The sequence below is a fragment of the Staurois parvus genome, unplaced genomic scaffold (genome assembly GCF_062004578.1).
Source record: "Staurois parvus isolate SC_StPar_1 unplaced genomic scaffold, SC_StPar_1.0 ptg000401l, whole genome shotgun sequence".
NCBI lineage: Eukaryota > Metazoa > Chordata > Amphibia > Anura > Ranidae > Staurois > Staurois parvus.
Genome location: NW_028318197.1, coordinates 2,396,370 through 2,540,548, shown reverse-complemented (window position 1 = coordinate 2,540,548; position 144,179 = coordinate 2,396,370). Strand labels below are relative to the sequence as shown.

General features: G+C 43.8%; 1 protein-coding gene and 1 long non-coding RNA gene across 2 annotated transcripts; one reads left to right on the top strand and one right to left on the bottom strand.

Moving 5' to 3' along the window:
- Window positions 1-65,308: 65,308 nt before the first annotated feature.
- Window positions 65,309-65,965, bottom strand: LOC149455272 (uncharacterized). The gene is made up of 2 exons (XR_016314083.1): window positions 65,755-65,965; window positions 65,309-65,611 (listed from the first exon to the last, which is right to left on the bottom strand). It is a non-coding gene; the product is annotated as an uncharacterized LOC149455272 (long non-coding RNA).
- A 16,350-nt stretch (window positions 65,966-82,315) lies between these two features.
- LOC149455271 (myelin and lymphocyte protein-like) lies at window positions 82,316-143,092 on the top strand. Its single transcript, XM_089686503.1, has 4 exons — window positions 82,316-82,505; window positions 126,284-126,457; window positions 135,537-135,656; window positions 138,630-143,092. The coding sequence occupies exons 1-4, from the start codon at window positions 82,401-82,403 to the stop codon at window positions 138,705-138,707; spliced, it is 477 nt and encodes a 158-aa protein (XP_089542629.1). The 5' UTR covers window positions 82,316-82,400; the 3' UTR covers window positions 138,708-143,092.
- The last annotated feature ends 1,087 nt before the right edge of the window (window positions 143,093-144,179 follow it).

The following is a 144,179-nucleotide window of genomic DNA, read 5'->3' as shown; positions in this document are numbered from 1 at the left end:
TCCATCGCCACACTCTGCCATGTGCCACTTTCAGGTCTCCTCACACTGCTGGTGTGTTCCATTTTTTGTCATAGGGTGCTGGCAGATTACGGGCCTCCCATTGCTACTGCCAGGCCCGTAATCTGCCATGGGCCCCTGTACCGCCTCCTCATGCTGCTGCCAGGTCCACAGTGTCTCATGGGTCCCTGTACGGCCTCCCATTGCTGCTGTCTCCATCGCCACACTCTGCCATGTGCCACTTTCAGGTCTCCTCACACTGCTGGTGTGTTCCATTTTTTGTCATAGGGTGCTGGCAGATTACGGGCCTCCCATTGCTGCTGCCAGGCCCGTAATCTGCCATGGGCCCCTGTACCGCCTCCTCATGCTGCTGCCAGGTCCACAGTGTCTCATGGGTCCCTGTACGGCCTCCCATTGCTGCTGTCTCCATCGCCACACTCTGCCATGTGCCACTTTCAGGTCTCCTCACACTGCTGGTGTGTTCCATTTTTTGTCATAGGGTGCTCGCAGATTACGGGCCTCCCATTGCTGCTGCCAGGCCCGTAATCTGCCATGGGACCCCGTACCGCCTCTTCATGCTGCTGCCAGGTCCAGAGTCTCTCATGGGTCCCTGTACGGCCTCCCATTGCTGCTGTCTTCATCGCCACACTCTGCCATGTGCCACTTTCAGGTCTCCTCACACTGCTGGTGTGTTCCATTTTTTGTCATAGGGTGCTGGCAGATTACGGGCCTCCCATTGCTGCTGCCAGGCCCGTAATCTGCCATGGGCCCCTGTACCGCCTCTTCATGCTGCTGCCAGGTCCAGAGTCTCTCATGGGTCCCTGTACGGCCTCCCATTGCTGCTGTCTCCATCGCCACACTCTGCCATGTGCCACTTTCAGGTCTCCTCACACTGCTGGTGTGTTCCATTTTTTGTCATAGGGTGCTGGCAGATTACGGGCCTCCCATTGCTGCTGCCAGGCCCGTAATCTGCCATGGGCCCCTGTACCGCCTCCTCATGCTGCTGCCAGGTCCACAGTGTCTCATGGGTCCCTGTACGGCCTCCCATTGCTGCTGTCTCCATCGCCACACTCTGCCATGTGCCACTTTCAGGTCTCCTCACACTGCTGGTGTGTTCCATTTTTTGTCATAGGGTGCTGGCAGATTACGGGCCTCCCATTGCTGCTGCCAGGCCCGTAATCTGCCATGGGCCCCTGTACCGCCTCTTTATGCTGCTGCCAGGTCCAGAGTCTCTCATGGGTCCCTGTACGGCCTCCCATTGCTGCTGTCTCCATCGCCACACTCTGCCATGTGCCACTTTCAGGTCTCCTCACACTGCTGGTGTGTTCCATTTTTTGTCATAGGGTGCTGGCAGATTACGGGCCTCCCATTGCTGCTGCCAGGCCCGTAATCTGCCATGGGCCCCGTACCGCCTCCTCATGCTGCTGCCAGGTCCACAGTGTCTCATGGGTCCCTGTACGGCCTCCCATTGCTGCTGTCTCCATCGCCACACTCTGCCATGTGCCACTTTCAGGTCTCCTCACACTGCTGGTGTGTTCCATTTTTTGTCATAGGGTGCTGGCAGATTACGGGCCTCCCATTGCTGCTGCCAGGCCCGTAATCTGCCATGGGCCCCAGTACCGCCTCCTCATGCTGCTGCCAGGTCCACAGTGTCTCATGGGTCCCTGTACGGCCTCCCATTGCTGCTGTCTCCATCGCCACACTCTGCCATGTGCCACTTTCAGGTCTCCTCACACTGCTGGTGTGTTCCATTTTTTGTCATAGGGTGCTGGCAGATTACGGGCCTCCCATTGCTGCTGCCAGGCCCGTAATCTGCCATGGGCCCCTGTACCGCCTCCTCATGCTGCTGCCAGGTCCACAGTGTCTCATGGGTCCCTGTACGGCCTCCCATTGCTGCTGTCTCCATCGCCACACTCTGCCATGTGCCACTTTCAGGTCTCCTCACACTGCTGATGTGTTCCATTTTTTGTCATAGGGTGCTTGCAGATTACGGGCCTCCCATTGCTGCTGCCAGGCCCGTAATCTGCCATGGGCCCCCGTACCGCCTCTTCATGCTGCTGCCAGGTCCTGAGTCTCTCATGGGTCCCTGTACGGCCTCCCATTGCTGCTGTCTCCATCGCCACACTCTGCCATGTGCCACTTTCAGGTCTGCTCACACTGCTGGTGTGTTCCATTTTTTGTCATAGGGTGCTGGCAGATTACGGGCCTCCCATTGCTGCTGCCAGGCCCGTAATCTGCCATGGGCCCCTGTACCGCCTCTTCATGCTGCTGTCAGGTCCAGAGTGTCTCATGGGTCCCTGTACGGCCTCCCATTGCTGCTGTCTCCATCGCCACACTCTGCCATGTGCCACTTTCAGGTCTGCTCACACTGCTGGTGTGTTCCATTTTGTCATAGGGTGCTGGCAGATTACGGGCTTCCCATTGCTGCTGCCAGGCCCGTAATCTGCCATGGGCCCTCGTACCACCTCCTCATGCTGCTGCCAGGTCCAGAGTCTCTCATGGGTCCCTGTACGGCCTCCCATTGCTGCTGTCTCCATCGCCACACTCTGCCATGTGCCACTTTCAGGTCTCCTCACACTGCTGGTGTGTTCCATTTTTTGTCATAGGGTGCTGGCAGATTACGGGCCTCCCATTGCTGCTGCCAGGCCCGTAATCTGCCATGGGCCCCCGTACCGCCTCTTCATGCTGCTGCCAGGTCCAGAGTCTCTCATGGGTCCCTGTACGGCCTCCCATTGCTGCTGTCTCCATCGCCACACTCTGCCATGTGCCACTTTCAGGTCTCCTCACACTGCTGGTGTGTTCCATTTTTTGTCATAGGGTGCTGGCAGATTACGGGCCTCCCATTGCTGCTGCCAGGCCCGTAATCTGCCATGGGCCCCTGTACCGCCTCCTCATGCTGCTGCCAGGTCCACAGTGTCTCATGGGTCCCTGTACGGCCTCCCATTGCTGCTGTCTCCATCGCCACACTCTGCCATGTGCCACTTTCAGGTCTCCTCACACTGCTTGTGTGTTCCATTTTTTGTCATCGGGTGCTGGCAGATTACGGGCCTCCCATTGCTGCTGCCAGGCCTGTAATCTGCCATGGGCCCCTGTATCGCCTCTTCATGCTGCTGCCAGGTCCAGAGTGTCTCATGGGTCCCTGTACGGCCTCCCATTGCTGCTGTCTCCATCGCCACACTCTGCCATGTGCCACTTTCTGGTCTCCTCACACTGCTGGTGTGTTCCATTTTTTGTCATAGGGTGCTGGCAGATTACGGGCCTCCCATTGCTGCTGCCAGGCCCGTAATCTGCCATGGGCCCCCGTACCGCCTCCTCATGCTGCTGCCAGGTCCAGAGTCTCTCATGGGTCCCTGTACGGCCTCCCATTGCTGCTGTCTCCATCGCCACACTCTGCCATGTGCCACTTTCAGGTCTCCTCACACTGCTGGTGTGTTCCATTTTTTGTCATAGGGTGCTCGCAGATTACGGGCCTCCCATCGCTGCTGCCAGGCCCGTAATCTGCCATGGGCCCCTGTACCGCCTCTTCATGCTGCTGCCAGGTCCTGAGTCTCTCATGGGTCCCTGTATGGCCTCCCATTGCTGCTGTCTCCATCGCCACACTCTGCCATGTGCCACTTTCAGGTCTCCTCACACTGCTGGTGTGTTCCATTTTTTGTCATAGGGTGCTGGCAGATTACGGGCCTCCCATTGCTGCTTCCAGGCCTGTAATCTGCCATGGGCCCCCGTACCGCCTCTTCATGCTGCTGCCAGGTCCTGAGTCTCTCATGGGTCCCTGTACGGCCTCCCATTGCTGCTGTCTCCATCGCCACACTCTGCCATGTGCCACTTTCAGGTCTGCTCACACTGCTGGTGTGTTCCATTTTTTGTCATAGGGTGCTGGCAGATTACGGGCCTCCCATTGCTGCTGCCAGGCCCGTAATCTGCCATGGGCCCCTGTACCGCCTCCTCATGCTGCTGCCAGGTCCACAGTGTCTCATGGGTCCCTGTACGGCCTCCCATTGCTGCTGTCTCCATCGCCACACTCTGCCATGTGCCACTTTCAGGTCTCCTCACACTGCTGGTGTGTTCCATTTTTTGTCATAGGGTGCTGGCAGATTACGGGCCTCCAATTGCTGCTGCCAGGCCCGTAATCTGCCATGGGCCCCTGTACCGCCTCTTTATGCTGCTGCCAGGTCCAGAGTCTCTCATGGGTCTCTGTACGGCCTCCCATTGCTGCTGTCTCCATCGCCACACTCTGCCATGTGCCACTTTCAGGTCTCCTCACACTGCTGGTGTGTTCCATTTTTTGTCATAGGGTGCTGGCAGATTACGGGCCTCCCATTGCTGCTGCCAGGCCCGTAATCTGCCATGGGCCCCTGTACCGCCTCCTCATGCTGCTGCCAGGTCCACAGTGTCTCATGGGTCCCTGTACGGCCTCCCATTGCTGCTGTCTCCATCGCCACACTCTGCCATGTGCCACTTTCAGGTCTCCTCACACTGCTGGTGTGTTCCATTTTTTGTCATAGGGTGCTGGCAGATTACGGGCCTCCCATTGCTGCTGCCAGGCCCGTAATCTGCCATGGGCCCCCGTACCGCCTCTTCATGCTGCTGCCAGGTCCTGAGTCTCTCATGGGTCCCTGTACGGCCTCCCATTGCTGCTGTCTCCATCGCCACACTCTGCCATGTGCCACTTTCAGGGCTCCTCACACTGCTGGTGTGTTCCATTTTTTGTCATAGGGTGCTGGCAGATTACGGGCCTCCCATTGCTGCTGCCAGGCCTGTAATATACCATGGGCCCCTGTACCGCCTCTTCATGCTGCTGCCAGGTCCAGAGTGTCTCATGGGTCCCTGTACGGCCTCCCATTGCTGCTGTCTCCATCGCCACACTCTGCCATGTGCCACTTTCAGGTCTGCTCACACTGCTGGTGTGTTCCATTTTGTCTTAGGGTGCTGGCAGATTACGGGCCTCCCATTGCTGCTGCCAGGCCCGTAATCTGCCATGGGCCCCCGTACCACCTCCTCATGCTGCTGCCAGGTCCAGAGTCTCTCATGGGTCCCTGTACGGCCTCCCATTGCTGCTGTCTCCATCGCCACACTCTGCCATGTGCCACTTTCAGGTCTCCTCACACTGCTGGTGTGTTCCATTTTTTGTCATAGGGTGCTGGCAGATTACAGGCCTCCCATTGCTGCTGCCAGGCCTGTAATCTGCCATGGGCCCCCGTACCGCCTCTTCATGCTGCTGCCAGGTCCAGAGTCTCTCATGGGTCCCTGTACGGCCTCCCATTGCTGCTGTCTCCATCGCCACACTCTGCCATGTGCCACTTTCAGGTCTCCTCACACTGCTGGTGTGTTCCATTTTTTGTCATAGGGTGCTGGCAGATTACGGGCCTCCCATTGCTGCTGCCAGGCCCGTAATCTGCCATGGGCCCCTGTACCGCCTCTTCATGCTGCTGCCAGGTCCAGAGTCTCTCATGGGTCCCTGTACGGCCTCCCATTGCTGCTGTCTCCATCGCCACACTCTGCCATGTGCCACTTTCAGGTCTCCTCACACTGCTGGTGTGTTCCATTTTTTGTCATAGGGTGCTGGCAGATTACGGGCCTCCCATTGCTACTGCCAGGCCCGTAATCTGCCATGGGCCCCTGTACCGCCTCCTCATGCTGCTGCCAGGTCCACAGTGTCTCATGGGTCCCTGTACGGCCTCCCATTGCTGCTGTCTCCATCGCCACACTCTGCCATGTGCCACTTTCAGGTCTCCTCACACTGCTGGTGTGTTCCATTTTTTGTCATAGGGTGCTGGCAGATTACGGGCCTCCCATTGCTGCTGCCAGGCCCGTAATCTGCCATGGGCCCCTGTACCGCCTCCTCATGCTGCTGCCAGGTCCACAGTGTCTCATGGGTCCCTGTACGGCCTCCCATTGCTGCTGTCTCCATCGCCACACTCTGCCATGTGCCACTTTCAGGTCTCCTCACACTGCTGGTGTGTTCCATTTTTTGTCATAGGGTGCTGGCAGATTACGGGCCTCCCATTGCTGCTGCCAGGCCCGTAATCTGCCATGGGACCCCGTACCGCCTCTTCATGCTGCTGCCAGGTCCAGAGTCTCTCATGGGTCCCTGTACGGCCTCCCATTGCTGCTGTCTTCATCGCCACACTCTGCCATGTGCCACTTTCAGGTCTCCTCACACTGCTGGTGTGTTCCATTTTTTGTCATAGGGTGCTGGCAGATTACGGGCCTCCCATTGCTGCTGCCAGGCCCGTAATCTGCCATGGGCCCCTGTACCGCCTCTTCATGCTGCTGCCAGGTCCAGAGTCTCTCATGGGTCCCTGTACGGCCTCCCATTGCTGCTGTCTCCATCGCCACACTCTGCCATGTGCCACTTTCAGGTCTCCTCACACTGCTGGTGTGTTCCATTTTTTGTCATAGGGTGCTGGCAGATTACGGGCCTCCCATTGCTGCTGCCAGGCCCGTAATCTGCCATGGGCCCCTGTACCGCCTCCTCATGCTGCTGCCAGGTCCACAGTGTCTCATGGGTCCCTGTACGGCCTCCCATTGCTGCTGTCTCCATCGCCACACTCTGCCATGTGCCACTTTCAGGTCTCCTCACACTGCTGGTGTGTTCCATTTTTTGTCATAGGGTGCTGGCAGATTACGGGCCTCCCATTGCTGCTGCCAGGCCCGTAATCTGCCATGGGCCCCTGTACCGCCTCTTTATGCTGCTGCCAGGTCCAGAGTCTCTCATGGGTCCCTGTACGGCCTCCCATTGCTGCTGTCTCCATCGCCACACTCTGCCATGTGCCACTTTCAGGTCTCCTCACACTGCTGGTGTGTTCCATTTTTTGTCATAGGGTGCTGGCAGATTACGGGCCTCCCATTGCTGCTGCCAGGCCCGTAATCTGCCATGGGCCCCGTACCGCCTCCTCATGCTGCTGCCAGGTCCACAGTGTCTCATGGGTCCCTGTACGGCCTCCCATTGCTGCTGTCTCCATCGCCACACTCTGCCATGTGCCACTTTCAGGTCTCCTCACACTGCTGGTGTGTTCCATTTTTTGTCATAGGGTGCTGGCAGATTACGGGCCTCCCATTGCTGCTGCCAGGCCCGTAATCTGCCATGGGCCCCTGTACCGCCTCCTCATGCTGCTGCCAGGTCCACAGTGTCTCATGGGTCCCTGTACGGCCTCCCATTGCTGCTGTCTCCATCGCCACACTCTGCCATGTGCCACTTTCAGGTCTCCTCACACTGCTGGTGTGTTCCATTTTTTGTCATAGGGTGCTGGCAGATTACGGGCCTCCCATTGCTGCTGCCAGGCCCGTAATCTGCCATGGGCCCCTGTACCGCCTCCTCATGCTGCTGCCAGGTCCACAGTGTCTCATGGGTCCCTGTACGGCCTCCCATTGCTGCTGTCTCCATCGCCACACTCTGCCATGTGCCACTTTCAGGTCTCCTCACACTGCTGATGTGTTCCATTTTTTGTCATAGGGTGCTTGCAGATTACGGGCCTCCCATTGCTGCTGCCAGGCCCGTAATCTGCCATGGGCCCCCGTACCGCCTCTTCATGCTGCTGCCAGGTCCTGAGTCTCTCATGGGTCCCTGTACGGCCTCCCATTGCTGCTGTCTCCATCGCCACACTCTGCCATGTGCCACTTTCAGGTCTGCTCACACTGCTGGTGTGTTCCATTTTTTGTCATAGGGTGCTGGCAGATTACGGGCCTCCCATTGCTGCTGCCAGGCCCGTAATCTGCCATGGGCCCCTGTACCGCCTCTTCATGCTGCTGTCAGGTCCAGAGTGTCTCATGGGTCCCTGTACGGCCTCCCATTGCTGCTGTCTCCATCGCCACACTCTGCCATGTGCCACTTTCAGGTCTGCTCACACTGCTGGTGTGTTCCATTTTGTCATAGGGTGCTGGCAGATTACGGGCCTCCCATTGCTGCTGCCAGGCCCGTAATCTGCCATGGGCCCTCGTACCACCTCCTCATGCTGCTGCCAGGTCCAGAGTCTCTCATGGGTCCCTGTACGGCCTCCCATTGCTGCTGTCTCCATTGCCACACTCTGCCATGTGCCACTTTCAGGTCTCCTCACACTGCTGGTGTGTTCCATTTTTTGTCATAGGGTGCTGGCAGATTACGGGCCTCCCATTGCTGCTGCCAGGCCCGTAATCAGCCATGGGCCCCCGTACCGCCTCTTCATGCTGCTGCCAGGTCCAGAGTCTCTCATGGGTCCCTGTACGGCCTCCCATTGCTGCTGTCTCCATCGCCACACTCTGCCATGTGCCACTTTCAGGTCTCCTCACACTGCTGTTGTGTTCCATTTTTTGTCATAGGGTGCTGGCAGATTACGGGCCTCCCATTGCTGCTGCCAGGCCCGTAATCTGCCATGGGCCCCTGTACCGCCTCCTCATGCTGCTGCCAGGTCCACAGTGTCTCATGGGTCCCTGTACGGCCTCCCATTGCTGCTGTCTCCATCGCCACACTCTGCCATGTGCCATTTTCAGGTCTCCTCACACTGCTTGTGTGTTCCATTTTTTGTCATCGGGTGCTGGCAGATTACGGGCCTCCCATTGCTGCTGCCAGGCCTGTAATCTGCCATGGGCCCCTGTATCGCCTCTTCATGCTGCTGCCAGGTCCAGAGTCTCTCATGGGTCCCTGTACGGCCTCCCATTGCTGCTGTCTCCATCGCCACACTCTGCCATGTGCCACTTTCAGGTCTCCTCACACTGCTGGTGTGTTCCATTTTTTGTCATAGGGTGCTCGCAGATTACGGGCCTCCCATCGCTGCTGCCAGGCCCGTAATCTGCCATGGGCCCCTGTACCGCCTCTTCATGCTGCTGCCAGGTCCTGAGTCTCTCATGGGTCCCTGTATGGCCTCCCATTGCTGCTGTCTCCATCGCCACACTCTGCCATGTGCCACTTTCAGGTCTCCTCACACTGCTGGTGTGTTCCATTTTTTGTCATAGGGTGCTGGCAGATTACGGGCCTCCCATTGCTGCTTCCAGGCCTGTAATCTGCCATGGGCCCCTGTACCACCTATTCATGCTGCTGCCAGGTCCAGAGTGTCTCATGGGTCCCTGTACGGCCTCCCATTGCTGCTGTCTCCATCGCCACACTCTGCCATGTGCCACTTTCAGGTCTCCTCACACTGCTGGTGTGTTCCATTTTTTGTCATAGGGTGCTGGCAGATTACGGGCCTCCCATTGCTGCTGCCAGGCCCGTAATCTGCCATGGGCCCCCGTACCGCCTCCTCATGCTGCTGCCAGGTCCAGAGTCTCTCATGGGTCTCTGTACGGCCTCCCATTGCTGCTGTCTCCATCGCCACACTCTGCCATGTGCCACTTTCAGGTCTCCTCACACTGCTGGTGGGTTCCATTTTTTCATAGGGTGCTGTATGGCCTCCCATTGCTGCTGCCTCCACCGCCACACTGTGGCTCCACACTCTGGTTTTGGCCCCGTGACTGCCCAAATGAGTGAAGTGTGCGGTGATTCTAAGATCGACGGCACTCATCTGCATGTCATACTGACTGACAGTATTATTTCTCTTCCCCAGCAGACTCCAAGGGCATTTAAATTAAAGGTACAGTGTTCTGCACTAATATGAAGGCTCTCTGAAGCCTAGAAACACCCTTTTATAAGTTAAATTCGCAGCGAATATATTCGCATCGAATCAAATTTATTCCTCGAATTCGCCGAATCAGCCGAATCGAATTTTTGAATACTTCGCTCATCTCTATTGGCAACCCTCCAATGCACAAGGGTATGACACCTTTAGCTGTAATCACCACAGTAACCCTATTAGATATATTTGATTTGTTTAGTTACAAATCGAAATTTGGACAACATTTTCCTTATTCAGATGTATCCGTATTTCCATATCACAATGGTAATGAATTTCAACGAACCCGAAATAAATTATAACAAAAAAAGTATCCAAATTTAAATTTGAAAATTAACTTCAATTCAAATTCGAAAATGAAGTTGAATTCAAGATGGAAACATATTGCATCAAATACAGTAAGGTATAAAAGTGAAACAAGATGATGATTAATACTTAGGTTGCTTTATAGAATATAAAAGAATAGAATAGAATAAAACATACTTGAACTGAATAGAATGGAAAATAAAAGAATAGAACAGAATAATATAGAATATAATAGAAAAAATAGAATAGAATAGAATAAAATAGAACAAATATAGCCATCTTCTGAAATTCAAATTTTGAAATTCGAATTAACATTTTTAAAAGATTTGAAAATACTGAATATAAGAAATGGATCTGAATATACAAAATTAATTCTGAAAACAAATCATTCTAACAACGAATATGCTGAAGCAAAATTATTAACTTAATGAACAAATCTGAAAGAAAACTAATTTTTCCGTTGTGCCCATCTCTAAGTCTTGTGCTATTCAGTCATCCCTGGAGCATGCACACTACCTGTTTTTTTGGCGTACAAAGGGATCTGACATTTAGGTCCATGTGAATATAAACAATTGTAATAAAGCAGTAATCAGTGAGTTGAACATAAATTTTGACAATCATCAGGCTGAGATAACTCCAGTTTCTAGTGTCAGAACTACATTGTCAGCCATAAAGGTCTTTTTCATTACCAGTGATTGGTGTTTGCCATGTGATTTAGGTATTTCATGGTTATGATGGCTCCCACAATATTTCGAAAAATATTATTGTGTGGTGCAAACCAAACATGAGCATAATAGAAGACTTTGTGCAGTACTAGAGCACACATAACTTGGATTCCCTTTCAGTTAAGAAAATCCAATTTACAGTTATGTACAAGTGCACAAGTAAACTCTTCGTATATTCTATGTGTGGCATCAAGGTACGGTACACAACAAGCAATTGTTACCAGAAAAAGTCCGGTGGCCAGGAATTAATAAAGGAGGTGGAACATATGGTCTCCTCATGTCAAGATTACCAAATGGTGGGTATAAAAAACAACAACGAGAACCCTTGGCATGGACAAACTTGCCGATAAGAGCTAAGCAGTCAATCAAGCCGCCAGCATACCTTAAAGCCTTTGTGTATGAATGAAACTTTAAAGTTGAACATGTTATTTGTGTTGGTGTGCAGGTTACAATATTTCTGCAGTACACATTAATGTTGCAGTTCACATTCAGGATACCTTATGATTTAGAAAAAAGGGGTTGCATCATTTCTTAGTTAGCATTGCATTAAACTGTGAACAGAAAATGCTGTTACATTTTGTTTTGGCGGTTATGCCACCTCACTTATTCACTTGATGATAAATATAATACGTGATTACAACCTTTTGTGTATACATGAATTTAGCCAATCCTGATGTGGCTATTACAATAATATTAAAACCAAATGATAACAACTGTGCAAAAAATAAAGATCGAATTTATTTACACAGAAAAGAAGCTGACTACTAATCAATTATAACAAAATATAATGTAGCCAGTATAACTTTAAAAGTAGTGATATTACCAAAAAAATGATGTTATAGTATAACATACAGTATATTACCATTACATAGAGACAACTACAGAAAAGAAAGTTACAGGAAAGAATTATGGAATAATGGTGGTACATTATGCAGACATCCTGATGTCCTGACGCCTGGGCTCCAAGAGACCAGGAGAGCAATGGCTTACATTTATACCCCCTCCCCCCATTCCAGGTAAAGTCACACCCTTCAATAAATTACAGTATTTTGCCATTTCTGTTCAATGGGGGGCTCTGTGACTTGTGAAGGATATCGGCCAACTGTAGCTCATCAGATTGAATTTATGATAGACCAATGTCCAGCTGAGCATACCTCCTTTGAATTCAGTTCTCGCAGCAAGATCTATGACAATACTCCCTAGGAGGTGTTAGGAATGAGTCCGGGGCTTATTTCCTTACATCAGCCAGGTGGCCATTCTGCCATAACCTCTACAGGAAACATACAGGGGGGGGTGTTGAGGTGATGAAACAGATTGTAAATTGAATATACGGTCAATGTCCACTTAGAGAGTGCAGTTCCGGTAAGTTGCAGGGACTGAGACTTAGACCCCTATCAAAAGTTCACAATAATGGTAAAAATTATTGTAGGACCAAAATATATGGCTCATCTCAATTTGTGTAAATGTGGTTTCAAAGAGTGTATTTCCTGGCTAGGGCATAAAGTAATGACCCGATGTCTAAGGATTAGTTAATACATTGCAAACTGTCTCTCGAAAAAATGATTATGAATGAGAGCAGTTAGATTAAAACTGTCTGACATTATTCCTGCCCTACTATTAAAACAGTTTTGTAAAGTGTTCCAGCAACCCATAATTAGTCTAGTTTTGCCAAAGTACTTGCTTCATTGGGCTAAAAAGTACTTGTGTGTAGTACACACCACTCTGGTGAACACTAATGTATTGAGCCAATGGTCGAAAATAATATGATTGGTATTCTGTGCAGGGCCAGCTATTTAGTTCGTCAGGTTACTGCCTCTTCCTTCCCTGGATGTTTGCACGGTGATGTAATTGTGAGGTCTTTGTTTATGACATCATTATATCATTTCCACCATTGACAAGGACACAAGTAGAGCCTCTATCTTAACTCATGGAATCTACCCACACTCTCCATCAGCAAAGTACACAGGTCACCATTTACAGAGGGCACCTACACTTATATTCTTTCTGTATTTCTTCAAAAGTATCACTTGGAATTCTATCATTATGGGAACTTTCTACAGCTAGGTTAGTAATTTAACTACTTTCTTCCCATATGACATACCATAACATCTTCTGGTTGAAGTGGTTCTACTGGGATGATGCCTGCAGCTACAGGCATCCTCCCAGTAATTTTGTTTTAGACAGTAATTCCCTTTAATGTAAAAGCCATCCTAGCAACTAATTATGGGAGAGCCCAGAGAGGCACCAGAGTGCTGCAGGGTGGGGGAAGATGACCTCTCCCTCCTGCCACCCTCCAGTGCCTCTTCAGGCTCTCCCGTGCGGCCGGTGAGCTTGGCGCTGAAACTGGCTTACCATAGTGATCTTCGAAGACCAGATTGTCTCCGGTCACCTCTATGGTATTAGGAATCGGTAGCGGCCAGTATTTTGTCACTTCCGGTTCCAGGCTTTTGTATACAAGCTATTACTAGCTTGTGCAAGCATTGGATCAGACCAATCTTGGTCTAATCTGATGCTGTTAAGGGTAGATTAGACATCTGGGGGTCCCCCTAGATGTCTCAGTTAAGAGGACCTGGCACTGCTCATTGTTGTCACAAGGGATGATTACATTTCTTGTGACAGCAATAAAAGCGATTAAAAACATTTAAAGAGACAGTGTAAGAAAAAAAAATCTAATTATTATTATTATTATTATTATTATTATTAATAATAATAATAATAATAATAATAATAATGAAAATTTAAAGTACCCCCATCGTCCCGTGCTTGTGCACAAAGGGGAACACACGCATAGGTCCCACGTGCATATGTAAACTGTGATCTCACCACACATGTGAGGTATCATGGCGAACGTCAGAGCAAGAGCAATAATTCTAACTCCAGACCTCCTGTGTAACTCTTTACTGGTAACCTGCATTTAAAGAGTCACCTATATTTTTAGGTACTGTAGTTTGGCGCTGTTGCACAGGCATACTCAATTTTAAAGTGTGACACGTTAGGTATCTATTTACTCGGCATAACATCGCACTCACCATTTTAGTCTCTAGGGCCTCTACTCAAAAAACAAATATAATGTTCTGAGGTTCTAAGTAATTTTCTAGTGAAAAAAAATATTTTTACATGTAGGAGAGAAGTGTCAGAATAGGTGGCTAATATAGAAATGCATCCAGCAAATCTTTTGAATTTAAAAAACTAACAGACATAATGTTGTCATGGCCAAGGCAGGGCATCCAATTATACATACAAGTAGAGATCCTAATCTCTATTCACTCCCTTGAGGTACAGTGATGGGAATTTATGAATGCACCACACCTCCTTTCTTAATTTGCTGTATATGTGACCGATTTTAGTAAAAATGTTGTTGTTTCTTTGTAACAAGGAAATAATATTGTGCATTCCTGTCTTTTTTGGTTTGTTTCACCCATATAGATCTTGCCGCAAGGACATACTGAAACGTAAATTACAAAGGAGGATTGACAGGTGAAATGCTGTTTAGTATTTTAACTCACCTATCCTAATAGGTGTCCAAAAGTATTTCCTTTAAGCAAAAGAGGACACTAAATATAACCTTGACAGTGGAATGATCCAACTCTTTTGTGACCAAAAAATAAAAAAGTTTATTCAGAACCAGTTGTTTCCTACATTTCAATCTCACGAACTAGTCTCGTAAATGGTGATTACATTTGGGCATATAGTACAACAGAAACAGCACTCAACTCCCTCTCCCAAAACCCCAACAAGTCACTTAACAGTCCTTCCCTTGAAGTACATAAATAAATAAAATAATAATAAGCAAACTTGACTAACATAAACACAATTAAAGTGTCCCATACACCTAGAGTCCAAATAAAGTCCAAATTAAAATCCAAAAAGTTCTTGCAGGTGATTTCACAATAAATCTTTATCCCCGAATAAGATTGATGGTATACTCCAGAAGATCTTCATATACCTCAAAGAAAAAATCTAAACATAGTGTATTATCCCAGGTATTATAATAAAGTGCCACACGTGTCACATGCAGACAAACTAAGGTGCCACAGCAATCGTGAAATATCAAGACTCCAACAACTCAATAAATAAATCCACTGCACACAATATAAAAAGTGCATAATTACCCTAACATAGATAAAATCAGCATAGGATCCATAATAAAGATGAGATTGCCTCCAAACATTATTCTACCATCTTCTCCAAACACTTCCCATAGACCTCATAAACAGACCAGGGATCAGTATATGTATTAGATGACAAACATATTTTATTGTAGCAACTTACATTAAAATTTGATGAAATCAGCTTCCATAAAGTGAGATGGTCCAAATAACCCCACTCCTCAGCGGTAACTATATTTATATGGCCATATCACTCTGAAGGAGAGCCAGGCAGTGAATGGAAGTCTCCAGGGTAGGAACAACAGCGTGTTCCAGAACCCAAAATGGCCACCACGGCACTTCCGGAAAACGTCAATACGTCACCACGTCCCGTGCCCCGGACGCGTTTCGTCACATCCGGACTTTTTCAACAGGGGTCTTAAAAAACTTAAAAAAGTTTATTCAGAACCAGTTGTTTCCTACATTTCAATCTCACAAACTAGTCTCGTAAAAGGTGATTACATTTGGGCATATGTTGTTATTTTGATATACTGGCATAAGCCTCCAGTAGCTTATATCAGTGTTTTGATTTGTTTGCTGTACAGTTTTCCTCCCTTGTTCAGACTTCAGTTTAGACAATTTTGTGCAAACGAAACCCTCTGAGCAATCCCTTAGGCTTTGTTTAGACTTGTGGTTGGCGACGGGAAAAAAAAGCATGTTTGAACTGTGTTTTTACCGCCTACTAACCGTCACTCTTTAAGCCTCAATAGGCATCGGGCATGGATGTTTACATGCCACGGCCACAATGCTTCGTACCTGTGGCAAAGTTCACCCAACATCGGCGGGGGCAAACCTGCTGAACACTACACATTCAAGTAACTGGGGAAGTGCAGCAAATGTGCAATGCATGCAGTTGAGGCACATTTATCAGAAAAAATGGGGATAAAACAGATGGTGAGTAGCTTCTTGAGTAGGATCTGAACGTGGATCTGGCTTCAGAAGCAAGTGAGATTTAGACACGTCTAAATCTACTCATACTCTAACCAGGTCAGCCATTCCATATAATTCATCTGCCCTGTGTTCTGCCTCACTTGCAATAAGTTGGACCCTCATAAACTGTCTTATCACAATTGATCTAATTTTTATCTGTGGGTTTGCCATATAAATATGTCATAATTTTTGTAAACCCACGTGTCCAAAAATGGTCTTTTATCTAAATCAGCTGCTGTATTAAACTGAATCAAATGTCAAAACCATTTAAAGTGGTGTTAAACCCAAAAGCTTTTAAAAATGTTTAATTTTTATTTTCACCTTTAGCCCCTGCCAGTAAACCTGCTGTTTTTTTTAAAAGAACAAGCTGTCCTGCAAATGTAGCAGTTAGAAGGTTGAGACAAACCATTTAACATTGTCAGGAGTGCTTACAGTGATCAGTTTCTATTCTGTATATAAAACCTTTATCCCAAAAGGAACAGCCTGTTTCTGTAACTGCTAAAAAGTGTTAGATGGAGATTATCTTCAATTTGTTTAGTGCATCTCAGCTCCCCACAGACTGACAATGCTGCTGTCCAAAGGTATCTCTGTGCTCCTTCATCCAGAGTGCAGGCACTCTAAAAAAGGAAGGCCAGATCACCAGATGAAAACAGAGGGAAAATAAAGGATACTAATGCAGCCACCACATCTAATGATTGGTAAACTGCAATATATTACATTTTTTTTTTTTGGGGGGGGGGTTAATATCACTTTCATTTTATGTTATATCCATTGTTGCCCTGTCAAATTGCAAAGTAGTTGATCTGAAGTAAATTTGTCACATGATTGATGATTGACATTACATGAAATGTTTGTAATTTCTTGTGGCCCTTTGGCACTTGCTGTGTGGCCCTCGTAGTCTCTGCAGGCAGTAGTCTGTTTTGGTGTTTACACAAGCCACACTTGCACTGCCACCAATTTTCTGTGCTGTCCATTCCTTTTTCTTTGATCTCTTATTTTTCCTCTGATCTTCTATAATAGATCGAGCTGAGAAACATATCAAATGTGGAACAAGTAATTTTTAGGAAAGGAGGCCCTCTATACCAAGCAAATTGAACCCCATTCCCACATAGAAGAAAAATATGTTTGAAATATATTTTAAAAATATTCTTCCTCAAAATATATTGACATATATTTGAAATGCTACAATTTTGGCCATATTCAATATATTTCAAAATATATTTCAGTGTATATATACACTCCTGTATATATACAGGTGAAACTCGAAAAATTTGAATACCGTGCAAAAGTTCATTTATTTCAGTAATGCAACTTAAAAGGTGAAACTAATATATGAGATAGACTCATTACATGCAAAGCAAGATAGTTCAAGCCGTGATTTGTCATCATTGTGATGATTATGGCTTACAGCTCATGAAAACCCCAAATCCACAATCTCAGAAAATGAGAATATTGTGAAAAGGTGCAATATTCTAGGCTCAAAGTGTCCCACTCTATTCAGCTAATTAAGCCATAACACCTGCAAAGGGTTCCTGAGCCTTTAAATGGTCTCTCAGTCTGGTTCAGTAGGAATCACAATCATGGGAAAGACTGCTGACCTGACAGTTGTGCAGAAAACCATCATTGACACCCTCTATAAGGAGGGAAAGCCTCAAAAGGTAATTGCAAAAGAAGCTGAATGTTCCCAAAGTGCTGTATCAAAGCACATTAATAGAAAGTTATGTGGAAGGGAAAAGTGTGGAAGAAAAAGGTGCACAAGCAGCAGGGATGACCGCAGACTGGAGAGGATTGTCAGGAAAAGGCCATTCAAAAGTGTTGGGGACTTTCACAGGGAGGGGACTGAGGCTGGAGTCAGTGTATCAAGAGCCACCACACACAGACGGATTCTGGACATGGGCTTCAAATGTTGTATTCCTCTTGTCAAGCCGCTTCTGAACCATAAACAATGTCAGAAGCGTCTTGCTTGGGCTAAAGAAAAACAGACCTGGTCTGTTGCTCAGTGGTCCAAAATCTTCTTTTCTGATGAGAGCAACTTTTGCATCTCATTTGAAAACCAAGGACCCAGAGTATGGAGGAAGAATGGAGAGGCACACACTTCAAGATGCTTGAAGTCCAGTGTGAAGTTTCCACAGTCTGTTGATTTGGGGAGCCATGTCATCTGCTGGTGTTGGTCCACTGTGCTTCATTTAGACCAGGGTCAACGCAGCCAGGAGATTTTGGAGCACTTCATGCTTCCTTCTGCAGACGAGCTTTATGGGGATGCTGACTTCATTTTCCAGCAGGACTTGGCACCTGCCCACACTGCCAAAAGCACCAAAACCTGGTTCAATGACCGTGGGATTACTGTGCTTGATTGGCCAGCAAACTCGCCTGACCTTAACCCCATAGAGAATCTATGGGGCATTGCCAAGAGAAAGATGAGAGACATGAGACCAAACATTGCAGAAGAGCTGAAGGCCGCTATTGAAGCATCCTGGTCTTCCATAACACCTCAGCAGTGCCACAGGCTGATAGCTTCCATGCCAGGCCGTATTGAGGCAGTAATTGCTGCAAAAGGGGCCCAAACCAAGTACTGAGTACATATGCATGCTTGTACTTTTCAGAGGTCCGATATTGTTCTATGTACAATCCTTGTTTTATTGATTGCATGTAATATTCTAATTTTCTGAGATTGTGGATTTGGGGTTTTCATGAGCTGTAAGCCATAATCATCACAATGATGACAAATCACGGCTTGAACTATCTTGCTTTGCATGTAATGAGTCTATCTCATATATTAGTTTCACCTTTTAAGTTGCATTACTGAAATAAATGAACTTTTGCACGATATTCTAATTTATCGAGTTTCACCTGTATATATATATATATATATATATATATATATATATATATATATATATATACACTGTATATATATATATATATATATATATATATATATATATATACATATACATATACACATATACATACATACACTGCATGTTGAAATGCATTTTTATTGCAAAATATCTGAAAAATATTTTTAAAAATACATTTCAAATATACTGTATGTCTTTATGTTAAAATTACTTTTTTATATGTAAAAAGAATCTGAAGAATATATTTTAAATAATCTGGAGAATATATTATAAGAATATATATTTTTAAAATATATTCTTCATATTTTTTTTTAACATATAAAAAAGTCAGTTTAGCATATATTTTTACATATATTTGTAAATGCATTCCAAAAATGTGGATCTGTTTTTTTAAAGACATACAGTATATTTGAAATGTATTTTTAAAAATATTTTTCATATATTTTGTAATAAAAACGCATTTTAACATGCAGTATATATAAAATTGTAGCATTTCAAATATATGTCAATATATTTGGGAAGAATATTTTTGAAATATATTTCAAATATATTTTTCTTTCATATGGGTTGCCTTAGAGTAAGCAGTCTATCACAGCTACTGAAACCACCTTTTATATATTCGTACATTGTAATTCTAACCCCTCAAGCTGCTCTTCTCCAGGATAAATATTTGTAATGTAGCACCCTCCTAGTCAGGTGCTAGGATTTGTAAAGTTAGGATAAGTATATCTATGTTTATCTGCTTAACATAGAGACTGTTAGGTAAACCTAATTGGGTTCTCAGCTTAACAGAGTGCTGGGATGGATTAGTAAGGTCTGCTCATGATACTCTCGTGCTACTGAGTTTGTCTGAGTTTTGCTTGCCTTCAGGAAGCTATTGGAGCCTTCCAGAACCTGGGAGGGAACGAGGAAAATGAGCAACATGAATATGGATACAGCCCTTGCCAATTGCAGGAGAGGGTGGCCCCATTGCATGCTGGGAGTGGTGTTTATGTTCTGTAAGCACATGGGTTCAGCATCTTTCCCTGGAGAGGATTGTACCAAGCCAGGCTGAAGGCAGGCTTGCCTTACCTGGCACTTGTTGCCATGCGGGCCTCACGTGGGCGACCTGAGGGCCTGAAATTAATAAGGGTGACCCTGGTTCTACAGGAAGCTGAGAGAGGGGAGCTGTCTGCCAAAGATCTGTCTGGAGAAAGTTGCTTGGAAGATTGGAAGGAAGTTACCATTCTGTCCTTGAATTTGTACAGACATTGAGAGATCTTGGGTACTCTGTGTGCTTTGCTATCCCTCTGGTGCTTAACAGTCAGCGTGGGTCTGAGAAAAGGGAACACTGGCTAGTGTTCTAAAGAGCTGATCCAACTGTTGCTACTGCAAAGAACTTTGCTCACTTCTATTACTTCTGGACTGCCACAGTCTGATGTAACAGGCCTGCACCTGAGAAGATCAGCCCTGCAACTACTACTACTGCTAAAGGGACTTTGCTTAGTCCAAAACTACTTGTTACTACCATTTAAAGAGAAGTCTGCTATCTGCTTTCGGTCAGGACTTCAACTGTGCTCAACTACGAGATCACCTACAGTAGATGTACTCAGTGTGAATAGTTCTAATTTTTGAGTACCCTACTAAATTCCCCATCCCTTCTCCAAGTCTACAATAAAACTCCAAAAACAAACATCCCCTTGAGAGGTCATTGAAGGCAACGAGTGAAAGAGTATTTGTACCTGGCTTTGGAAAATACTTTGTGCCTGGCTGCAAGGCAAAGCAAGGGGAGACCTGGGTAAAAATACAAGCAGCTCCTCCGGGGGGTAGCGCTATAGTAATCTATGTAGTAGATTCTCTAGCTGAGGTCCTCCATCCCCCTTATTCATTTTTTTACCTGTTGCTGAACTCTTTCTAATTCAACATCTTTCCTAAGTATTGGTGAACAAAACTGAACTGCATATTCAAGAGGAGGCTGAACCATTGCTTTGTAAAGGAGTAGAATTACTGACTTATCTCTTGAATGTATACCCTTTTTAATGCATGACAGTGTTTTGCTAGCTTTGTTATTTGCGGCTTGGCAGTGCATGCTATTGCTAGGTCTGTATTCTACAAGCTAGTGTTGGGCTCGAACATTGGCCGTTTGTGCATTCACCGAACACATGAACCGTAAGGGCAGTAAAAGCAGGCAGTGCATTGTGAGAGCTGTGATTGGCCAAAGAATTGCACCTGACCTGTGGTCAGGCACAATGCACTGTGAGAGCCATGACTGGCCAAAGTCATGGTGACTTTTTCCAGTCATGGCTCACAACTAAGTGTTGCTGGACACTGCCGAAGGCAGAGGGGAGAATACTAAATAAATAAATAACAATTTAAAAAAATTATATAAAAAGACAAATAAAAATAAAACAAAAAATACATAAAAAAACAAGAAACAGCGTTCCCCCCCCCAATGCATGCCAGGCCCTTTAGGTCTGGTAGGAAGGTTACAAGGGACTCCACAGTAAAATATTGTTTAGAGAAAGTGCATGGGGTTTCTGGTTAGGCCTTTTAAGGGAAACCCAACCTCCCAAAAATGGGGGGGGGGGGGAGTGCATGGGGTTCCCCCTAAAAGCCCTACCAGGCACTTTAGGCCTGGTAGGACTTTTAGGGGGAACCTCACCCCCCAAAAAGTGAGGAAAAAAAGCATGGGGTCCCCCCTAAATTCCCACCAGACCCTTAATCCCAGCTCAGGCCTGGCAGTGGCAGGGCATGAAATGGGGTCGAGTGGTCCCCCTCCCTGCGGCTCACCAAGCTTCATGCCCTCAACATGGGGACTGTGTCCCCATGCCAATGAGGACAAGGGCCTCTTCCCTACAACCCTGGCCCAGTGGTTTTGGCGTCTGTGGGTAGGGCGGCTCATTAGCATGAGGGTACCCCTTTAAATAAGGGGGTACCCTGATGTGCCCCCCCCCCAAGTAAATGAGTAAGGGATACCCCTACCCATTCACCAATTTGGTATCTTAATTTTAGAAAAAATAAAGATGCCAGACTTTTGAAAAATTCTTTAAAGGGTCTGGTAAGGATTGGGGGGGACCCCATGCTGCTGTTTTATTTTTAGAAAAATGTCATTAAAAAAAAAAAGTGATTCCTGCTGCAGCAGGTTCCATACATTGCACAGATGTGCAACTTTGCAGGTAGTTTAAAGGGACCCCCAGGCAGGGCCGTCTTTAAGGAGGGGCAAAAGGGGTAGCTGCTCTGGGCCCAGTCATTGTTGTGGGGCCCAAAGCAGTTTCCCCATACTTGCCAAATGTCTCAGTTTACATGTCTCCTTGTCCCTTGAAGTCTTCGTCCCGCACTGTGCCCTGATATATTAGTGTTAAGTGCTGTCACTTATGCTGTCCAGCTCTGCCCTATTGCCATGACTCACATGCAGACCATGTCATTATTCACATAATACACTGCATTCAAGTGTAAATAGAGGCAGGCCAGCTGCATTGATTTTTAAATAGCAGAGCATTCATATATAAATACCTGCACCATTCATATGTATATTATGCCTACTGAGGTTCCAGCCACCATTACCTCTGCTGAATGCTACCCACTGGGGAGGTAAACAGGGACATGCTTGAAAGTCTTGCCTGCAAAATGTGGTGTGTGTGTGCGCGCAGAGGTAGGCAGAATAGGAATTTTAGTGTAGGTTGCACAGGTGAGCAAGGAGGAGATGTGCAGATGTAAGGAAGGTTGGTGCAAAGATTAGCGGAGGAGGCATGTGGAGTTAAGGTTGGGTGGGGCTGAGTGAAGAGGAATGGGGAGGTTTGGGGTGCAGAGGTTAGCAGGGAAATTTAGGATGCAAAGGTGTACTAACGGGGTGGATAAAGATGTACATCATGTGTAGGGCAGCCCATTCATTTCAATGGGTTGCTCTATGTACTATAAATGTGGAAATAATGTCCCCGACCCTTTCAAAATCACACCGAGCCACAGCACCGTGAATTTTGGTGCATGTGGAAATGTGCACATCAGCAGATGCGCAAGGGTGTCAATAACAACTAATGGCACTGCTCTGTATCTGCTAAATGGCAACACATTTCTGTGGTGTCAGGAAAGCAATTTTCCATGCGTTCCCTAATTTGCATTTGAGGTCAGTGTCGAATCCTCCTTACATTGGTGGTTCATGTAGGAGCCCCCCTTAAATTGGTGGTCAGGGTAAATTCCCTCTTACATTGGTGGCCAGTGTAGAAATGTATTGGTTGTTGGTGTAAAATCCCCCATTACATTGATTGACAGTGTAACTTTTTCATTACATTGGTCGTCAGTGCAAATTCTCCATTAAATTAGTGGTCAGTGTAAATTTCCTTTTACATTGGTGGTAAATGTAGAATTGCCCTTGCACTGGTGGTCAGTGTAAATCCCCTGTTACATTGGTGATTGATGTAGAAATGTCACCCTCATCCTCATCCAGCACTGCTACTGATCCCATCCACCCCAAGCACTGCCATTGATCCCATACCCCCACCAGCACTGTCACTCATCCCATCCCCCAGCACTGCCACTTATCCATCCCCCCACCACTGCCACTGATCCCATTCCCCCAGCACTGCCACTGATCACCCCCTCCCCCCAGTACTGCCACTGATTCCAGGAGTCCTAGAATCCCTAGGTGTTTTCTGTCTATTAGTCCCATCACCTTCAATGTCCATGATGTGCAGACAGTGAGGATATGATCTGCTGTAACCATCAGCAACCAATCAGTGAAACACAGGGGCGGACTGACCATTTGGAAACTCGGGCACTGCCCGAGGGCCTTGGGTCCGTAGGGGGGCCCCATGAGATGCCCCTGGTACCTTTTTCATAGGCTTTTTTGAGTTTGGGCAAGGACACAGGGGTCCCATGATCCCCTATTGCCTGGGGGCCCCATGAGTTGTCAGTCCGCCCCTGGTGAAACGTAGTTAAGTGCTGTAACCTCTGGCAACCAATCAGTGAGCTGTAATGATGAGCTGTAACCTCTAGCAATCAATAGGAAAGTGGTAATGATGCACAGTAACCAATAGCAACTAATCAGTGAGTCATAATGATATGCAGTAATGTCTAGCAACCAATCAGTGAACAGTAGTGATCTACTGTAATCTCTAGCAACCAATCAGTGAGCAATAATGATGTGCAGTAACCACTAGCAACCAATCAGTGACCAGTAATGATGTGCAGTAACTTCCTGCAAGCAGAAATCATGTGCTGTAACCTCTAGTAACAAGTCAGTGAGCTGTAATGTGTGCTGTAACCTCTACTACTACAAGCAGCCCCAGGACTACTCGGCAGCAAAGACAAAGGATTTGATAGGCAACAGAAATTGACAAGGTAACTAAGAAGATGAAAAAAATTATTGAAAGTTTTGACTTTTGTGATCACATAAAATGAGAGATCACATTGAAAATTGCTTAGGCAAATGATAAAATTATGCATTTTTACCGTTTTTGATAGAGTGTGTGCATGTGTGTGGGGGGGGGGATTAGAATTACTTCTGGATTTTTACTGCTATCTGGGGTGAGATTTCCTTTCACTTACTGTTACAGTGATAGCAATTTCACTAGAGAGGAGATGAGGGAAAATCTCCAGTGAGGGAAAATCAACAGCAAAACAGAGGTAAATAAAAAATGGTTTATTTTAGATTGTTGTTTGTTTTCATTTGGCAGATTTTCCCTCACTTTCTGTTGAAACCGTTGTCACTTTGACGGGAAGCGAGGGGAGAGGAGCCTTGGATAGTAGTTAAAAAAAACCCAGTGAGAGTTCTACTCCACACGATCCAAATCTATTTAAAAAAACAAAGTTTAGGTTGGACATACGCATTTCCGGTCCACACCCTGTACGCCTGACGTCATTTCTGGTGAGTGGAACGCACGCTGAGCGGTGCGTTCCAGCGGCCATCTTGGTTAATTGTGTTGGTCTATGAGGAGTCCTGGCTTTGTTCCACTGTGGATGTGAGATTCCTGGAAGAAAGAGTCTGTATACTTGCTGAATTGAAGCCTACTATATATAATAAACATGCCTTTATCAAGTGATTAACATGTGAGTGGCCTTAATCTCCGTTTTAAAAGGTTACTATTGTGTGACAATATTATACTATGTGAGTTTTTTCTTCTGGTTGAACGGTGGAGTCAATTCGGATGGTGAAGATTTCCTCCAGTGTGGCACCAAGGAGGGTTTAGGATCCCTAAAATTCCTTAAAGGTTTTTTACTCACCAAGTTCTGGTGAGTGTATTTGATGTTGGTTTGTGCACGGGTGGAAGGTGGAAGTTCCTTTTTTACATCTAAAGAAATTTTGAAGAAAAGAAGTTTACACAATTATATTAATAATTAATTAATTTTTTAGCACATGGACTTTTGGGTGTTTTATTTATGAGGGAGGATAAGCACTATTAATTTATGCACGTATTTTATTAATTTTATGAGTGATTAAGAATCTAATTTTGCGCTGTTTATTTATATTTATACTGTTTAATGGCTTTACTGTTGTAGCCTAATCACACATAGTCACAGTCCTGGCAGCAAGCTTAAAGGTGAGTTCCACTCACTCTGTAAAAAAATAAAAGTCAGCAGCTACAAAAACTGTAGCTGCTGACTTTTAAAAAACAGCCACTTACCTGTCCCACGATCCCGTGTTGCCCCCGCCGTAGCCCGTTTCACCGGCCTTCCTGTATTCCAGGCGCCGGCATCTTCAGTGTGGGCACCCGGCTGTGACAGCTTGCAGCTTCACATTTATGCCCATTGTGCATAAATGGCCTCGTCGTCTTCTGGGACCTGTCACGTGTCCCACAAAACTTCGGGGAGGGAGGGTAGGAGGACAACTTCCGTTTCCGACTGCCTAGGCGATCGCAAAGGAAGTGGGAGCGGGTACCTGTCAGATTCGGGTACCCATCCCCCCCCCCCCGCTCCCCAAAGGTGCCAATTCTTAAAGGGGAACGGGGGACTAATCTTTGAAGCGGAAGTTCCCCTTTTGAGTGGAACTCCACTTTAACAACTAGTGTGCTGTTGGCTTATCCTGGTATTTTAATTTCTGACCAAAAAAAAAAAAAGTCTTCATTTGCACAGACCTGTCTTTTTTGTTAAACATACGGGCTATTTTTCTTGTCGGGTGTGTCCATCTTATGACATTTACAATACTATTCACTGTGACTTTGAGGTATTTAGAATGTATGCAACAGGGATGTTGATGAGACAGAATATGGCAAACATTCTGACTCACCCATTTCACGCCCTTTTTCATTCCTCTTGTTTCTGGGAAGAGTTTTTATGTCAGAAAAAGTTCTGCACAAAGAGTTCATCTTCCAAGCCGGGCAATTTAAAAGAAACCATGCTGAAAGAAATATGTAATCTGCGGTTGCTATCCTCTCTTGAAGTTACTAGTTGCCTGGCTGTCATGCCGCTCTAACAAAGTACAAATTCTTACTTAGTTCAGCAAAGCTGCATTTTCTACTATCATCCAAACATTTGCAAAGGAAATTTGTATCTTTAATTCCACTGTGTATGACCGAGCATTCAAAGCTAAAGTGTATGTATAGTCAAAACTTTTTTTCTTTGTGGATAGAGTAGGGAAGGGTTACAATCCATGTTAGTTTGTTTTTTGCTGTCTTTATCCCATTGGGGAGATTTCCCCTCACTTCTTTTCCCGAAGACAAAGCAGTAAGTAACAGAAAATCTCTACAAAGTCTACAAGATGCCGGAAATGTGTCCTTGATGCCAGGTATATCTCCTCGTTATATAGGTTGTGGTCCCTCCCATATGGATGAAAAATATATTTAAAAAATATTCTTCCCAAATATATTGCCATATATTTGAATTACTACAATTTTGGCCATATTCAATATATTTCAAAATATATTTCAATAAATATATATATATGTACTGCATGTTGAAATACGTTTTTATTACAAAATATATGAAAAAAAAATTATATTTTTAAAAAAATATTTTTTTTAAATATATTCTTCAAATTTTTTTTAACATATAAAAAAGTAATATTAGCATATTTTTTACATATATTTGTAAATGCATTCCAAAAATGTACATACAGTATATTTGAAATGTATTTTTAAAAATATTTTTCATATATTTTGTAATAAAAACGCAAAAATGCATTTCAACATGCAGTGTATATATATATATATATATATATATAGTTATTGAAATATTATTATTATCATTATTATACAGCATTTATATAGCGCCAACAGTTTGCTCAGCACTTTACAATATAAAGGGAGACAATACAGCAACAATACAGGGATAGGAGGACCCTGTTCCTTGGAGCTTACAATCTAGGAGAACTATATTTTGAAATATGTTAATTATTGGACAAAACTTTAGTATCTCAAATATATGGCAATATATATGGGAAGAATATTTTTCAAATACATTTCAAATATATTTTTCTTCCATGTGGGCTATAAGGGGAACAACTGGTATGCAGTTTAAGAACTCAGAGATTCTCACCTATGCAGGATGAAGAGTTCTGGGGTAGTCCGGTTGGAGAGGACTGATTTAGTTTTCTCAGGATTGGTTAGTCCTCGTTTGGGACCTGGAATTTGGAGGTTCAGAGAGACTTGGGTAGGAAAGACCCTCTAAACCCTTATAACACAGACTTTGATTCTGAAATGGTTAGGCAACTTGCAAGGGAGTCGTGAAAAGCAACAGGAAGCAATCAGCACATGTCTGGGAAGGAATGTGGAGTGGTTCATAGCTGTAAAGGAACAGCTGAACTTTCTAGAGACTGAAGAAAGGTATTGCTGAACACCTACAGGCTTTACAATACCCCTAAAGCAGACAGTAAACTCCAAACCCTGGTGTGGGACTGGTGTTGCGGCGGTGAGCCATTTTCCATTATACCAAAGTTATAGACTATCAGAAAGCTGATTTGTTTTCTATCTTTTGTACAGGTTCAATTTAGACTGTCACTTTTAAAGGCAGCGATCTTGAGTTCCCATATCACAAAACTGAGGAGCACTTACCTATTGGATAGTTGTTACCACAACAAGTCTCCCTATTGGAAAAATTACCCTCACCTCCCATCACTTTTCATCTTTCTGGCAAAGGTCATCAGGACAAGTAGAGTTGGGGTATCTTTCAAGTGGATAAAGAGACAGAAAAAACTTAACAAGTGTTATAACTCTTTCCTACTATATTTAATATTTACATTTTTTTTACTATACAGACACTTTAGCCTCTTGCACACTACAGCTTGAAAAAGCTTGGTACAGCATTTTGTTTTTAAAAAGGTAAAATGTAGCCCATTATTTACAATGTGCCTTTGCACACAGGTGCGTAAATAAGCTCCACGTATTCCTCAGGAACAAAACAAACTAGGAAAATCTGCATTTTTGGTCAGTAATTTATGCCTGCTGCACACAAATGTGATTGAATGTGCAGGTGCGTGCAAATATGCGCACATGAGCATAAATATTAATGAACCTTCCCTAAGAATATATATACAGTATATATATATATATATATATATAAAAAAGAATATATAATATATTTGCAAAAATACACGCAAAACAAGCGCCTGAAATTATATTTTAAAAAAGCAGATGCTCAAACATCAGTACAGTGTGCAAGAGGCCTAACTCAAGCTTCTAAACTACCTAAAAAGCTCCTTTATTAATCTCTAAAGATTACTTGATTCTGTAAACATTATTTTATTTGAATGAAAAATGTCAAATGTCTCAGCCCACTACCAAACATTTAACTGCATCATTTATTGATTCCCTCTGCTTGTGTACTTCTTGCAAAGTGTTATACATAACAAAATAAACACTTCCAGGTAAAATATATGTGAACATTCACCTAATAAAACAACACATTCAGCAAAACATTTGTGTATACCTAAAAAAAATTATAAATACCTGTTTTCCATTTTTAAATGTGACCACATACCTTCTGTTCTCAGCTGCATAAGGAGCTCAGAGAGCTGGAGGAGGAGAAACAGCAGTACACTGAATTTACCAGTGCATGGGGTTGGTATATGCCTGGGAGAGTAGAGAGAAAGCCATGTAGTTTAGCATAGGAGCTAAAAATTACTTACTTTCTTCAAATGCTTACTGCTATTTATAATGTCATAAGAATGTTTGGTTCTTGCTCTTTCAGAACCTTAAATCAAAATATGAAGTGGGAATGCCACCCAAGCAAAAATATCCTTGAACCTTTGCAGAGGAGGCTCTAGGCTTTGTGAGGCCTTGGGCAAAACTTAGACATGAGGCCCCACTCATGCCCATAATGAGAAAAAAAATTCAGGCAATACAAATGAATAATACGATGCACTGTACAGTGTACAATTAATGTGTACTAAACCCAGGACCCTGCATTCACTATATCTGGTCTCACACAGTACACAGAACATGTAAATGGAATTATTTTAGTAAATATAAACTGCTAAATACCTCTTCTCATCAGCAGTTAGAGAAATCGTGTGACTTCTATCAGTGTCCAGCACAGCACTGGTTAAAGCTTGTAGGAGGAGTTTTCTCTCTGCTCTGGGAGAATGCAAAACACCTGACCTCTGTCTGGACAGTGCTGATTGGCCCTGTGCTGATCACATGCACTCTCCTAAGAAAACAAAACCTCTCTAGCAATACACACTAAACTGAGCATGTCCAGAATGGCTATGGGTTCCGAGAAGAAAGGATCAAATGGCCTTTTTACACAATGCAGAGGATTAACCCTTTAGGTTCCACAGTGAGTATCACAAGCATGGTATAACAAGCATGCTATACTGCATATACAGACTGATTTTACTGTTGTGGATTTCATAACACTGTAACTGGTGGTAATTCACCCATGGCCAGTCCTCAAGCATTCCAGCATGTCATTGGATCATATCACAGCAGGATATGCACTGTAACACAAGCTTCCTCTGTATAGTGATCGAGACTTACTAGACAGCTCTCTGTTATGCCTACATTTCACATTACCTAACAAAGGCCATAGGTCCATTCTCTATTTTCCTAAGCCTATGCCCCTTAACTGCTGTGGACTCAGCCAATGCATTGACTATGGTCAGTGAACCTGAATACAGAACAGCACCTGGTGCTAAATTTATTTCTACTGCAGTGTAAGGAGAAGGCAAACCAGTATAGAGGAAAATGAAAGAATTGCCAGCATCCCATTCTTCTACTTGCTCCTGACAATCTTCAGAATCATGCAGTGTGATCAATGTAATAGTGTATGAATGCACTATTTATCAGGGTCCATACCTAGGCTTTAAATGTACACCAAGATTAATCCACAGCCACAACATATATATTTTGTAGTCATTAGAGAGTTAAACAACGCAGGATACATGCTTTACTATGCTATGGCATCCATGAAAGCAGTGATGCATCACAGTGATTGAACCTAGCAGTATGCACTCCATTGTAACCCACAAAGCCCCACCCCAGAGGGCAAGTACAACCCAGAGGCACCCCCCTCCTGCTGTCCCTCTTCCCTGCCAAGAGAGGGAGAAGTTGGAGAGGGAGAGGAGGAGAGAGGAGGGAGCAAAAGAGGGGAAAGAGGAAGGTGAGAGGGAGAAAGAGAGAGGAGAGAAAAATGGAAGGAGGAAAAGATGAGAGCGAGTGTGTGTGTGTGTGTGTGTGTGTGGGGGGGGGGGGGGGGGGGGTGAGAGAGATGGGGAGAAAGAGAGAAAGGGGGAGCAAAAGGGGGGAAATAGTGTGAGGGTGGAGACGAGGGGGCGGGGAAGTGGGGGAGTGGGGAAGGGGTGGAGAGAAAGAGAGGGGAAGAGTGAGTGGAAGAGGAAGGAGGGGGAGAGGGGAGAGAAGAGAGAGGGGGGAGATAGAGAGAGAATAGAGAAAGGGAGAGAGACCAATCCAAATGGGACTCCAACCCGCCAGAAATTTTTCACCTGGAATTCTGTAAGCACCTCCTCCAAGTCCATCGGAGCAACTCCAACAGTGCTTGCTGGTCTGAGTTGGACAGATTTCCCTTACTTCTCGAAGTATAGAAGAGGGCACTATCATACGGGGACCACCTACAAAACAGCAGTCCTAACTCATACCACCATAAAGCTTTACTGACCAATAGGGAGCAATTCCAAGCTGTGCGGCATGCAACAACTCTTTAGCGCCTTGTCCATCCCAAACGCCCAACAATCTGGCCTGACAAAATCTCAGGCCACAGACTGAGAGGGGAATGAAAAACTGAGGACTTAAAATCCTTTTACATGGACTCATCAATTATACACATTATATTACCCCCCCCCCCCCCTCCGCTATACAAACTGCTTTGGCAATACTAAAATGTTATTTGATCTTTCAATAAAGCTCATTTAAATTTGAGAGGGGAGAGAGAGGAGTAGAGAGAGGGGGCGAGGAGAAAGAGGGGGAGAGAGAAGAGGGGGAAAGAGAGGTGGGGAGAGAGAAGAGGGTTGGGAGAGAGGGGTAGAGAGGAGAGAGGGGGAGATAGAGAGGGGGGAGAGAGGGGAGGAGAGAGGAGGGAGAGAGAGGGGGGAGAGAGAAGAGGGGGGGGGAGAAAGGGTAGAGAGGGAAGAGAGGAGAGAGGGGGAGAGAGAGAGGGGAAGAAAGAAGAGAAGGGAGAGAGAGAGAAGGAGAATTTTTGTTCTGCTTTCCTTTGTGTGATCCAAGATAACCTGTGATGTCACTGGGTCACATGGAAGAGGAGCTGTTTGCATATAGGGGTTGGGTGATGGAGAGGGAATTCATGTGTCAGTGTGCAGAAAAATGGATCCTCCTTGTCAGCAGACTCCAATCCCCGAACACATCAGACTGCCATCACTACCGGCATCCTGGCTGCTGGGGTGAAACCACAACACACGTGGGGGGGGATGTTTCACCTGCCAGTCAACTTGCAGCTCATTGGTCTCCGGACCAACCAGTGAGATGGTTTTCTCTCTGCTGGTGTTAGCAAACAGTATGGAGTCCCGGCACATCCGATTCGTTCCCACACATCTGCAGGCAGCACTATCCTTCTTCCCCTTTCGTTATGCAATCTAGGCAGCCACAAGACCCCGGTGAGCACGAGGCCTTAGGGGATCGCCTAATTTTCCTAATTTAAAGAGCCAACTCTGAACCTTGGATAGTATAACTTTTTTAATTACTTGTAGCAAGTCCACTAACTCCAGGTACAATTCAGGTTAAGAATGACCTGGGACATTTGTTAATCTCCCCCACACCCTAGTTCCCTAGATGGACCACTATGTGGTCATTTGTAACCACTGACTACACAAGTCTTTATTCACTGGCTTCAAATGTATTGGTTTGCCATATGGGTCAAAAAATGTACCTACTGCCAGCAGTTAAAGTGGTACTAAAGCCAAAATGTTTTTATTCTTAATGCATTCCCTGCACTAAGGTAAAAAATTATTTATAGTTTTCTAGCCTATTAAAGCTTATTTATGAACAAAAAAACCCAAATTGTATGTTCTGTATCTCTTCCCAGCTTTTATTGCTGTCAGTGCCTCCGTTAAGGAGATTCACCCTCTCTGTTTGTCCTGTTTACCATTATCATTGAAAGTAAAAGTAAAAGAAAATCCCAAATTTGGGTTTTCCCCAGGAAAGTAATAAAGGGGAAATCTTCCAAAGGGAAGAACACCCCCCATTTGCAAAATATAAGGGGGGTTCTGTAGTTCAAGGAGAGGTACAAAGTAAAAACAATTCTTGGGATTTCAGTGCGGCAGAGGAAGTTCATCTTTAACTCAATTTTGGCAGGCTTTGCAGAGTTTTAAAGGGCTAAGCATAGACAAAACATAGAAGAGCGACAACAAAAAAAGACCTGAGGCCCATCAAGTTGGCCCCCTGTTTGGTTTTATTTTAACGTTTTAGTCTGAGTCTATGTTTATCCTACACATGTTTAAAATGATTTTAAAGGCTTATTTTTTAAATAACAAACATATACTTACCTACTGTGTGAAGATCCTCTTCTTCTTGGTCTCCCGCTGATGCTCCTGGCCCCTCCCTCCTGTAGGGTGCCCCCACAGCAAGTAGCTTCGGACCTGCCCCCTCCCTCTTCTCATTGGCTCACTGGCTGTGATTGACAGCAGTAAGAGCCAATGGCTCCCGCCTCAGCCGAAGAGGAGAGGGAATCCTGGGATACCTGAGACTCCAGGGCACATCACTGGATCGCGAGGAGGCTTAAGTGAGTATTGGGGGGCGGGGGGTAATGCAATATAGAGAAGGTTTTTTACCTTCCTGCATTGAATGCATGAATGGTAAAAACCTTGAGTCCTTAGAACCACTGCTGGAAGTCTGTTCCAAGCATCAACTATTTTTTCAATAATGTAATACTTTCTAAGGTTATTATTGAACTTTCCTCCTGCAAGTTTGGCTTCATATTCCCATGATCTTGATCACATCCTTAAATAGTTCTTCCACTTTTGTTGAGAAAGAAAAACATTCCATCTGGGTGATCTATGCTCATTGCAAAGATTTTGGAAAACTTTGTAGCAGATTCCTGTCTGTTTCTGTTCTTAAGAAAAAGCTGTATGTCCTTGTTCTGGATGTCTGATTCCTGAATGGGAGTGTCTGTGTTCAATATAATCAGCTGATACACTTGCAGTGTTCTGATGAAGAAAATTGCAGTGTCTGTAACTCTTTAAAAGTAATAAACACTTTTAATTGCTATTGTAATAGCAAGAAATTCAATTTCTGGTTAAGTTATGTTCACCAATAGTGTACAGAAGGCATAGAAAAAACACTTGGACATACTGCCCAGATCATAAGGGGACCTAAATGATCATTATAAAATTTGTAAAACATCCAGAATACATAAATGTGAATATTTAAAACCAAACTTTTGGTCATCTTCTCTTCTTAACATCCATATTCATCTGCCTGTCTACCCATATTTTATCAATTCCAGTCAATATCTGAGTATATAAATGTAGCATTATCCCTTGGGGGCTGCTGGATTTGTTTTAGGTCCCCCTAAGCTCTGCATGGCCAGGCAATATGCATTTTCCCACACTTTTATATAAAGAGTCAGTAGTACAGTCCTTGATCTGTTTTTTTATTGTTTTATTAAGGGGTTAACAACTTGGATGGGGTCTAGAGGTATATAGGATGCCCAAAGAACTTAACAAAAAATTGAGGACGAACTCCTTAGCAACATATACTGTACAAAAATGTGAACCAAAAATAGCAACTGTCCCTGTTAAGGAGTGCTGAAGTCCCCTTGGTGTTCCTCGTCTTCACCCAGCTGCACTGAGGGTATCCCTGGACAAGTAGTCCCAGATGAGAACTAGTTGGATCTTGCACGTGACCGCCCTCTCCCCTTATCTGGCCCAGTGGGTGAAGAAGTACTCACATTGTCCTATCCTATTAGCTTGGTTGGTTTGTGGCATCCTTCAGGCCTTATATTGAGCTGGCTTCTTCCATTGCACAGATTGTCCTCCCTAGGAGACGATGGGGCAGTGGAGAACTGTTTTTCCAGCAACCTGCTTGTAGGTGGGCTCCCTTCCCTGGGGCCCCCTCCCAGGCTCCACACTCCAGCTTTCCTCTCTATCTTCCATTCAACACTGCATCCTACTCCCCAGGCTCTGTCATACAGTATTTAAGGGTTGTCCTTGGTCACCATGCCCAGGCTACTGCCAGGGGACTGGCCAAGGTCGGTGCAGACCTGGGCCTCTTCCCTTCCTCCACCCCTGTTCCAGAAAGTTCTCTCAGTTTCTGGAAAAGTGGGAGGGCTCCAGAAACCCTGACTTGTAGAACCTCCCAGCCTATACTGAGGTGAACTCCTGCCTCACTCCCAGGCTGACTCATCTCAGGCTGCTACCCAGCCTCTATCTTAAAAAAAAAAAAAAATCTATCTAGCTAAGCCTAGAGGGCGTTACCTTAATATATCTCTAAATCATATGAAATGTTATAGTCTGTAAAAAGGATTTCTCTAGTGAAATCAATGGCAGATGTTTTTAAGCTGAATGTTTGGCAGATGAATTTTGCTTCCTCAAGCAGCACAGGATGTTTCTATCTGAAATATATACAATCAATATTAGTAAAAAGAATACATAAAAAAGACACATATTTAGTGTAGCAAAGTGCCTGCTCTGTGGTTCTGCAACTCAAGGATACTCACAGATGAGACTGAGATGCAGCTTTTTCCCCTAGTGCTCAGTGCTGGGACAATACATACTGCAATCTTCAGCACTGGCTGGACTACAGTTACCAGGAAGCTGGCAAGTGAGGAGGATGCTGGGAAAACAGATAAATTCCACTGCTGAGGGTGGAACGCCGGCGCTACGGTCATGGCGTTCCTCTGCTCTACCTCAGAAGAAGTGCGTGTGCACGAAACGCGTCAGTGGGAAGCCCAGGACGTCGTTGACATCACGCCGCCGGCGCCACGTGGAGGCCCGGTGGCCATCTTTGATTTTGGAAGGGTCAGTCACTCACTTGTATCTGGCACTACTGTGATACTTACCAACGCTTTTTTGAATAATAAAGCAGATTTAAAATACTACACTATGAGTTCTTCCCTATGTCTCCTGTGAGGAGCTTCTCATTTTTGCAGCCTTATAGTGACCCTTGCACCAGTTCCAGAGAAGAGGGATTATCCACTCCACACATCTCTGCAAGGATATCTCTGGCCTGTGGGACTTCATCTTTTCCACACGAGGGCGCTTCATCTCTACATCTTCCAGCTCCTATCCAGTTTCTGACTAGAAAAAGAGGGGATTCTTCAGGATTATTTATATACACGTGTATTACCAATACGCTTCTGGTTAGTGCGCATTTCTATCATTTGCACTGGAGAACAGCGAGCACCATTACAGGACTGCATTTTATCCATTTATGATATATATTCTATATTCCGTGTTTGGTTTTATGTCTATATTACTGTCACCTATACCAGAGCAATATCGCACAGCGCTGCATTTTATATTTGTATAGCCATTTTGGGACTTTTTATGTGTTTTCCTTGAATGTTCAGCTGCTGACACTTTGGAGTGCTCACTGTAGCCTTTCTATTTACATATACCATTAGGAGTCAATGACTCAAAGCATACTAAACCAAAAAGGATTCCCTCAAGGGACTGCAGTTGAAGTAAATATTTACATTAGCAAGACTATCCTGTGTGCAGACCGCCTCCAGGTTACCATATTGCATTGAATTTTACAGCTTTACAGAGAATTACAGCAGCTGCAGATTGAAAATGATAATAACATTAAATTACAACATAGCTTGTGTAACAATTGTATATACTGTACTATTTTTTTTTTTTTTTTTGCTACAGGCTAAATTTTTTTCACGGAAATACATGTATCCTATAAGCGGGCAATATACTGATCAAATGTTTCTCCAGTTCCTGATGAACTGGCTGAAGATCACTATGTGGGTGGCCCTGTTGGCAGCCTCCTGCCCAACATCCTTTGATTGAAAAATGATGGAGCAAAGCAGAAAATTAGTGATATATACTGCTCAAAAAATTAAAGGAGCACTTTGATCTCAATGGGGAAAAATATCATGCTTGAAATCTATACTGATATGGACTGGGTAATGTGTTAGGAATGTAAGGATGTCCCATCATTTGATGGAAATGAAAATTATTAACCTACAGAGGACTGAATTCAAAGACACCCCGAAAATCAAAGTGAAAAGAATGATGCAGCAGGCGAGTCTCAAAAGGACCCTTTGAGAACGTGCGTGTGCACAAATTGCGTCAGAGGGAGCCTACGTGCTGATGTCACATGTTTTGATCCGGCAGCCATCATTGTAAATGTGGCTGCAGCTTTTTAAACTTCCCGTGGATTGTATACGTTTGTTACGATTTTAAATAAACACTACACTATGTACCTCCAGATTAGGCTCGTGTGGAGAGCACTTTTTTCAGGACATACTACTGATGGTTACCAGCCCTGAGAGGAGGAGATATGTTTGCCTTGGAGTATGTTTTGTTGCAAGCCTTTTTGATCTTAGTTCTGGTGAGTGCATAGTGGTGAAGGATCTCACGGATGTTTTTTTTCCCCATATTTGGATGTCACTTGACTTCGGTTCATACGAATTGTGGGTGCAGTCATTCATTCCACTGGGCACTTTTTTCCTTCTTGTGCACTAAAGTTGGAGGTCTTTGATTTGTGCACCATATCATTGCATCAATGACTTTAATTTATATGGATTGTTTGTTTATTAATGATTGCGCATATTATATTATTATTTTTATAAAAATGTTTTTGATATGTAATGAATATTGGTAACATTTATGGGCTACTGTTTCATATTACATTTCACTTTTACTCACTGATTGTTTTTTAGGTTTTAGTTGGATATATTTGTATAATTTTTTTCATATAGCGCAGCATTTTTTGTTTTGATAGATTTATTGTGATATGAAGTGTGTTTACCATATGTGCTAGCTGCTCCAAGTTTTTTCTTAGCTCTCACTATATATATCCAATAGACACACTCCTAAACCTTGTGGACAGCCTTCCCAGAAGAGTTGAAGCTGTTATAGCTGCAAAGGGTGGGCCAACTCAATATTGAACCCTATGGACCAGGGGCAGACTGACCATTTGGAAACTCGGGCACTGCCCGAGGGCCCGGGGTCAGTAGGGGGCCCCATGAGATGCCCCTGGTACCTTTTTCATAGGCTTTTTTGAGTTTGGGCAAGGACACAGGGGTCTCATGATCCCCTATTGCCTGGGGCCCCATGAGTTGTCAGTCATGCTATGGACTAAGACTGGGATGCCATTATTCATGTGAGTGTAAAGGCGGGGATCCCAATACTTTTGGCAATATAATGTGTGTGTGTATATACAAGTGAAATTCAAAAAAATAAAATATTGTGCAAAAGTGCATTTATTTCAGTAATGCAACTTAAAAGGTGAAACTAATATATGAGATGGACTTATTACATGCAAAGCAAGATAGTTCAAGCTGTGATTTGTCATAATTGTGATGATTATGGCTTACAGCTCATGAAAACTCCAAATCCACAATCTCAGAAAATTAGAATATTGTGAAAAGGTGCAATATTCTAGGCTCACAGTGTCCCACTCCAATCAGCTAATTAAGCCATAACACCTGCAAAGGATTCCTGAGCCTTTAAATGGTCTCTCAGTCTGGTTCAGTAGGAATCACAATCATGGGAAAGACTGCTGACCTGACAGCTGTGCAGAAAACCATCATTGACACCCTCCATAAGGAGGGAAAGCCTCAAAAGGTAATTGCAAAAGAAGTTGGATGTTCCCAAAGTGCTGTATCAAAGCACATTAATAGAAAGTTATGTGGAAGGGAAAAGTGTTCAAGAAAAAGGCGCACAAGCAGCAGGGATGACCGCAGCCTGGAGAGGATTGTCAGGAAAAGGTCATTCAAAAGTGTTGGGGACTTTCACAAGGAGTGGACTGAGGCTGGAGTCAGTGCATCAAGAGCCACCACACATCCTGGACATGGGCTTCAAATGTCATATTCCTCTTGTCAAGCCGCTCCTGAACAACAAACAACGTCAGAAGCATCTTATCTGGGCTAAAGAAAAACAGACCTGGTCTGTTGCTCAGTGGTCCAAAGTCCTCTTTTCTGATAAGAGCAACTTTTGCATCTCATTTGGAAACCAAGGACCCAGAGTATGGAGGAAGAATGGAGAGGCACACACTGCAAGATGCTTGAAGTCCAGTGTGAAGTTTCCACAGTCTGTGTTGATTTGGGGAGCCATGTCATCTGCTGGTGTTGGTCCACTGTGCTTCATTAAGTCCAGGGTCAACGCAGCCGTCTACCAGGAGATTTTGGAGCACATCATGCTTCCTTCTGCAGACGAGCTTTATGGGGATGCTGACTTCATTTTCCAGCAGGACTTGGCACCTGCCCACACTGCCAAAAGCACCAAAACCTGGTTCAATGACCGTGGGATTACCATGCTTGATTGGCCAGCAAACTCGCCTGACCTGAACCCCATAGAGAATCTATGGGGCATTGCCAAGAGAAAGATGAGAGACATGAGACCGAACAATGCAGAAGAGCTGAAGGCTGCTATTGAAGCATCCTGGTCTTCCATAACACCGCAGCAATGCCACAGGCTGATAGCTATATATATGCTCCCTGATTGGATGCATATCCAGTCATTGGCCTTCTTTATTCTTAAAAAAATATATACTATACTCTTTGCCATTTATGTGCTATTAAAACTGATTCTTCTGTGTGGTGTTCTGGGTGGCAAGACTCTTCTTATTTAATGGATGCCTGACTAGTTTTCCATATCCATTCCCTTTATTTGGGATGGCATGTGTTTTTTCCAGTGGTGTTAGTCTTGGGGTTCTTACCATCATTCCTCCTCTGCAGCTATCCATATACTGTATCTGTGTCCTCAGATTTCTACTATCTGGTTATGGAGTAATGTACATTAGTATGTATTCCAATCTTTATGCAGTCTGTGTTTTATGTGGATCTATTGTTCTTGTCTTGTGTGGGGTACTCATACTTATTTACTTTGGTACTTATACTGCTTTTTTGTGACTATTTGGTAATTTTTCCTTTGTTGCTATGTTGTCTTAGCACATCACTTGTTCTATTTTTATGTCCTGTTACTAATTATGGGTGGTCCATTCCTGCCTGGTGTTTGCCATGTGCAATGGAGGCCATCTTGCGAGAGCTTATAATATGCGTTTTTTCAACATTTTCTGCATTTGCCATTTTTATGCAGAAGATATTTCTATATATGGTAGCTTTAATTAAGATTGGATGTTGCATATTTTGCTTTTTTGATGGACTATTGTGATTTTCTCCTTTTGCGATCTTTCTTTGACCTCTACCCTGTATGTGTCTTTTTACCCGTGCACTGTGTGATGTCATCATTAGGGCATGTTGGTGGTGGGATTTGGGATTCTTTGGTCTGTTCACTTCCATGTTCTAGTGTTTTGAGAAAAATGGACTGAGCTTAATTGAAATGTCAACAGTAAAATCTACTGTTTTGATCTATCTCCTCTGCAAGACCTCTATACCAGTTTTGGTTTTGTGCGCAGAAGCTTTAATGTCTTTTTCTAAGCACCATGTATACTGTAACTAAAAAGGCCACATACAATATCCCATCATGATTGAAGACAGGTCCGGACTGGGACAAAAAATAGGCCTATGCATTTTAGGCTGAGCAACCCATTTTTTTAAAAACCAAATTACAGATAATGACAACTACCAGTTTCTCAGTGTCTTTTAGTTATATTTAGCCTACTTAAGTCACTGTGATTTATCAATCATTTGGAATTATGTAAATATATTATAATAAATAAAATAAACAATTATGGGGGCGGGGGGAGAGGGGGAGAGGATGAGGGGAGGTGAGACAGAGAAAAGGGTTGGGGGGTGAGATGCGGGGGATAAGAGAGATAAAGAGGAAAAGAGAGATAGAGAGGGGGATGAGGGGGGGTGAGAGAAAGGGGGTGAGAGGGGGGATAAGAGAGAGAAAAGGAAAGAGGGAGGACTGAGAGAGAGAGAAGGGAGTTAAAAGAGGGGGGATGAGAGAGAGGGGGAATGAGAGAGAGGGGGGTATACAAGAGATATGGGGGGTGAAATTTAAAAGGGGGGATGAGAAAGAGAGGGGGGTGAGAGAGAAAGTGAGAGATGAAAGAGGGAGAGGAGGGGGTAAGAGAGAGAGGGGGGTGAGAGAAAGGGGAGATGGAAGAGAGGGGAGGTGAGAGGGAGGGATGAGAGAGGAGAGATAAGAGAGTTGGGGGATGAGAGAGAGGTGAGAGAGAGTGGGGTGACAGAAAGAGGAGGGGAAGAAAGAGGGGAGGGGGGAGAGAGAGGGGGGCTGGGACAGAGGGGGGTGAGAGAGAAAGGGGGAGATGAGAGAGGGGGAATAAGAGAGGGAGAGATGGGGGATAAGAGAAAGAGAGGGGGGGTGGAAAAGAGGGGGGATGAGAAGGGCATGAGAGAGGGGAGATAAGAGAGTCAGGGGATGGGGGGGGGGTGACACAGAGAGGAGGGGAAGAGAAAGGGGAGGGGAGAGAGAGGGGGAGATGGAAGAGGGGGAATAAGAGAGGGAGAGGGGGATGGAAGAGAGAGGGGGGTGAGATGGGGCATGAGAGAGGGGAGAAAAGAAAGTCAGGGGATGAGAGGGGGTGAGAGAGGGGGGTGACAGAGAGAAGGAGAAGAGAAAAGGGAGGGATGAGAGAGAGGGGGTGACAGAGATAGAGGGAGGGGAGAGAGAGAGGGGAGGGAGGGGAGAGAGGGGGGGATATAGAAAGACCACCCGCCCTGTCTACAGTTCCTCCTGTGCCCCCCTGTCCCAGAACCTGTCTCTGGGTAGGTGTGTTGTGTGTGTGATGCCTGGTAACTTCCATGCCAGCAGTAGACTGTCCCGGGTAGCGATCCCTGGCTGCTTGCTCCTCCCACCAGTCCTCATGCTCTGGGCTGTTGTCGCTGAGCAGAGAGGAGGTTGGAGAAGGAGCCCAGGCTGTGGGAGGTGCTGGGGATGCTGTGCCTGCTGCTGCTTGCCTCTTCAAGGGTCAGGGAGGCGACAAAGGTCTTCTCCCTTTTGGGCTCTTGGTCCTAGATGCACTAGCGACCTGCCTTCCCCATGGACTGCATCTCCAGGGCCGCCCTCTCGCCGTGTACACATGATATGCGGAGCAAAGCTATTTCAGCCTGTTAGCACCCTGAGGACGCCGCTGCCAGTACCAGACTTAGATCTGTGGGATCCGAGGCCTTCGTTGCCTTGTTCCCATTGGGACTCTCCATCAGGACATGCAGCCTAGTGCCCCGACCCACTTGGCAAATACCTGGTGTACCCTATGACCAGTCTGGGCCTAGTTAAACAAGACCTACAGCTCTTTATATTGGCGTTTTATGCTTCATGTTCAGTGCTGTGAGAAGTGACTACTTGTTTAGACACTTAGGACCACCAATAGGATGTGCACATGAGTAAAGAAGATACAGTACATATTACATTTATAATGCAGTAATATAATTATTTCAGTTACATTTTTATAAATTGATGTTTAGGGAGAGACTTAGAAGAAGCATATCTTTAATCTCATGGTGAGACGCAAGAAAGGAATGTTTGCTGATGCATTTTTGTATGCATACCTTTTGTGATGGCCATACACAATGCACAGAGAAAACCAGATTTACAGGTTTGACGTGTCTTGTAAAAAATCCTAGTGTGCTGGTATGAGAAACTTTATCAATTTATCCAGTCATTCCTTCCAAAACAATAGCTCATTCATTATAACCTCAACATTTCTTTACAAGTACCAAAGAGAGGGGAATAGGTCACGATCATTCAAAAAAAAAAAAAAAAAATACCAAAGGTTATCTAGTCAAAGTAATTTTCATATGAAAAAAGTATTTTATGTGAGCTAAAGTCCATCCAAAATGAATTATATATTTGTTGAGCAGAAGCTGGTGCACTTAGCTGACGTGTTTTTTTTTAATACCTTTTAGGGACACTGGTAGCAAAATGCCCCCCATACAGTACACCCATGTCTGTGTCCCAACCACCATTACTGTCATCTGATCTTTGGGGTGCATTTTCTGAAGCTACTCTCCATTCTCTTCATCTGCCCAGGCCATCTCTCATGTCACATCACTTTTCACTGCTGTAGGACCCAGTGATGGGCTATTTGAACAGGCAATGTGTATTATTATTATTATACAGGATTTTTATAGCGCCAACAGTTTGCTCAGCACTTTACAATATAACGGAAGACAATACAGCAACAATACAGTTCAATACAAGAGGGATAGAAGGGCCCATGTGTAGCCCTCATATCACCAAGAAGAGACATGAGCACTACAAACTGAAAACTCCCACACTACGGAGCAGAAGAGAGGAGACCTGGGACCATTGTGCCACTTGACTGTAATTTTTAGGTAATTATTGAGGCTTTAAAAACTTTTTTTTTAAAAATACATTTTGATTGGTATGGGAGGAGAGAAGAGGGAAAAGTTTACTCACTGGAGATTAGTTTTAATTTGGAATTCTAGGCAAATATACTGGAAAACACCCTCCAGCCTTAAAGCTGAACCCCAGCCTTATTATTAGTCTTGCGCAGTTGTACAGGTCCCTCTCCTTTACTAAAATTGCTTACTCTGTTTTCACTGCACAATATGCATTAAAAGTGGCAGAAAGTCAGATATAATCTCTTTTCAGACTGAATGTCCGAAATCATCTAACACTTTCCTCCCCAGCCTAACTGTTTGTGCCCTCTCCCTTACATTTATTTGGTTTCAGTTCTTACAGTAATGGAGGCTTATCAACACATGGATGCTACCTAGGATAATCTACATAAATGAAGCCTGCGTAGGAATGTACACTGCAATATGTCATAATCTACATATTTGCAATATGTATGTTCAGCAGGCCCAGACTGGCCATATGGCATGTGGGGCATTTGCCCAGTTGGACAGCGCCTGCTGTATAGCGGGGGAGCGGGGGTGGCATATCGAGGAACTGATCCATCCATTTCCCTCCTGCCACTACTGAATGTCTGCTTCTCCTGCTCTCCCTCCTGCAGGCATTCAGTGACTGCAGGTGAAAAAAGAATGGATCAGTTCCTCTATATGCTACCCCGCTGCTCCTCCTATCCATCTTCTTTCTGCTGCCCCTGGGCCCCTGTTCTCTTTCCTGGTCCCCCTGTGCGCCCTCTCTAGGCCCCCCCTCCTCCCTTGCATTACTGCCAGGCTCCGCCCTCCCCTCTCCTACTGCAGGATGGAGAGCGGAGAAGATGCAGGCAAATATGTCATTTTGAGGGCCATATACCCCTTCCTCTGTTTAGACCCTTGATACCCCATCAAAGCCCCCCAACGGGACCCCTACAAACAATTAAAAAAAAACAATAAATAATTTAAATTGTAAGAAAAAATAAAATAGTAAAAAATAATAAAGCATAAATAGATAATAAAATAAAAAACTACTAACACCAGTGGTGGAACTAATATAATGGCAAAGGTCGCATTTGCAACTGGGCCCTTGCGTTCCACCCCTGGGCTCCAAGGGAAGGGCCCCCAGGCTTGGGACTATATTTTGTCCAAGTGTGTTTAAAATATATAGATATGAAAAACACTGGATTCCAGGAAGATTTGGGCACACATATTAGTAGATGTAGGTAAGACAGGAACCAGAAAGATGTAACATTAGGAAAAACAAAAAATTCTAATTATCCATGGCATATGGACATTAATATGTTAGACACCAGAGGATTATGGCTACAGAAAACATAAGATGCCAATAGGATATAGGCATAAAAACACTAGGGCGGTACAGGCACAAAAACCACTAGACATCAGGCAGATAACAGATGAAGAAAATGCTGATTGCCAGTGGATATGGGCACAAAAAAGTATCATGGAAATAGAAATTGATTGATACCAGGGAGTTTGTGGGATCCCGACAAAATATCGAGGCTTGAAAATCCTCTTATCAGAAAATTGAGACATGAAGGTAAGCATCAATCCACATATCAATGGTATGATCTACACGACAGAAGGAAAACACCATTATAATATTTGGCTACAGTAAGTGACACATGGGGGCATATTGGGTGAACTTTTTACACACTGCTAAGTGATCTAGTCTGTTTTTGAATGTCACACATTTTTCAGCCTTTATTTGTGTTATGCTGTGTTATATTTCTTTGTTGATTTGTCTTTTAATGTAGTGTTGAGCTGTTATTATGAGCTAAGTTAAAGCTGCAGCTGAATAAGGTGATTAATGGACTGTAAATATATTTTTATAGATTTTTACTAAACTATCCTTGCTGGAGAAACTATGGGAATAAAATGTAGTTGTAGAATAATAATGTTGTGCAACAACAGAGAGTGGACATCGCTATCTGCTCTCGGTTGTACTCTGCTCGGCTACATGCACCAAGACTCGCATTTTACAGCCCATTCATAAATTACAAGCTGCATGTAGCAGGGAGAATTCCATAATTGGAGGAGAGCTCTTGTGTGACATTGACAGGTCACATGACCACTCCTTCCTCCTTATTGATAGTGCACTCAAAGCTTCAGATTTCGAAAGGTGGCAGAGAATCAAGCGCATATATCAAGCACAACGATGCTTTATAAGTGTATAGTGTTCATTTTATTTAAAGTGGTTGTAAACCCTTACAGGCTTCAGGTGATTTACAGAGATTAGCCACTTGCCTACTGGGTACTTATACCCACTTCGGGCAAGGCCAACTTTCAGCTTCCCAGCACTGTCGCACTTTGAATGACAATTGCACTCGGTCATGCAACATTGTACCCATAGAAAATTTTTAGCATATTTTTCACACAAATAGAGCTTTATTTTGGTGGTATTTAATCACCACTGGGTGTTTTCTTTTTTGCACTATAAACAAAAAAAGAGCAAAAAATGTGGAAAAAAAATGTTTTTGTTTGTTTCTGTTATAAAATCTTGCAAACAGGTAATATTTCTCCTTCACTGATGTGCGTTGATGAGGGTGCACTGATAGGCAGCACTGATGGGCACTGATGAGGTGGCATGGATAGGGTGCACTGATGCGGTGGCACTGATGAGGCAGCACTGGTAGGCATTGATAAGGAGGCACTGATGATACTGCACTGATATGCGGCACTGATGGTCACTGATGGCTGGCACTGATGGGCAGCGCTGACTGGCAGCACTGACTAGCAGCAATGACTGATGGCACTGCAGGGCATTGGCTGGATGGCACTGATGGGCGGCACTGCTGGGCACTGATGGGCACACCTACTGGGCAGCTCTGATGGGTGGCACTGCTGGGCACTGGTTGGAGGCACTGCTGGGCACTGGTGGGTGGCACTGCTGGGTGGCTCTGCAGGGCACTGATCATCAGTGACCTGATGATCAGTGCTGATCTGCTCTGTGACAGCTGCGAGGAAAGTGCTATGCCCTCCCTGTCACCATTTTCTCTAGGTGTCAGGAAAACGTGTCAGAAGTGACTAATGCTTATAGCAGAGGGACAAGGCAACAGACAGATATGACACTTAGTAGTTTGGATTGAGACAAGCATACACTATAGAGGAATATGTTTTTATATTTCATGACTGAGGTTTACAACCACTTTAAAACAATAATGACTGCAGTACAACTATACCGATGTTTTTTAAATAAGCCCATGCTATGTTCGATGTGCTATTGTGAATGTGATACAACACAACAAGCATTTATTATTCCGCTACAGTTCATTATGTAATACTTCTCCTCTTTGTTCATTTAGGGTAAAAACACCCTTAGTATTGCATTCTGTTCTCTGCAGGTTCCCTCCTTACGCAAAACCTTTTTCCCTATTGCACACTTAGCTTCTCATGAATATAGCATTTAGGAATTTTTGCAATATATTTCTTAATGAATGCTCTGCATTTCTTTATAGACAACACCAAGGAATGTGGACATAAGGCAGCACACATATTTTTCTTTATTTGTAGGGGGATGGGGGTTGTTGACATCAATAACTTTTTAGGTCTGTCCAGGGCTGCTGTTAGAAACCATGGGACCCCATAGAGCCAACCTGACAGCACCTCTCACCCCACAAAACCCCCCAAAAAACACAGTTTACTATGCTTCAGCTATGAATGAACACAGTTAGTGATTGCTACCAATCACCCATTGTGTTCATTTAGGAAATGAAGGGGCTGGTAAATGTGACATTTACTGGACCCTTCGCCCACACTTCATCCTGAAGGATCCTATTGTGTGCTTACAGCTGCTGGTCTGAAGGAGAGGAGGGATGCCAGCAGCACTGTGGGGATGGGGGCACACAGGAGGGCCTGGGCAGCAGGGGAAACATATGGTGCACAGGGAGGGTGATGGGTGTGGAAGTGAGGAAAATACTGGAACCAATCCCCTGTATGGCTCTCTGCAGTAGTTGAAAGCCAGCGGGAGAGAGAGAAGAGAAGAAACCAGCTTTCATTGGCTGCAGCGAGAGCTATACTGCAATTGTTCCTCCGCCATGCCGATCACCCTCCCCACCCACATTTGATTCACCCAGCTGCCCAGGCCCAGATTGCACAGGCCCCAGACTGCCCAGGCCCCAGATTGCCCAAGCCCCAGACTGCCTAGGCCCCAGACTGCTTTAAATTAAACTAATGTCCTGGCCTCTTCTACATCAATCCACCGGAGCAATTCTGCAGATTGATACAAAAGTAGCTGGGAGTTTAGTTTATTAACAAGAAACAGCGGCACTGCAGATTACTCTGCTGCTCCCGGAAATGGAAACAAAGTCCCCAGTCTGCCATGGCCCCTATCCCACTGAGCAAATGGGGCTCTTGTAGAAGTATGAAGCCCTTTCTGTGACTGCCCCGCCCTGATCTCTGATTTTCGGGACACTGGCCAGGACTGAGCAATGGCTGGACATCATTGAAATAATCGGGGCTTTCCCAGGCAATCCGTGACAGTTGGCAACTATGCTGTTTATGTTCATTAAAATAGAAAAGTAGGCAAATCTTTTCTGTTTTTTTTCTGTGAACATAAATTGTCTCAGATGTAAGTGGATGTAAATGGACATATCTCCATTTACATCAGCACATCCATAGACATACACTGTGGACCAGTCTGGATCTGTCTGAAAAACTGACAGATGGATCCAGACTGAATGCATGTGTGAAAGGGCCCTAAGGTTTGATTAAAGTGGAACTTCACCCATAACAGTTTGATAACAATTGGCAATTAATATTTCTTAAGAAATGAACATACATTCCACATTAATAATTATGCTACCAAAATGAGTATGTGCTGAGAATTGCCTCCAGCATTGCTCCTGTGTCTTCTTGCTGGAGGCTGCCATTTTGATGAAGCCCAGAGTACTCGCTTCTTTATTGGAAACTCTCCTCTCTCCTTGGTTTCAAAAAATATATGTCACTTTCTGCAAATAAAATGTGTGCATTACCAGCCTTAATTGTATGTCCTAGTTCAGCTAGAGAGGAAGGCTGACATAAGCTGTACAGTGCTGAAATTCACAGGTTGCTCATGAGGTTGAAAGGAGAGAATATCAGATAGATAACATAAGACACTACCCTTGTAAGTATCACTCGTTTCAAACCCTGGCAGCAGAGTTTGTCCTGTCACCTCTGCAGCTTTTCTTTTATTGCTTCCTAATTTGTGGTCCCTCTGCACAGTCTGTGCCATTCCTGTTGCTTTCTTCCTCCTTCAGCAACAGTAAATCTTAAAGCTGTCAGCTGATTGGCCTCAAGTGGCTGTGATTTCAGGCACAGTGCCAAGAACAGAGAGCAACCGAGCATGTGCAGAGCAGAGAGCAACTGATCATGACTGGATTTTACACTGTATAGGCTCTTATTTTGAATGTTTTACATACTGTAGCTATGGCTGCAAAAGGGGCCAGCCTGAAGTGGTTTATCAGGACTTAATTTTCTGACTAGATTTCCACTTTAAGTGAGACTTGACCTCTGAGCACTGTGGGGTCAGTAGGTATGGTGAGTTGTTTGTTTTATTAGTAGAGAGTAACTTTGGATGTAATGTCACAGTGTTGCATACATGTTCTAAAAAAATGGCATCATTGTTAAAAAAGGGAATTTGAAGCTGGACCCTGGCATGGCCAAAATGTGCCAATGCCAAAAACAGGTTTATAATACTGAACAGCTACACTGTATTTTAAAATCACAAAGTTTGCATGAGCAATATATTTTTTAAATGTAACAATATTGTTGGTACACCAATCCATTTCCATTGTCACAGAGAGAGAAAGTGATGGAAATCCAAAATTTTATAGTTGTCACCAGAAGAAGAAGTGAGAGTAAATCTTCCAATGGAGATGCCTATTCCAATGACAACTGTCCAAGAGGGCAATTCTTCTCACTTCCTGTTTCACCTTCTGGACAGGAAGTGAAGGTAAATCCCACCCACTGGGACATTGCCAGCAAAAAAAATGGTTATAGCTTTAAACCCTACCCATTCTACCCCAAAACTGTAAAAATGTTTTGGTTATACAAACACTTTAAGAATTAGCACTTTATATTTAAAGTATTACTAAACCCACAACAGTAAAATCAGTCTGTATATGCAGTAAAGCATGCTTGTTATACTCATTGTGGAACCTAAGGGGTAATCCTCCACATTGTATAAAAATAATGTCTGATACCCTCTGCTCTGATCCTCCCCTTCTTCCAGTGTCTCCTAAATATCTCCTGATAGAACAGAGGGTGAGGATGGGGGGGAGCAAGCTGCACATGCTCAGTTTGGTGTGTATTTCTAAAGAGTTTTTTCTTTGGAGAGTGCATGTAATCAGCAAAGGGCCAATCAGCACTGTCCAGAGAGAGAGAGAGAGGTCAGGGGTCCTGCATCCTCCTACAGGAGAATGAAAACTCCTCCTTCAAGCTGTAACCAGTGCTCTGCTAGACACTGATAGAAGTCACAAGACTGTTCTAACTGCTGATGAGAAAAGGTATTTAGCAGTTTATATTTACTAAAATGATTGCATTTCCATGTTGTGTGTACTGTGAGATACCGGATAGAGTAAATGCAGGGTCCTGGGTTTAGTATCACTTTAAGGCCATAGATAGTTAAAACCTCTGCTAAGTATTTATTTTTGCTATCTTTGTCACTGGGAGATTTTTTTCACTTTATCTACTGGAGAAATAATAGGAAGAAACTGAGGGGAAATCGCTTCGACAAAATACGCCTACAAAAGGTGCATAAAAACATAACTTCTTATGCATTTATGTTGGTTTTTATGTAAAGTTGTGCCAGCGCCAGCCGTAAAGTCAAAATACCTGCAACAGGCTGAAATGAAGGACTTCTTGCCCCCTGCGTGACAGCATCAGGCTATCTTGTTGTTGATTGGAGAGCAGTCATTGTGAGCATGCTCAGTTCATAACTTGGGATCATACCGAGCACAGAGGTTTTTTATCTGTTTTATTCTGACTTCTGGGCTGGATCTGCGGTACAACAATTACATAAAAAGATATTTTACGCACCTTTCGTTGGTGTATTTTGTTTGATCACAATCTATGACTAGGTTTTATATGCACAATTACAAATAAATTTACCAGGGACACAAAAATCAATACCTGTTCTTTTTATAGTTTAGTATTAGGTAAAAACAAACATATGGCTGGTTAGTACATGTTAAGATTTTTGCCTTTCCTTATCTCTAATTTTACATATACAGTACTTGTCCTATTCTTATCTGACATCCACAGTGTGCTCTGTAATAAAAAAAAGAAGAAACAAAGGGAAACCCCTTAAGCCTTGTACACACGATCAGAAAACCATGCAAAAAATACCATTTCCAAAGTAAATGTATGATAATCTGATTGTTAGTACACAGCTGTCAGCAAAAATAATTTCAAGGGACAAGCACAAAACTTTTTCTCGTACAATACCAGATTGTACAATTTTTGTTTAACCAGTACAGCTTTTGGCCAAAAATACAATGCAAATATATTACACTACATGACATCACTTCCGAATTTTTATTCTGTCCTATGAGAATTTTTTGAACTTTAGTAACCTTTTCATTATCAATATGAGACTAGCATGCAAAACAAAAATTGACGATCATTCGTCCGATATTCTCATTGTGTGTACGGGACTTTAGAGTGGCCCCAGGGGAACATAAGTTTCAAATACACACACAAGGGGCTTTTTCCAAGATCTATAAAGAACAAATAGATGATCTGCCTGTCCAGGCTCAAACTGAATTGTGGGTAGACCAATTATTTAACCAATTAATATTCAGTAAAATTGCTATTCCATGCCACCTAGTGATATTCATTTTCTATGACTTTCTCTACTTTTCTTGATTATTTTAGATTTCTGTGAAAAGTAACTAGTATGCTACAATGTAACTCAGCTTTCAAATGACAGGTAAGAATTTTGCTTTGTGGAATAAGGGAAGGATTAGACATTAACCACTTGCCTGGTCTATGGAACCACAATTGTAATTTCAGGGAGAGGATATAAATAAAGAACAAGAGAAGATAAACAGTTAACAGGCTTATTATAATTTTTGATCCTTTTAATTTAAAGCAAACAGAAGAAAACTAAAATTTTTGACGACACAAATAGAAGCTTTCAACACTATTGTTTCGAGTCGACCTAAAGCACCATTTCAGTTGCTTAAAAATGAATAGACAAGGTTATCTCTCTTTTTTCTCTATGTCAGCGCATGTCTTTTTCCTTCCCTCTGTTCCATTGTTGCAGTCTCCTTCAGATGTTTCATCAATAGAAAATTCCAAGAGTGGGAATGCCTGGGTTTCCCCTCCATGAGCTTGTGTTCAATCCAACTCCTAAGGCCAGCCATACATGGATCAGAATTTGACTGGTTCAGCCGCCACCTGACGAATTATGATCCATGTATGGGCATGGAGGTTGTACAGAAGTCAATTTACCAATCAACTTTTGTACAATCTCCCTGTTGGATTTTCCCCACTTGATCAGTGCCACCAGTGCTCAGTAGCTCAGTGGGGAGGATTCCCCTATCCACACACTCAATGTGAAATCGTGTCATTTTTTTTTTGTTCAACCCACTGGGAGTAGTTGAAATAGATTACTTAGATATTTTTCGTGGCTAATCTGAAAGTGTGCTGAGAACCCTTTTAATTGTTTTGTATATTGCCTTGCCAATGAGCAACTTTCATTTTCTGCTAGTTTTAAACATATCAGAGCAGCCAGCATTGCTACTTTTTTTGTATCTGATTAATGGTCAGCACTCTCTCTGCTATGGGAGACCTGGATCTGCATCTGTCCTCCAACTCTTAGTTCAGCCCATACTAAAATGTATGCTATGAGCATGGGAGTATCCAGCATTTTGCAGTTTAGCATTCACTGGACAGAGAGGGATCACTTAGATGCCATGTGTTGTATTGTCAAATATGCATACCAAGAATCCCTATTTTAGTGCAAAAGTTTGCTAGCAATGTATAAGGGTGTGCAGAGGGTTAATAGAGAATCTTAAAGCTGATCTCCAGGCTCCACCTCCTGAACACCCCCACTAATCACTGACATGGAAAAAACCTACCTAATTGCTCCTTTTCTCACTTTAATCTGAAGTCAAGTGATGCTCTAGACCCAAGACAGGAGGTGGGATCCTTCTTGGGGTATCCTCAGTACTGCCTGCAAGAAGTGGGCACTTCCTATTGGCCATCCGGAGGTGGGTTTCTCTTAAGATCCTGAACATGAGTGTTAGAAATGAGGCAAGCCTTGGGAGCTGGCCAGCATGGGCACACCTGCGGTGCTGGATTACCAGTCCCCTGCACCCAGATGGCAGATAGGTGAGTAAAGCTTGATTCACAAGTTAATAAACAAATACTGTAGCTGCTGACTTTTAATGTTTGGAAATTTACCTCTCCAGGGATCCAGAGGTGTCTGCACCCCGATCCGATTCTGTTATCGGCTGTTGGGTGCTGGCTCCACCATCTTGAATATAGGAAATTGGCAGTGAAGCCTTGCAGATTCACAACCGTTTTCCTACGGTGCATGCGCAAAACATGCTGGGCTTTGTGAATGGGCCAAAGTCCTTTGGGACCTGTGAAGTGTCCCAGAGAGCTGTGAGGAAGATGAACATCCGGCTCAGTTCGCTATGGCAAACTGAGACAGAAGTGGGAACAGGTGAAAACCAGGTACCCGTTCTCCCCTCCTGCCCAAAAATTGCCAAATGTGGCAGGGGGGGGAGGGGGGTTAGGTAGATAGGAGGATCTTCCTCTTTTGGGTGGAACTCCGCTTTAAGCACCTTTTAATAGTACACCATCTTACAAAACACATGCTCCCTAGTATTTGCTGCCCATTTTTTACAATCCCTGCTTCATTACTACATTACATTGGAAGTTTCTGTCTGTGAGCCATTTGCCAAAATTGTCATTTATATTTATTAATTTATAAAGTGACCCAAGAAAGTGTAGTTATATGATCACTAAATCGTGCCAAATGATGCTCTTTAAATATTATTATATCCAATTAGCTGCAACTTTAAATGTTATGTCAAACTTGCTTCAAATATTACCACCTTCAATACTAGTGATTATTAGCGGCGCATTATGTATCTATAAGACATTAAATCCTATTGTCAATCTCAGTGCATAATTCCTTGTCTTCATTGCTACTCCCAAAACGCAAACATATTGTGCACAAAATATATTAAAATCCTAAAAAAATATTACAACAAATTATATGTGACATCAAATTATATGTCAAAAAGTAAAAATAAAGTGAGCGCTAGATGGAAAAGCTGCTATGCGCCAATAAGTACCAAAAAACTTAAAAAGACATATAAAAGAGAAGGGCGCAGCGCTAAAACACAATATGATTAAACCATATACATATAAAATAGTGACAAAAGTGCCAAAAACTGTGCATAAGAATGGTGATAGTCCATTAAACATCATAAATGGTGACTGGCAAAGCGAGTGTCTTCCGGTGATCAGAATGACTGAATCATGCACTCACCAGATGCATAATTCAAATATGCATATAGATGGTATCCCGATATCCATACGCAGTTGTCTCATAAACGGATCTGGTCATCATCTAAGCGCAGCAGTCCATCCAAAGGATCCTCTTATAAATCGTGTGTTGCCACACTAGGACACCCCTCAGCTGTCCCCTAAGAGACTCTGCAAGTTTTTGGACTCAGCAGGGTCCCAAGAAAAAAGCCAGGATGGTGTGATACCGTTTTAAAAAAGATTTATTGATCCAAAAGATAGACAAGAACTGCATAAATAGACTGACCATAAATTTGCATTAATTAGCATAAAAATAACCACCGTTCCATACGGTGGTAAATGTCTGGGATATGCTGCTCTTACCCTGACGCGTTTCGTGCCATGTGCACATATTCATAGGGAGTGTGTCAGCTAACCAGACATCTACTCCAAACCCTGTATTTGTAGTATCTGGCGATCGTATAAGCGCGTCCGCCATTTTGCCGGCGTCCCCGCGCATGCGCGAAGCAGACATCGCTATGATGTCCGCAACTTAGTCCAGCGCCATTTTGTTGTGGTCTGCATTACCATCAACTACGATGCCAGAGACAAACACAGCTGTGCAGTGAATATATTATCGGTAATAAGCGGCTGTTTGTCAATATATACAGGGCTGGAAACAACACACAAAGAAATATACAATGAGAACACCTAACTGAATGTTATAAACACATGTATATAGATGCACATCCACATACCATAGTTCATTAAAACATTAAGTTAATAAATTAATATGCCTCCAGTATAAATATACAATGAATGCAATTACACCAATTACAGAAATAATACAAATAAAAACAAGATTAAAAATACATAAAAATAAATGGTATCCATATAAACATGATTAGGCATATATCCGCAATGACCAAGAACCACAACATAATATACACGTAATGTATAATTAGACAATATATATGATTTATAAATGTTATTAAAAATATGTTGTTGAAAAATCAAAGCAGACACAAGGTTGCATTGAATCTGCAGATTAACAATAAATGGAAAAATACTTAATAAAAATGTAGAGGTAATAAGCGTAATTATGTGCAATCACACAAATAACAGTATAAAATAACAAGCCCACCAAATAGTAATGTAAAAAGATGTGTAAAAAACTGTCAATTAATAGCACATACAAATAATCAACCAAAGTCAGCTGTTATCGATAAAACTGTTGATATCAAACTCAACATTATGTCCTTTGGGATAAAAAGTGTCCAATTCATAAATCCACTTTGATTCTTTTTGTGAGACTGTTCTCTTTCTATTAGTTCCCCTCCAATGAGTTGTAACAATATCTATACCAGCAAACGTCAATAAAGTGGGGTCATTATTGTGGAATAAACGAAAATGTTTAGACAAGGAATGTTCCTTATTCCCCCTCTTAACATTGCTGACATGCTCTCTCAAACGATCCTTTAATTTCCTCGTAGTTCTCCCGATATATTGTTTATTACACGGGCACTGTAATAAGTAGACCACAAATCTACTATTGCATGTGATGAAACCATCAATATTATAATGTCTTCCTGTAACTGCTGAATTAAAAGTGCTGGTGCTCCTTTTTCTAATTCCGTTACACCTACAGATGATACATTTGTTACATGGAAAGAATCCTTTAAGATCCGAGAAGAAGGAAAAACTAGTGGGGGGATTAACCACGTTAGGGGCTAACTTGTCTCGCAGTGTTGGTGCCTTTCTAAATGTTATTTCAGGCTTATCAGGCAGAAAATCTGCTAAAACAGGGTCGGCTTTTAATATTTTCCAGTTAGTCTTAATTATTTTGGAGACAGCCTTATGTTGAATGGAAAAGCCAGTTATAAATGGGCATACTTTCTGTTGTTTCTGCTTATTAACAATCACATTTGAGTATAGCACAACTAGCATCCATTTTTTAGATTTAACCTTGGTTAATTATGAAGGGAGGATTGTCACTGAAACCTTTTTCAAGGTTACTGACAGAAATAGCTACATCCCCCTCGACAGTTGCCACCACCCTATGTGGTTGAGCAACATACCCAAAAGTCAGTTCCTGAGGATCAGGAGAAATTGCACTGATCAAAATACTTTTCTCCATCAAGCTTCTATCCTCAAGGAACGTTTTTTGGAAAAGGGTTATGATGGGAACAAACTGGATAACACTATCAAGGAGGTTACTCATTTAGAGAGAGACTCTATTCTATATGGGATTAATAAGCAGAAACAACAGAAAGTATGCCCATTTATAACTGGCTTTTCCATTCAACATAAGGCTGTCTCCAAAATAATTAAGACTAACTGGAAAATATTAAAAGCCGACCCTGTTTTAGCAGATTTTCTGCCTGATAAGCCTGAAATAACATTTAGAAAGGCACCAACACTGCGAGACAAGTTAGCCCCTAACGTGGTTAATCCCCCCACTAGTTTTTCCTTCTTCTCGGATCTTAAAGGATTCTTTCCATGTAACAAATGTATCATCTGTAGGTGTAACGGAATTAGAAAAAGGAGCACCAGCACTTTTAATTCAGCAGTTACAGGAAGACATTATAATATTGATGGTTTCATCACATGCAATAGTAGATTTGTGGTCTACTTATTACAGTGCCCGTGTAATAAACAATATATCGGGAGAACTACGAGGAAATTAAAGGATCGTTTGAGAGAGCATGTCAGCAATGTTAAGAGGGGGAATAAGGAACATTCCTTGTCTAAACATTTTCGTTTATTCCACAATAATGACCCCACTTTATTGACGTTTGCTGGTATAGATATTGTTACAACTCATTGGAGGGGAACTAATAGAAAGAGAACAGTCTCACAAAAAGAATCAAAGTGGATTTATGAATTGGACACTTTTTATCCCAAAGGACATAATGTTGAGTTTGATATCAACAGTTTTATCGATAACAGCTGACTTTGGTTGATTATTTGTATGTGCTATTAATTGACAGTTTTTTACACATCTTTTTACATTACTATTTGGTGGGCTTGTTATTTTATACTGTTATTTGTGTGATTGCACATAATTACGCTTATTACCTCTACATTTTATTAAGTATTTTTCCATTTATTGTTAATCTGCAGATTCAATGCAACCTTGTGTCTGCTTTGATTTTTCAATAACATATTTTTAATAACATTTATAAATCATATATATTGTCTAATTATACATTACGTGTATATTATGTTGTGGTTCTTGGTCATTGCGGATATATGCCTAATCATGTTTATATGGATACCATTTATTTTTATGTATTTTTAATCTTGTTTTTATTTGTATTATTTCTGTAATTGGTGTAATTGCATTCATTGTATATTTATACTGGAGGCATATTAATTTATTAACTTAATGTTTTAATGAACTATGGTATGTGGATGTGCATCTATATACATGTGTTTATAACATTCAGTTAGGTGTTCTCATTGTATATTTCTTTGTGTGTTGTTTCCAGCCCTGTATATATTGACAAACAGCCGCTTATTACCGATAATATATTCACTGCACAGCTGTGTTTGTCTCTGGCATCGTAGTTGATGGTAATGCAGACCACAACAAAATGGCGCTGGACTAAGTTGCGGACATCATAGCGATGTCTGCTTCGCGCATGCGCGGGGACGCCGGCAAAATGGCGGACGCGCTTATACGATCGCCAGATACTACAAATACAGGGTTTGGAGTAGATGTCTGGTTAGCTGACACACTCCCTATGAATATGTGCACATGGCACGAAACGCGTCAGGGTAAGAGCAGCATATCCCAGACATTTACCACCGTATGGAATGGTGGTTATTTTTATGCTAATTAATGCAAATTTATGGTCAGTCTATTTATGCAGTTCTTGTCTATCTTTTGGATCAATAAATCTTTTTTAAAACGGTATCACACCATCCTGGCTTTTTTCTTGGGACCCTGCTGAGTCCAAAAACTTGCAGAGTCTCTTAGGGGACAGCTGAGGGGTGTCCTAGTGTGGCAACACACGATTTATAAGAGGATCCTTTGGATGGACTGCTGCGCTTAGATGATGACCAGATCCGTTTATGAGACAACTGCGTATGGATATCGGGATACCATCTATATGCATATTTGAATTATGCATCTGGTGAGTGCATGATTCAGTCATTCTGATCACCGGAAGACACTCGCTTTGCCAGTCACCATTTATGATGTTTAATGGACTATCACCATTCTTATGCACAGTTTTTGGCACTTTTGTCACTATTTTATATGTATATGGTTTAATCATATTGTGTTTTAGCGCTGCGCCCTTCTCTTTTATATCAAATTATATGTGACATCAAATTATAGTGCCCAAACTAAACACCATAAATCATAAGTTCCATGAAAAAATAATAATAAAAATATAAAAAAAGTCAAAATAAATCTTCCACAATGTGAGTCCTCTGTTAATGTGATTCCCAGTGAAAAATCTATTAATCCACTTGCTGTGCCCTTCATACACCCCCTCTCAGGTGTGCATTCATCAGAACATAGCCTTTAATCAGCCTTGTTACATAGATTCCAGATACTAGGACCACCAGAACACAGCCTTTATTCCACCTTGTTACATAGATTCCAAATGTTGAGACCGGGAGGTTCCTCCAATAATCACCCATGATATGAATGGTAGCCAGGATCATAATATATACTCCTCTCCATAGTTACACAGAAAGAGAAAAAATTTGCTCCAATCGTGTATTACCCAAGGTAAACAACTTTAATAAACCAAAATATTGTACTTACAGCAATCAAAAATTAGTTAAGCCTTTAAAATATAGCCTTTCAGTGAGTCAGATACCGCTGGTGCTCTCACCACCTCCGGATCTGTCAGACAGAACGCCGTCACGTCACTTCCGGTTACGGATCTGCGTCACTTCCGGTCCGCCGCACCGTCACAAACTGACGCATTTTGTCATATCCTGACTTAATCATAGGGATCCCTATGATTAGGGTGATTATTGGAGGAACCTCCCGGTCTCAACATTTGGAATCTATGTAACAAGGTGGAATAAAGGCTGTGTTCTGTTGGTCCTAGTATCTGGAATCTATGTAACAATGCTAATTAAAGGCTGTGTTCCGGTGGTCCTAGTATCTGGAATCTATGTAACAAGGCTAATTAAAGGCTATGTTCTGGTGAGTGCACACCTGAGAGGGGGTGTATGAAGGGCACAGCACGTGGTTTAATAGATTTTTCACTGGGAATCACATTAACAGAGGACTCACATTGTAGAAGGTTTGTTTGGACTTTTTTTATATTTTTATTAATATTTTTTCACGGGACTTATGATTTATGGTGTTTAGTTTGGGCACTATAATTTTGATGTCACATATAATTTGTTGTAATATTTTTTAAGATTTTAATATATTTTGTGCACAATATGTTTGCATTGTGGGAGTAGCAATGAAGGAATTATGCACTGAGATTGACAATAGGATTTAATGTGTTATAGATACATAATGCGCCGCTAATAATCACTAGTATTGAAGGTGGTAATATCTGAAGCAAATTTATATTTATTGTATTCCTTAGTAGAGATTAATTGAACTTGTTTCTTTGATTGTACAATGGAGTGATCTAATTGTTCTCAAGCTAAGTGTACAATCCTGGCATCTGCTAGATGCCGGGAGTAAGTGGTGGGTGCCAGGATAAATGAACTTCCATGCCCATGAGTTGGCATTACTTCAGTCTAGCCAATCAAGGTGGCCAAAGACTACTGAACTTGAAAGTAAAAGGGGAGAAAATGAATGCACTGGTGAGAGAAGGAAATTATGGCTAAAGGTCCAGGGAGGTTCAATTTCTTTACTTCCACTTTAAGATCTTTAGCTTGGTATGTTTCCAGTTTGGATCTATCACTTCCCTTACAAAAGTAAAAACAACATAATGCAGAATTAGGGGCAAAGAATGTAGGAAGATTTCAAAATGAAAATTCAGGAGTATAACTTTGAAACTTCAATCTATCCAACTATCATACACTTTGTTAATAGATAACTTTTTGTAACATTACAAGTGGACATGGTAACTGATCACAAAGTCAGGCTCATAAAAGAGTTAAGCAAATTAAAAAAAGAAACATGATGTACCTTATGTCAATATAAATGCTGTGTGTTCATTGCTTGATACCAATCAAATCCTATCTGTAATGGAAATTCTATTTCAGTTATTCTGATGAAATACAGGAAGAGAAAACTAGCGCAGAAAAAAAGGACAGGATTTTCTTATTATTCTGAAAACAGCCAGCCCCAGGAGTGAAATTTTTAGACTAAAATGGACCTGTGATGATGCCTTGTATGTAACAGTGATCACTATTATACCATGTTACAGTTGCTTGAATGACAGCACAGAATAGCGCCTCTGTGATACATCAAAATTTAACAAATTTTGCCCCCCTCTCTTCTCATAGGCAAAGATGGCAAAGCTTGACCCAACAAAAGGCATCCAAAAACAGATGTAACCATTCCTGGTCTCTTCCTCAAACAGCCTGTGCGGTTTTTTTTAGCTCTTCTAAAGAAGTTGATTGCATAGTGCAGGTAATTATCCAGGTTGATAGTCGGTGCTGTCAAAATACGCTGCTTAGCAGCTGCAGACACTGATCAGCAACAGTTTTCCAACTTGTCTGATCAACTTCTGTTGAACAGGGATGGCCACACACTGATCAAAATTTGTCCAGTCTCTGCTGAACTGGCAAAATTTTGATCTGTCTATGGCTAGCTCTAGATAGAAATTCTTTTCTATGAAAAGATTTTCTTTCATTTCCTGTTGTGTGCCTAGGACAGGAAGTGAAAGGAAATCTCTGCAGTGGGACACAGGCAGCATAAAAACAACCAAATGGTTTCAAACTATCTTTACCATATTCTAAAAAGAAAAAAAAAGCTTTGGCTTTACATATTCTTTAAAGTGAAGTTCCAGCTGAAAAAAAAAAGTCAGCAGCTACAAAATCTGTTGCTCATACAAGAAAGGAACAAGAGAGCGCACGGTAGAATATAAAGCAGCTAGCATGAAAGGATGAACCTCTATATCCTCAAATGTGAATAAAATGTAAAATGCAGCGCTGTATAATATCAGGAAATAAATACAAAAATGAGCAAATAAAGTGACAAAATTGACCAACGGAAGTGAAGCGCATATGATTAAGTGCTAACATGAACAATATTCAATAAAGTGTCTCACCAATCAATAGCGTGAATAATGATTATAAATGTATATAAATATATATAAGTGACAATAGTGAATAGTCCAGCATAAATATAATGCAATAAAAATTATAAAAGAAAAAACAACCAAAAAAGTCCAAATATGCTCCGTGAAAAATCCGTGCAAGTGACTCCGTGCTAGGGAATTGCTGTATGAATGCACTCACCAGAAGTGCATATACAATGCGCATAATATTGTATCCAACTCCTCCACAGTGGATGTGATTAAATGTGGATGCAGGAAAGGAACTCCACTGGCTTCTTTCAGTATACAGGGAAGACACAAAACCACCACCACTGGCCTCTTACACAGGGATGGCTCAAATGGTCCCTCTCCACCATAGATCAAACAAGCCAAAATGATGCCAAAAACGATGTGTTCCATCAAAAAAAATGTACCCCATTTAAGGTGGTCCAATGCGCTTTATTATCATAAGTGTTGGCAACCAGCAATAGGCTCTCCTGGATCAGACCTCCCAGTCTCCTAATAAGGGATATGGGTCCAAGGAATCAAAGATAACTGCCCCCAGTTGGATGGTCATAAAACTATGTAGTGGTGCCCAAATAATCGGCACCAGCTTATGCAGCTTGTGTATGTGTAAATTCCAATAGCATAGCTGGTTTGCACTCCAAGCCTTGCTTTCGATATGCCGGATGTGACGTCATGAGAACCCGGAAGTGACGGGATCACGCTTCTACATATGTTTCGCCAGGCGGCATCTTTAGGAATAGTCACTTCAGTTATCCAATCTCCTCTTGCATTTCTTTTATGACTTTGGCCTGTGTCTGTGGCTGGTCTATCTTTGAGCAACAACAAAAAAAAAACTGTTTCTGCTGACTTTTAAAATACAGCCACTTGCCTGTCCCTCGGTCCAGCGGTGTCCTCACCACCGCTGGTTTCACCGGCTATATTTTCTGCCTGGCATCGGCATCTTTAGTGTGGGCACCCAACTGTGACAGCTTGCAGCTTCACTGACGAGTGCCTACTGTGCATGCGCGAGAAGTGCTGCACTTTGTGAATGGCCCCATAGTCTTCAGGGACCTGTCACGTGTCCCAGAAGACTACGAAGAGGGAGGGGGGGAGGACAACTTACGATCGCCTAGGCAATCGCAAAAAAGTGGGAGCGGATACCTGTCAAATTCAGGTACCCACTCCCCAAAGGTGCCAATCCTTAATGGGGAGTGGGGGACAAAGCATTAAAGCAGAACTTCCCCTTTTGGGTGGAGCTCCGTTGAAGGAATACTAAAATGTCCTCCCACCAACCCCAGCCTACTTACAGCAGAGTAAAAGAGCTCTGCTTACTCTGCTCTCTCCTTCCAATAGCATGCAGCACACCTAATTGGAGCCCAGTTCTTCCCCTCCCTCTCCAAGTCTGCTGTATAGAGGATGGCAAGAGGATAATGACCAGGTACTAACCGCAGCTGCATTAGGCCCCTTTCACACGGGCGTTCCATATATCCATTTTTCATCTGTCCGTTTATGATTGAAAAACAGACCCCCATGTCTTTTTATGGACTTGCGGGTGTAAACGGATGAGCGTCTTTTTACATCCATTGATGTCCACATCTGTTAACATCTGTGTTTTTGAATGGAAAAAAATCCTATTTTTCTTCCACAAAAAAGCCCGGAACGGACGAAAAACAATGGATTGCATGCACCCCAGCAGGTCAGTAAAAGGGGGGGAACAAGCGAGCCCCCCCTCCTGAACCATACCAGGCCACATGCCCTCAACATGGGGGGGTGCTTTTGGGTGGGCGGGACTCCCCCCCCCAAAAGCACCTTGTCCCCATGTTGATGGGGTCAAGGGCCTTTTCCCCACAACCCTGAGCTGTGGTTGTAGGGGTCTGCAGGCAGGGGGCTTATCAGAATATTTAAGAACTGTCAAGCCAGCGGAGCAGTCAGACGGCGGTTGCCAGCATCAAGAGCGGAGCCTTTGAAAAATCATACAGAGAAAAAAATAATAAAAATTGTTGGCTAGTCCCACTCAAAAAAAATATATAGAATATGGTGAGTAGAATAAAATAATGTCCTTGTTCCAAGACCCTTAACCAGTGTTCACACCCGTTTGTGCTAAAATCACATCCCGCACTCACCAGATATTGGTGAAAAAACACACCTTAGACATGGGCTCAGGAATCCTAGATCCCCTCAACTCAGCCTTCAATCACAGCCTCCAGTGATTTTTTTCGCCTAATGATACTCACAAACCAACTTGATCACAGACTCATAAATTTGCTAGGAATCTGGCCTTGCAGTAGAACCTACTTACACTGGCATTATAACTGATCTAGGCAGCACTCCATGGAGACACAGGAGCTAAAATGTTTTGAGGGCCATACTCCCTTCATCAGAGCTCATCTTGTCATTTGTAGCAGTTCCTATTCAATATAATATGGCTGGCTAACAAGAGACGACATAATGTAGACCAGTTGCAGGAGCCTGGACAACATGGTGGGTTATTTATAGAGGACTGTCTTTATACAGCTTATCTCTCACTCAATTTGGTATTTATAGGAAACTAAACAGCACTATGTTGGATATTTTTTTAATATTGTCAAATAAGATTGGTATTTTAGCCTTGTGGTTACTGGTTAGCAGGCAGGTGCATCCCTGTTCTTAGTACTTAATAGTCATTTCCACTTTTGGGCAAACCCTTCTTTTGATATAGGACTACCAAGTTTTCTTTTGGCTGGCTAACAATCACACTTCAGGGTCCTGCTGAAGGGTGACTGGTTTCAGTGTGATGGTACATCTCTCCATGTAAGGTCCCTCTTCCTCCCATGAACAATCTGTCCAAATAGGAGCGCTAGGGACCCACTCCCTTTTGCTTAAATACCTTAACTATGGCAGCCTCAACAGGCCAAACAGCAGACACACCACAGCAAGTTAACCCTAATGTTACCAACAGTAACTTACAAACACAGTACACCTTAATATAATTGGCACCTGCCTACGTGCTTGCTGCCTATTTGGTCAATAAACAAAACAGAATTAAGAAGTAGTAAATTGATGATGGGGTGGGGGCAGAAGTCTTTTATTTGCTGGTGTTTTTTGTATAAACATTTTTCTCTTTTTTTTCTTTTACATATAACTTTGTGTCACTCAAACACATTACAGAATGTAAAAAGTTTTAACTTCTGTATCATTTTTGAACAACATGATAGGAGCTGGCATTTCCATTTATTCTCTTTCGTATATTCTGTCATGCAGACTTGCAAAGTTATTGAAGCATCCCCTTTAAATTTGCAAAGTTCATCAGCTGAAGAGTATAATATAAGCCTTAAGCAGCACGCCAATTTAAAGACTTTTATAAATATACCCATATTCTCACTTCATCAGAAACTTGTGAACACAACTGCGGTTTTCTTAATGTGATAGTTCATTCCAGCCAGTTTAGAAACTCATATAAATGCAATATAAGTGAAAAAGTTTACTGTTGCATTTCTTTCAATAAGTTAAATCTTTTGCCAAGGTTGCCGTCCGGAAGACAGTATCTGGCAGGTAATTTTATAGGTGAATGCCTTAGGCAACGAACCTTTACTTGGAAATTAGACTCTGGATAATGTTTCACTAGTGGATAATTATAAGGATGGTAAACATGTACTTCGAGGTGACTAGCAGTAATAACAACATCAACAGCAATTCCATCCTCAGTTCCTATTTATGTTTGGGCTATAGAGACAGAAAGGAATTCTGGGACTTAAGAAGTGACTGTGATTCTGTAGTGGGTCATATCTCAGCTGATGGAAATATGACCTTCTTAGTGTGGCTTTCGAAATTAAGAATTTGAAAGGTATTTATAAGTGTTTGGAATGACTCCTGTCAAACTTGAAAACTAAACCGTGAGACAAGTACTGGGAACACATCCTATCTGCTGAATAGGTCCACTATCCATCCAGGCATTGCTGTAATGCATCATTCCATCTCACCCCCCATACCCCTATATTCTGAGTGTCCTGGAGCACACCTATTGGTGATCCTGGAACACCATGCTTGCTGGATTTTACAGAGAAAACCCGATATGAAAGACTACTAAGAAATTCTCACAGCTGCTGACTGTACATTGCCCATGCAATGCAAAATTCCTGGAAGCTGCAGAGGGCTTTCTGGTCTAAGGGTCCATTTAGATTATGCATGTGTAACCCCTATGAAGCTTTATTTAAACCAATAGAAGACCTACTCCGCCCCAAATGACAATTGGCATCACATTTATTTACAGCCACCAAATTGACTATAGTGAAAGTATGGAAGACCCCTTTCTTCAGCTTTGAGGTGGTCAAACATTGGATCAATTTTATAATGGTTAATGAAAAATTGACAGCCATACTAATAGACACACATACAAGTTCCTCCGGGTTTGGCAACCTTGGATCACCATAGCTCAGTCTTCTAGGCTTGATAACGTCCTTCTGTCGCTTTAGCGGCCCTGTGCCGTGAACCCCCGGAACACTCCTTCCTCCTTATTTTCTTTTTCTGTTTTTCCTTTTAATTTAGTATCTGAGCTGATTATGATCTTTATTCTGGACCCTTGTTATACTACGGTATATAACTGCTAGACCTCCTCTGGGCCCAAAAGATTGTTGTATCAGCACCTTTTTCTATATGGTCACACATAGCACTTTGTACATTGTTTTCATGTTTAAGCAAAGGTTTGTATGGATGAATCATTTACTTTTTTATGCTAATCAAACCTGTAAATTGTTTTACATCCTTAAAGTGGAGATCCAGTCAGTTTTGTGTTTATTAAAAGTCAGCAGCTACAAAAACTGTAGCTGCTGACTTTTAATAAACACACACTCACCTGTCCCAGGGTTTAGCGATGTGCTCATGAAAAGAAAATTAGCAGCTGACAAGAGCAGACCTGCCACAAAGTGGTATATTACAAATCCTATGCGGAGTAATAATCACTATTTATTTATTTCTGGTACTTGTATAGCGCCGTCCATTTACGCAGCACTTTACATATATATTGTACATTCACATCAGTCCCTAACCCTCAAGGAGCGTACAATCTAAGGTCCCTAACTCACATTCATACATACACATACTAGGGACAATTTAGACAGGAATCAATTAACCTACCAGCATGTCTTTGGAGTGTGGGAGGAAACCACAGTACCCGGAGGAAACCCACGCAGTCACAGGGAGAACATGCAAACTCCAGGCAGGTGGTGCCAGGGTTGGAATTCGAACCAGTGACCCTAGTACTGCCAGGCGGAAGTGCAAACCATTTAGCCACTGTGCTGCCCATTTTAGCCACTGTGCTGCCCACTAAATAAGTGAATGCAAATAATATTTATTTGGATCACATAGATCATAGAAAGGTTGACATTATAACATGGTGAACAGTTTTCAATCAGAAAAAAAAAACAAAAAAAAAACAAGATACCAAAAACGTTCTGCGTTCTCCACTTAGCTGCATGAATGACTGATAAGTCAGATATGAATAAGCAAAAACTACTTCTGTATTCATCAATGGAAAGTCCATGTAGAAAATCCAGTTATAAGTATATCTTCCATATCAAGATCTGCATCCTTTTCAATTCCTCTAATAAGGTAGTAAAGGCTTGTATAATGTGAATCCTGGAGAATAAATAAATGAACAATGAATACAAAAAATCCCTGAAATGACAATGTGTCTGTCCTGAGCCTTCTGCTTCAAAATAATTCCTAAATGGCAACCAGGTGACTTTAAGAATACATTATGTAGAGTATTCGTTAATTACCTTCTTAGTAGATATTCATGTGAGTAAAGAACTGTAGGTTCACAGAGTATGGTCATGGCTAATCGGCCGATATTCAAAAAATTGCAGTGGTTTAGCTTCTAGAATGAACAGAGATTTATTAATCACATGATATAAGAAAAACATCAAAATGATGAGTAGCTGGAGTGTACAATTACCATATTTGAAACCAAAACGTTTCCACTGATATACTTAGCATGAATATATTTTCAGAGGTAGAAGAGTGTTGTTTTTTTCTCCTTTGATTAAAAAAATCGGTTGTGCTCATCCGCGCTGTCCCTTCTCTGCCTCTTCTCTCCCCGGCATCACAACTGTGGGCATCAGGCTGTGACAGCTTGCGGCTTCACAGCCGGGTGCCCGCTGCGCATGCGCAAGTGGCGCTGTGCATTCTCTTTGGTCCGGCAGTCTTCTGGGACCTGTGAAGTTTCCCAGGAGACTGCAGGAGGAAGAAGAGGGTCCGAACTTCTGTCTCACTTCGCCGCGGGAACTGAGCCGGAAGTGGGAGTGGGTACCTGTCAAAAACAGGTATCCACTCCCCCCTACCCCCCAAATGTTGCCATATATGGCAGTGGAGGGGGGAGGAGGCAAATAAGCAGAGCTTCTAATTTTATAACTTTTATATGTCGTAACCATTTCTTTAATTTACTTCTGTAAATCAGTGCATTTTTACCATTTTATGTTTTATTTGAGGAACTGCACGTCCATTTACTCTGTATTATATATTTCTAACTCTGTATTCCTTTGTTTGCTGGAATGATGGTATCAATAAACACCATTGCAAAATAGATTATGCATGCGTAAACGCATAGCATCGTTACAGGAAAAAATCAGTTGTGCTCTTTTTTTTACAGTGAATAGTAAGTGCCTATAGTGCGCTGCAGATAGGGTGTGTTGCATGCTACTGTAACAGTGTGTTAGGTTTTGAATGTCACCACAATTTGGCTAAGATCGAGTGAAGTAACGCACGTGTTGTGCATCACTGCTTAATACCATAGCGCACCAGTGTACATAAGACTTTCTAACATTGAAGACCATAATATTATAGGATTACATTAATTGATGGAGATTAGTTGCAATTCTTTCTGCAGTCCATGAAGTGCAATAATCACCTGATCAATATTGTGTACTCTGTGTTTTCTATGGTTTAAATATTTAAATGATTGGTTGAAATGATATTGTTAAGTAACTGGGCAAACTGCTAAACACTAAAGGATTACTGTACTTTTAGGCAGTTATACTTTAAAGCCTGTTTCACACAGGCTTCAGATTGTGTATGAGCAGTGTGAACAGCAAGCTTTGACAAAGCATTTGCAGAACTTAAGCAAGCTTTGTTGAAGCTTTTAAAGTACCATTCAGTTCCAGTTTGCAAATGTTGAACACAGATCCTAATGGAGTGCTGACTGACACTTTAAACAAGCTGCTAGCAGGATTCAGAACTTTTGAAATTTGTTGAAAGCATGCTAAAGCCTGTTAGTAGTATGTTTAAAGTGGCAATCAACACTCCCATTAAGATCTGTATTCAACATTTATAAACTAGAGTTGAATAGCACTTTGTCAAAACTCATTGCTCTTATACAAGCTGAAACCCTTGTGAAACTGGCCTAAGTGACCCTCCTCCCAGCAACCCACAATGCCTGAAGGCTGCCAATATCGGTCAAATTTCGAGCCATATGTGGTCCTCTTGACATCACCTGTCTCAATAAAAATCTATGTTTAGTTTACTTTGGTCAAAGGAGGTGGGTGGAAATGTTTTGGCCAAACAGTGACTGTATGCAGTCATATGCTGTCACTGTTCATAGTCTAATAACTGCAGGTACTGACTGCCAGAAGGAGAGGAGATTCCTCTGTTCACACTGCTTAGTGTTGAGGAGAAATCTACAGTATGTCTTTGGCTAGCTTTACACTCACCTGTCCTCACTCCTGCCAGATCTTCTCTGTGAAGACCACAAGGAGTGACACATCTCCAAAATCTCCCAGACAGGCAGCTGCTTTATCTGTGCATGCATGGAAACACCTTCATTTATTGATATAGAGAGGCCATCCACCATTGGGGCACAATAAACTGCCTCTCTGCAGGAATGGAGGTTTTCAGGGCATGCTTAGAAAAAGAAGCTGCCCAGCCTTGAGAGTTTGCAGTGGCGGCTGTGCAGATCCCATCTGAAGAACAAGGATCTGAAGTGTGAGTGCAAGACTTTGGGGGTTTCTAGGGGAAGTGGGTCAGATAAAGGTGGATTTTGACCACACACATAAACAAGAGCTAAAATTCATATATATTAACTATTTCATGGCAATATAGTTGTGATTCAATCACTAACACAAGCCCTGCTTCTATGGTGCCGTTTGCATTGATACATTGGTGTTTGTCTTAGTCTGGTGGTTGGTTGATGAAAGAGCATGCTGAACACTGATGATAATCTCTGCGCTTTTGTATCCTATGTACATGTTCCCCAGGGGTGGACTGACAACTCATGGGGCCCCGGGCAATAGGGGATCATGGGGCCCCTGTGTCCTTGCCCAAACTCAAAAAAGCTTATGAAAAAGGTACCAGGGGCATCTCATGAGGCCCCCTACTGACCCCAGGCCCTCAGGCAGTGCCCAAGTTTCCAAATGGTCAGTCTGCCCCTGATGTCCCCTAGGTTAGGCTATAGCTGGCCACTGATAGATCTAACAGATTCCTCCAACTACACTTGAGAGACACCGTAAACAAATCTCCCACTGTGGTTATTGAATAGCTTTTGATTGGATGCAGATGCTGCTCTCCCGACAATTTTCCAACTGGCTCCTTTGATTTTTCAAACAAAGTATACAGGATGGAGAGTGGTGCTGACAGAACCATCCACCAATTAAAATTTGCTCTGTGTCTGGACAGCTTAACAGAGCGTAGCAGTTTATTAGAACTTGGTTCTTACTGCTGGTCATCCATCAATAAAACCTGAGCCTCCCCTGCAGTTCATACTCACCATCCCTTGCTTGGAGCTGAGAAAATATAATTATTTTTATTACAAATGCGGCGCTATAGCGTATTTATGGTAGACAAATGATATCACAAAACAACAGAAGTACAGTCTTGAATTTAGTTCATGAGGTATAGTGTGGCTGTAGTGACACAATAAGCAACAATTAGCTTTCGTGACTGCTGTGGCGGGACACAATGAGCATACTATGCACTAATCAGATAGCACAGATTAATGTGCGTTGGAGTATATAAGACCTACTCCTAGGCACTCAGGGGGTGGGAACTCTGCATGCGGATGAGGTCATCAGGTAGGTGTGCCTCACCAGGTGTCATCTATCCAGGGCAGGTTTCCTCTCTCTGTCAATGTGTGAACATCTTAGGTTAGCTTCATCCAGCAGTGCAATTTCCAACCATCAGGGGGATCATACATTCAGGTGGGAATCCAGATAGGTACCTTCAGGGGAAGGGGACTCTCGGTGCCAAAAAATGAGCCCAGAGAAAAAGAACTCCAATAGTGTAGTATGTTTAATGATCAAAAAAAGGGGTAACATCAAGATACAGATAAAAAGGATCAGCACTTACATCTGAGGTAGACAGTAGGCAATGCAGTTAGTATTCCATGAGAAAGGGTGCCTCCCTAATGCGGTTCATGTAATAACACATTTTCAAATGGAGAGAACCCTGTCCCATGTGTCTCTTTATATATACTAGGGCGCAAATGCGCCATTCGGCAATGCAGCGTTACCGAGGGCTTCGCGCGCATGCGCACGAACATGTGCGGCGGCCATATTGTCGGCTGTGATACCTAGAGCACGAACTAAGGTCGCGCATGTGCAGTGAGACATCGCATCGGCCATTTTGCTGAGGACTGAGACAACATTAAGTACCGAAGGATGTAAACAGAGTGCAGGAGAGGAGCGATACGTGGCAAATAATTGGCGGAACATATAAACATCTTACGATTCTATATGAAATAGTTTAAACGAATCTGCTAACTCCAGGGACTTAATGGCAGATCATAGCAAGGTATTAGTCTCAGTGCAGAGGTATGGTGGAGGCCACAGTAATATCACACATAAAGACTTTATACAAACCTGAGCCTCCCCTGCAGCTCATACTCACCATCCCTTGCTTGGAGCTGAGAAAATATAATTCTTTATATGTAAAGCATGTGACTCAATCCCTCTTCCTCTCATGTGATAGTGCTGGTGCTTGGTGGTTTCTCAGCACTGTCACATAGCGGTTGGAAGAGAGTTCTTGGTCCTATGTAAGCCATAACTAGTGTGACTCAGAGAGTACACAGAGCTTCTTTCCTTGCTCATGGCGGCTGAAGGAAATAAGGATGCAATGATGAGTATGTGCTGCTGGAATGGAGAGAATTAAAGTGAACCTGTTGCTTTGCCCAGCCTGACATAAGTTCACCTTTCATAATATGTTACACCCATATTCAGGGTGTAACAGGTAACTTGTTATGAAAGCACCGGCCCCTGCTGATCCCCCACTTTGACAGCTAGTAGCTAGGATTCCCCACACTAGCTGTCAAATTAAAAAAAAAACATTGTCACTGGGCTTCGCTTCTGTGACAGGTTTAGTGGCTGTCGGTTTGTAGTTCTCAGTGAACTGTGGAGAACCGTGGTAGTTAATTTACTCTTCCTGTCAGTATATCTGCCCATACGGGCAAGCAGATATACTGACTGATCTGCAGGAGTTCTGCATGGCACCAGCAATCCACTGATCGCTGGTTGCAATTCTTTACAGGTTCCTGCAGCAAAAAATATTGAATGCACATTTTTTTACCTGCATTTATTATTCTTTACTGAAAAGCGAACGTATCCTTTAAAGCTAGTATTGTTGTGCAAGGTGGCTCTATAGCATACTAAACTGTGAGGATTTTTTTATTTGTAATTTTTCTGAAGATTTTGCTCTAATCATCAAAAAAACCACTAAAAATAAGTGAGCTTCAGCATAAAATAAAAATATTGACTTTCATTGGGGAATTTTGTTATTCTGCAAAAGGAGAAAGGGTCAGAAGTACTTTACGTCAATGTAATTTTATGATATCAATATACAGTAGATGCATAACCCCTGTACACACTGCTATACATGTGACAAGCACATTATGATACAGGTAGGTTTATAAGTTCACAATAACAGACAAGCCCCATTGTTGACAATGATGTAGGGTTATGAAAAGACACAAGAGAGATCAGAAGCTTTCAGTACACTGCACAATTAGCTTCATTTTACATTGCTCAGAAATAATTACAGAAAGAGTAACAGTAACAAATTGCTGACGCTAAAAAAACCACAAAATTCCTAATTACAGCTTAGCATGAGGAAAAACATCCACAAGCCTACAGTAAACTTGCAATATCATACAAGTAAATTATTCATATTAATGCCCCTTCATAAAGGGTCTCCCTGAAGGAGGAGCTGTCTCCCAGATGGATCACCCCCTGATGTTCTATGGAGGTATGGGATTGAGAATAATCTTTCCACTCCTGTCATATTGATTGGAAATTTCTTCTAATATATGGATGATTCTCTCATTTATTTAAATATTGGAGATCTTGGTTTATACCATAGCATCTTATTTACACCACTTGTTCACAATTGCCCGCTTAGCTGCTGTCAATGCAAACTGAAAAAGTTTATGGTAGGATCAGAATAGTCCAATATGGTGAATACCGAACACCACAAACCAAGGGGTTAATGAAATTTCTTTCTCAAATAGTGCAAGTAGGATTTTTTCCAATATTCAGTTGCCACAGGGCAGTCCCACCAAATATTTTGCTAACCACAAGACAGTTCCCAATAGTCTGATGAATGGGAAGGAAATCCTTTATCAGTGTGGAAAGGATATAATACCATTGACATAAAGAGTAACTCCACTTTTGTTGAGAAAAACACATTCCTCTCTAGGTCAATGAATATTACAAGAATTTTAACAAACTTTGTTTCAGAATCCTGCCTTTTGTTAATCAAAAGAAAGAACTGTTTGTTTGTCTGTGTCCATGTGCAGAGTGAATCTGTATGGGAGTGGTTTCATAATTATTAATCAGCTGCTGCACATGCACAGCTCTAATGAGGAAAATTGCAGGGTCTGCATCCCTTTAGCCATGGTTTCCCTTTGTGAGTATCTCACCAAAAATGACATTTTGTTGCAGGGGATGCCAAAAATCTGACTTGTATCTTAGTGCAGAATTCTGGGAAAATTAGTGAGCCAATCACACAAGCAGGAAATTACATTTCTGGGGGGGTGTTCTGTACACCATCTGTGTACGGAACGCCTCAAGGTAGCCATATTGAACTGCATTTTACAGAAAATTACAGCGTTGCAGATTGAAAAGAAAAGGTAATTTTTAAACATTACATTACAATATGACTTGTGTCACAATTGTAAATACTATTATATATTAGTTTTTATTTGCTATTTTTTTCCCACGAAAGTGGAGTTATTCTTTAAGAGCTTATAGACACCTCCCCTAATATTTAGATTTTTAATGAAATACCTGAATTTATATTTATAATGTTGTTCTAGGTTATCCCTGAAGAAAGGGGATCTAGCTCTTCTTCACATCTATAACTAGGAATGACAGAGCCTTAAAGGCTTTGCACATGTGAATCGAGGATTAGGCATAATCCCTTTGTTTGGGGCATACTACAACATACACAGTAAATTCAAATTGCAGCTAGAAAGAATAATGGATTTTACCAGAATGGGGAAATCTCAATTGATTATGTAGCGCTACTCCCATAGGAGCCGCAGGAATACTGTCAAGGTTTCCCCCAATCTTCACCCCGCAGCCAGGCACACAGTTCATTCACTCGATTTCTCCAATGACCAGGCTACGGTTGTTGGTTTTATTTTTGGAGAACTTGAATATGGTTGAGGGAGGTGAATGGAATACTTCAAAAACAAGAATTATGTACACCTGAGAACTTGAGTATTCTTCAGGACAAGCTATGCTAAAGTCCATGCTTGGAGAAGACAGTGGACTTCAGCTCTAAGGCAGTAGTAGTCGTGGTAGTAGTAACTCTCTTTCTTAGAGCCCCCAAGAGCAGTGTCCCTTTAAAAAGGAGGATAGATTGACAGAGCTCTTCAGTACACCAAACGGTGTCCACTTTAGCTAGACCCGCAGCTGACTCCCTAGCACCAGAGGGGTTTAAACAGCATAGAGTCTCTAATATCCTTCAAAGATGTCTGTACTCACAAGGCCCAAGAACAGCTGGTTGCCTTCTTCCATGAAAACAGACCAGATCTTCAGTGGATGGCCCTTCAGTCAGCTTTAGCGGAATCCAGGTCTCAGAATTCAGGCCCACAGGTTGTCCACCTGAGGCCTCATGACAACAGATCCAGTAGCATTGCCTGGGAGGGCAGCTTGCCCCCTCCAGGCTGTACTAATCGTATCCAGGAAAAGACCCAGAGTCCAGTGTGCTCAATGAATATATACAGTCACCCAGCAAGCCATCAGAGCCTACCTCCCTGGGATAGGCCGGGAATATATCAATATTCATACTGCTATCTGCATAGCTCCACCCCTAAGATCCAGAATCTCCTCAAGCTTTCTGAATGCAGAGGGAGCTATCACACCGACAGCAGCTGAACACACTGATCTGAACTAGAAGAACACAGCAACACTGATTACAATATGCAACCAAATTGTTACCTAACAACAATTACAAAACGACACTGTCTACAGTGTGACAACTAAATTTAACTATCAAAATATAAACTGGCCTGGCAGCAGTTGATCACACTGAGTAGACCTAGCTAGCAGAACTTAGCACACCGATTACAGTGTGACAACTAAATTTACCTACCAAAAACACAAACTAAATCTATCTATCTAAACCTAGTATGATATAGTATCATATATTAATAGTTCCTCCCTGGGTGGCCCTCTGTTATATAGCAACAGAGAAAAAGGTGCCACGTGGCCTCCTTGCCAGAAGTCCCTGATGCAACAGAGGCATTGGACGCAACACTATTGGAATGCTGAATTTGGATATGCTGGTTGAAACTGTAGTGTCTGTGTTTTCGTGGTGCATTCTTTTTATGAGACGGGTTAGCCTCACATAATTTTGATTTCATTTCTATATATTTAAAAGGAAAATGTAATGGTTCATACTTAATAAAGGGTGCATCCGTGGCACAGTTTTACAATGATGCTGAGTTTTGTCAAAAGAAGGTCTCCTACTGCTGTCATACTTGTTGGTGGCCTTTGTAATCATACTAATTATGACAGCAATGTCTGTGCTTCATGAGAGGAAGGTGTCATATCTCTGCCCTAAAATATTTATGACTTTCTAGGATATCTGATATTTAGGTTGACTCTCCACAACACTCTTTTAAACCTCTAGAAAATATATTCTCCTTGAATCTTTCCACTTGCTGGTTGCAGTGATACATACAGTATGGAAGATTAACATGCATGTTTGATATACTGTATGCCCAATAGTAAGAAACACAAACAATATAACAATAGTTCTAAACATAATAAAGAAAATACCTAAAAAATACTTAATTCCTCTTAAAGAAGCATTAAACTCAAAAACAAACATTTATTATATTGCACCTTACCAATTCTTGGATGTGATGGCTGCATTAGTTTCCTTTTAGGTCTGCTGGTTTTCAAAGCTCAAGCTCTCCAGCAGAATGTATCAGTTTGTAAAGATGAAATAATCAATTTGCCACAGACAGGGGTGATTAAAATGACCAGCTTTTATTTATTCATGTAAAACCTTTATCCCGAAGGAAAAAAATGTTTGCTGCAACTGATTTTAAAAGTGTGAGCTGGAGTTTGATTTCATTTTGTTATTGTATTCAAATCTGCTAATACATTTAGCACTCCCATCAGCCCCAGACTGATAATGGAGCTGTCTGCTGTGTTCTTTGCTCATTCCTTCAGAGTGTTGTCTCATTAATACTGGAAGTGTGTTGCTGCCCAGATCACCAGGTGAAAATAGAGGGAAAAAACCCTAAAAAGAAAATGATTGGTAAGCTGCAATATAATACATTTTTGTTTTTGGGTTTAATACTACTTTAAATGTAGACTGTAAGGACTTGTTCACACCATATGTGCAGAAAAAAATTATGGAAACTGACATGCAGATTTCACTTGCAGAGACTTCAGTTTACGTCAATTTTCATGTGTGCTTCAATGAGTTTCATACATGTAGCAGATTCCTACGCAGAAAAAAATCTGCACATGATACTAGTGATGTGGTGTGAACAAGGCATATAGAGAACAACTGATTTAGTTGTGCCACTGCAGAACGCGTGCAGAAAAGCTGACATCTCTGCACCATAGTGTGAACAAGCCCTAATGGTTTGGAGACAATTCTGTTTTAAATAATTCTTAGTTTATAGGATAAACCTGATGTTTTATGTGTTTCTTGCTATTTATCTAAAATCTTTATTATACAAATAAATATAGAGTGTACTAAAGACATAGCATTTGATAAGCATTACAGGCTTTCAAAAGATAAAGCATTGTAGTAGCTGTTTTCTTTCAAACAATCTCACAGTAATTGAATTTCTGATCTTTATAAAGCATTGAGAAAAGGGGTTGAGTCAATTCTCTGGCCTCTTTAGCTGTCTGTGTACTTTGTGATTCAGTTCTAAAGAATTATCTTTTTCCAGCAATGCAGTTAAGATTAGCTTGGTAAATCTGTAAAAATGAGCTGAGCTTTCCACTTGTTGGATGTATATTGTAAATACTTAGGCCCTGTTTACACTAATGCGATTTCTCCTGCATCTGCTGTCAAGCTGCAATGCACTACAATAGAAATCACATTATTCTCTATGATGGCCAATCACATCAATACCAGTCTGCCCCATGTTTCTTTGCCTCCTTTTACCTCCCCCCATGGGGCCTCTCCCCTTCAGTTTGGGGTGTCCAACATTCCAACTTCCTACTAGGTTGGCAACAATGTGTTTCAGCTGCCATAACAGTAACCTGGCTGCCTGACACATGCCTGACGGCCGTCTAGGTTTCTTACGTGGTGAAGATTAGCCAGGGATGATGGAAAGAGTAGGGTAGGAGGTATCATATGGTTAAAAAAAGATGGTGGCTGGAATCTTGGCCACAGGCGCATCAGTACCTACAAATATACAGTTGCAAGAAAAAGTATGTGAATCCCTTGGGATTACGTGGAGTTTTGCATGAATTGGGCATAAAATGTGCTCTGAACGTCATCTAAGTCACAACAAAAGAAGAACACAGTCTGCTGAACATAATACTACACAAACATTAGATGTTGCCATGGTTTAATTGCACATAACATGTAAACATTCACAGTGCAGGAAGGAAAAAGTATGTGAACCTTTGGACTTAATAACTGGTTGACCCTCCTTTGGCAGCAATAACCTCAACCAAACGTTTCCTGTAGTTGCAGATCAGACCTGCACAACGATCTGGAGTAATTTTGGACCACTCCTCTTCACAAAACTGTTTCAGTGTAGCAATATTCTTGGGATGTCTGGTGTGAATCGCTCTCTTAAGGTCATGCCACAGCATTTCAATCGGGTTGAGGTCAGGACTCTGACTGGGCCACTCCAGAAGGCATATTCTGTGCTGTTGCAGCCATTGTTTTGTTGAATTACTTGTATGCTTTGGGTCATTGTCCTGTTGCATCACCCATCCTCTGCGGAGCTTCAGTTGGCGGACAGATGGTCGTAGGTTTTCCTGCAAAATGTCTTGATAAACTCTGGAATTCATTTTCCCATCAATGACAACAATCCGTCCAGGCCCTGAGGCAGCAAAGCAGCCCCAAACCATGATGCTCCCTCCGCCATGTTTCACAGTGGGGATGAGGTTTTGATGTTGGTGTGCTGTGCCTTTTTTTCTCCACACATAGTGTTGTGTGTTCTTCCCAAACAACTCAATCTTGGTTTCATCTGTCCACAGTATATTTTGCCAGTAGTGCTGTGGAACATCCAGGTGCTCTTTTGCAAACTTCAAACGTGCTGCAATCTTCTTTTTGGGCAGCAATAGCTTCCTCAGTGGTGTCCTCCCATGTACTCCATTCTTGTTTAATGTTTTCCTTATTGTAGATGTGTCAACAAAAATGTTAGCATGTGCCAGAGATTTCTGTAGGTCTTTAGCTGACACTCTGGGATTCTTCTTTACCTTATGCAGCATTCTGCGCTGTGCTCTTGCAGTTGTTTTTACAGGACGACCACGTCTAGGGAGAGTAGCAACAGTGCTAAACTTTCCCCATTTGTAGACAGTCTGTCTTACCGTGGACACATGAATATCAAGGCTTTTGGAGATACTTTTGTAACCCTTTCCAGCTACATGCAAGTCAACAATTCTTGATCGTAGGTCTTCTGAGAGCTCTTTTCTGCGAGGCATGGTTCACATCAGACAGTGCTTCTTGAAACCAGTAAATCCAAAACAGGTGTGTGTTTTTTAAGGGCAGGACAGCTGTCAGCAACACATCCAATATCATCACACTGATTGGAGTCAAGGTTGGCTCACTCCTGGCTCCAATTAGCTCTGGGAGAAGTCATTAAGCTAGGGCCTCACATACTTTTTCCTCCGTGCACTGTGAATGTTTACATGTTATGTGCAATTAAACCATGGCAACATCTAATGTTTGTGTAGTATTATGTTCAGCAGACTGTGTTCTTCTATTGTTGTGACTTAGATGAAGTTCAGAGCACATTTTATGCCCAGTTCATGCAAAACTCCACGTAATCCCAAGGGGTTCACATACTTTTTCTTGCAACTGTACATTGAGTTCTGATAAGGACCCTTGAAGGTAAGTCATCTATACACTGAGGCTGAGCAATTTTTATAGCCTCATTCATCCAAATACAGGCAAGAAAAGTGGGATGCTAAAAATGGAAGAACCTGTTTCCCCAGTGGTCCCTGAGCCTGACACTGCTGAACAGAGGAATTCTGCCACCCAACTACTTGAGAGTGCACAGAGATTGTCTCCGGACAAAGTCTATGGAAAGTCTATGGAAAGCGCAGGTTAGATCTATCCCCTGTTTATAAACAGGCTGCAGTGCAGAATCTGGCACCCCGGAAGTTAAAACAGAAATCTTATGATTCTTATGTCCCAGCGGGGAGAGAAAAAGCTAAAAAGCTGTCCCACTTATTGAGGCTGCAGCTCGGTGCAGAAGAAAGATGCTTTAGAACATAGCTATGAATATCACTATTGTGCCCAAGCAGCTGATGGAGAAAATAGAGGAATGCTGACAGGCTTGGTGTGATGAAGGTGTATGGGAAAGTCCCAAAGCCATACTGGAATCAAGACTCTCCTGTATTCTGGGAAAGATTCTTGAGCTGCAAAGACAGCTGGAGCCTGGGGAGGTTCATCTTCATGGACAAAGTAGTGATAAAGAGAGCCTGGCACAGAAAACAGGCATGGACGATCAACATCAACATGACTTAGATGGGAAGATGGTCCAGGTTCTTGATCCTTATTATTACAGGTGACCTGTTTCTGCCTCTACCAGACTTTATCACTGGCTGCTGGCTGTTTATTTTGTGTATGTATTGACGGCGCTACATAAGTAAGTGAAATAAATAAATAAATGTTTGAGGGACTGAACTGTTGCCCAAAGTAGGTGGCAACCTGCTTCTCACTGTGTACATGAAGAATCTCAAACTGTATTCTATGGATTGGATCCTCTGCCTTTATAAAGCTAGCTGGACGTTTGTGTGTGAAACTGTCGATTTTGCCTTTTTTTGCTTTTGCAACACTGATTTTTTTTTTTTTCAAGAGGAACTTAGAAGAAATTAAAAAGATGGTCTGTTTGGACTACTATACTGTTTTATTACGGGACAGCAGAGAATGTCTCTATGTCAAACTAACAGCACTTCAGTGTACAGTCATGCTATGGACTTTGTTTTTACTGCACTGGTTGCTTGTACCACTAAGTGTTGGTGAAGTACAGGAGCGGAGTTTAAGTTAATATACCTTCTATGCTGTGTTATGCACTGCCTATGCATTGCAGTATCATTCCTGAGGGTATGGTGTTCCAAGATTAAGGGAAAATGTGATGACTATGTTGTTTGCAGCTTTGTCGTTTTTCAGATGAATAACTGAGATTTCAGCACTACAAGAAAAAATTTTTTGTACTACCCTTCCTCAGTACTCACAATGCCACACTCACACACACACAGTACAGAGCCCCCAGTAGTACAGATCCCCCACACTGTACAGAACCATCCACATAGTACGGAGCCCCCCCATTCAGAACAAAGCTCTGCCACATGATAGGGAGCCCCCACATACAGTACTGGCCTTCCCAGCAAACAAGACAGAGCTTTCCTGCCACACAGTACAGAGCTTCCTTCCCAACAGTACAGAGCACCCCCACGCAGCACAGAGCTTCCTTCCCAACAGTGCAGAGCACCCTCACGCACCACAGAGTTTCCTTCTCAACAGTGCAGAGCACCCCCACGCAGCACAGAGCTTCCTTCCCAACAGTGCAGAGCACCCCCACGCAGCACAGAGCTTCCTTCCCAACAGTGCAGAGCACCCCCACGCAGCACAGAGCTTCCTTCCCAACAGTGCAGAGGACCCCCACACAGCACAGAGCTTCCTTCCCAACAGTGCAGAGGACCCCCACACAGCACAGAGCTTCCTTCCCAACAGTGCAGAGCACCCCCCACACAGTACAGAGCTTCCTTCCCAACAGTACAGAGCACCCCCACACAGTACAGAGCTTCCTTCCCAACAGTGCAGAGCACCCCCACACAGTACAGAGCTTCCTTCCCAACAGTACAGAGCACCCCCACACAGTACAGAGCTTCCTTCCCAACAGTGCAGAGCACCCCCACATAGTACAGAGATTCCTTCCCAACAGTACAGAGCACCCCCACACAGTACAGAGCCCTCCCACCACTTACTTGAGAGTGCTTTGGAGAAGCCCACAGAAGCAGCTAGCTAAAAATGCATTTTTAGGCAGGACCTTGCTGCCAGCAAGATCCTGCATAGATATCAGTAAATAAATTACAACCATGATCATGAGCCTTAAAACAAATTGGAATTTACATTCTCTCTCTACTTCAAGAATGGGGTCCTTATCAGCATAGGGACAAAGGGTTGGCAGTAGGGGCATGTGTCCTGGGTGACATCTATATGTGGAGAAAATGTGCTGGGAGCTTCCTCCTCCCTGTCTCTTACTAACAGGAGTGGCTGCAGTGTCACTCCTGTCAGCTAGCACTACCTCCCATGCTAGTCTAGTGTCTCCCCCTGGCCATTATCATTGTAAACACAGAAATGGCTTCATATGATGGATCCTGTGTTTATGTCACAGCACCTCCTCAGTGCAGTGCCCAGCAGGACTGCAAACTAGCTGTGCGGGGTAGGGGGGTTGGCGGGAGATCTGAGTACTGGGGGGGGCTCTGTGTACTAGGGGGAGCCTGTGTACTCTGGTGCTCTGTGTACTGGTGTGGAGAGGGAGAAGGTGGGAGCTCTGTACTGGGGGAAGAGGGAGGAAGGGGGAACTCTATGTACTGGGAGGAAGGGGGGAGCATTGTATACTGGGGTAGAGGGAGGAGGTGGGGCTCTAAGTACTAGGGAGAGGAAGTTGGGGGTTCTGAATATTGGTGGAATGGGATAGGGTGTGTAAACTAGCTAGAGTTGGAGGAAGGGAGAGGGAGGAGGAAAGGGGGGGGGGAGCTCTGTGTACTGGGTTGAGAGAGAGGAGGGGGAAGGGAGGTAGGGAGAGCTCTGTGTGCTGGGCAGAGGTATGATGGAGGAGCACTGTGTACTGAAGAGGGAGAGGAGGAGGGAGAGCTCTGTACTGGAGGAGAGGGAGGAGGGAGAAAGCTGTGTACTAGGGGAACAGGAAGGAAGGAAGGGGGTCTTTGTGTATGGGGGAAGGAGGAGAGAGCTCTCTATACTGGGGGAGAGGGAATAGGGAGGAGCTGCGTAACTGGGAGGAGAGGGAGGAGGGGCAGCTTTGTATTGTGGGAGAGGGAGGAGGGGTCTCTGTGTACTGGGGGAGAGGTAGGAGGGGAAAGCTCTGTACTGGAGGAAAGGGAGGATGGAGGGCTCTGTGTACGGGGGGAGAGGGAAGAGGGAGGAGTTCTGTGTATTAGGGGAGAAGGAGGAGGGGGGAGCTCTGTACTCGGGGTGAGGGAGGAGGGGGCTCTGTGTGCTCGAGGGAGAGTGAGGAGGGGAGCTCTGTATACTGGGGCAGAGGGAGGAGGGGGAGCTCTTTGTACTTGGGGAAAGGGAGGAGGTGGATCTCTGTTTACTGGGGGAGAGAGAGTAGGGAGGAGGGGGGAGCTATGTGTACTGGGGGGAGATGAAGTAGGGGGGAACCCTGTGTACTGAGTGAAGAGGGAGGAGGGGGGAGCCCTGTTCACTAGGGAGGAGGAGGGGATGCTCTGCACTAAGGGGGGGGGGTGAGCTTTGTAGTGAGCAAGGGGGGTTGGGGTTGAGTGACAAGCTCTGTACTGAGGGTGGGGGAGGAGCTTTTTAGTGGTGTTTCTTCCAGTGATAAAACTGATGTAGGAATATTACTTTAGGGGCATTTTTCCTTCCAGTGATACCACTGACTCATTTCCTTCCAGTGACACTACTGACTGAAGGACAGTTCATTTTCGTGACACCACTGACTCAATGAGATTTTTTTTTATTGCTACTATTTATTTGCAAACATTTTGGCCCTTGCCTCAATTGGCCCTGTCCCCTTCTCCATCCAATGGATGGAGTCAAAGGGGCATGGGGTGCCAGGGGGCACGGTTTCCCATATTTGCCCTGCGCACAGTTTGACCTTGTCCAAGCACTGGTCCTTATACACCTAGAAAATCCACTTACATAAAATGGAAGGTGTGTATTCGCTTCAGCATTACACATCCTGGTTAGACAAAAGGGCCAAATGGTCTGAGCCTGTGTTCACACTGATGCGGTGCGGAATTCGCACCAGTTTCTGTGCGAATTCCACACCCTGAAATTGGTTTGCAAAATGCAGTGCGATGTTCAGAATCGATCCGCATGGGTGTGAACCCAATGCGACCCGATTCTAGTGTGGACAAAAAAAGGGGTCCTGCACCTTTTTGGTGTGGATGTGGTGCGATTTGAACCATACAAAATCGACGGCTCAAATTGCACTGCACAGAATTTGCATGTAATTTGCACAGGAGTACGGTGCGGTTCCTGTGCGAATCAAATGCGATATGCCGCACCGCAGAAGTGTGAACCCAGGCTGAATGTTTGCTTTTGGACATCAGCTGATTTGTTCATCAGCATTTTTCCCAGCTTTTGTAACTGACAATGCATAGCGTGTAGGTTATACAGTAGTTATAGCTATAAATGATGGCAATGTATTTAAGATCTTGCGTTCTTACAAATTCTTACAAAACATGCAAGTTATATGGTATCATTTAATATACTATATAGGTGCAGTTTTATCAGCCTACTGCCCACATTCCTTGTACAGCTGGGCAGAACACCTGTCAGGTAGTTATTACGAATCTTGAAATTCTTGTATATCCAGACTATTGTTTCTCTTCAACAATCCCAGTCTACTCAGGGCACTGAATTGCTAAGGGAGTGGCAGGGCTGGCTTACCACCCCTTCAAGGTGGAGAAAGAAGCGAGTAGTTTTTATTCTATCACTTTCAGTGCAGGTCAGGTCACTTTTTAGGAAACATTATATCTCCTTTAGTTGCAACTTACAGGCTAACAGTGCAGACACAATGGCATCCACCACTGCAGCACCTGTGTATGGGGACACCTCTCCATTGCCATCAGGACTGAGAACATTTAGTACTTTTCCAGACCTTCTTATGACACTTGAGTGGGTAAGTATTATTCTTGCAATAAAACAATTATTTATTACATATACAAGTCGTATTTATAGTAATGGCGATTGCTGGTGTTAAGCTAACAAATATATAATGTCAAGTTGCACTTTTGTACCTTGTACGCAAGTTATCTGTAAAGTTTTATTTTAACCTGCTTTATAGTCTCATTTTACCATTGCACTTTCCGGGGTGCTCAGAATGAACAATTAAAGTTCTGCTTAACTCCAGTAAATGGTGTTAAATGTAATGCAGCCTTTTCTACACAAAATGCATTGGGCAGACTTGGCCAGTGCAGAACCAATTCATAGACACGGCAATTTGCCTTGAGTCCTAAGAGTTCAGTTCACGTTACTGTGCTGCAGTGGTGTGCACTGAAAAAAGTAGCACGGTACAGCACAGCACGGTACAGCACAGCACAGTACAACACAGCACAGTACAGAACAAAACAGTACAGTACAGCACAACAGTCCATTCATTTGAATGTGCACCTTTACTAAAATCGTAGCCGTAGGGAAACTGCCTAGTGCATTTCCGAGCATGAGAAAACACACTGTGGTATCTGGTGTGCGAAGGTCTCCACGCGTCTGCTAACTTGCTGCAGATTTGGTAAAGCGTGTGATTTACACGCAGTCCTGCACCTGCATACATGTGAACCTAAGCTAAAGCCAGCCATAGAGGGTTTGAATCTCATCTGGTTCCTGCTGAACGGAACTGAGAATCAAATCAGGTATGGGCAGGCTGAATGTACCCAAGTTGATCAATCAATCAGCATGGGTACATCCAGCCTGCCGGATTTTACATGCAGTTATCGCTAGCAGTTTTTATAGTGGCTAGCAGTAATTACTGCGTTCTACTTGCGGGGACAGCTTCCCCTGCTGGGAGAGCACAATGGCTCTGCGGGAGGGATTCCCCTGTCAACACTATCTATCTGTGGTTGCAGGAAAGACATTCGCACCATCTATGGCCTGTCTTACAATGCAGACCTGCGTCCACGGTATAACAGGGCTTCTGCTGTGAATGACCCCTAAAATAAACTTTGCCATTTCACATAAAAGGCAATCCTAGAGGGTTTCTGGAATATTTAGCTGATTATATGTTGTGATGACAACTAGTGTGTTTGTAGACATCTGTACTACTCCCTGTACTACCTTTACCTGGATTTGTCTGTTATCTATATTGTGCCTCATTTATGCTGTCCAAAGTACAACTTGTTTTTATCACACAGTTTTTAGGTTTAGTTCAGGAAACTAAGGCTCCATTTGTGTGATTTTCAATGCGATTTTACAGTGCAATATGATGCAACTTTGGATGAGTGCGACTTTGACTTTGACCAAGGATGATTGTTTGTGCTGTACAAAGTTACACACAAGCCGCACATATATTATTCAGGTGCAAGGTTTTCTTACACAGATTTTAGGCTACGTTCAGGAAACTAAGGCTCCATTTGTGCGATTTTTAATGCAACTTTACAGTGCAGCTTGATGCGACTTTGGGTGACTGTGAATTTGGCTTTGACCAAGGATGGCTGTTTGTGCTGTACAAAGTTACACAAAGGCCGCACACAAGTCGCACATATATCATTCAGGTGCGACTTTCAGGTGACTTTGGAGGGTTTACATTGAAGTCTATGACCCTCAAGTCACATGAAAGTTGTAACAAAGTACTACTTTTAAGTTGCTGCAACTGGAAGTTTCACAGATATGAATGGTACTTATTGGGAACCATGGGGTACGACTTGTGATGTGACTTTGGACCCCAAGGTTGCATGACATGTTGCACAAGTGTGAATAGGCTCTAAAACATGATCCTACTGTTTAAGAATGACACTTATTTTCAGTTTGGGGCTAAAATTACAGTCACATTGCGAAAACTAAGGATCCTTATCCTGATGTTAAAGTGACATTAAACGTATTCTATTCAAGTACGCATTCTTCACTCAAAAACATACCTCCTATTGCTCCTAAACTTCTCCAGATTTCCAAATTTCTTTTTTCTTTTTGCTGCTGTGATCCGACTTCCTGCTAGAGGGTAGCTGCGTTTGTTCTCCCTGGTTGCACTGTAATCAGGAGTGTTGCCACCCTCTCTGGGATAATCTCTTGACTTCTGAGATTTGTAGGCTTCATGCAGAATGGACGTTTTAACTCTCCTAGAATCCCCCTCCTGGCAACAGCGTTTTGTCCAAAAAAAGTCTGACACTTGTAAAAGCGCATAACACATTTAGCCATGTGTACCTGCTTCAAGCATTTGGGTGTTAATTCATTTAATTAGCCAAAATAAATAATTTATTCTGGCCACTGAAATAAATTGACGCTCAAGTCCTAAACGCGCCTAGCGCTAACATACGTTTACACGTGTCAAGTGTCTTTTCTGCCAAAACCCTACTGCTCCAGGATGCACTGGCAGAGAGTTTCCTTTTTTCCTGCCTTTAAACTCTGCTGCCACTAAACACCTCTAAAAGTGTATGTGTGCATGGACACATAGGGGGATTTACTAAAGCTGTAGAGTGCAAAATCTGGTGCAGCTCTGCATAGAATATTATAGTAAATATGCCAAATAAATAATCAATCAATGATAAATATAAAATCCCCCTACCCTAAATCAAAAACATAATAAATTCCAATTAAAGTCCAAAAAAAAAATGTAATTATGTTTTTGATTTAGGGTAGGGGGATTTTATATTTATCATTGATTGATTATTTATTTGGCATATTTACTATAATATTGTTTGCATCTCTAAGGGTGGAGGTGGAGATTATGCTTTAAGGGGATTGAGTATTGAGTATTTGGGTATTGGTAGTGATTTGTCTATTAGCTCTGCATAGAAACCAATCAGCTTTCAGGTTTTATTGTCAAAGCTTAACTGAACAAGCTGAAGTTATAAGCTGATTGGCTACCATGCACAGCTGCACCAGATTCTGCACTCTCTAATTTTAGTAAGTCAACTCCATAGGCTAACATGCAGAGTTTAGGGGCAGGAAAAAAAAATGCCAGACACCCCTTGGAGAAGCTGTAAAAACATACAGTGTGCAAGAGGCCATAGTGTGCATAGAGCAGTGCACATGACCACAATTAGCATGCAGAACCTGTTTCAAACAAATGGAATTGAGAAGGGAAAAGGAGAGGTTTGGGAGCTCATGGAGGTGAAGAACCAATTTCATGAAATATAAATTAAAGGGCCATAAAGTAGTGGATATGCATGGGATATTTTTGAAAAATAAGGATATCTTTTAGTGTCACTACAGTTTTGTGACTAAAGCCTTATACATTGAGTTTCAATAAAATATACTATCTATCTATCCATCTAAAATATATATAGAATAATCCCTGTGCTACTATTACTTCTATCAATAGTATAATTCAATACCAGAAAACAAGTGAAAAAACTACAGGGAGCTGTTATCATTAATTAATACCAATCGCCACACCAAAACAAATATACTAACTGATATAGTTACATAGTTAGTTTGGTTGAAAAAAGACAAACGTCCATGCAGTTATACCATTAAAAAAAAAAAAAAGTCATAATCCTATACCCACAGTTGATCCAGAGGAAGGCAAAAAAAACCCGCAAAGCACAATCCAGTTTGCTCCTGCAGGGGAAAAATTTCCTTCCTGATCCCCCGAGAGGCAATTGGATATTCCCTGGATCAACTTTACCTATAAATGTTAGTATCCAGTTATATTCTGTGTATCTAAGAAAGAATCCAGGACTTTTTTAAAGCAATCCACTGAGCTGGCCAGAACCAACTCTTGAGGGAGTCTATTCCACATTTTCACAGCTCTTACTGTGAAGAAACCTTTCCATGTTTGGAGATTACATTTGTTTTCCTCCAGACGTAAAGAGTGCCCCCTTGTCCTCTGTGATGACCTCAGGGTGAATAGCTCTACACAGAGTTCACTATATGAACCACTGATGTATTTATACATGTTGATCTTATCCCCCCTTAATCTCCTCTTCTCAACAGAGAATAAATTCAGTTCCTCTAATGTTTCCTCATAGCTGATCTCCTCTATGCCTCGTATCAGTTTGGTTGCCCTTCTCTGTACTTTCTCCAGTTCCCCAATGTTCTTTTTGTGAATAATGAAGTGCTCCTTACTCCAAAATAAAAAAAAATATATAATGCAATAAATCATAAATGAAATGTTGTTACATGCTTTGTAGTTTATAACATGCACTATTTATCTTTGATTTAGGTGTTTATATTTTTTTGCATTGCTGTGAAGGTTTACATTTTTACATTGTATTGTATATTTGATTTTGGAGTAAGGAGCACTTAACTACTTCAATTATCGGTCTGTCTGTCTATCTATCTCTCCCCATGATCCCCCCTCCCTGTGACAGAAAGCCAGGGTTCTTCTCTCCGCACCCACTGTCACTTTTTGACAAGAGCACAGCTATGTAGTGCTCTACCATACAGCCATGTCATTCATTCAGTTTCCTGTGAATGAACAACCTATAAGTACCATCTATCACCACTTGTACTTTCACAGGGCTATGGGGGTGCTGATGAGTGCTTTATTAGTCCACTGACATGTCCTCTGCCTTACAAACAGAAAGTCCATACTTCTGTAGGAGCTGAAAGCTGGAAGACATCTGCAGAAGCCCACGGTGCACCCATGATCTACTGATCACTTGCACAATGCTTTCCAGGTTCCTGCTGGAAAAAATATTAAACACATTTTTTTCTGCAAAAATATGTGCATTTATTATTTTTTTCCATAAATGGGAATTTAAAGTGGTTGTAAAACCTTACCTATACCAAGTGAAGTGACTGGCCTCAGGTGATACACAGAGATGAAACAAATCCTCCTACATAAGTTGTACCTGTTTATCTGCAGTCTTCTCTCTCTACATCTGTTCAAAGTGCTGAACTTATTAAGCTTCTTGAGAGTTCAGAAAAAAGGGGTTGGGGAGCTGAAGTTACACTTTGCAGAGCTCAATGAGGAGAGCTCTGAGAGGTGATTGAAGGGGAGACACACACCCTTTACACAGGAACAGAGCTGAGGCTGTCAATCTACTGGAGGCCCCTCCCCTGTCACCATTTTTCTCTTGGTGTCAGGAAAACTTGTCAGAAGTGATTCATGATGATAGCAGAGGAACAAAGCAGCAGAGGGAAGTGATACTTAGTGCTCTTAATTGAGACAAGTACACACTATAGATTAGGGGTAGGCAACCTTAAAGAGGAAATCTACCGGAACAACATAGAAGAAGTCAAAGTTCACTGGGCACAGTGTCGCCTACTGACACCTGATTTAAACCTCTAATTGCCGTACTACCATGTCGCAATCGTGTGCACTGAACGGCAATCGTGAGTTTAAATCAGGTGGTGAGGAGACAACATATCGCCTCTTCACCACCTGTCAAACAAACATGGATCACTGGGCAAATCGCTGGTTCTCAGCAATGTTGTCAAAACGGCAACCTTTGAGCTGGATATTCATCTTCAGGAAGAGGGCACTTTCGGAGGGTTGAGCTCGTTGAAGGTCCTCCTGATTTGTCGCCCTCTTCCAGTGATGCTCTTCCGCTCTTGAACTGCACATGCCACTCAAAACACCTCGAATGACTCATTGTAGCATCGCTCTAAACTTGCCAAACCATGTCAAACGTCTCTCATGTCAAACGTCTCTGTGACAGATTTGCCCAGTTTCACACTGAACTTCATGTTTGCTCTTTGTTCTAACTTGCTGTCCATGATGAAATAGCAGGCGTGGTAACACACTTGGTTAGAATAGCACCAGTTGCACAACTCCCGATGTACACAGGACAATGTCTTATGGCAAACCTTTTGATACTGCAGGATTATATCCTGCAGGTGTGGTGCACTCTCTGAAAGCACACCAAAACTCCAGTATTCAGAAGTTTGGTGTGCTTTCAGAAGGTGCACCAAACCCCCAGGATATAATAGAAGTCTATGGCTAAGTGCAGCAAACCCACAGGAAAGCCGCCGTGTGGGTAAACCGTAGCACATCAGTGTGAGAGCAGCACTATATAATTATGCCCAGTGTATTGCTTCACACTGACCTGAAGATCTCTTCTTTCCTGCTGCTGGCACCACTCTGGAGACCGCTAGCCGGGATGAGAGATGGAGTGCAGTTGGTATCACTCCTCATGGGACAGGAGCCAGCACTACAGAGGAGACATCTGCTTATGCCATGGGTCTCCAAACTATGACCCTCCAGGTGTTGAGGAACTGCAAGTCCCATGAGGCCTTGCAAGACTCAACCATAGGCAAGACTCCAAGAGGCAGTGGCATGATGGGACTTGTAGTACTTCAACAGCTGGAGGGCCATAGTTTGGAGACCCCTGGCTTATGCAGTTCTTGCTCCTTACTACAGCTCCAACTTTACAAGTATTTCCTCTGTATTGAACTCTGTTTGATGCTCTGGGATGGTGGGTCAGCGGGATGGGCCACGATCTACCAGTCACCTGGCCGAGATCTACTGGTTGTTGACCCCTGCTATAGAGGGATATGCTTTGTTCATATTTCATGTCTGGGGTTTACAACCACTTTACCCTTTAAGCCTTTTTACAGTTTGTCATTATCTAGGATTGTGTCATACTTGAACTGAGTGCTGCCCAGTTGAGTTATTTCCTACCCCTCCCTTTTACTGGCTCTGCTTGCAAAAGGAGACTGCAGGAAGACATAACAACTGGTCGCCTCTCTTCTCAGCAGAGAGTGAAGCCAGATTTGTGAAAGACTGCCCCTCTTCTCTCTGCCTACATCCCTTTCACACCTAAATGATTTAAAACATATTTCCCCAAAGTGCTTTAAAACTCAACATCAAAATTCCCATTATATTCAAAGGTGCCATTCACAAATGTGCATCAGGTTCCTTGAAGCTTGTCACGCAAAGTTGAAATAGTACATGAGCTTATTTGGGGCAGAGTCATGAGTTTTTGGCTCCAATAGACTTTAATGGGAGTGTCTGAAAAGGCACATAACACTTTTTTTTGGCATGATTTATTGCCTCTCCTCCTAGTGACTAACATCCTATTGGTTACAACCAAAAAAAACTCAAGCCTGAAAATGCTCCTAAATCCCCGGAAAATGTGTGGGAAATACAAGTGGTGAGATGTGAGCACTCACACATCTGTTTTTACCTACCTTTTGCTTTTGATTTTCTGCTGCCTGATACTTCAGTGCTGAGAGTTCTGGAGTTCAGTTAAAGTGGTTGTAAAGGCTGAAGGTTTTTTACCCTCATGCATTCTATATATGAAGGTAAAACAAATCTTCTGAATGCAGCAGTGCCCCCCAGCCCTCTAATACTTACCTGAGCTCCATCGAGATCCAGCAATGTTCACAACAGCATCAGTTGTCCCAGGTCTCTGCCTCCTCATTGGCTGAGACAGCAAACTGCAAATAATCACAGCCAATCAGGACAGAAAAGGGGCAGGACCAAGCCAAGGTTCCATGTGTGAATTGACACACGGAGCAATGGGTGCCCCCACAGCAAGCAGCTGGCTTTGGGGGCACCCGTTGCTCCATGTGTCAATTCACACATGGAACCTTGACTTGGTCCTGCCCCTTTTCTGTCCTCATTGGCTGATTGGCAGCTGGCTATGGGGGCACCCGACAGGAGGGAGGGGCCAGGAGAGCCTGCGGGGGAAGAGCAGGATCCAGGCTGTTCTGTGCAAAACCACTGCACACAGTAGGTAAGTGTAGAAATGTTTGTTATTTTCCAAAGAAAAAAAAATTGACCTTTAGAATCGCTTTAATGCTGCTATGCTACTTTTTACCCAAGTGTGTTATCTTATTTAAAATGATGCTATTATAACAAACGTATGCTTTGTCAGGGAAATACCTAATTCTTCTTGGTATAGAGTAGCATGTGACCCACTCCTCTTCCTCCCATGCTCTAGTGCTTGGTGAATGGTCACTCAGGCACAATGGTTGTCAGAGAGTCCTCAGGCCAGTGTAAGTTCCGGGTTGTGGAGCTTACATAGCGTTTGCCAGCTGGCCAAATTGATTGTTTGGAAAGGAAATTGAAGGGAAGCATGTGCAGTTTGTCAGGCAAAAATGCCATACATGAGAAAATTACAAGCTCTTTTTAAAGAAGAAGTAGGGTCAAGGCTCTTTTGGCCCTACTTCTACTGTGGGTTACAGCAATGTACGTAGTTCTGCACTCCTGTCATCTGTATTCAGCCGACAGCAGGCTAAAGCCTGCTGTTGGATGACTTCACTGAGGCAGTCCAGGCTCCAGGGCCATCTTAATAACATCATGGACCCCTGGGCATAGTAATGCACTGTGGCCCCTACCAACCTGCCCCAATTACGCACCTACTTTCAAGAATTAAAGTGTAAATAGTTGATAGAATTAAACATATATTTATTAGTACTTTCAATAAAATTAATTTTAAACAATAAGAAAACATGTTGTGAATCAAAGACTAATCAGCACAAAGGGCATAGTATGGGGAAGGGGGTAGCAGAAGGGCATAGTGCAGGAGGACACAATACTGAGATCAGGAGGGCACAGTATAGGTTTTTGAATACTGCCCAGGCCATCCTGGGACAGTTTGGTAAAAAGCATGACTGTCCTGGCAAATACAGGACAGTTGGCAAGTATGATGTAAAGCAAGATTATCATGGGACCCCATGCACCTGGGGCTCTTGGGCAGCGCTCAGGGGTGCATTAAGACTGCCCTGCCAGGCTTTGGAGAGATCTTGACTTTAAAGCTGGCTCAGCCGCTGAGAGCCTGAGCCAACCACTTCCACCCCCTCAACAGCCTAACATTCCAGCGAATGCTGGAGGGGCAGAACAGAGAGCCAGTGACTGACAATAACTGCTCACTGTTCACTAAAGGCTGAGACCTGAGCGATCAACGATCTTTGGTCACTTGGTTCTCAGTCTTGAAGGCAGAGGGGACAGATGCTGCATCAGACTAATGTTGCATCCACCTAGATGAGAATGTATGTTTGTTTTTTTAATTCCCATACTTTTCTTTTAAATGCACTGCAGATGTGCAACAAAGGCCTGTGCAAATGAGATGCCCCAGCTGTAAAGGCAAAGTTCATCTTTTCAGGCAAAATTTCACTTTACATGATACACAGAAACCTTTTCCAATGTCTTTTCTGCCCTAGACATCCAAGCCAGATGTGCTTATCTCTCATTTACCTAGTCCATGGAAGCCCTTAGTCTGTACCTCTCTGTTCAAAATGTCAAAAAAATGCATTCTGAGCTCAGTTTTCCTATAGCACTATGTGACCATCCAGAAAACATCATATTTCATCATGCACTGCCTTACTGCATCACAGAATAGGGTATGTTTTACCTCTCTGGACTACACCTTCCTATTCCACCTCTTTTATATTTCCACCTACTTTCCTACTTCTTCCATTAAGGTGGCCATACTGTACATATTGTACAATCTGATTGTGCAATCTCCTGTAGATCTACCATTAACTCTGTAGTGTAAGGTGTGATGATCATGGCGACAGACCCCAGCCCTTCTCACCAAACTCGTGACCAAAGGACTAGCCAATCTAAAACAGCACTGTCACGTGCGTAACAATGCCACGCCCAGCTGCACTCTGCACAAAGATTTTCCAGCTAATGGACTACAATCTGTGTACCTGCAGCCTGGGAGCGATTGTTACTGGGTCAGGTTAATTACGCAATTAACCCTTCGCACTGCCACCACCTCCTTTTTGTACAGAGAAAGAGGAAACTTGGCAATATTAGCAATACACTATGATGTTTGAATAATCATTTGTATACACAATGTCACCGCAGACAGATGTATGCAGACGTTTAAAACACACAGTAGTGCTCTTCAGAGGCAGGGATTCTTAGTTTGCATTAAAGAGCTTTAGAAACAGTTCAACACGTTCAGAAAGTAAGATTTATTACTAAAAGGTCAAAAGGGTGCAATAAACATATTTACAGATGCAGCCAATATATATATATAAATATACAGAGAGCAATAACATAGCAAAGAGATAACAGAAAGACATTTAGAGAGGTGAAGTACTTGCCAAAAGTCCTGGGTTAAGCAGATCACGTTTCCTGAGCAAAAGGGCCTTTTCTCCCAAAGTTGGTTCTGATGTTAAAAGGGAGGGTTCTTCAACTTCAACTCAACTCAGCTTAACTTAACTCTCTGCTCCAAGCATCACAGCCTTTCTAGGAACTCAGCAGGGTGTCTCCTTGAAGCAGAGAACCAATCGCCTCATTTGGGGAGGGTGTTGCAGGTGGAGTCCCAAGCTAGAACCAAAATCCCTCCCAGTTTATATCATGATCCATAATTTACCCTAGGTGTATGTAGCAGCCTTGCCACTAGTAGATTAATATGCAGAAGCATCTGCTGAACGTCTAGATATTAAATATGACATACCTGCTTGGGACGGTTAAGGAGATATTATTTTATGCTCTCCTGTAGATTTCAGCTATGGGTGTAATATATCAGCCGACTTGTATTAAAGTGACCGATCTGAATGTATGCCTGGTTTCCTTGTAAGTCTTCCATATCTCCAGATATAAAATCATAGGGGAAAGTGGATTTTGAATGTGATGTCTGTTTTACGGCTTATCTGGAATGTCTTTGAAGCTCAGTGAAGGACTTGGTTTATGGCTTTACGATATCTCAGATTGAGAAGCTAACAGACACCCGGGCACCAGCTAGTGGGGTTTATAACCATTAAGCTCTCCCACTGAGCCTGTGATCTCTGGCATCATCCAGACCACATTCCTGATGGAGGAGGGAAATTGGAGGGAGGCTGGTTTGGGAGTAGAAATGATACAAGATGAAGGATCCTTAGCAAGATGGGTGACCGCATCCATCTTTTTATGCACAATTGCTACATAAGGGCCTGTCCAATTTGACCTCAGTGACCTTGGACCTCAGTGCCTATTGCAGTGCATAGCTAGCAGCAGGCATAGGAGGGTGTGTGATTTGGTGGAGACATGTAGGCTGAGGCCGCTCTTTATCATTTATTCACCTGGGCTGGCCGGGAGCAGCAGTGATCCTTTCTACTTTACATTTACTAGCCCCCTGGATTGGTATAAGGACAAGCTTGCACCCCATGTTCTGGGACACAGGGGTATGCTTTCACATCTACTTTGAGAGGCAGCAAAAGCAGACTAATACATGGTGCCAGATATAAACTGTTGTTCCAAGCTCTCGCTATTGTTTGTTTTTCGAAGCAAGTAGTACATACTGTATGTTGCTATTTTAAATTGAGACCTTGTGAAGCCCGGTGGCTTCAGGTTTAACAGGACATTCCACAGATCTTTAGGAGAGAGACAAGTTACTAATGAATGTAAACATTTAAGAACTTTTGTCAAAAACCTAGAGAGCATAGGGTACCTCTACCATTTGTAGAGAATGTACGCTAGAACAGAGCAGCCTTGGAAACAGGTACCAGGAAACAATGGGTAGAGATCTTCCAAATGAGACGGGACCATGTACCTCCTTGATGGTTTTAAAGGCTGATTCAACTGTCAGTATATCATAAACCAGATTTGTAATGAATCCTCCTTATCTTTTGAGGTTTCTTTTTCACTTGGAAATGTAAGTGGAGCTATTAGGACTTTGAGAGAAATAAGTCTGGGGGGAAAGAGGTTTACAGTGGCTAATGTGCTCAAATGACGATAACTGAGATGTCAGGTCATTATTGGCAAGCATCGTAGTCAGCCAGTGCTCAATTTGTAAAAAGCAATCGAGTTTTGTAGATGGGGCCTGATGCTTGTCTATTGATTTATATCCAGGTGTAAACAGAGCAACCTAGACTAAGGAAGATTGTACAATCAGATTGTATAGTGTATGATGAGTATGGTCAATATCTTGCTCCACATAGACTGTTATGTGATCAGTCAGCTCCTGCACACTCTGCCAAATGAATGATCTATGCAAGAAGAAGGTAGAAAATGATCAATCAGCAGAGGAAGACACTGTGTGTGTATTGAGGGAGAACTGTGCTCAATGACATTGACTACATTGGATAATGATGTAACTACATACAGTAGGTGGGTGGAGGCAATCTACTGGAGGTGGAGGGCAGGTGCAGGGTGTGTTTTAATGAAGTCAGCTGTTGAAGTATATCCTCACTCTACTTACAATTTTCTTATTCTATGGGATGGATATCAGAAAGAGTTTTCTATAGAAGAAACTAAAGGCAGATGTGAGTCCTGCCTTAGACTATAGGGAAAGATTTTCTTTTCTGCAAAAGAGCTACAGTACCACTAATGGTATATTGGTGCATAGGGAAACTGGAATTTAGAAAGAAAAAAAGGTGAATGTAGCTTTAAGCATAGGATATAGTGCTAGAAATCCCATGCAACATTTGCAGCTTTTGTGCAGTAGTGACCTTTTAAATCGAAACTAAACTCAGTAAGTAATACTTACTTCCTCTCTAACAGTCCAAGGGGTTTCTTGCTGATTTTCTCCCTGGCCCCTTCTGGGTGTCAATCTTCAAGCATCTTCATTGACCAGCTTTGTATTATGTACCTCCTGTGCATGCGCATGGGTCCATTGTCCTGGCACACAGAGACTGTGTCAGTGATTTAAACTGAGCTGCACACGCGCAGCTCAGTTCACATGTCACAGAAGACTGCAAGCAGGTAGGTAGTTGTATTTTATTGCAAAAGAGACACGCAATAAATGGGCTGCATGCTTGTAAGTTTTAAAGTCATTGCACATACGATCACCAGAGACTAGGTTGTGTTCTCTGTATGTATCTGCGCATATACATGTTTACACACCTTTACTCAAGGTCTTTATAGAACTATTTACTCAGGATCTTTCTGACAACAACATAAGTAAATTATGTCCATGTGCAAGAGAAATCTGTCAATTCCCCCATCCATTCTAACAGCGTGAATGGATGCATATCCTGCTGTTGGCTTTGTATTCTAACAGCCGGAACCTGTGGCTGTCAGTAGAGATGAGCGAAGAAATGAAAAATTCGATTCGACTGATTCGGCGAATTCGTGGACAATATTCGATTCGAGTCGAATAAATTCGCTGTGAATTTAACTTAAAAAAGGGTGTTTCTAGGCTTCAGAGAGACTTAATATTAGTGCAGAACACTGTACCTTTAATTTAAATGCCCTTGGAGTCTGCTGGGGAAGAGAAATAATACTGTCAGTCAGTATGACATGCAGATGAGTGCCGTCGATCTTAGAATCACCGCACACTTCACTCATTTGGGCAGTCACGGGGCCAAAACCAGAGTGTGGAGCCACAGTGTGGCGGTGGAGGCAGCAGCAATGGGAGGCCATACAGCACCCTATGACAAAAATGGAAACCACCAGCAGTGTGAGGAGACCTGAAAGTGGCACATGGCAGAGTGTGGCGATAGAGACAGCAGCAATGGGAGGCCGTACAGGGACCCATGACACACTCTGGACCTGGCAGCAGCATGAGGAGGCGGTACAGGGGCCCATGACAGATTACGGGCCTGGCAGCAGCATGAGGAGTCGGTACAGGGGCCCATGGCAGATTACGGGCCTGGCAGCAGCAATGGGAGGCCGTACAGGGACCCATGACACACTCTGGACCTGGCAGCAGCATGGGGAGGCGGTACAGGGGCCCATGACAGATTACGGGCCTGGCAGCAGCATGAGGAGTCGGTACGGGGGCCCATGACACACTCTGGACCTGGCAGCAGCATGAGGAGGCGGTACAGGGGCGCATGACAGATTACGAGCCTGGCAGCAGCAACTTGGACAGGAGGACGTTCAGCTTCTGCACCGTCGGGTGCGTGCTCGCAAACTGTTGTCTCTTGGAAACGGATTCCAAGAAAGACTGCTGACGGAATCCGTGAAGATGAGTAGCAGGAGAAGGAGCATCTGAACGAGCGGAATATGCCAACAAGCGACAACAGGGGCCCATGACAGATTACGGGCCTGGCAGCAGCATGAGGAGTCGGTACGGGGGCCCATGGCAGATTACGGGCCTGGCAGCAGCTATGGGAGGCCCGTAATCTGCCAGCACCCTATGACAAAAAATGGAACCCACCAGCAGTGTGAGGAGACCTGAAAGTGGCACATGGCAGCAGAGTGTGGCGATGGAGACAGCAGCAATGGGAGGCCGTACAGGGACCCATGAGAGACTCTGGACCTGGCAGCAGCATGAGGAGGCGGTATAGGGGCCCATGGCAGATTAGGGGCCTGGCAGCAGCTATGGGAGGCCCGTAATCTGCCAGCACCCTATGACAAAAAATGGAACACACCAGCAGTGTGAGGAGACCTGAAAGTGGCACATGGCAGAGTGTGGCGATGGAGGCAGCAGCAATGGGAGGCCGTACAGGGACCCATGAGAGACTCTGGACTTGGCAGCAGCATGAGGAGGCGGTATAGGGGCCCATGGCAGATTAGGGGCCTGGCAGCAGCTATGGGAGGCCCGTAATCTGCCAGCACCCTATGACAAAAAATGGAACACACCAGCAGTGTGAGGAGACCTGAAAGTGGCACATGTTTGGGGCATGATTCATGGCGGATTTAGTCAGTTGTGTCAGGAACTGGTGGTTTGAAATCCAGACTAATCCACGCCTGATTCATTTTCACAAACGTGAGTCTCTCCACACTTTGGGTGGACAGTCGTGTCCTCCGCGGAGTTGCAATACCTCCTGCCGCACTAAACACGCGCTCCGATGCCACGCTACTGGCCGGGCATGACAGCCTTTCAAGGGCAAATTCAGCTAGTTGGGGCCAAAGGTCAAGTTTCGTTGCCCAGTAGTCAAGGGGATTGTCTACCTCGGTTGGCAGGGTGCTGTCCAAGTAGGCCTAAGCCTGTTGTTTGAGGTCCTGCTCCAGGTCCACCTGATGCTGCTGCTGCTGCTGCGGCTGGTTAGTAGTTTCCTCACTGCGCTGGTGAAGAAAGCTACTCATCATCGACTGCAGACTGAGGCAGCCGCTGCTGGTGGAGCTGCCACTGCTCCTACCACCCCACCCCTCCCCTGCTGCCATGGCAGCGGAACACGAGCGCACAGGGCCCACAGTGTCTGAGGATGGACGTTGGCGCAGACAGGCAGAGACCAGCTGACTACATAGGTGTTTTTTATAGTACGTTATTTTGGCCTCCCTCTCAGCAGGTGTGAAAAAGGCCACCATTTTTGAACGGTAGCGAGGGTCCAACAAGGTGGACAGCCAAAAGTCATCCCTCTGTCTGATGGTTATTATTCGGCTGTCGCTACGCAAGCAACCGAGCATGCTATGGGCCATTTGTGCCAAGGAATGCGAGGGACTCCCTGCCTCCATCTCCACAGCATACTGCCACGGTGCGTCTAGGTCCTCTGTCTCCTCTTCCTCCTCCTCTACCAGATGCTCCTGCTCCTCCACTCCTGTCCGCTGAGTGGAAAAACCACCCATTTCACTCAATAATTCCTGAGCACCAATGTCCTCCTCTACCTCCTCCTCTTCTTCCAGTCCTGCCCCCACAGGGGCCATGTGGCGTTGAGATCTGTGCGCCACGTCTACCGCACCCTGACCAGCCATTGTTAACAGCATTTGTTCCAGGACGTGCAACAGAGGAATGACGTCGTTCATCCCATAGTCCTGCCGACTCACGAATAGCGTGGCCTCCTCAAAGGGCCTGAGCAAGCGCAGGTGTCACGCATGAGCTGCCAATGGCTGACATCTAAGTTACACAGGGAGTACCTTTATCTGCTTTTAACATCAGGAAATCTGTGATGGCCTTTTGCTGTTCGTAAAGGCGGTCTAACATATGTAGGGTTGAATTCCACGTTGTTGCAACGTCACAGCATGAGGAGTCGGTATAGGGGCCCATGGCAGATTAGGGGCCTGGCAGCAGTTATGGGAGGCCCATAATCTGCCAGCACCCTATGACAAAAAATGGAACACACCAGCAGTGTGAGGAGACCTGAAAGTGGCACATGGCAGAGTGTGGCGATGGAGACAGCAGCAATGGGAGGCCGTACAGGGACCCATGAGAGACTCTGGACCTGGCAGCAGCATGAGGAGGCGGTATATAGGGGCCTACGGCAGATTAGGGGCCTGGCAGCAGCTATAGGAGGCCCGTAATCTGCCAGCACCCTATGTCAAAAAATTCAACACACCAGCAGTGTGTGAGGAGACCTGAAAGTGGCACATGGCAGAGTGTGGCGATGGAGACAGCAGCAATGGGAGGCCGTACAGGGACCCATGACAGACTCTGGACTTGGCAGCAGCATGAGGAGGCGGTATATAGGGGCTTATGGCAGATTAGGGGCCTGGCAGCAGCTATAGGAGGCCCGTAATCTGCCAGCACCCTATGTCAAAACATTCAACACACCAGCAGTGTGAGGAGACCTGAAAGTGGCACATGGCAGCAGAGTGTGGCGATGGAGACAGCAGCAATGGGAGGCCGTACAGGGACCCATGACAGACTCTGAACTTGGCAGCAGCATGAGGAGGCGGTATATAGGGGCCCATGGCAGATTAGGGGCCTGGCAGCAGCTATGTGAGGCCCGTAATCTGCCTGCACCCTATGTCAAAAAATTTAACACACCAGCAGTGTGAAGAGACCTGAAAGTGGCACATGGCAGCAGACTGTGGCGATGGAGACAGCAGCAATGGGAGGCCGTACAGGGACCATGACAGACTCTGGACTTGGCAGCAGCATGAGGAGGCGGTATATAGGGGCCCATGGCAGATTAGGGGCCTGGCAGCAGCTATGTGAGGCCCGTAATCTGCCTGCACCCTATGTCAAAAAATTTAACACACCAGCAGTGTGAAGAGACCTGAAAGTGGCACATGGCAGCAGACTGTGGCGATGGAGACAGCAGCAATGGGAGGCCGTACAGGGACCATGACAGACTCTGGACTTGGCAGCAGCATGAGGAGGCGGTATATAGGGGCCCATGGCAGATTAGGGGCCTGGCAGCAGCTATGTGAGGCCCGTAATCTGCCTGCACCCTATGTCAAAAAATTTAACACACCAGCAGTGTGAAGAGACCTGAAAGTGGCACATGGCAGCAGAGTGTGGCGATGGAGACAGCAGCAATGGGAGGCCGTACAGGGACCATGACAGACTCTGGACTTGGCAGCAGCATGAGGAGGCGGTATATAGGGGCCCATGGCAGATTAGGGGCCTGGCAGCAGCTATGTGAGGCCCGTAATCTGCCTGCACCCTATGTCAAAAAATTAAACACACCAGCAGTGTGAAGAGACCTGAAAGTGGCACATGGCAGCAGAGTGTGGCGATGGAGACAGCAGCAATGGGAGGCCGTACAGGGACCATGACAGACTCTGGACTTGGCAGCAGCATGAGGAGGCGGTATATAGGGGCCCATGGCAGATTAGGGGCCTGGCAGCAGCTATGTGAGGCCCATAATCTGCCTGCACCCTATGTCAAAAAATTTAACACACCAGCAGTGTGAAGAGACCTGAAAGTGGCACATGGCAGCAGAGTGTGGCGATGGAGACAGCAGCAATGGGAGGCCGTACAGGGACCCATGAGAGACTCTAGACTTGGCAGCAGCATGAGGAGGCGGTATATAGGGGCCCATGGCAGATTAGGGGCCTGGCAGCAGCTATGTGAGGCCCGTAATCTGCCTGCACCCTATGTCAAAAAATTTAACACACCAGCAGTGTGAAGAGACCTGAAAGTGGCACATGGCAGCAGAGTGTGGCGATGGAGACAGCAGCAATGGGAGGCCGTACAGGGACCCATGAGAGACTCTAGACTTGGCAGCAGCATGAGGAGGCGGTATATAGGGGCCCATGGCAGATTAGGGGCCTGGCAGCAGCTATGTGAGGCCCGTAATCTGCCTGCACCCTATGTCAAAAAATTAAACACACCAGCAGTGTGAAGAGACCTGAAAGTGGCACATGGCAGCAGAGTGTGGCGATGGAGACAGCAGCAATGGGAGGCCGTACAGGGACCATGACAGACTCTGGACTTGGCAGCAGCATGAGGAGGCGGTATATAGGGGCCCATGGCAGATTAGGGGCCTGGCAGCAGCTATGTGAGGCCCGTAATCTGCCTGCACCCTATGTCAAAAAATTTAACACACCAGCAGTGTGAAGAGACCTGAAAGTGGCACATGGCAGCAGAGTGTGGCGATGGAGACAGCAGCAATGGGAGGCCGTACAGGGACCATGACAGACTCTGGACTTGGCAGCAGCATGAGGAGGCGGTATATAGGGGCCCATGGCAGATTAGGGGCCTGGCAGCAGCTATGTGAGGCCCGTAATCTGCCTGCACCCTATGTCAAAAAATTTAACACACCAGCAGTGTGAAGAGACCTGAAAGTGGCACATGGCAGCAGAGTGTGGCGATGGAGACAGCAGCAATGGGAGGCCGTACAGGGACCATGACAGACTCTGGACTTGGCAGCAGCATGAGGAGGCGGTATATAGGGGCCCATGGCAGATTAGGGGCCTGGCAGCAGCTATGTGAGGCCCGTAATCTGCCTGCACCCTATGTCAAAAAATTAAACACACCAGCAGTGTGAAGAGACCTGAAAGTGGCACATGGCAGCAGAGTGTGGCGATGGAGACAGCAGCAATGGGAGGCCGTACAGGGACCATGACAGACTCTGGACTTGGCAGCAGCATGAGGAGGCGGTATATAGGGGCCCATGGCAGATTAGGGGCCTGGCAGCAGCTATGTGAGGCCCGTAATCTGCCTGCACCCTATGTCAAAAAATTTAACACACCAGCAGTGTGAAGAGACCTGAAAGTGGCACATGGCAGCAGAGTGTGGCGATGGAGACAGCAGCAATGGGAGGCCGTACAGGGACCCATGAGAGACTCTAGACTTGGCAGCAGCATGAGGAGGCGGTATATAGGGGCCCATGGCAGATTAGGGGCCTGGCAGCAGCTATGTGAGGCCCGTAATCTGCCTGCACCCTATGTCAAAAAATTAAACACACCAGCAGTGTGAAGAGACCTGAAAGTGGCACATGGCAGCAGAGTGTGGCGATGGAGACAGCAGCAATGGGAGGCCGTACAGGGACCATGACAGACTCTGGACTTGGCAGCAGCATGAGGAGGCGGTATATAGGGGCCCATGGCAGATTAGGGGCCTGGCAGCAGCTATGTGAGGCCCGTAATCTGCCTGCACCCTATGTCAAAAAATTTAACACACCAGCAGTGTGAAGAGACCTGAAAGTGGCACATGGCAGCAGAGTGTGGCGATGGAGACAGCAGCAATGGGAGGCCGTACAGGGACCATGACAGACTCTGGACTTGGCAGCAGCATGAGGAGGCGGTATATAGGGGCCCATGGCAGATTAGGGGCCTGGCAGCAGCTATGTGAGGCCCGTAATCTGCCTGCACCCTATGTCAAAAAATTAAACACACCAGCAGTGTGAAGAGACCTGAAAGTGGCACATGGCAGCAGAGTGTGGCGATGGAGACAGCAGCAATGGGAGGCCGTACAGGGACCATGACAGACTCTGGACTTGGCAGCAGCATGAGGAGGCGGTATATAGGGGCCCATGGCAGATTAGGGGCCTGGCAGCAGCTATGTGAGGCCCGTAATCTGCCTGCACCCTATGTCAAAAAATTTAACACACCAGCAGTGTGAAGAGACCTGAAAGTGGCACATGGCAGCAGAGTGTGGCGATGGAGACAGCAGCAATGGGAGGCCGTACAGGGACCCATGAGAGACTCTAGACTTGGCAGCAGCATGAGGAGGCGGTATATAGGGGCCCATGGCAGATTAGGGGCCTGGCAGCAGCTATGTGAGGCCCGTAATCTGCCTGCACCCTATGTCAAAAAATTTAACACACCAGCAGTGTGAAGAGACCTGAAAGTGGCACATGGCAGCAGAGTGTGGCGATGGAGACAGCAGCAATGGGAGGCCGTACAGGGACCCATGAGAGACTCTAGACTTGGCAGCAGCATGAGGAGGCGGTATATAGGGGCCCATGGCAGATTAGGGGCCTGGCAGCAGCTATGTGAGGCCCGTAATCTGCCTGCACCCTATGTCAAAAAATTAAACACACCAGCAGTGTGAAGAGACCTGAAAGTGGCACATGGCAGCAGAGTGTGGCGATGGAGACAGCAGCAATGGGAGGCCGTACAGGGACCATGACAGACTCTGGACTTGGCAGCAGCATGAGGAGGCGGTATATAGGGGCCCATGGCAGATTAGGGGCCTGGCAGCAGCTATGTGAGGCCCGTAATCTGCCTGCACCCTATGTCAAAAAATTTAACACACCAGCAGTGTGAAGAGACCTGAAAGTGGCACATGGCAGCAGAGTGTGGCGATGGAGACAGCAGCAATGGGAGGCCGTACAGGGACCATGACAGACTCTGGACTTGGCAGCAGCATGAGGAGGCGGTATATAGGGGCCCATGGCAGATTAGGGGCCTGGCAGCAGCTATGTGAGGCCCGTAATCTGCCTGCACCCTATGTCAAAAAATTAAACACACCAGCAGTGTGAAGAGACCTGAAAGTGGCACATGGCAGCAGAGTGTGGCGATGGAGACAGCAGCAATGGGAGGCCTTACAGGGACCCATGAGAGACTCTAGACTTGGCAGCAGCATGAGGAGGCGGTATATAGGGGCCCATGGCAGATTAGGGGCCTGGCAGCAGCTATGTGAGGCCCGTAATCTGCCTGCACCCTATGTCAAAAAATTTAACACACCAGCAGTGTGTGAGGAGACCTGAAAGTGGCACATGGCAGAGTGTGGCGATGGAGACAGCAGCAATGGGAGGCCGTACAGGGACCCATGAGAGACTCTGGCACTGGCAGCAGCATGAGGAGGCGGTATATAGGGGCCTATGGCAGATTAGGGGCCTGGCAGCAGCTATGGGAGGCCCGTAATCTGCCAGCACCCTATGTCAAAAAACTGAACACACCAGCAGTGTGAGGAGACCTGAAAGTGGCACATGGCAGAGTGTGGCGATGGAGACAGCAGCAATGGGAGGCCGTACAGGGACCCATGACAGACTCTGGACCTGGCAGCAGCATGAGGAGGCGGTATATAGGGGCCTATGGCAGATTAGGGGCCCGTAATCTGCCAGCACCCTATGTCAAAAAACTGAACACACCAGTAGTGTGTGAGGAGACCTGAAAGTGGCACATGGCAGAGTGTGGCGATGGAGACAGCAGCAATGGGAGGCCGTACAGGGACCCATGAGAGACTCTGGACCTGGCAGCAGCATGAGGAGGCGGTATATAGGGGCCTATGGCAGATTAGGGGCCTGGCAGCAGCTATGGGAGGCCCGTAATCTGCCAGCACCCTATGTCAAAAAACTGAACACACCAGCAGTGTGTGAGGAGACCTGAAAGTGGCACATGGCAGAGTGTGGCGATGGAGACAGCAGCAATGGGAGGCCGTACAGGGACCCATGAGAGACTCTGGCACTGGCAGCAGCATGAGGAGGCGGTATATAGGGGCCTATGGCAGATTAGGGGCCTGGCAGCAGCTATGGGAGGCCCGTAATCTGCCAGCACCCTATGTCAAAAAATTCAACACACCAGCAGTGTGAGGAGACCTGAAAGTGGCACATGGCAGAGTGTGGCGATGGAGACAGCAGCAATGGGAGGCCGTACAGGGACCCATGACAGACTCTGGACCTGGCAGCAGCATGAGGAGGCGGTATATAGGGGCCTATGGCAGATTAGGGGCCCGTAATCTGCCAGCACCCTATGTCAAAAAACTGAACACACCAGTAGTGTGTGAGGAGACCTGAAAGTGGCACATGGCAGAGTGTGGCGATGGAGACAGCAGCAATGGGAGGCCGTACAGGGACCCATGAGAGACTCTGGACCTGGCAGCAGCATGAGGAGGCGGTATATAGGGGCCTATGGCAGATTAGGGGCCTGGCAGCAGCTATGGGAGGCCCGTAATCTGCCAGCACCCTATGTCAAAAAACTGAACACACCAGCAGTGTGTGAGGAGACCTGAAAGTGGCACATGGCAGAGTGTGGCGATGGAGACAGCAGCAATGGGAGGCCGTACAGGGACCCATGAGAGACTCTGGACCTGGCAGCAGCATGAGGAGGCGGTATATAGGGGCCTATGGCAGATTAGGGGCCTGGCAGCAGCTATAGGAGGCCCATAATCTGCCAGCACCCTATGTCAAAAAATTCAACACACCAGCAGTGTGAGGAGACCTGAAAGTGGCACATGGCATGAGACACTGTGGACCTGGCAGCAGCATGAGGAGGCGGTATATAGGGGCCCATGGCAGATTAGGGGCCTGGCAGCAGCTATGGGAGGCCCGTAATCTGCCAGCACCCTATGTCAAAAAACTGAACACACCAGCAGTGTGTGAGGAGACCTGAAAGTGGCACATGGCAGAGTGTGGCGATGGAGACAGCAGCAATGGGAGGTCTCCCATTGTCCCAACATGGCCCAAATAGTCCCAACATGGGCCCCCTGGCCACGCTTGACTTTCTGGCCACATAGTCGACATACGGCTACGTTTACTTCCTCGGGCGGCTTGACGAAATATTGCCACACCGCCGAGTAGGAAACTTTGCCCCCGATACTCCTCACTGGCTGACTGCTGCTTCCTCCATGCACACCGGCACCACTACTGGCCGTGGTGGTAGGCTGCAGTGGAGCTGGTGCTCTACTCCGTGGCCGTTTGGCTCCACTGACACTGCTTCCACTGACACTGCTGCGACCCTGCTGCTGTCTCCTGGGCAACCCACCGACTGTTTCGCTCACTGCCAAGCTGCCACCCTCTTCTCCTGATGATGCGGAAGAAATTGCCTGATGACGACGAGGCTGCCAAGTGCGATCAACCTCCTCATCATCAAGTAGGGTCTCCGCCTCACTACTAGCCCCCTCGGCTGCGTCTGGGTCAGGAGACAGACCTGTCTCCAGACCGGCTACCGGGCCACTCTCCTCGCCACTACTTCTTCGCCTAGCTGCTGAAAAGGCGGATGTCTCCCCCCGTTCCTGACCGCCCTCTGTTAGCTCTTCCTCACTGTACAGTGGGGCTGAGCCCACAGCATGCGATACTTCGCTTGGTGAGGGAACACCAAAGGACAGGGGCAGGTAGAGGACACGTGATTTCAGTGGGCTAGGTCCCGGGCCATGCCAACTAACGTTTGTGTCTGACGTACCCACCGACCGTTGGCTGTAGGTGTCAGAGGTGACCTGGAAAGAGGAAGACGACCGAGCCAACCAATCGATAACGGCAGGGTTGTCGGTGGAGACACGACCGCTGGATGACACCGGGAGCACTGGCCTCTGGCTGCGAATAGTGCTGCCTCGACCCCTTCCTCTGCTGCCACGTCTGCTCGCTCCTAAAACATTGCCTCCTCTGCCACTCCTCTGCATGTTGTCTGACATACTATTTAATTCAACGATTATGTGTCCCTGAGTAACAATTCTGTGTCCCTGAGTAACAATTCTGTGTCTGTGCGAGTAACAATTCTGTGGCCCTAAGTAACAGTTCTGTGGCCCTCAGTAACAATTCTGTGTCTGTCCCTGAGTAACAATTCTGTGGCCCTAACTAAAGTTTCTGTGGCCCTAAGTAACAATTCTCTGGCACTCAGTAACAATTCTGTCTGTCCCTGAGTAACAATTCTGTGGCCCTAATAACGTTTCTGTGGCCCTAAGTAACAATTATCTGGCACTCAGTAACAATTCTGTCTGTCCCTGAGTAACAATTCTCTGGCACTCAGTAACAATTCTGTCTGTCCCTGAGTAACAATTCTCTGGCACTCAGTAACAATTCTGTCTGTCCCTGAGTATGAATTCTGTGGCCCTGAGTAACAATTCTGTGTCTGCGCGAGTAACAATTCTGTGTCTGTGCAAGTAACAATTTTGTGTCTGTGCGAGTAACAATTCTCTGGCACTCAGTAACAATTCTGTCTGTCCCTGAGTAACAATTCTCTGGCACTCAGTAACAATTCTGTCTGTCCCTGAGTAACAATTCTCTGGCACTCAGTAACAATTCTGTCTGTCCCTGAGTAACAATTCTCTGGCACTCAGTAACAATTCTGTCTGTCCCTGAGTAACAATTCTCTGGCGCTCAGTAACAATTCTGTCTGTCCCTGAGTATGAATTCTGTGGCCCTGAGTAACAATTCTGTGTCTGTGCGAGTAACAATTCTGTGTCTGTGCAAGTAACAATTTTGTGTCTGTGCGAGTAACAATTCTCTGGCACTCAGTAACAATTCTGTCTGTCCCTGAGTAACAATTCTCTGGCACTCAGTAACAATTCTGTCTGTCCCTGAGTAACAATTCTCTGGCACTCAGTAACAATTCTGTCTGTCCCTGAGTAACAATTCTCTGGCACTCAGTAACAATTCTGTCTGTCCCTGAGTATGAATTCTGTGGCCCTGAGTAACAATTCTGTGTCTGCGCGAGTAACAATTCTGTGTCTGTGCAAGTAACAATTTTGTGTCTGTGCGAGTAACAATTCTCTGGCACTCAGTAACAATTCTGTCTGTCCCTGAGTAACAATTCTCTGGCACTCAGTAACAATTCTGTCTGTCCCTGAGTAACAATTCTCTGGCACTCAGTAACAATTCTGTCTGTCCCTGAGTAACAATTCTCTGGCACTCAGTAACAATTCTGTCTGTCCCTGAGTAACAATTCTCTGGCGCTCAGTAACAATTCTGTCTGTCCCTGAGTATGAATTCTGTGGCCCTGAGTAACAATTCTGTGTCTGTGCGAGTAACAATTCTGTGTCTGTGCAAGTAACAATTTTGTGTCTGTGCGAGTAACAATTCTCTGGCACTCAGTAACAATTCTGTCTGTCCCTGAGTAACAATTCTCTGGCACTCAGTAACAATTCTGTCTGTCCCTGAGTAACAATTCTCTGGCACTCAGTAACAATTCTGTCTGTCCCTGAGTAACAATTCTCTGGCACTCAGTAACAATTCTGTCTGTCCCTGAGTATGAATTCTGTGGCCCTGAGTAACAATTCTGTGTCTGCGCGAGTAACAATTCTGTGTCTGTGCAAGTAACAATTTTGTGTCTGTGCGAGTAACAATTCTCTGGCACTCAGTAACAATTCTGTCTGTCCCTGAGTAACAATTCTCTGGCACTCAGTAACAATTCTGTCTGTCCCTGAGTAACAATTCTCTGGCACTCAGTAACAATTCTGTCTGTCCCTGAGTATGAATTCTGTGGCCCTGAGTAACAATTCTGTGTCTGCGCGAGTAACAATTCTGTGTCTGTGCAAGTAACAATTTTGTGTCTGTGCGAGTAACAATTCTCTGGCACTCAGTAACAATTCTGTCTGTCCCTGAGTAACAATTCTCTGGCACTCAGTAACAATTCTGTCTGTCCCTGAGTAACAATTCTCTGGCACTCAGTAACAATTCTGTCTGTCCCTGAGTAACAATTCTCTGGCACTCAGTAACAATTCTGTCTGTCCCTGAGTAACAATTCTCTGGCACTCAGTAACAATTCTGTCTGTCCCTGAGTAACAATTCTCTGGCACTCAGTAACAATTCTGTCTGTCCCTGAGTAACAATTCTCTGGCACTCAGTAACAATTCTGTCTATCCCTGAGTATGAATTCTGTGGCCCTGAGTAACAATTCTGTGTCTGTGCGAGTAACAATTCTGTGTCTGTGCAAGTAACAATTTTGTGTCTGTGCGAGTAACAATTCTCTGGCACTCAGTAACAATTCTGTCTGTCCCTGAGTAACAATTCTCTGGCACTCAGTAACAATTCTGTCTGTCCCTGAGTAACAATTCTCTGGCACTCAGTAACAATTCTGTCTGTCCCTGAGTATGAATTCTGTGGCCCTGAGTAACAATTCTGTGTCTGTGCGAGTAACAATTCTGTGTCTGTGCAAGTAACAATTTTGTGTCTGTGCGAGTAACAATTCTCTGGCACTCAGTAACAATTCTGTCTGTCCCTGAGTAACAATTCTCTGGCACTCAGTAACAATTCTGTCTGTCCCTGAGTAACAATTCTCTGGCACTCAGTAACAATTCTGTCTGTCCCTGAGTATGAATTCTGTGGCCCTGAGTAACAATTCTGTGTCTGTGCGAGTAACAATTCTGTGTCTGTGCAAGTAACAATTTTGTGTCTGTGCGAGTAACAATTCTCTGGCACTCAGTAACAATTCTGTCTGTCCCTGAGTAACAATTCTCTGGCACTCAGTAACAATTCTGTCTGTCCCTGAGTAACAATTCTCTGGCACTCAGTAACAATTCTGTCTGTCCCTGAGTATGAATTCTGTGGCCCTGAGTAACAATTCTGTGTCTGTGCGAGTAACAATTCTGTGTCTGTGCAAGTAACAATTTTGTGTCTGTGCGAGTAACAATTCTCTGGCACTCAGTAACAATTCTGTCTGTCCCTGAGTAACAATTCTCTGGCACTCAGTAACAATTCTGTCTGTCCCTGAGTAACAATTCTCTGGCACTCAGTAACAATTCTGTCTGTCCCTGAGTAACAATTCTCTGGCACTCAGTAACAATTCTGTCTGTCCCTGAGTAACAATTCTCTGGCGCTCAGTAACAATTCTGTCTGTCCCTGAGTATGAATTCTGTGGCCCTGAGTAACAATTCTGTGTCTGTGCGAGTAACAATTCTGTGTCTGTGCAAGTAACAATTTTGTGTCTGTGCGAGTAACAATTCTCTGGCACTCAGTAACAATTCTGTCTGTCCCTGAGTAACAATTCTCTGGCACTCAGTAACAATTCTGTCTGTCCCTGAGTAACAATTCTCTGGCACTCAGTAACAATTCTGTCTGTCCCTGAGTATGAATTCTGTGGCCCTGAGTAACAATTCTGTGTCTGCGCGAGTAACAATTCTGTGTCTGTGCAAGTAACAATTTTGTGTCTGTGCGAGTAACAATTCTCTGGCACTCAGTAACAATTCTGTCTGTCCCTGAGTAACAATTCTCTGGCACTCAGTAACAATTCTGTCTGTCCCTGAGTAACAATTCTCTGGCACTCAGTAACAATTCTGTCTGTCCCTGAGTAACAATTCTCTGGCACTCAGTAACAATTCTGTCTGTCCCTGAGTAACAATTCTCTGGCACTCAGTAACAATTCTGTCTGTCCCTGAGTAACAATTCTCTGGCACTCAGTAACAATTCTGTCTGTCCCTGAGTAACAATTCTCTGGCACTCAGTAACAATTCTGTCTGTCCCTGAGTAACAATTCTCTGGCACTCAGTAACAATTCTGTCTGTCCCTGAGTAACAATTCTGTCTGTCCCTGAGAATGAATTCTGTGGCCCTGAGTAAGAATTCTCTGGCACTCAGTAACAATTCTGTCTGTCCCTGAGTAACAATTCTCTGGCACTCAGTAACAATTCTGTCTGTCCCTGAGTAAAAATTCTGTGGCCCTAATAACGTTTCTGTGGCCCTAAGTAACAATTCTCTGGCACTGAGTAACAATTCTGTCTGTCCCTGAGTATGAATTCTGTGGCCCTAACTAGCGTTTCTTTGTCCCTAAATAACGATTCTGTGGCCCTCATTAACAAGTCTGTGTCCCTGAGTAATGGTTCTCTGTCCCTAAGTAACTTCTCTCTGTCCCCAATTCTCGTTTCTGTGGCCCTAACTCTGTCCCTGTCCCTAGTACAGAGCGGTCTGCCTCTGTTCAATGACTGCAGGCAAATGAAGATTTCCAAAATGGCCGCTATATATACCTCGACCATTACACAGTGCTGGCTGGCTGGCTGCTGATTGGCTGATGCGATCACATGTCGTTGAGGAATGCATTATGGGGCAGCGCGCCTTGTCTGCGCGCCTTCCCCGACATCCCCGCTCCGTCGCCGCACATGTCAGCCGCCATTTTCGGAAAAATTTCGATTCGCGCGTCCGAATTAGGCTGTTTTTCGGATTCGGCACGAATCGAAATTTTTCCGATATTCGACTCGAATTCCACTTCGGATACTTCGATTCGCTCATCTCTAGCTGTCAGCATACACAAACAGTGGCTGCATCTGAAGGGACAATTTTCTGGCCAGCAAATTTGATTTTCAGATTGAAAGATATTGAGCACGGTGGTGCTGATAGGGCCATCAAAAGGTTAAAATTTTAACCTCTTCATGCCGGCCACACATAAATGTGCGGCCTCCCGGCGTCTGGGCCTTGACGCCGAGCGGCCGCACATTTGCGTGCAATTGACAAAAACATATGTGCTGAGAAAACGCACGCTGTGCGCTTCCAGCACACATGTCCGGTACTCACAGAAAGGTCCCGATCTCCTCTTTCGATCGGGACCTTTCCTGATCATGTGACCACCGTGACGGCGAATCATGGCGGTCACATGACCTTAAAACCCCGCCCCACCTCCCGGCTTCTGAAACCCTTAAAGGGCCGGGAGGCGCCAGTGCCAAGGGGTTAAAGATCTAAAGGGAATGAAATATCCGAACCCCTGCCAATCGTTAGTAAGTATTTAACCCACTTGGAATGTTTTTTATTTCCTTAATGGGTAATTACATGTTACAGCATAACTGCATTTTTAAGTAATTATTGCTTCTCAGGATCATGTCCTCTTGTACAAAGAGTGTCTGACATTTACATTTATACCCCATAGGCATGGATGTTGCACAGTATTAGCAAGGTTCCCCTTTTTACCCCAGTGAAAAAGCAAAACTTGCTTATCAACCTCATTTTCATTATACACTGTGCAAGCTTCCAGGGAATATTAAAACAGCTTTTTTAAAGAATAGGAGAGGGAAGGGGTAATTAAACATTTTAGTTAAAGCAGATATTATGGTGGTAATTCTACTGTATAGACCAGCCTTTCTCAACCAGGGTGCCTTGAGGATTCTTCAGGGGTGCCTTGGCAAAATGTCAAAAATTGCCCAAAACCTGTATACAAGCCAGCTGGTGGAACAAGCCTGCCTTTTAGTTATACAAAGCCACAGGTTTTCATTGTGCACCATTATGACCTTCTAGCCACCTGAAACCTGACAACCAATGACATCATCAATTGATAGGGAGGTTGTCAGCTGTCTGTACAGCATCCTAGTTTGCCCCTCTCCATCAGTGCTGTGGTCACATTAGCTCAGTGATGGAGAAAAACTGAGGGAGAAGAGAGACACTGGAATATTACTCAGTACCAGTGTGCAAAAGTATATTTGCTTTGAAAGAATAAATCTCCTCTAATGTTGGGTGTCCTATATGTGTGGATGTTGGTGCATTATATAAATCTATTAGAATAGTTTTTCACATTTTAGAATGGGGTGCCTCAAGACTGTCCTTAATTTTAAAGGGTGCATCAGGACTGTCCATAATTTTAAAGGGTGCCTTGGCTGAAAAAAGCTTGAGAAACATTGGTATAGACTATAGCACCCATTCTCAAGCAGGGTTCCTCAAGGGGTTTCTGGGGGTTCCTTGAGCTGTAGCTGATTGACTTCGATCTGATGATGCTTATATAGTTCTGGTTCCAGTGCCACAGCCAGCTCCATAACATCAAAGATCTTTTTCTCTATCTGTAAGGATGGCATTAAGACTACCACTGTACAGCTGGCCATACATTACTTCCTGAGCCAACTTCCCCATCTACACATTCAAGGTGGACAGGGAAATCCTCCCCGCTGTCTTTGTATTCTGACATTGGGAATGTGGAAATGTTGGAACGCCCCCCCCCCCCCCCGTCAGACTACACAGATCATCTAAGCACTGATGATCAAATGCTGGTCTTCCAGCAGGACCATTCGCCGGAAGCCAGTCTAACCACTGAACAGAAAGGACCACACACAAATCTAAATTTGGCCGGTTCTTGCTGAACCAGCCTAACTTCGATCCATGTATGGACCAGCTTAACAGAGGCATTCTTCCCAGTTACCACCAGGGGCGGACTGACAACTCATGGGGCCAGCGGGCAATAGGGGATCATGGGGCCCCTGTGTCCTTGCCCAAACTCAAAAAAGCCTATGAAAAAGGTACCAGGGGCATCTCATGGGGCCCCCTACTGACCCCGGGCCCTCAGGCAGTGCCCGAATTTCCAAATGGTCAGTCCGCCCCTGGTTACCACCAATGTAAGGTGCATTTTCCCATTGACCCCAATGAGTTGGTTTTAGTAGGGGTTGCCCAAGACCTGGAAGTAATTTTAAGGATTCTTCTGGGGTGAAAAGGTTGGAAAAGACTTGATTGTAGTAATAATTAGAACAACATTGCTACTATGCTTGAAAAAATAAAAAAGAGAACCAGCCTGTAAACTTACCCATCCAGGAGGTAGTGTATTAAATGTTTACTTCGTGGAGGAGATCTGGGTGGTGCTACTCTTCGTCACTTCTGGTGGTTTCGGATAGTGTGTCCCACTTTGGGAGCTGTAGTTCCCCCCCAGTGGCCGCTAAATTACTAGTGTTTCCTGTAGCTGTTATGGTTTTATTACTTGTTAAGTCACTGACCCAAAACTAGACACCACTGAAGACAAGTTGGCTACATGCAGATCAGGAATGTCAGAGAACATACTGTTTTTGCATGCATTTTCCTGTGTGATAACAGTTATTAATACTTTTTGCTTAGTTTTTTTAGTTCTGATGTTTCTAAAGGTTTACATTAAAGTAAAAAGAAGGTCTTTGTTATCCTGTACTACTCCTAATTTAATCTTCTGGGAGTCCTTCATGAGAGGAAAAAAAGTGAAAGAATTATTTTGTTTCACAGCTGGGTCATCTAAACATCCTGCAGAGACCAGTGTATTTGAAAAGGAAGTTTTACTACATGCAAATATGTAGCCCCCATTGTCCTTAACAGGGGCTACTAGCCTAAATTTAGTTTTTGGCTGGGTTTTAGTAGCCCAGTCTAATTGTGTAGCTCTTCACCTGGTTTTTCCATAAGCTTCAGTTGGGTTGTGATTTCTCACTGTCGCCAGTAGGTGTCACTGGTATCTTTGGTCATATTTCCTTTAGCCAGTCCCGGGGGGGGGGGTAAAAATGTTTGGGACAGGCCATGTGCCTGCTCTCTTCCTCTGGGCTGAGGCCTGGGAGGTTGCTGCTGGGTGTAGTTCTGCTGTTAGGCCCAATAGCCTAACACTGCTGAAACTGTCCTGAAGCTTTCCTGCCTGGTGAGGTCCTCCTGTGCCAAGGTGAAGACCCAGGGGGGGCCCTTGTTGGAGAGAGCCAGGGAAAAGGCTGGTCTCTCAGAAGGGCCTGGTGACTCACTTCGGAGATGCAGTGAAATGTACGAATGTGCTTACAGTGTTGCAGAGTCATCTTAAAGGTTCTGATGCTGTGAAGCTGGACATTGATCTGGAAAATCTGTAAGTGATCTGCTATGGTATCTGGGACCCCTAACCCTCACCTCCTTAACCAGTCCGAAATAAAACTATAGAAAGACAAAAGTGACTGGCGCCCAATGTTCTGTCTTAGTCCCCATTTTACCCACGGACCTGGGGTGAAATGCTAATCTATCTGTGCCTCTGGAAGTGCCAACCAGCCTTTACTGTGACAGGGGGTGCTGCATATGCCCCCATACTAATGGGGGTTCTAACTGCTCACCACTTTGTTCAAAAGAAAAAAAATAGCTTTAGACACTTTAAATACCTAAGTCTTTTATTTTTATGCTTGTTGTTTCATAAGTGAATACATCTCTGTGTTTTATTGCATACAATTATGGCACCATAAATGCCTTGAAGTTTAACCAACAATCAGTGATGGCGGGATCCCTCCTGACAGGCTGGATGTACTCTAATCGTACAACAATCAAATTGGGTACAGTCAGCCTACCCTTAGGTGGTCCTGTCAGGGATCTCCGCGATCCCCGCAGCGATGGTCCCGGCGCAGGCGCTGTGCGCCGCCCTGTGCAGGGACACGGGCACTAGGTCCGGGCCGGCCGCGGCGTTCGAGTTTGCGCATGCGCAGTAGAAGCCGCGGCCGCCCGCTGGGCACCAATGGCAGCGCAGGGCGGGATATTTAAATGGCCCTGAGCTGTCATTCAGTGCCTTCTGGTCTTACCTGCATCCTGTATCCTGTGAACCTGTACCTAGTTGACCCGGATTGTTCTTGACCTGCTGATTTCTCCTGCCCAGACCCTTGCTTTGCCTGACCTCTCTTCTGAATGCCCCTCATTAGATCTGACCTGCTGTTGCTGACCTGGCGTGTGACCCGACGATTCTCTACCCGCTGCCTTGTACCATACCGTCCTCTCTGTTACCGACTCGGCCTGTCTGACTTCGCACTTGCTCAGCCATCCATCCATCCATCCTATCGGGGTCACCCGACCTCCTCATATCAGGCTCTCCCCTGTTGGAGCCCCTGGCGAACACCCCTACCACTGACGGGTGTGCTCAGTAGTCGCGACCTGGTCTCGGGATACTCCAAGTCCATCCCCACCATCAGGGGCTCTGGTGAACAAGTACCCTGGGGCTTAGATTCCGCGCTCTGGGCACACCTGACCAGTGGAGTGCTAGTGGTGCTGCTAGGCGGTCCGTTACAGGTCCCTTCTGAACCAGCTGAGATTCGAACCGTCTATGGTGGCTTAAATCAAGCCATGTGTGGCAACCTGTCGGCTGTCCCTTTTTTTTAGTTGTGTCTTTCCTTGATACCTGACTGTTTGCTCCAAAATCTTTGGAATGCATATCCATTGTTCTCTGCACATTATGTGCCACACCCTGTCTCTTATTTGCCTTTCCCTATAGCTGTGAGCCTTCTTTGACTGAACTGGTCTATTCTATGCTGCTGGTTGCTTTCCCTTGTCAACAGGCTCTTGTAGAATATTCCTAGTATGTCATTACAAATTTGTACACATGGTTTTTAGATTTGCTCACTTGTAAAATAAAGATGTAAAAGCTTACTGCTGAGCAGGTACTCAAATGTATCCCAGTTATCAGGCTGATTAGTGAAAAGAGAAAAACTAACATTGTATCTAGAATGAGCTTATTCATAGTATGCAGATATCTGTGAGCCTCCAAAAAAATATTACGCTCCATTTAGAGATTCTGGTGGCCTATGACCCACTTTTTTTCCATAACCCTTTAGAACAAGATGTGTCAAATAAAGGCAGGGCCTCTGCTTGGACCTATTTAAGTATGTATGTGCCATACCTGCGGGATCCCTGCGGAAGTGGAATAACTGTAGTAGGCACCACTACACTAGTAGTAAGCACTTCTGAGACCTGTGCCAAGTGGCTGTCCTGTTTCTTACTGAACACAGGAGGTCACTTGCTTGAAAGGGTGTTATTCAGAGAACACTTTGCATCTTCTCAATGAATACAAGTGCTCTCTAAATGGACGAGGTGGAGATTTGACGTCTACACCTCTCAGTCTTGTCCAATTAGAGAACACTTTGCATTCACTGAGAAAATGCAAAGTGTTCCTAAATGGCACCTGTATCGAGCAAGCACAAGGGCAGATGCTTGGCACAGGATCTGGAAGCTAATGGAGATCAATGTAGTAGCGGGGTCTACTACAGTTATTTCCAAATTCAATGGAGATTCCACAGGTATGGCATATACAATCTTACATTGGTTCAAGCTGGACCAATGTAGCTATGTAAAAATTGCCATACCTAAACGTCATCTTTAAAGAGGAACTGAACTCTGACAGGTGTGCCTAAAATGCCAGGCAGATGGCAAGGGACTGGTCACCAGTATAGCCTGTGGACTCCCTGCAGCTGATATCTCCATTACTGACTTACTGATGACCATGCCTTTTTCTGCACTGCATCTCTGGTGGACGTGGCCTACTTAGTTGAAGCAGGGCTCTGCTTCCTCGTCAGAATTTTCAGCAAAGACAGTGACCAACACAGTATTGAAATTTGTCCTGGCAGTGGCTCCCCTAGGCAGGTTAGGGGGGTGTGCACTACACCGGGTGACACCTATCACACGGGGTGACACCAGACCCTCTCCACAAAATCCACAAAAAGAAACGTTTTAAAGCAAGCCGACGATCCCCGCAAGATGGTTCGGATCTGCGGATTGAGTATAATAGATCGGAGTCCGATTCATTATGCTCCCCAATCCGCAGATCTAAGAGATCAGTTAACCCGTATAGGTTGCAAGCTGACGATCCCCGAAGGATGGATCGGATCTGCGAATTGGGGAGCATAATGGATTGGACTCCGATCCATTATGCTCAATCCGCAGATCTGATCCATCCTGCGGGGATCATCAGAGGGGTGACACCAAGTGTTACAGCACTGGGTGACACCAACCCTAAGGACGCCCCTTTGTCCAGGCATGCTTTAATGATACTCTCCCCAACAGCACATATTAATTTTTCCTTTGTTCCCTCTCCACTCTGTACAGCTGCCAGCAGTAAAAAAACAGCCCTGTGTATGCTGAGAGTTGCTCTAGCCACAGAGGACTTTCTACTTGCCTCGTGTGACAGAGCTAGGCCTATAAGTCAAGAACCAGCGTAGTCATATGAGAGGAAGGGCATAAAGGAAAGAGTGAGCATGTGCTACAGGGGAACTTAGGTCTGTTGCTTTGCTATATATGCTATATCAACACTATTGCTATATGCGCTGAGTTACTTCTTGAGGAAACTTGTTTTACTAGAACTGTAGAAGAACACTTAGGATTCTCAGTAGTTGGGGTTATAGCTTAGTGAGGTCATGGTCATGGTTTTTTTCAAACTACCCTACTAGCTACGTGTCAGTTGGTCTACATTGGTTTTCCAATAAAACAAGCTAGGGGTTGGAAAAAACATTAGCTATATTTAGCTGACTAAATGTATACTTTTACAAAGTACATGGCTCTATTTAAATTTAATATTGGTTCATGATCTGTGTATTTGATCTTGAAAGAGTGCCACCCAAAAGAGAAGACAGAATATGCAAGTACGGTATCAAACTCAGAAATGAAGGCACCCTCTTGTGTTAAACAACATGAACACTTGCCAATGCAAAATTTTAAAGCTCTTAACAAAAGAACGGAATACTCAGCACAAACTATTTACAAAATGAATGGCCGTGATACTGAAATTGTCAGAATAAGGTCAATAGGCCTTAATCATGGCAGCATTTTGCTCGCCAACATCAGAATCACTGCAAGGTAATGAATTACTTGTACAGAAGAAACATGCTACAACACAAGATGGAGGAGTAGCATGGGATGAAGAACTTTTCTCCATCAACGAACCATTGAATCCCAATCCACAATGTTTTTGACTGTGTCAAAAACATTGGATTAGTCTGCTTATATTTACAGTATTTATTTAAATCTATTGTTAACATTTTAAATATAAGAAGAGTTTAACACCCCTCTCCATGAAGTAAATTATTTTAAAGGTTCACAACAGGTACCCCAAAGTCTGTGAGTGAGCCTCCCAGATGTCAGAACAGGGGGAAGTCAATTAGGACATTTTTTATGATTGATGACATTGTGTGATGTAAGAGTTTGTAATTATGGAGGAAAAGTGATTTCACATACAGAGAGGCTTCTTTACAGTAAGAGCTGCGAAAATGTAGAAAAGAAATCCACAAGAGTTAGTTCTATCAAATACTGTAGTTTATTTTTTTTAAAGGCTGGATGTTAATTAATGCATACAATATAACAAGCTATTACTATTCATAAGTAATAATACATTGTTGATCCAGGGAACAGCTGGTTGCCTTAGGGGACCAGAAAGAATATTTCCCCTGCTGGAACAAATTGGACCATTTGTTTTGTACCGCACTGTACAACAGCACCGGGAGCTCAGACTACAGAATACACTAAGCAAAGTGAAAGCAAAGGGAGGGGGAGTGTGTACTGTGCTCTCTGCCTCCCCCTAGAGTGCAGTACACAGCTGCGTGTGGGAAGGTAATGTACTGCAACATGGTAAAGGGCTGTATACATGTGTTTGTATGTGTTTGTGCGTACATGTGTGTGTGTACATGTCTGTATGTGTGTGTATATCTATGTGTTTATGTGTGTGTGTGTATATGTACGTGTGTGTGTGTACAGGTGTCTGTATAAACATACATGTATGGGTGGTTTGGACAAGTTCAGGATTATGTGGTTATTATGGGTGGTAGAGTATGGGGCATTTGAGGTACTGGTGGGTTGGATAGAAGGTAGGATATGCTTGTTAGAGTTATAGTTTTGTGAATGAGAGACTATGGAAGGTTATGGTTGTATGTGGTGCATGGTCTACGTATGATGGAGTGTTTAGGGGTCATTGGGAACCCTGATGTAATGCAGGAGGCTCTGTTGACCCCAATGTAATGTGGGGAGACTCTAAGGACCCTAATGTAATTTGGGAAGACTCTAAGGACCATGATATAATGCGGGGGGGGGGGTTCTGAGGACCATGATATAATGTGGGGGGCTCTGGGAGTCGGATGTAATACAGGGAACATTTAACAGTGTCATTTTATGAGATAATTTACGAGGGCATGTTTAGGGGCAGGGAAGGGCAACTTGTGCCAAGTAATTCTTAAGGCCTGGCTAGTAGCTCAGGACTTGAAATTTTGAGTCCTGTATACAGTATGTAGCACTCTCCTAAATAGGTGCTAGGTTTGGATAAATAGATTTAGTTTGTATTTTGACAGGTAAATTTAGTTATTACACTCAGACCCGGGCTGGCCATAGGGCACACCAGGCATTTGTCTGAATAGGAGGGGCGACCGGACAGCACATAGAAGAACTGGGTTGTGCGATTCTCTCCTGCTGCCACTGAATGCCTGCTTCTTGGCTGCTGGCAGCAGGAGAGAAATGCACGGTCCAGTTCCTCTATGTCCTGCTCAGCTGCCCCTTCTATCCTCTCCTGCTCTTGTGGGCTCTTGTATGCTCCCCCTCATGGCCTGCCCCCCTTATCTCCTGCAATGCTGCAGTCTGGTTTCCCCCTCGCTGCAGCTGCTGCTGGGGATCTGTCAGGATAGACTGTCCATGGTGTTGACAGTCCCCCCACCACCACCACAGATGGGAGGGGAGAGAGAAAGCTGGTTCTGACCCTCCTCCTCCCACCCTCTCTTCCTGTGTCTGCCCCGTCCACACTCCCCGGAAGTCTTGGGTCTTCTCTTTCTTTCCTTCTTCTCGCTCTCTCTTTCCTTCTTTCTCTCTCTCTCCTTTTTTCCTTCCTTCTTTCTTTCATTCTCCTTCTTTCTCTAATTATCTTTCGTTCTCTCTGTCCTCTCTTTTCTTTTTCTTTTTATCTTTCCTTCCTTCTTTCTCTCTTTCCTTCCTTCTCTCTCTCTGTCTTCTCTTTCTTTTTCTTTCCTTCCTACTTTCTTGCTTCTCTTTCTTCCCTCTTTCTTTTCCCCCTTCCTTCCTATCTTTTTTCGCTCTTTCCTTCCTTCTTTCTCTCTCAATTTCCTTCCTTCTTTCACTCTCTCTGTCGTCTTTCTTTCTCTCTTTCCTTCCTTCCTTCCTTCCTTCTTTCTCTCTCTCTCTCTGTCTCCCTTTCCTTCCTTCTCTTTCTTTTTTTCTCCCTCTTGCCTTCCTTCTTTCTCTCTCTCTCCTTCCTTCTCTAATTCTCTTTCTTTCTTTCTTTCATTTTCTCTCCTCCCTGTCTCTCTTTTCTTTAGTTTTGTTTCTCCTTCTCACCAAAGCCCTCCAACACCCCCAAACGTAAAACCCCCCCAAATATATATATATATATATATATATATATATATAAAATTACCTACTGACAGTAGTGGCGGAACTACCAGGGTCGAAAAGGTCGCTCTTTCCTCCACCAGGTTCCAAGGAAAGGGTCCATGGGTTTGGGACTGCTTAGTCTAAAATTCACGGACCTGTTTTTTGTCCCTGTAGACAGTGTGGTTGTATTTGTTGTTACGTAAAAACAATAAGGTTGCATATTGTAAACAATGTTGCTGTATTCTTCTAGTTCTGCTCAGTGTGTTCAGCTGCTGCCCGCCTGATAGCTCCCTCCGCATCCAGAAAGCTTGAGAAACCTCTGGATAATAGGTGTAGAGCTATGCAGAGGGCAGCATGAATATTGATACAGCCATGGCCTATCCTAGAGAGAGAGTTACTCTGATGGCGACCTAGGTAACTGTATATATTCAGTGAGCACACTGAGCTCTGGGTCTTTCCTGTATAGGACTGTTCCAGCTTGGAGAGGGCATGCTGCCCTCCCAGGCAATGCTGCTGGATCTATTGCCATAGGCCCCAGGTGGATGACCTGAGCCCTGAATGCTGAGAGGGCTATGCTGACTGGCCCTCTGCTGAAGATCTGGTCTGGTATCATGGAGCAAGGCAACCTGGTGTTCTTGGAACTTGTGAGTACAGACAGCTCTAAAGGATCTTAGAGACTGTGCTGCTTAAATCCCTCTGGTGCTATGGAGTCAGCTGTAGGTCTAGCTAAAGGGGACTCTGGATGGTGTTCTGAAGAGCTTTGTCCTCTTAAGCTCCTACCTAAAAGGCTTCATTTTGCTACTACTACTGCCTTAAAGTTGAAGTCTACTGTTTCAAGCACAGACTTCGTTATAGCTTATCCGAAAGAATACCTGAAGTCCTCAACTGTCATAGTTTGTGTACATAACTGACCGATGGCAGTGAACAGATAAACATGTTAATTATAAAACATTTTAGTGGAACCAGACTCCAAATGAATGCTTAACTCTAATGAATGTGACATAAGATAGGCTTCATTGGTGTTGATAATAGGGCAATGAATGGTAAGGTGTGTAAATGAACAGGGGCATAAAGGGCAGCTGAAGTGTTGGGCACAGCATATTGTATGTGCCTTTGGTCAGGTGGCAGAATGGCAAAAGGTTGTACATATACAAGGAGGAACTATGATGGTTGACAACAAAAAGGAATAATGTTTCTTTCTAAAATAAAACACACAAATGGTGTTGGTAAGCTTTCAGTAAGTCAAGAACAAATATAAAATATAATGCTGCTTGCCAATCTTTTAATTTTCTCATGCTTTCCCTTGTATTTTCCCCTGATGATGCTGAATTTTTCTCGAGTGACAAGCTCACTCATAATACTGTATCTTTGGAGAAGCGGTGTTTTAGAACTGCAAAACCTCTTATCTTCATCTCATCTTCAAAACAGAGAGGGAACCATGCTAACTGATAACAATCAGCATAGACAGAGAGTGTAGGCAGGAGAAACAGGTATTTGTCAATGCAAAGCACACACATTATTTGGTTTATTTACAGTGCCTTGAAAAACTATTCATACCCCTGTAAAATTTTATACATTTTGTCATGTTACAACCAAAACATAAAAGTATTTTGTTGGGATTTTATGTGATAGAACAAGACAAAGTGGCACATATTTGTGAAGTGGAAAGAAAATGATAAATGGTTTTCAAAATGTTTTACAAATAAATATGTAAAAAGTATGGCATGCATTTGTATTCACCCTTATTTACTCTGATACACCTAACTAAAATCTAGTGGAACCAATTGCCTTCAGAAGTCACCTACTTAGTAAATAAAGTCAGCCTGTGTGTAATTTAATCTCAGTATAAATACAGCTGTTCTGTGTAGCCATTTGTTAGAGAACATCAGTAAAGAAACAGCATCATGAAGGCTAATGAACACACCAGACATGTCAGGGATAAAGTTGTGGAAAAGTTTAAAGGAGGGTTCGGTTATAAAAAAATATCCTAATCTTTGAACATCTCATGGAGCACTGTTCAATCCATCTTTTGAAAATGGAAAGCGTATGGCACAACTGCAAAACCTACTAAGACATGGCCGTCTACCTAAACTGACAGTCCCCACAAGGAGAGCATTAATCAGAGAAGAAGCCAAGAGGCCTATGGTAACTCTGGAGGAGCTGCAGAGATCCACAACTCAGGTGGGAGAATCTGTCCACGGGACAGCTATTAGTCGTGCGCTCTACAAATCTGGCCTTTATGGAAGAGTGGCAAGAAGAAAGCCATTGTTGAAAGAAAGCGATAAGAAGTCCCGTTTGCAGTTTGCAAGAACCCATGGGAGGGACACAGCAAACGTGGAAGAAGGTGTTCTGGTCAGATCAGGCCAAAATTAAACTTTTTGGCATAAAAGCAAAGTGTGGAGGAAAACTAACACTGCACATCACCCTGAACTCACTATCCCCACTGTGAAACATGATGGCATGCTTTTCTTCAGCAGGGACAGGGAAGCTGGTCAGAGTTGATGGGAAGATGGATATTAGAAGAAAGCCTCTTAGATTCTGCAAAAGACTTGAGACTGGGGCGGAGGTTCACCTTCCAGCAGCACAGTGACTAAACATACAGCCATAGCTACAATTTAATGCTTTAGATCAAACCATATCCATGTGTTAGAATAGCCCAGTCAAAGTCCAGACCTAAATCCAATTGAGAATCTGTGGCAAGACTTGAAAATTGCTGTTCACTGATACCCTCCATCCAATCTGACAGAGCTTGTCCTATTTTGCAAAGAAGAATGGGCAATCATTTCACTCTCTAGATGTGCAAAGCTGGTAGAGACATCCCTAAAAAGACTTGCAGATGTAATTGCAACAAAAAGCGGATTCTACCAAGTATTGACTCAGGGGGGCTGAATACAAATGCACACCACACTTTTTACATATTTATTTGTAAAACATTTTGAAAACCATTTATCATTTTCCTTCCACTTTACAATTATGTGCCACTTTGTGTTGGTCTATCACATAAAATCCCAATAAAATACATTTATGTTTTTGGTTGTAACATGGCAAAGTGTGGAAAATTTCAAGGGGTATGAATATTTTTTCAAAGCACTATAGTTAGATTGGACGGGTTCATTTGTGTGAACAGTTTAGGATATAACATTAAAGCCTGTGACACTACTGATTAGGTCTTTATATAAGAGGCTGAACCATATAAAAAAAATGTCACCTTCCATTGTGTGAGACAGGAAAAACTCTAAATGCGGCCCTAAGTGATTGCTTTTCACAAGACACTAAATGCTACTGTACATGTAATGATACAATCAATTCATTCCACATAATTTATCTTTTTAAATAATGAATCATATCTTCCAGACATCATTTGCACTTAAGGAGTTGTTCAATAAGGAAACATAAAATATTTTATGGAAAAGAAAAGATTGGTCCTGGTGAAAATCCAATCACACTTGACCAATTTAATATTATTCTTTGGGCTCAATCCCAAGCTGGGCTGTGTGTTTCTATTAACACACACAGCCTGAGCTGGCTCCGCCCCATTTCCTCCTCACAGCATTTGATTGACAGCAGTAGGAGCCAATGGCTCCCACTGCTGTCTCTGAGCCCGTGAGAGGGGAGAGAGAGTACCATTGCTGTTGCAGATGGGCACAGCGCTGGATTGATATACTCATGGGGGGTGGACAACTAATGGAAAGTCTTTTACCTCAATGCAGGTTATGCATTAAGATAAAAGAAACTAATGGCTTTTGAACCACTTATATTGAAACTTAGTAAAGAGAAAGCTGATCTAATCTATAATCGACCCTGGGTGGGTTGCATTTTTTACTGTCTGTGTCCCATTGGGGAAATTTGTCTTCAATTACTATTTTAGAGACACAATAGAAAGTGGGAGGAATGCTCCCCAAACTGTTTTTAGTTCCCATCTCAATAGGCATCCTCAATGTAAGATTTCCTTCTCCTTCTGCTGCAGTGACAGCTACCTGTATAACATCTTACATTTCCCATGATAGTGGTCACCAGGAAATGAGAGGTGAATCACCCCAGCAGGAACACAGACAGTGGGAACGAGAGGAATTTCGATCCATGTATGGGAAGGCTGGTTGTACTGAAGTCAATCACTCGATCAACTTCATTAGAAGCAGCCTGTCAGGTTTTTTTTCTGTTTGATCACTGCCGGTGGCTATAGCAACCAGCAGTCTTCATTGTATTCTAATGCAGTGGTGGATCTACCAGGGTCACAGAAGTTGCACTTGCAACCGGGCCCTGGAATCCCGCCACTGTGTGGGGGAGGGCCCAAGCAGTGTTGCCTACCGCCCAATATATAAGGGACAGTTTGAAAAAACAGACTGATTTGTTCTGTCCATAGGACAGGAGAATCAGTCTGTGAATGTAGGGACCAATGACTGCAGCTGAACCGAGCATCTGTGACACTCTCTCCTTTCAAGGACGGGAGAGCAGAGAGGAATACAGCTCCTCCTCCCACCCCTGTTCCTCCCCTGTCTGCATGGCCCCACCCACTCTTCCACCCTTGAATACAGCAGCTCCTCCTCTTACCAACCGTTTTCCTCTGCCCGGCCCTGCCCTCTCTCCCATGCCTGAAGTGCAGCTGTGCCTGAAAGAGAGGGGATGTGTGGGAGGAAAATATGAAAACAGTAGCCAACTACATATTCCTGACTGTGTCAATGATGCCGCTGCCTGAGCTATCAGCCATGGGTGAGTGAGCAGAGCAGTACACTGTGATCTCTGAACTGTTCCTATCTTCCTTCCGTCTCTGCCCCATGTGTCTCCCTCTGGACCCACCTCTCTGTTCTTCCAAGAGCTTCACAAACTTCCAGTTCCATTTAGCAGTTAGGCAGCCATACATTGCTCACTTTTTTTTTTCATTAAACTGTTAGGTTGAATGAAAAAATGTGATCCAGTTCCCCCCTCTACAAATTCCAGGTGGATGGCGGAACTACCAGGGTCACCAGTGGCCAAACAACCAGGTTTACTGTCCTGCCCCTGCTATTGACTTTGCTGGTCCCTGTGTCCATGGAAGCAGCAGCAGCACATTAGGACCCAGTGCTGGTTACATTATGGGGTTGATGGGTGCATGCAAAGACAGCTAGCACAATTAGATAGCTGAGCCCTCACAGGAGCTTAGCAGCGGTGAGGCTGCATAGCCTTCTCTGACATGTTGATCGGAATGCGATCCAGATGATGCTCTAATATTAAATGTTAATCTATTTATTGATCAGAGCTCCCACCTTACTGGCATGGAGCATACGTGGCTGATGAAACACATGGTTGATATATATATGCGATCGTACTCTTGATTTTAGTAAATACTGTATTTATTAGATCCAACTGGGAGCATCACCTGGATCATATCCCAATCTGCATGTCAATAGAGGTTTTGCAGTGTTACCGCTACTAGATGACCAGCTGGGGGCTCAGCTGTCTACAATCAATAGTGCCAGCCTTCCCCTGCATGCACCCATCAGCCCCATAATGCAACCAGCACTGGGTCCTAATAGACTGTTGCCACTGCCATGGAGACAGAGACACCAGACCTGTAAATAGCAGGGACAGGACAACAAGAGGAGGCTGGGGACCCCCATGGTGGCAAAACACCAGGGACCACTCACAAGTGTGAACTTGGCAACCCTGGTAGTTCTGCCACTCCATTGGACCCTTATATAAAGTTTTCTGGTGTGCTGGTAACATATCTCTTACTTTCTGCCACTGTGGGGGGCCCCCAAGATGGTAGGAAGGGGACCCACTGCAGAACATGTAAAAGGGTCCTACTGCAGGATCATAATAAAGGGCCCCTATATCAGTGGGAAGGACTGTGGAACCAGAGGAAAGGGCCCTGAGAACAAGGGGGGTCAGGGGGGCCCTTCAAGGTTTCTTGTACCTGGGCCCTGAAGGTTCTAGTTATGCCACTGTTCTGATGGCTGGGAAACCTTCACCTGTCAGAATACAAAAGCTCAAAAAAGCATCAAGTGTTGATGAGGGAATCAAGCAATTTTGTGGTTGCTGTAAAGAAAATTGCTGAATGTATAGCCTGCTTCACTTATACTCTGTCCAAAATGTTAACACATTTTTGCTTTAGCTATGCTATTAAATAAAGCTGGCAATATTTGGGTAGAGTTTCGAAGGACAATTCTTGGGAAAAGAAGGTTCTAAGAAAGTTGGTTAATTTTTCTAATCATTAGTGGGTCAACTCAATGTTTGTTTTAAAAAAAAAAAATAAAAAATTTAAAGGAGCGGGGTGGAAACTTTTTCTAGAAACAAATTTCTAACAGTGTATGTGGTTTCTGTTTGGTAAGGTCCATTCATTGCAAAATCATATGTTAAAAAGCAAATGAAATCTACTGAATGACAAACAAATGTTCTGAGAATTTTCCTCTGGATTTTCCTTAGACTTTTCATCTATGTCTAGCTTAAGTATAAATATTTTCTGTAAACTCTATTACTAATATAAACCAAAAACAAATATATATTTGTTCCTCTTTTCCAGGTTTTCGGTGGCCTTGTGTGGATTTTAGTAGCTTCCACCACTATTCCATTCACACTTCCATTACTTCAAGGATGGGTTATGTTTGTTTCTGTCTTTTGCTTCGTGTTTACCACTATACTCATTATACTTTACTGTGTCGGAGTACATGGTGGACAATCTTCCTGGACAACTATGGTAAGTTGAAAGCATTTGTCATGTTACACATGCATTGTCTGTTTGTTCACCTTAAATAATTTTGTCCCTACCTCACTCTGTAGCTAGGGGATGCTCTATGTATTTAGTGCCACCTTTTTTCTTCATGCTTTCACCTCCATTCATCACATGTACTGTATTCTGCTAGAGCTATTCACACAATGATTTTTTGACCTATCTGATATTCATCCGTTATGATCTGCACATGTTTTTGGATTCAAAAGCTTTGGTCTATGGTCTGCAGGATGTCATTTGCATTGAGTCGCTGTCTAATACAGCCTTTCTCAACCTTTTCAACACTGAGGAACTCTTGAAATAACTTTTTTGTCTCATGAAACCCTGCTAAAAATTACTGTATCTACAACTCATGTGTGATGGTCATTGGAAAGAATTCTCCTTACACTTGTGGTTATTGGGAATTACCTCCTTTCAGATAGCTAAAGAGATCAATGTTGTCAGTGAGAACTTATTTGAGAGGGAGACATTGCTTATTGCTCAAGGAGCCCCAAGCAACATCTGGAGAAACCCTAGTGTTCCATGAAACCCTGGTTTACTAACTCTACTGACCCCATAAGTTACCGCTATCTTGCTACCACACGATCATTTATATGGATCACACTTGCAGTGCTTAGTGTGGAGAGGCAGAACAGTCAAAAAATCTACTTTAGCTACAGCAGGAAATAATTTATGTGCATACTCCAAACCCCTACTAAACAAAAACAATTAATAGGTGCAAATATTTTTTTTAAAATAATTAAATTTTTGTTGCTGCTAAGCCACTGACCAAAAAGGGGATAGACACTGACTACTATTATCTAGGTACAAAGGTGTCTGTTTATGACACAGAAAATAGCTGCGATTCAGAGGGTCGCAGCTATTCTCTGGTCATACACAGTTTATGACACTCAGGAGATCAGCGGAGAACATGTTCAGCCCTTCACTGGAGATCTATGTTCTCCTTCCAGATTCTCCAGCCCAGAGCTGGAGAATTGGAGGAACAGAAAACTAAGCAGCGATAATTTACCTCTGCTTAGTAAACTGATCTTTTACTGTAATTTCGCGAGATTATAGTAAACGCAGCCGTTTTCCAGTGTTTGGAGACCGTTCTCCAGCATTTGGAGACCGTTCTCCCTTCGTTCGGAGAACTGCTTCATAAAAGGCATTCACAAGAAACTGTGTTCTCCGAGAATGCCGGAGAACTGAGCAGCGTTCTATTACCGCTGGTTCATAAACGGACACCATAACCAGATATAACTACACATCAACTCTTTTTAAAAGTCTAGTGTCAATGTTCTCACATTCTTTATCAAAAAATTCCTCCACTGAATAATTTCTACAAGCTCTAACAAATTTCAATACTGGTATGGCCTTTATGGTGTATGGGAAGATGACAGCTGGTTGCATGTTATGTGGTATTCCCTACACGTGATTTCTGAAATGTTGTGGATGTTAATAAGCCTGTCTCAGGGTTGCTTTCTAAAGTAAGGTCCAAAAAATATATGGAAGTAGCATGGTAATTACTGTATATGAGAATTGAAGATTCTAATCATATGTGTTCAGATAAATAGCAAATTCCTTAAGTACTGTACTTTCACCATCCCATACAACCTGTAGGTCATCTATATAATGACCAAAACAATGTAAATGTCTGGAAAATTGGTTATGATGTGAGAAAAGATCACACTCCTCCCCCCAACCCCATATATAAATTCGCCATAGAAGGTGAAACGTTTGCTCCCATCGATGCTCCACAAGATTGTATATAATAGGAGCCATCGAACATAAAAATACTGTGTGTTAAAAGATATTCTATTCATTGGAGCAAATACTCTTGTAATTCTTTTGTATAAGAACTGTATTGTGCTAGATGATATCTTACTGCTTGTAAAGCTAGATGGTGGGGAATACATGAATATAATGCTCTTACATGTAATGTTACACATAAAAAACTAGGAATTCAGTTGATCTTTTGAATTGTGAAAGTACTGTACTTGTATCCTTAATAATCTATGCAAACTCATAAATATAATGAGTACAATGAATGCATAATAAAGTTAATGTGATCAGCAATAAAATAGTGTCCATGTATTTAATAAAGTCTGTATATCTTGCAATGTCCTTATATCTTCTGCAAACTACTTCCATCATATTATATAATGCAGTCTTGTCATGTGTACTCCAATAATAATAGTACGTACTTCAACAGTGTATACCACCACCATTAATACCAACCACTTACATTAATGTTTAGCCCACACGTTCCAACCACCTACAGTAAATGTATTGTGGACGGGTTGCACATTCAGTAACAATCATGTACAGTGGGTATAAAAATGACTACTCATCACAGTTGAAAGTCAAATGGCTTTGTGTGCCATTGAGAAGGTGATTAGCTACACCTGACTGAGTTTACAAGTCATTTTTAGGATCTTTTTTCCAAGTCAGTTATTCTTTTGGTTAACTTTTTTTTTATTTCTAATATGTTGGTGTTATATCTTTCACTTGGATGTTATAAAGAGTAAATACAGCAGGATAAAACACATACTGTGTATGTCTTCATTTCAAGCTGCAAAGTAACAAAATGTGATTTTTTTTTAAAGGGGGTGACAAATTGTGAGAAAAAAGTATAATGTCAAAATACTCTCAATGCCTCTTACTAAATACACCAGACTGTTTACTTTTCAAAATGGGGTCATTTGGGGGTGTATTTGTACTGTCCTGGCATTTTAAGTGCCTCAAGAAATGTGATCTGCTTTCAGTACATGGACTGATCAGTTTTCAAATATATACCATATTTTTCGCTCCATAAGATGCACCTGACCATAAGTTGCGCCTAGATTTTAGAGGAGAAAAACAAGAAAAAAAATATTCTGAACCAATGGACTGCAGACATAGTACAGGAAGTGACCAGAGACTGCGGACATAGTACAGGAGATGACCAGAGACTGCGGACACAGTACAGGAGATGACCAGAGACTGCGGACATAGTACAGGAGATGGACCAGAGACTGCGGACATAGTACAGGAGATGACCAGAGAATGCAGACACATTACAGGAGATGGACCAGAGACTGCAGACACATTACAGGAGATGGACCAGAGACTGAGGACACAGTACAGGAGATGACCAGAGACTGCGGACACAGTACAGGAGATGACCAGAGACTGCGGACATAGTACAGGAGATGACCAGAGACTGCAGACACAGTACAGGAGATGACCAGAGACTGCGGACATAGTACAGGAGATGACCAGAGACTGCGGACACAGTACAGGGGATGACCAGAGACTGCGGACACAGTACAGGAGATGGACCAGAGACTGCGGACATACTACAGGAGATGACCAGAGACTGCGGACATAGTACAGGAGATGACCAGAGACTGCGGACATAGTACAGGAGATGACCAGAGACTGCGGACATAGTACAGGAGATGACCAGAGACTGCGGACATAGTACAGGAGATGACCAGAGACTGCGGACATAGTACAGGAGATGACCAGAGACTGCGGACACAGCACAGGAGATGGACCAGAGACTGCGGACATAATACAGGAGATGGACCAGAGACTGTGGACACAGTACAGGAGATGGACCAGAGACTGCGGACATACTACAGGAGATGACCAGAGACTGCGGACAGTACAGGAGATGACCAGAGACTGCAGACAGTATAGGGGATGACCAGAGACTGCGGACAGTACAGGAGATGACCAGAGACTGTGGACAGTATAGGGGATGACCAGAGACTGCGGACAGTACAGGAGATGACCAGAGACTGCGGACAGTATAGAGGATGACCAGAGACTGCGGACAGCACAGGAGATGATCAGAGACTGTGGACATAATACAGATGACCAGAGACTGCAGACAGTACAGGGCATGACCAGACACTGCGGACCTTTAGGGAGGGAGCGGGTACCTGAATTTGACAGGTACCCGCTCCCACTTCCGCGGAGTTCTCCTTCCTATACTGTGGGCACCCGACTTTGACAGCCGGGTGCCCACTGCGCATGCGCGAGAAGCGCTGTGCTTTGTGAATGGCCAGGTGTGCTTTGGGACCTGTCATGTGTCTCAGAAGACACCGGACCATTCACAAAGCGCAGCGCTTCTCGCGCATGCGCAGCGGGCACCCGGCTGTCACAGATGCGTGGGAAGACTACAGCACTGGACCGAGGAACAGGTGAGTTCCTGCCGCAGAGAACAGCTGAGCGGCCGGCCCTGTATTTTGACATGGTGGCGGCGGAAATACCAGACCAGCCGCTTTATTTTCGCTCCATAAGACACACTGACATTTTTCCCCCTTTTTTGGGGGGGAAAGAAGTGCGTCTTATGGAGCGAAAAATACGGTATATCATAATTTGCAGACGCTATAACTTTCACACAGACTAATTAATACAAATTTTTTTTTAACCAAATACATTTGATCTTTTTTAATTTATATCATAACAAAAAATCCAGTGGTGATCAAATAACACAAAAAGAAAGCTTTATTTGTGTACAGTGTTGCATGAGTGTCAAGTTTCCAGTTAAAGTAGTGCAGTGCCCAATAGCAAAAATGGCCTGGTCATGAAGGGGGATAAACCCTCCAGGGCTTAAGTGGTTAATGGTGGTGGTAAATACTGGTGAAGTATGCACTATTATCATTGGAGCACGCTTAGCAAGACTGAACTATATAATATGATGAAAGTAGTTTGCAGAAGATGTAAGGACTCATAATAGTTTTGTTTTGTCTGGATACTGCAAGATAAACAAACTTGAAATAATTACACGGACATTCTTTCATTGCTGGTCACTTGAACTTTATTTTATTCATTTACTGTATTCATTATATTTATGAGATTGTATAGAATATTTATTTGTTGTAAAAAAACATTTAGCTGCCGTCAAAAAATCTTCTTTAGCTCCAGCCAAAAAATCCTTTATTGCTCCAATCAAAAAGTAATTTAGCTCCAGCAAAAACAGTCTTCTATCATTTAGTGCCTGCAAGAAAGCTTCTTCTATAGCTTCATCTTCTATATTCAACTTCGTCTTCTATAGTTTCATCAAAAAAAAAAATATTCTTTAGCTGCAGCCAAAGAATATTTTAAAGATCCAGTCAAAAAAACATTTTTTGGTCTGGAATGCACTGCGAAATGTGTTATCACCAGGGGCGGACTGACCATTTGGAAACTCGGGCACTGCCCGAGGCCCGGGGTCAGTAGGGGGCCCCATGAGATGCCCCTGGTACCTTTTTCATAGGCATTTTTGAGTTTGGGCAAGGACACAGGGGCCCCATGATCCCCTTTTGCCCAGGGGCCCCATGAGTTGTCAGTCCGCCCCTGGTTATCACACTGGATATACAGCAGCTTAGGACAGTGCAGTCATTGTCATACAAGCCTTTGCATGCCTGCAAGCTAATCACAGCATCCTACAGCCTACAAGACAGCAATATTCCAGCATTTTACTAATGGGATTGTGGTATACAAGTCAAGTTGTGCATTCTACATGTGTTTAGTAGAAGCTGCCTGCATTACTACATGCCATTCTGATATCTGCTTAGGCCTCATGTGCACTGCTGCTCCTAAACCTGAGTTTAGGAGCTTTTGGCGTTTTTTTGCCAAAGCCCCTGAACTCAACTCAATAAAATGTGTCCATGCACACATAGGCTTTTATCAGAGTTTAGGAGCAGCAGAGTTTAGGGGCAGTTAAAAGTTCCTTTTCTGAATGCAGAATAATCGCTTTCAGGAGAGGAACATTTTTGGGCAAAAAATCCTAATGCGTCAAAAATGCGGTTAAATGCTGCTACACGCTAAGCGCATTTAGCGCTTGGGTGCTTATCCATGTCAATAGAAAATATTCTGGCCATTCAAATGAATAAACATTCAAGCACTAAACGCAGATAAACGCGACAACCAGGGGCAGACTGACCATTTGGAAACTCGGGCACTGCCCGAGGGCACGGGGTCAGTAGGGGGCCCCATGAGATGCCCCTGGTACCTTTTTCATAAGCTTTTTTGAGGTTGGGCAAGGACACAGGGGCCCCATGATTCCCTATTGCCCGGGGGCCCCATGAGTTGTCAGTCCGCCCTTGGTGGCAACTCGTTCTTGCAGCATTTAGCATTTTTCTGCTGCCAGGCGAGTTTAACGAAGAGGTGAGTTCATGTGTACATGAGACCTTCCAATACATTCTCAAAGCAGTCTGTGCTTCACAAACAACTTCCAAGCACACAGCAAGCAATTGATACATTTCTCAGAGATTGACAGTTAACTCATTGTCAGCACAATGTCACAGCAAAGCATTACGTTTTCTGTGGAGGCTGAAACAAGCAAGAACCATAATTGTTTCCAGATCAAGAAGTAAGCAGACAAGCTAAATCCTTGGTCAAACCAACTTGGAAGGTTTACCAGAATTATAAGGCTGATAAAGAAGAACTGCTGATAAATGTCAATCAGTTATGGTCTAAAACAGTTGATTGCATATCATGCCTTTCTCTGCCTTTTCATGAGGTACTGTTACTAGTAGGCACACTCAAATAATTCATTGCTACCAGGGGCGGAATGACCATATGGAAACTCGGCACTGCCCGAGGGCCCGGGGTCAGTAGGGGGCCCCATGAGATGCCCCTGGTACCTTTTTCATAGGCTTTTTTGAGTTTGGGCAAGGACACAGGGGCCCCATGATCCCCTATTGCCCGGGGGCCCCATGAGTTGTCAGTCCGCCCCTGATTGCTACCTATGAGTGTTATCAAAGACTCAAAATATACTAACGTCAACACAGGAAAAATTAAAGGGATTTTATGAGCTTAAAGCGGAACTACACTGCATCTGAGCAACACAAACCAAAGCCTCTGTTTAATTTATTTTTGATATTAAAAGCAAACTCTCCCATCCATTCATGACTCAATACTTTATTTTGCCAAGAAATCACTTTGAAATACACCCCCTAGCATTTCTAGGCATGATCATCTTGAGTAAGGGCAGGTGATTCGTGTAGCATTTACTTCCTGGAAATCATCTGCCTTTAGCTTAGGCATGCAGGCAGGGGGGTTTGTTTAGCTGAGAACATCCCTCCCCCCTTCCTCCTGTCCTGAAGACTCCTGGGATGTATGACATCATTTGCCTAAGCCAGAAACCAGGAAATAACTGAAGAAATGTAAAAAAAAAATGTTTAAAAGAAGTAAATATGATATACTTTCCTATATATTTACAAATGCTAGAAGCATAAGGATTAAAAATAGTCAATGTTCATTGAGGGAGTGAAGCTCCACTTTAATATAGAGAAAGACAGTTTAGCACTTCAAACAAAAGACAATGGCAGAGGTGAGAATCACAAAGCTTTGAGAATCTAGGTCTCACTGGTCTGCATCTACGAAATCCTTCAGGTCTCTACAGTCAGGTTCTTCCACTCTCAGTTAACAGCTTATTAAAGCGGAGCTCCAGTCCCCATAAAATGTTTTTGAAAGAGCTCCCCCATGATTGTTACAACTTGCATAGTAATCTTTGAATAATGCTATATCTGATATCATGCTCGTTATTTGTAAATCTGAAAAATGTTGCCTAGATCTCGGAAGCTGACAGGTGCCAAGAAGAAAGTGGGCATCTGAAGCCCGCTAGTGTATATTTCCGGGATTAGGTGCTGCTAGCCATCCCAGCATGCATCTCCTGATCTTGCGCCTGTGTATTCTAATTACCGCAACATTTAGCAACTAGGATTCCCAAGGACTCCTGGGATAGAAGACCCGATATCCCAGGAGATCTTGCAAATCACCTAATGACGTCATCCTCTAGGCAGCCGTGACCCATTTGTGGGGACCGGGACTGGGATCTGGACTTTTTCATAGATTTTTTAGGTGACCTTGATCGTGACCGTCGAGATCTTTTAGGTGTTCGAGATCCAGATGGTGACCTTTTGGACTTTTTACTGGCATCTCTGGGAGAGTCTTTATGAGAGGATCGTGATCTGGAGCTGTCCTTGTGTGACCTCTCAGAGCGTTCTGATTTTGGTGAAGGAGATTTGCCTCGCTTACTACTGCTACTGCGTGATGGACTGGGGGAACCACTGTGATGCTTTTTTCTCTCTTTTCTTGTTGGAGTGGACTCGTCTTTGTCTTTTTTATGTTATATCTTATTTTAAGGTATGTAGAAACCACAGGTCAGGTGTAATGCTTTGGCCAGTCATAGAACACAATGACGTCACAAGGTGGCGAGGTCACCCGGTTGACGTCACTGGGTGGCCCAGCACCTTAGATATTTAAGAACGTCAGGCTAGCGCAGCTGTCAGTAACCACAGGTCACTTGTATATAAAGCCAAGCCTGTAAAAGAAATGCATGTGTACTTACCTTTCCAGCCCCCTTTTCTTAATGGAATTGTAAAGGTTTATTTAATTTTTCTTAAAATAATAAACATATTTTACTTACCTGCTCTGTGCAATGGTCTTGGACTTCCCCTCCTGGGGTCCTCCACCGGCACTCTCTGTTCCAGTGGTGGCAAGATAGCTGTAACTTTTGGTATTGGTAGAATTCGCAGACAGTGGGGGGTATTTAATAAAACTGATGCACTCAGAATCTGGTGCAGCTGTGCATGGTAGCTAATCAACTACCTGTCAAAACCTACTTCTGGAAGATGATTAGTTTCTGTGCAGAGCTGCACCAGATTTTGCACCATGCAGTTTTAGTATATAACCAACAGTGACTTGATCCAAATGACATCTTGCAGGCTGTAGAAAGCTTTAATCCAAAACCTTGAGCAGATCATAATATATGATCATCAGATAAGTAAAAAAAATCATAGTGTGTCTAGCTCCAGCAGAATGCAGTACATTTGATGAATGGAGGCTAAAGCATGAAGAAGACAGGTGGAACTAAGTACATAGAGCATTCCATAGCAACAGAGTGAGGAAGGGACAAAATTATTTAGAGGCAAACAAACAAACAATGCATGTGTAACATGATACCACTTATTCTATCTTTTTTTTTGTGTAAGTAAAGAATATACAAAAAATGAAATATACAGTATATAACATCTTAATGTTGAACTCCTGTGTTCTTTCCCATTAATATTTTTTTTTGTTTTTTTAGGATGCCTTTTATCACTTTATTGCTGCCCTATTTTATCTAAGCGCTTCAGTACTGCAGGCCTTTGCAACAATACAAACGCAGAACCTTGGTAAAATCTATCAAGAGAACATCGCTGCTGTGGTAACTGTCATATCTATTTTCTAACCTCTAAAGACTAGTTTACACCAGATTAGTTGAGCTGCATTGCAACTCAACACAAGGGCACCAAATGCATGCATAATGAACACTTATTTCAACCAGTGAAGCTCTGACAGATCCAACAGATTTTAGTGTGTCGCAACACAACCTACCTAACTGCATTGCACCACACCAAAGTGCATTGCGGCATACTAAATTGTGACAGATCTGTAAGATATTTAGTGGTCAGTGCAGAAGTCACCCCTTACATTGGTAGTCAGTGGAAAATTGCCCCCTAGCACTGGGTAGGAAATCAGTTCACCACAACTTATTGGTCAAGAACCTCTAGCAACCTGGGAAGGAAACCTGGTTGAGAAAGGCTGCTGTATACAGTAAGGCATGATGCCAAAGCACTGCAAAACACATTTAAGGTTTACATACACTTTATAATACGGCTGAACAAAAAATGCAGCCCTAATCATATATAGGTATTGTACATATACAAATGAAGAAAACAAAAAATTAAAATGTGCTGTTCCTTTAAATGTTCAAAGTGCAACATATTAAAAGGAGCATACTGTCCCTTTAAGAGACATGTTTTCAATTGAGTGCGTGTGAATATCCCAATCACATACTGTAAAAAAATGTAAAATATAATACAGTATAATAAAATAAAAATTAAAGTCCATCCAAGTGGTTCAGGACAGAGAAATATCAAAATGATAATCCGCAGAAGAAACTTAACAACGATGTCTCTAGAACTTCCACACCACATCTGTGATGAAGAAATTCTTACCAGAAGGTGTTGATCCCCCAAAGTAATCGGTAGGTCACGAAGCGCTTTAGTACATATAGAATCCCCTAGGTCTGGCACAGAATACTCCAGCAACTGTTAATTGCAGAAGATCTTATATATCTCATATATAATAATCCAGGTTAAAATGGTATCCTCCAGTGATTACTAATGGAAGCATATCTCAGAACTGCCATACAAGAAAAAAAGGAAAGAAGCCCCCAACAGTGTAAAACCACATATATAATTGTATTGAAATAACTCACATAAAGCCAGTTAAAAATGCTCCACACCACCAAAAACATGGATACTTGTGCCTGGAACGTTCAAACCTGGTGACATCAGTGCATTGTTCCTCCCTATTAGTTATGAGCCAAACACCCCCCAGTTTGGTTCGCGGTTCAACATTCAAACCTAACGAAAGTTCGACCACGAACTTCGAACATAATGCAAGGCTATGGGACTCAAACGTGTAAATTCAAAAATGCCCGTTTTGAAGGCTTATATACAAGTTATTGGCCATAAAAGGGGTATGGGGACTCGGGTACTGCCCTGAGGGACATAAATCAGTGCAAAAAAAAATGTTTTTTTAAAGTGTGTGGTTTCCCCTAAAAGCCATACCAGGCACTTTAAGCCTGGTAGGACTTTTAAGGGCAACCCCCCCCCAAAAAAATGGGGGGGAAGCGTGGGGTCCCCCCTAAATTCCTACTGAACCCTTGATCTGAGCACAGGCCTGGCAGACCAGGAAAGGGGGGGACGAATGAGCACCCCCCTGCGTCTTACCAGGCCACGTGTCCTCGGCATCAGGACGTGTTCCATTGCCGAAGGTGACAAGGGCCTCATTCCCACAACCCTTGCCCAGTGATTGTGGGATTCTGCGGGCAGGAGGGCCCATTATCATCAGGGTTCCCCGTTAAATAATGGGGCGCCCTGATGCTGCCTCCCCTTGTGAATGAGTATGGGGTACTTGTACCCCTACATGTTCACTGAATAGTTAACATTGTTAAAAACATAGAGACCAGACTTTTGAAAAAAGCCTTTATTGAAAAAAACAAACAGTTTTTGACAAGTCCTTTATTTTTTTTTAAAAACCCCCCCCCCCAAAGAAATGGTTCCAGCGTTGCAATCTATCGTCAATCACGGCGTCCAGCATTGTCATGCCAATGCTGATGATGAGCGCCCCTCCCCTCTTTCCTGGCCTGCAAGGCTTGTGCTCAGATCAAGGGTCTGGTAGGAATTTAGGGCCTGGTATGGCTTTTAGGGGGAACCCCACACACTTTTTGTTTTGAATTTTTACTGTGGGGTCCCTCCTAACCTTCTTACCAGACCCAAAGGGGAAAATGCTCTCATCGATAAAAATAAACATAATAACAATGAAAAAAAAAAAAGATTAAAAAAAATAAACACAAAAAAACAGCGTTGGGTTCCCCCCCCCCCCCCAATCCCTACCAGACCTAAAGAGTGCAGGAATGGGCCCTGCTGTTAAAAATTAAGAAAAAATGGTAAAACATTTAAATTACATGCACCTGTCAAACAGGGGCAGAAAAATTGGGTCTTGGGCGCCGGAACACTGTAACCCCTCACAGTTACTCTTGCTGGGTGCAGGAATGCAGGGGGAACGCTAAAGATGCAGCAACAGAACCTGATACTGCAAAAAAAAAAAAAATTCACAAAGAAAAAAAAAATTGGGAGCAGCAGTTATGCAGAAGTGCTGTAAAAACAACACTGACACCAATACACTGCTCCACAACACAACACCACACTACACTACCACACCACTAACTATCCTCACCTATGTAACTCCATCAACATACTACACAAGGCTGCTGTTTAGTCAGCCTTATATAGTGTTGGGCATGGACTCACCGAGACGTTGGCCAATCATGTCTCTCACAGTGAATTCAGCTATGAATGGCCAAACCCAATGTTCGAGTTGAACTTATGTTTGACTCAAACATAAAGCCCATCCCTACTCCCTATGTGTTTTGTAAAAAAAAAAAAGACATCATCAGGACTAATGTGTAAATAATGTGCACATGGAAAACAATCAGAATCCCTGACTTAGGTTTAAATCTAGACTATAAAAATGCATTTGGAAACAACTTATTTTGGGCAAGAGAAAATTTTCTCTACCCTGTTGTGTTCTGTGGTACATTAACTAAGATTATTTTTTTCTTCTGTAGGTATTTGCCTATATTGCAACACTACTCTATGTGATCCATGCCGTAGCATCTCTGTTCAGATGGAAAAGATCTCCTTAAATTAAAAAGGCCTAAAAATATGAAATGAAGATGGCACAACATATTCTGTGTTGCTTTTTAAACTTATATGTTTGTGTTACAGTTACATCTAGGTTAATTTTACCAATGGCTTAAAGTGACATTGAACTCATTTTTTTTACAGTAATCATTCTAAAATATCAAGTATACCATGGTCCTGTTTCTTTTCTTTTTTTTAATTTATTTTACCGTTGTTTTCAGCTTCTTTTTTGTCCTGTGCACACTTCCTATCTTCCGCTGACCACTACCAGTGCTGAGTGAGCAGTGCAGATATTTCTTATCACATGTTCTGCTCTATGCATGTTACAATTCCCATAGAAATGAATGTGTGTGCATAAAGATGTGTAGTCCATCCCGTGAGCGAGGGTGGCCATGTTCACATACAGGGGGGCATGTAGAACAAATATAGCCACCCTAGAACAAGAAGGCTGAGAATAGCTGAAAAAAAGCTTGCATTTGAGAGATGAAACAAAAGAAGAGAGAGAGATAGAAGGTACATTCTGCTTATATTTAAACGTATTGCATTTATTTATTTTTTTATAAAACAATGTGAGTTTAGTGTCATTTTAATTAGATCTGAATAAATAAGTTAAAAAGTCTATTTTATCTGCACATAGCTGTCCATAGTAAGGCTCTGACAGCAATGAACACTGAGAAATCTGGCCGCTAAACTGGAAATTAAAATGTGCCAATGATTTTTACCATTTTCTCAGTATAGAAAGCAACAATTTTATCGTGCCACATATGTGTTAACTACTTGAAACATCTTTACATCTGGCTGTTTAGTACCATGAGGCCTATTTAAAGGGAACATATAAGGGTTGATTTAATAAATGTAAATATACTGTGCTATGCAAGTGCAGTTGCTTTAGATCCAAGTGGAAGTTCTGAAATGAGGTGAAGCTCTGCAGATTTCTATCATCCAATCGTGCAAGCAAAAATGCAGTTTTTTTTATTTTCCTTGCATGTGCTCCTCTAGAGCAACTGCACCTTCAGTGCGCTTGCAGTGCACAGTCTATTTGCCTTTAGTAAATCAACCTCATAGTGTATTATCATTGAACTTACAGTATAGTTTAAATTATTATTGCAGTGTTTACCTTAAAAAAGAAGTATTGGCTTTTTTTTTTTGCCCAGTTACACTTACCTAGGTGGATGCAGCATCGGTTCGATGCTACATCTGTACCCTGCTGGCTCTAAGGTTGCGAACTCAGCGATCACATGACTGCTGATTGCTGAGTTCTCACAGCTGCTGTGAGCAGAGATTGGGACTGTCAGTCTGCTGTAGAGGGGGAGGGAGCAGCTGGCTCAGACTCTCAGCAGATCGCTGAGAGGCTGAGCCAGGTGCCACTCTAGACTCTGAATTGATTCCCTTCTTTGGAGTCGGGATCTTTCCCCTGCCTGGATTGGCTGAGCGACATCAGCCAACAGCAGGCTTCAGTCCACTGTCAGCTGACAACGGGTCATAGGAGTGCAGAACAAACTGCACTCCTGTGATCCACAGGTAAAGTACAGCCAAAAGAGCTTTAGCTATATTTCTTCTTTAAAGCAATTTTTGGTGTTACTTTCACAGTTTTAGCTCAAGAGATTTGCAGATTACCACTACAGAGAGCTTTGTATTTCTCTTAGCCTCATTCACCCCCCCCTTCCCTTCCCTTCCCTTCCTCCTACTTAAAGCAGAATTTTACTTTAAAGTGAAAGTTCCATTTATCCTCCTCCTGCCAACCCCTCCCCACCCCCCGCCTTTATTGGTGTTGTTTTTTTTTTTTCTGGGAGTTGGTACCTTTTTCTAACAAATACCTGCTCCCACATGTGCAATTCCCGCATAGGCGAGATTAGTGGAAGTTGGCTCCCCCTCCCCAACTTCCTGGGACACGTCACAGTGCCAGGAGGCTGTGGGTCCAGTCTGAAAGCGCAGCATGTCTCATGCATGCATTGAGGAGCCAGCTCTGAATCAGCAGGAATTTGCAGCCAGCTTCCCACAGCCAAGATGGCGGCACCAGGAACCCGAATAACTGGCCTGGGTTAAGACAGTGCTGGACTCCTTGACCAGTGAGTACCTGTTAAATAAAAGTCTGTAGCTACAGCATTTGTAGCCGTTTTTTTTTTAATTTTTTAAACTACCCATGGTTCCTCTTTAACAACTGTTGAAATATATCAGCCACACGGTGAGAGCATTTTAACCTAGTCAACTGACAGGTGATTTGTTTTTTGAGAAGGTAGAGCATCAAAATGACATAGCACAGAAAAGCAGAAAACATAGACTGGACTGGTTGCTCTCAGGTACAAACATAATTATAAACTACACACTAAATGTTTTTTAGTTTGCTTACATTAATAATATATACATCAAGCTGATCTCTTTTACATGTATATCTCACTGGAAGGACTTCATGTTCCATTTAATAATACAAATGCAATGTCTTTTTTTGCATATAAAGCTTATCGTGTACGTTAAATACTTGATGTACATATATGTAAAACTTTATTGACAACCAATCAGCTACTCCAACCGCATTGGCTTCTTCCCCTTTGACAGCTTAACTCTTAAACAGTGGTCTCCAAACTGTGGCCCCTTGCTTGCTTCTATCTGACCCTTGGGGGCAATATTTCATCCTCTGGCACCAGCAATGGGGCACAGTTCCAAACCAATGAAACCAATGATGGGGCACAGTTCCTCCTAGTGACACCAAAGATGGAGCATGATTCTTTCCACCCAATGAAACCAACAAAGGGGCACTAATCATCCCAATGACGCCTACAATGGGGCATAGTTTTTCTCAATGACACCAATGATGGGGCACAATTCCTCCCGGTAACACCAATGATGGAGCATGATTCTTCCCACCCAATGAAACCAACAATGGGGCACTATTCATCCCAATGACACCAACAATGGGGCATAGTTCCTCCCAATGAGACCAATGATGGTGCATGATTCCTCCCAGCCAATGACACCAACAATAGGGCACAGTTTCTTCCAATGACACAAATGATGGGACACAGTTCCTCCTGGTAACACCAACAATGGGGTATGATTCTTCCCACTCAATGACACCAATGATGGGGCACAATTCCTCTCATTGACACCAAATATGGGGCATTGTTTACCCCCACTGATGCCAGGACATTTTCTACTACCAATGGCCCTAGTCTGGCCCCCCCTAAAGTTTGAAGGACAGTAAACTGGCCTTTTGTTTAAAATGTTTGGGGAACCCTGCTCTAAATGAAGCTTAATCTAAGGCCTCATTCACATTGGTACTGCTGCTGTTAGCTTTCCTAAATGCAGGAGCAGTGATCTGTGAGGTATAAACAACTTTAATGCCTCTCAGACCACATTTTCCAGTGTTCAGAGGTTCCTGCTTTAGCCATATTTAGGCGTGCTTTGATGTATTTGGTTGCATTTTCATGGTTTCACTGAATTTAGAGTGTCTAATCAGATCCTTGGTGCACAAAATGGCAGCTAAACTGACTACACCTAATTGCAGGTAAATTCACAATGTGAATGGCACCATTGAAAAATCATTACATTAGAAATGTCCTCTAAATGCATATAAAAGCAGGTTTGACATTGCCAGTGTAAATAAGGGCTTAGAGTCTATGATGAATACAATGAAGCTCCACTTGGAGTGAAACATACCAGATGGAGGAGCCCAGGTGGGTGGAGTAGCATGCTTGTCAATAGGTTTTACATATCAATACATATAATATTTTACCTAAAGGCTTTAAATTTTAAAAATGTAAAAATAATAAATCGCATTTTAAACGTTGGCCGGACTTCACTGTTAACTCTTCATATATTGTAGGAACATGAATGGGTTTACAACTAGGAGGAATGTAAATATTTTTACATGCTGTTTTTGTTTGTTTGTTTAAATAAGCTTGAAAAAGAAAATATAGTCATTACTACTTTTTGTTTTATTGTTTTCTTCTTTCCGTTTTTATGCTTTTTGTGCTCTATAGGTGAAAGGGATTATTTCATTTTGTCAGTAAGTGGTAGAATGATATTTGCAGTTTTTAAAGAAACCTTGCCATATCTATGCTGTACTTTTATTGAGTTTGGAATAGTAATAAACAGAAAGTATTAAAAAAAAAAATCTGATGAAAGCTGAAACATCTTTTGTTTCTATTTGTTACATTACTATAAATTACTTGGTCAAGCCTTTTACTACTTTATTTGTTAAGTCCATACTTGTCAAATAAACATGTATATACAGTATTTACTTGTGTGTAACATACTTCATTTTTGTATGTCTTTCGTGCTAATTCTGTAACTTGTAATATTATATTTTTATTATTAATATTCCACTTCTTAATATATTCAAATGATTGCAATGTGTTTAATCTGCAAATAAAATCTATACTATCCAGTTTGAAGTTCATCATCATTTAGTAAGATCATTGGTTCATGTATAGTTGATCTAAACCCAATTGCTTAAATCTCAGAAAAGATTTTACCTGTTAATGTGACAATTATTCTTATAAATAAAATAAAAGTGCAGCGCTAGAAAATAAATGTGACACAGTAAAAATGATCAAAAAAAGTCCCAATTATGGTGACCTAGGGTAACAATACACACTAACCAGAAGTGCACATAAATTGTGCAGTGTAGGAAGGATGGAATTCATAAAGTAGTCATCGGCATGGGGAGGGTAGATGTATTCCCTTGATCAATGAAGGTCCACACGATGATAAAGAACTAGGCAGAAGAAATCCACTAGATGGCAGAAAATGATCACGACTCCACCAAAGAAAACACTGCTCCTCCACTGTACACCATCGATATCTGAGAAAAAAGATGCTCCCCACAAGGGATCAAGAAAAATGCCCATAGTGAAGTATAGTTTAAAAAGGATTTATTAAAATTAGGCAGGATGCATCCAGTATAATGGCAACAATACCAAACGAAAAAGCAGACAGGACTAACCGTCCTGTCAGATGTGATGGCCGCCGGGGCTCCACGATGCTCCGACGGCGTGATGTCAAGGCGTGCGTAGGCTCCTCCTTACGCGTTACGTGCCAAGCACATCTTCAGAGAAAGAACCAGGAGGAGCCTACGCACGCCTTGATGTCACGCCGTTGGAGCATCGTGGAGCTCCGGCGGCCATCACATCTGACAGGACGGTTAGTCCTGTCTGCTTTTTCGTTTGGTATTGCTGCCATTATACTGGATGCATCCTGCCTAATTTTAATAAATCCTTTTTAAACTATACTTCACTATGGGCATTTTTCTTGATCCCTTGTGGGGAGCATCTTTTTTCTCAGATATCGATGGTGTACAGTGGAGGAGCAGTGTTTTCTTTGGTGGAGTCGTGATCATTTTCTGCCATCTAGTGGATTTCTTCTGCCTAGTTCTTTATCATTGTGTGGACCTTCATTGATCAAGGGAATACATCTACCCTCCCCATGCCGATGACTACTTTATGAATTCCATCCTTCCTACACTGCACAATTTA

Bases quoted from the DNA above. Each gene is read 5' to 3' on its own strand.
- LOC149455271 (XM_089686503.1), top strand. From the start codon at position 82,401: ATGGCATCCACCACTGCAGCACCTGTGTATGGGGACACCTCTCCATTG. The intron at 82,506-126,283 runs GTAAGTATTATT...CCTCTTTTCCAG, and splicing joins TTCTTATGACACTTGAGTGG to GTTTTCGGTGGCCTTGTGTG. The intron at 135,657-138,629 runs GTAACTGTCATA...TTTCTTCTGTAG, and splicing joins AAGAGAACATCGCTGCTGTG to GTATTTGCCTATATTGCAAC.